The 144179-nt window shown below is 42.3% G+C and overlaps 1 protein-coding gene and 1 non-coding gene across 2 annotated transcripts; both read left to right on the forward strand.

Annotated features, from left to right (window-relative positions):
- Positions 1-55182: 55182 nt before the first annotated feature.
- Positions 55183-119900, forward strand: LOC126195513 (orexin receptor type 2-like; the record flags this gene model as incomplete). The annotated part of the gene is made up of 7 exons (XM_049934140.1): positions 55183-55242; positions 63837-63984; positions 99256-99492; positions 101928-102093; positions 118174-118290; positions 118831-118867; positions 119889-119900. Coding segments are annotated over exons 1-7 (777 nt in total), but the record flags the coding sequence as incomplete, so codon positions are not given.
- On the forward strand, positions 66154-66226 carry Trnaa-cgc (transfer RNA alanine (anticodon CGC)). The gene has a single exon. It is a non-coding gene; the product is annotated as a tRNA-Ala (tRNA).
- Positions 119901-144179: the final 24279 nt, after the last annotated feature.

The following is a 144179-nucleotide window of genomic DNA, read 5'->3' on the forward strand; positions in this document are numbered from 1 at the left end:
AAGTTAATATATTTAGATAAAAGACTTTCAGCCTTTTGTTCTCTATTCTTTAGCATTTAAAATTATTCTCAATGAAAAATACTTGATATTTCTTATACCAGCTGCTAGTAAACTCCGCTGTAAGTTACTAGCGCTAACGGCTGCGAGATTGGATTAAAATTGAAATAAATACAAATCCACGTCTAGACAATAGCGACTCTACTTTGCAAACGATAATTAACAATATAATTACAGGCTTTCTCTTTACAGACCTCACACGTCTCACGTCCAAACAGTTCATTGGCTAGCACAGGAATAACAACTGAACCACAGTTATCACAGATAACAAAAAAAAAAAAGATTATAATTGTCGTTGTCTATGAATGTAGTTCTCTGATAATAGTTTTAATTCACACAGAAATTAAATTATTATAGAAAGAATGAAATATTTATCGTCAATTTTACACGATAAAATCTTTTTTATACGTAGTACCGATAATATTTGTTGAAGTTTGTTCACTTAGTTCATTTTAACATCTTGTGACTAGAACATAGTGTCGTGGATATTACAGGCAGAATTATTTACACTTCCAGCAGTCTCTGTACAGTCAGTCAGAAAGGTTAGCAATTTGGTATCCACTGAGCTGAAATGTTTATGGATCATTGAGAGCAAACATTTTTGGATAAGGGTGCCTCTAAGTTCTAAAATAAATATTGGAGTAGGTATATGGATGATGTACTGGGCATGTGGAGAGGTACCACCAGACAATTAAATTTTTTCAACATTTGACTTCACATCACGGTAAAATCGAGTTTACAATGGAGTTGGGAGGAGACACTATCAATTTTGTAGACCTCACCATTGACATAGTAACCAACAGCATTTGTTTAAGATCCACAGGAAATTAATCTCACCAGGCACAGTAATATCTATCAGTTGGTAGCATCCCGTAACACATTAACATGCAACCTTCCACTCCATGGTATACCACCTACTATGTGTACCCCAAACCAAACCAGATTTTGAAAATGATATGAAAATAATTAAAGAAATAGCATACAGTAATGGTTATGGTGCTACACATACTGAGAAGATACTCATCAAAAAGAAGAGACGGAGGATAAAAGCCTTCCCTTATAAACTTCAGACAGTAGAAAACCACACTAGTAGCAAATGGGCCCGTATACTATATCGGGGTAGGACTTCACAGGTTCTTGCAAGGAAACTCAAGTCCATGACATACATACCAGCTTTCTACACTAGGAATACTGTTGTCCACCTTGTGTTCAACAGTAAAGATAAGATTCCACCTTTGGAACAGAGTGGAATATATAGAATTTCCTGCAATCTGTGTGGCAAATTATACATAGGATAGTCAGGTGGGATATTGCCACTAGACTGACTAAACATGAAACAAGTTGGAGACTGATAAAGAAAGATTTCACCTTTGATGAACATGCTCTGAATGAATATCATAACTATGGTGTGAAACGTGATCTTCCTCATGAAGGGACTAAAGGGAGAAAACTAATATTATTGGAAATTCTGGCCATTAACGAACACCTATTAACGGATCCTGACCTTGTCCTTATTGACCAAACACAGTTTCATTACTCACCGGTGTTAAAGTGGCAGCCAGTTATTATGCCTCTCACCATTGGGTAATAACTGTTCCACACCCACATTCCATAGATATCTTCCCCTCCCTTTATTAGGTCTATTCATCACATCCATATGACATTGTAGCGTGTGCCTTTACTCACTTATAGAACGATTCTATTTTATACACTGACATAGTTTTAATATTTGAATACACTATAGTGTAAGATTTATTTGTTCAGTGCCTCTTTAGGTATAATATCACGCTAGTGTTTTGTATCGACATAGTCATAAATGTCACATATCCTTGTATAACACTCTTTGTACAGCTATGAATTTTCGCTGAAGATCTGTGGACTATCTGTTCAACATTAAGTTACCTGACGACGGCCTAAGAAGCCGAATGCCGGTTCATAACGAACTAAGAAATATTATTGTGGAACATTAATACACTGTAATTAAGTTATTAGTTACATACGTTTAACGGGGTGTATTTAATGCATTTTGTTTGTAAATGGCGTAGGTATTCGAACAGAAGAAAAAAGAAAATAATGACTGAAACGGAACTCGATCCAAATAGTACCATTCTCGAATGCTACCGATTCTTTTTCTGCTTTTATGTATTTTACGCTTCAACAAAGTGCTCGTGGAACATACACCTTAGTTTAAAATTTTAGATCCACCAGGAATCGAACACAATCTCTCGACGCAGTAGGCTCGCACTCCGCAAAGTGCCACGCTGCTTGCCAAAAAACTGATTTTACTATGGTGTATTAACGTGATCGGACATCTTCAAAGTCGGTTTTCTCGAGAATGTTTGAGATCTGCGTCGAACTGCTTCAGGGAACTTTTATTTGACTTCTGAATTTCACGTACCATAAATATAAAACATTTCCCAAATCCGATCGACATGGGGTCTCCTTGTTGTCCCAGCGTGGCCTCTAACACTGAGCCACATCATGCGAGCAGAACGATCTCAGTTTCTGGTGGGAGCTGTGTGTAGCCTGTGTTTTATTTCAATGTTGTTGTTGTTGTCGTCTTCAGTCCTGAGACTGGTTTGATGCAGCTCTCCATGCTACTCTATCCTGTGCAAGCTTCTTCATCTCCCAGTACCTACTGCAACCTACATCCTTCTGAATCTGCTTAGTGTATTGATCTCTTGGTCTCCCTCTACGATTTTTACCCTCCCGCTGCCCTCCAATGCTAAATTTGTGATCCCTTGATGCCTCAAAACATGTCCTACCAACCGATCCCTTCTTCTAGTCAAGTTGTGCCACAAACTTCTCTTCTCCCAAATCCTATTCAATACCTCCTCATAAGTTACGTGATCTACCCACCTTATCTTCAGCATTCTTCTGTAGCACCACATTTCGAAAGCTTCTATTCTCTTCTTGTCCAAACTATTTATCGTTCGTGTTTCACTTCCATACATGGCTATACTCCATAAAAATACTTTCAGAAACTTCTTGACACTTAAATCTATACTCGATGTTAACAAATTTCTCTTCTTCAGAAACGATTTCCTTGCCATTGCCAGTCTACATTTTATATCCTCTCTACTTCGACCATCATCAGTTATTTTACTCCCTAAATAGCAAAACTCCTTTACTACTTTAAGTGTCTCATTTCCTAATCTAATCCCCTCAGCATCACCCGATTTAATTTGACTACATTCCATTATCCTCGTTTTGCTTTTGTTGATGTTCATCTTATATCCTCCTTTCAAGACACTGTCCATTCCGTTCAACTGCTCTTCCAAGTCCTTTGCTGCCTCTGACAGAATTACAATGTCATCGGCGAACCTCAAAGTTTTTACTTCATCTCCATGAATTTTAATACCTACTCCGAATTTTTCTTTTGTTTCCTTTACTGCTTGCTCAATATAGAGATTGAATAACATCGGGGAGAGGCTACAACCCTGTCTCACTCCTTTCCCAACCACTGCTTCCCTTTCATGCCCCTCGACTCTTATAACTGCCATCTGGTTTCTGTACAAATTGTAAATAGCCTTTCGCTCCTTGTATTTTACCCCTGCCACCTTCAGAATTTGAAAGAGAGTATTCCAGTTAACGTTGTCAAAAGCTTTCTCTAAGTCTACAAATGCTAGAAACGTAGGTTTGCCTTTTCTTAATCTTTCTTCTAAGATAAGTCGTAAGGTTAGTATTGCCTCACGTGTTCCAACATTTCTACGGAATCCAAACTGATCTTCCCCGAGGTCCTCTTCTACCAGTTTTTCCATTCGTCTGTAAAGAATTCGCGTTAGTATTTTGCAGCTGTGACTTATTAAACTGATAGTTCGGTAATTTTCACATCTGTCAACACCTGCTTTCTTTGGGATTGGAATTATTATATTCTTCTTGAAGTCTGAGGGTATTTCGCCTGTATCATACATCTTGCTCACCAGATGGTAGAGTTTTGTCATGACTGGCTCTCCCAAGGCCATCAGTAGTTCTAATGAAATGTTGTCTACTCCCGGGTCCTTGTTTCGACTCAGGTCTTTCAGTGCTCTGTCAAACTCTTCACGCAGTATCTTATCTCCCATTCCATCTTCATCTACATCCTCTTCCATTTCCATAATATTGTCCTCAAGTACATCGCCCTTGTATAAACCCTCTATATACTCCTTCCACCTTTCTACCTTCCCTTCTTTGCTTAGAACTGGGTTGCCATTTGAGCTCTTGATATTCATACAAGTGGTTCTCTTCTCTCCAAAGGTCTCTTTAATTTTCCTGTAGGCAGTATCTATCTTACCCCTAGTGAGACAAGCCTCTACATCCTTACATTTGTCCTCTAGCCATCCCTGCTTAGCCATTTTGCACTTCCTGTCGATCTCGTTTTTGAGACGTTTGTATTCCTTTTTGCCTGCTTCATTTACTGCATTTTTATATTTTCTCCTTTCATCAATTAAATTCAATATTTCTTCTGTTACCCAAGGATTTCTATTAGCCCTCGTCTTTTTACCTACTTGATCCTCTGCTGCCTTCACTACTTCATCCCTCAGAGCTACCCATTCTTGTTCTATTGTATTTCTTTCCATCATTCCTGTCAATTGTTCCCTTATGCTCTCCCTGAAACTCTCTACAACCTCTGGTTCTTTCAGTTTATCCAGGTCCCATCTCCTTAAATTCCCACCTTTTTGCAGTTTCTTCAGTTTCAATCTGCAGTTCATAACCAATAGACTGTGGTCAGAATCCACATCTGCCCCTGGAAATGTCTTACAATTTAAAACCTGGTTCCTAAATCTCTGTCTTACCATTATATAATCTATCTGATACCTTTTAGTATCTCCAGGATTCTTCCAGGTATACAACCTTCTTTTATGATTCTTGATTTATTTCAATAGATTAGTTTATTCACAAATTTCAACAAGATGTGTCTTATACTAATGTTAAGTGCATTATCTACTTTGCTTCTTGACCTCAATTTATTTGTATTGCCTCTCTTAGACAGTTCTGTGTTATATGTTAAACGCTTGTATCAGTATTTTTTTTTCTCCCTCCCATCTTTCTCCCTCCCTTACTCATTATTCCTGACTTACGGATCTGCTTCCTGCATAGTAGTGTCAGTATAATAGTTGGTGGCAGTGCTGTTACGTTTATTGAACAACTACGTTTTTGTTTTTGAAGAATAGTGACTCTCACTATTGGCGAGTAATCAGTGTTGTTTTATGAGTATTTTTAAACTTGTATTGAATGTTTTAGTAGTCCCTGATTGTTGAGTAACAACAAATACATTCCGAACAACATTCATGTATTATATGTTTGACAGTGCGTCAGTTTGGGAGCGAATTGAAAGTTATATTGTTCTTGAAGAATCAAGTTTGCCAAGATCGCTAGCAATTCTTTTTGTTACTACGAACGGTTTTGACAGATCTAGACTGTCGCCATTGGATTTTGTAACATTATTAGTTTAAATGCCTGTTACAATACTGAAAGTCATGTAGTGATGTTGCACCAAATAAAACGTGGCTCTTAACATCAGCAAGTTGCAAATAAAATCACACATAATTAAAAACTACAACATGTGGCCTTAAAGAATGTTAATCTACGAAATATAAATATGCAGGTACAATTTTAATGTTTTTAATTTCAAATATTTTTCTGTCTACAGGCATATCACCTAAAGAAACAGCTACTCATTAATATTTCTCTTCATTTAATTTTTGGATCTGAAAATGACCATAGCTTATGATCGAAAGTAGTAATACGGTGGGAATATGTAATGCTGACACTGTAATTCTAAATATTTCAAAAATATTTGTGAAGTTGCGGAATCTCTCGGAAAGGATGTCAGCTATTATGTTTTCTTTTAATTAACAGTCTGATGACGATCACAGGCTGGCCGAAATCTACTACTGCATTGCGATTGTACCGTAATAAAATAAAAAGATAAGCCATCACACAAACCCCTACAACAATATGCCACTTTCCCAACATTTCTCAGGAATTTACAACAGATGAAGTAGTTCTTGAATGTTAAACAGTGTTACTTATGATAACTTCCAACTTCCTGTAGGTCGGCAAAGTATTTTTTTTTTTTTTAGTATAATATGTTATAACGCCAACTTTCTACGAAGGCGAAATAATTTTGTAGCTGAACACGCGTGTATTAATGTGTCGAAGCTCCATTAAATACTTCATTACGGGCTTAGCGTACTGCACGTCAATTGTGCGCCGTTCACCCGCACTCGCGTGTCGTGATTTAGTTGAGTTTAATTCCATTGTCACATTAATCTGACGGGCCGCGGGAGGGAACACCCCGTTGTTTATATACGGAGTTAATTGTGTGTACCCGCGTCCCAGCAGGCGATTATGATACTGCAGCTCACGAGCGTGGATGAATTATCGTAGTATTAAATCCTACTTTGACTTGTCGAGATTTCAGCGTAAAAGTGTCGCCAACTTCTGATCTACGGGACTAAAGTGACACATGGATTAAGCGTGGTGCATGAGTACACATTAAAAAGATGTAGTGAGGCTATCAAGCCGAAAGTTTGTTTGAACACTGCTCTCTATCCCTTTGGGGATAGCGGTATAAGCTTTTGCATACGCCTGTAGGATCTACGTTGTAATACACAATGTGAGGCACTCTAACTTGGCATTTATCCCCTACTCGAAGTAAGAGGAGAAAGCCAATTGATGTGTACAAACAAAAGTCAATCAACGGTTAATTCGATTCCAGAATATTTCAATTGAACCAACTTCAGCGAGATGCCTATTATATATTTGCAGCTTTTCAGCAATATCTTAGCAAATTGTAGGTTCTTCGGATGTTATTTCTTCCCCACTCTTAAGATTAAATAATTTGCTTGATTAGAGACGAGTCATAGAAAAAACAATTTACGATCTACGTATCAAAAGGAAAGGTTTTTGACAGCAAAGCCGTCTCTCCTTCTCTCTCTCTCTCTCTCTCTCTCTCTCTCTCTCTCTCTCTCTCTCTCTCTATATATATATATATATATATATATATATATATATATATATATATATATATATATTCAACATTTCATGCAATTCAGCATTTCTTCGCAGAACTGTCTTCGACTCGGGTAATCTGTTTTTTAATAGCCTGAATAATTCGGATCTTTTAAGGATGACAGTGTAGATAATTGTGTAAAATCTATCGAGTCGTTCTGCTGGAAATCACAAGTGTGCTACCATGCCTGGCCGGAGAGGTGAACGACGCGAGCATCTTACGGCTGGAGCTCTGCCCTACCCTGTATTATGCAATGTGTATTGCTCCATTCTCAAGAATTCTGGTGCGCTGTAGACTCATTTAGGAAATTAATTACTTCCTTTATTAACGAAAAGAAAGGTGTGACTGACTCACTGTTCAGGGTGCTGAAGGAAACTAGATGTCTTCTTTGGTCATTTTTCAAAGCGACGGTTAAACCAAGTATCCAGTTCTGCTGCCCACCATTTACGTATTCTTAATGGGTTTTTGTTTTCGGTTTATGGTATCTCCAAACCTTCACAGTAGTCAGCTCGTTGACATATGGGTAAATTGATTACCCCGAAGCTTTCTTTGCTAGTTTTATCCTTACTGATCCTGGGAGTCAGTGCAATGGCGTGACACTGGACGTACATTTGGGAGACTTGAAGCTCAACTCCATCTCCAGCCATCCAGTTTTTGTTTCGTTATTATTTACCTAAATCGTTTAACGCGAATACCAGAACTGTTCCTTTGAAGAGGAACACTGTCCATTCTCCTCAGCTTGTCATACGTTTCCAATCACTTCGTTATCGATTGGACGTTGAATCCTGATGCTTCTTCTTGATACATACAGTATATGTTTAAAATTCTAGATATGTCTGTTGTCCTTGTTTCTCCGGCTCGCTGTATGTAAGTGTAAGTGTGCTATTTCTGAATACGTGCTATGTCGTAAAAAGAGATAGTTGTTCGTTAACGCCGTATTTCCAACTGTTTCTTTCCATCGTAGGCAGGCGTTTAGTTGGGTCCTATACAGGGTGTATCATAATTAATGGCGTAAACGCATACAGTTAAAAATACACGATACTAGAAGCAATAAAGTCTCAGTAAACACAGGGTCTAAAATGCATACCTTAGGAGCTACGAGCAATTTTTCATCTTCGACACTGTGAAGCAAATCTCTCGTACTGCAAGATCTTTGCTTTCCACATTTTTTGAAGTAGTAGTAAGGACCAAAAGAAGAAAAAAATGTGCAGTAAACATGTGCTCTAAAATGCATACTTTAAAAGTTATGAGCACTTGCTCATCTTCTCTACTTGAAACACAACTCTTATAATGAACAATTGCTCATAACTTCTAAAGTATGCACTTTAGAGCACATGTTTACTGCACATTTTTTCTTGTTTGGTCCATACTACTACTATCCAAAATGTGGAAAGCAAAGAGCTTGCAGTATAAGAGATTTGCTTCACAGTATCGAAGATGAAAAATTGCTCTTAGCTCTTAAGGTATGCATTTTCGACCATATGTTTACTGAGACTTTTTGCTTCTAGTGTCGTGTACTTTCAACTGTAGGTGTTTACGCCATTAATTATGATATACCCATTTTCGACCATATGTTTACTGAGACTTTTTGCTTCTAGTGTCGTGTACTTTCAACTGTAGGCGTTTACGCCATTAATTATGATATACCCTACATATATAGGACAGTTGATTTCATTTTGCTTGGTCGAAGCATTGTGCTTGTAATGTCTTCTTTAGCGACGAACGTTAGGACTTAATTTTTTTTTAATGTGGCCAAAGCAGAAACTTGTGAGTGCGCGAAATCGCAGAGAATACTGTGAACCTATACAGAAGATGTTGCACAGAACGCATGCAGAACTCTTACACTTGTGACAGCTAATATGGAGTCCCAGACAAACAACAATCAATCAGCCCTCGCACGAGATGTGAGTGCATGAGTTAATGTAGATGTGGACGAGGTCGTGGTTTCCAGCGTGACTGGTGAGGGCTCAGAAAAAAATCACTGAGGTGACTCTCGACATCCTGATTTGAGCTATTTGTACATCAACAGCGGAGATGCTCACAGATTAGGTGAAACATCTGGATAGCTTGATATCCGTCTATTACTTTGCATTTAGAGAAATGGTACCGTTTTTGACCACTTTTTTACTTATACTTTTAATCACCCGGTACCTCGAAAGATTATATTTTCATGGCCCACAGGGTCTAACGAGAGAATCAACAAATACGCACCTTAGCTTAAGAAAACTCGCTTGCAATATGGAGTCTTCTTTTTTGAAACCGAGACATTCAGAGGTATATGTGGACGATGTCAACAAAGTGTGCTGCGAACAGAGTTAGTAAAAAAGAGGTATTAAATTAAAACGTCATTCCTGATGCCGAAGTTTTCGTGTAGTACCGCCGAAAATGTAGTAGGTGATAAACTTGTTGGAGGTGTCCGTGGAAAAAAAAAATAGAAATATCTGAAACTGTCTGTAACGTTTGTTTGAAGTCGTTTAGCGCTGTCAATCTCAAATACTCTTGAACACGGTCTGCGTAAATTGCCCTCCATGAGTTACAACGCCTCATCATATATACACCCTTTTATAACGTTAATACTTTGTTTGCTGTGTTTAACGTTTAACGTAAGATTATACGTCTTAATTAATAGATTGTGACAGCATTTTAATTTTGAAAACTGGTCAATAATTACATGAAATACTGAAAATAATATATTTGTTGCCTCTGGTATCCGTTAGATAGGCAGCTAGCAACTGCGACTGGGCGGCTGTGTGACAGTTTTAAGCGTTTAGCAATGTGCACTGAAGTGCCAGAAGCTGGTATAGGCATCTGCATTCAGATACAGAGATATATAATCAGGCAGAATTCGGCGCTGCTATCGGCAACGCCTCTATCAGACATGTGTCTGGCGCAGTTGTTAGATCCGTTACTGCTGCTACAATGGCTAGTTATAAAAATTTAAGTGAGTTTGAACGTGGTGTTATAGTCGGTGCACGAGTGATGGGACACAGCATCTCCTAGGTGCCGATGAAGTGAGGATTTTCCAGTATGACCATTTCACGAGTGTACCGCGAATATCAGGATTCCGGCAAAACATCAAATCTCTGACATCGCTGCGGCCGGAAAAAGATCCTGCGAGAACGGGACCAACGACGACTGAAGAGAAGCGTTCAACGTTACAGAAGTGCAACCCTTCCGTAAATTGCTGCAGTTTTCAGTGCTGGCCCATCAAAAAGTGTCAGCGTGTGAACCTTTCAACGAAACACCATTGATATTGGCTTTCGCAGCCGATAGCCCACTCGTGTACCCTTTATGACTGCACGACACAAATCTTTACGCCAGGCCTGGGCCCGTCAACACCGGCATTGGGCTGTTGGTGACTGGAAACATATTGCCTGGTCAGTCGAGTCTGGTTTCAAATTGTATCGAGCGGATGGACCTCAGCAGTCGATGGACCCTGCATATCAGCAGGGGACTGTTCGAGCTGGTGGAGGCTCTGTAATGGTATGGGGCGTGTACAGTTTGAGTGATATGGGACCCCTGATATGTCTAGATACTACTCTGACAGGTGACATATACGTAAGCACCCTGTCATATCACCTCCATACATTCATGTCCCTTGTGCATTCCGACGAACTTGGGAGATTCCAGCAGGACACTGCGACACCCCACAAGTCCAGAAATTCTACAGAGTGGCTACAGGAACACTCTTCTGAGTTTAAACACTTCCGATGGCAACCAAAGTCCCCAGACATGTACATTGTTGAGGATATCTGGGATGTCGTGCAACATGCTGTTCAGAAGAGATCTCCTCCCCATCGTACTCTTACGGATTGATGGACAGCCCTGCAGGATTCATGGCGTCAGTTCCCTCTAGCACTACTCCAGGCATTAGTCGAGTCCATGCCACGTCGTGTTGCGGTACTCCTGCGCTCTCGCGGGGGCCCTACACGATATTAGGCAGGTGTACCAGTTTATTTCGCTCTTCAGTGTAAGTCCTGTATGACACAGTTATACCGCTCATCTGGGGAAGGCTTCTCCCCTCATCACAAGCGCTGCTCGCTCTTCAGTTTACAAACTATAGTGCCGTATGGTTTCGTATTGGATATGACTATAAAAGAACCATTTGGATTACTTTTCATTATTTGCGTTATGGTACTACTGACTTCAAGTAGACTGACATTTTCTATTAACATGATGATCATGTATATGCTACACTGAGTGTTAACAAAAATGCTTTTCAAAATTTGTTATTAATATCAAGCAGAATCTACTTTTCTGATATTCTTTACAGTATTTAATAGCTGTGCAGTACCCCCCACCCATCCCGATAGAGTTTACAAAGCAAACACATCCCGGTATTTCTCATCACGATTGCGAAATCGGTTGTAGTGTTTGAGGTGGTGGCGAGCTGTTTGGCTGTCGCGTCGTGGTTGGCAAGCCCACAGCCCACAGGAAGCACGGCACGCCGGGCCTGATTGCGCCTGCATTATTCACGTCCCGGAGGACTTCCATCAGCAGGTCGGTCCCGGCGGGACTCTCAAGCTCAGGACTACGGCGCCTGTTAACGCTGGGGCTCCCGCCTCGGGGCCCGTCGCCCCTATGGCGCGCTGCTAACGGAAGACACCTGTCTGCGAATCGACCTGACACAGTGGTCAGCCGAAGCTTTGACAGCGTTTTGTTTCTCTACAACCATCGTTCGGATTTGAAACTCGCCTAGCAGCTATGTTTACAGTCTTCATTTAGGTAGCCGGCCGCGGTGGTCTCGCGGTTCTAGGTGCGCAGTCCGGAACCGTGCGACTGCTACGGTCGCAGGTTCGAATCCTGCCTCGGGCATGGATGTGTGTGTTGTCCTTACGTTAGTTAGGTTTAAGTAGTTCTAAGTTCTAGGTGACTGATGACCACAGCAGTTGAGTCCCATAGTGCTCAGAGCCATTTGAACCAATCATTTAGGTAATTCAGGTCCATCTATTATGCAAACAAGTGTTCGTTTTAATGCCTACTTTTATTTAGTTCTGTAAAATCTAATCATATTCTAAGTAAGCTGCGACGAATTTAAGTACAAGCACTTTATGTCTGTTTTGATTACTGTCTTATTTTCTAGAACTTTGTGGGCTGTAGCATGAGTGGTTTATTCACGAGAAACGAAATCACTTTGATTATAGTTCTGTTGCACAGAAATACATCGCTCCTGTATTTTACAATTACTTGCAGCTATTTCTTGGTATGTATTCTAATGCAGATATAAATATTTGCAAAATATACTAGCGAAATATTTTCATGGGACAAAAATACGTATGTAAGATGCTTGTAGGTAGTAAACACTTCGCTTCATAATTTTATAGCGCGTTTCATGACGGATAGCTTGAATGTACTGATTCATTATAAGAAAAGCGTTTTAATTTTTACACTAGATTTTTATCTGTGACTTCATGTATTTCACACATATTGTACACATCTCCTTCTCCTCTGTTTGTCTGTCTCCTCCTTCCCCCTCCATCCTTGTCCACCTCCTTCTGCCCCCTCCCCCTACACCCCCTCCTCCCAACTTCACACTGACCTTCTCTTTGTCCCTCTCCCATCGATCTCGTCTCCCAATCCAGTTCCTCTCTTCGTCTCTCTGTCCCCATTGTGCCCCCTCTCTCTGTCGCTCCCCTCATTTTCTCCTCTGTTCATCACCTCCTACCCTTCTCTCTGTAAATCTCCTCATCTATCCATATCAAAATTTTCCCAGCTATGCCCATCAGCACATGTAGCCTCTGTAAAACATGTTTATAAATCAGGCTGATAATATCACCACAACATACTTGTTGTGCCACGCAGCTTATGTGTCAGGGGATTGACAACTGTTTATTGCCCAATATGTGTAGGCTGCTTCACACAGCAGGTCCATAAGATAGGTTGATAATATTCTCAGAATTTTGGCCTGTTGTCCAGGGCAGCATGTATGACAGGGGCTTAAAACCACGTGTTTGTGTGTATCTCTGCTCGTATTGGAGCTAGGATGTTGTAAACCCCATAGTGCTTGTATTTGTCAAGTGCACTATTTGTGTGTCAAATTTGGTTGAAATAAATAAAGGGTTTTGGGAAGACATCCCAGTCATACATACATACACAGCCTGCTTTACACATGTACTAAACTCTTCCCTACTCAATGCATGTACGGCATGCATCTCTTCCTCCTTTCTCATTGTGTGCACGTCTTCCTTCATGGTCTCTTTGGCCACATATCTCACCCTTATCTGTCCACCTTCACCTTCACCTTCTCCTCCTCCTCCTCCTCCTCCTCCTCCTCGCCCTCTCCTCCTCATCTCCTCCAGCTCTCTCTGTCCATCTGCTCTGCCTGCTCCCTTTGACCTTATCTTCTTCTGCTCTCCATCCCCATTCTCTCTGTCCATCTATTCCTCCCCACACTTCTTTTTCTACCTGTCCACTACCTTTCTACACCTTCCACTTGCATCCTGAATTTCCTTCCTAACCCTCTTTCTCCTCCCTATCTTGAAATGTTGCCATATTATTGAAAATTAGGTACAGTAAATAACATTTGTCTTCCATGCTGATGTCGACATGCATCTCTTTATAATGAATACTAAGAGCAAGCACTAATTGTAGTTGCCAGCCGTTGTGGCTGAGCGGTTCTAGGCGCTTCAGTCTGGAACCGCGTGACCGCTACGGTTGCAGGTTCGAATCCTGCCTCGGGCATGGATGTGTGTGTGATGCCCTTAGGTTAGTTAGGTTTAAGTAGTTCTAAGTTCTAGGGGACTGATGACCTCAGACGTTAAGTCCCATAGTGCTCAGAGCCATTTGAACCATTTTTGAACTAATTGTAGCCATGAATTGTAGACCAAACGTCGTGTTAAAATTCGCCACATAGTCGTACGGGAACTGCGAGTTCTCTACTTGCGTGGAGCGTAGATCTTCCTGGTCTCCGCTCAAAGGCCCGCAGAATTTTTCCCACTCCTTCATCGCAAGTGCGAGGTCGGCCTGAACTTTACCTTTGAACAGATATCCTGACCCTTCAAACAGATGGTAAGAACGACGAATGTGTATCGTCACAGAAAAGACTGTGCCAAAAGCCGACTAAAATAACACTCGAACGCAATCACACATTAACACTTTCTCAGCTGTACCGCTCAAAAGCCTTGTGGAGTGGCCGCTCGCTAAGAGGGGTCATGTCACTGACTGCGAGGCCTCTTCCACCGAAGGTTCGAGTCCTCCCTCGGGCATGGGAGTGTGTGCTGTTGTTAGCATAAGTTAGTTTAAGTGGTGATTAAGTCTAGGGACCGATGACCTATACAGTTTGGTCCCTTAGAAATTCACACACAGCACTCAAAAAGCGTTGTGTTGAGCGGAGGCAATTGTGCTTTAGACCGTTATAAAAAAGATAAATGCGTGGAGTGACATCTTCGTTTCTATACAACTATTCTACACACACATTCTATTAACACACATTTCCTTCATGGAATTTGTCTGAAACGTTCCTTCTCGTCCCTGTCTCGGAGGTACCGTAGTGTCAGCGATGAGCCACTTGCACCCACATTTATAATCAATAGACACACAGAAAATGAGCGGTGCACGAGACAAAAATTACGCGATATACTGTTCCGCAGACACACTCCGAATGGTTTAATGGTCGGCACGGATTAATTCTCAATGTTGCTATACATCAGTGTAAATATGGATGGTCATCTTAGCCTTAACCCGCGAGATAGTGTTAAACTAGTATCTACTCCTGTATCACTAATCTAACAGCTATCAAAAGAAAGATACAATTAGACTGGAAACTGAGCACCGTCTCCAATAGGTTGTTGGCACTGACTAAGTGAACAATACAGGCTAAGAAAAGCCAAACACGGGAAGGCCAAACATAAAAATACCGAACTTAAAGCTTCCACTCTCACGAATGGAGTTTATTGTCTTCAATAAGATCTCGCCAAAACCACGTAGTTGTTACCAAGCAGTACCTCGAGCTAGCTGTTGTCTCCACGTTAATATCATGAGGTGCCCACCGAGCAATGGTCGCTCACTAAGTTACACCTGGCCTACAGAAGTCTGTCAGCTCTTCAACATGTGCACAGGAAACCCACTGGCAAACTCTTTCAGTTTTCTCTAGCAGAAGGACAACTTACTGATCACTAAGGAACACTTCCTCCGCACTTCACACACGCAACCCTCCAGAGGGCCCACTTCACCTATCCTAAACTCGCGAAGGCTGCAGCATGACTGAGCTCCAGACTTTTCCACAAACCTATTTTACCTTCATCCTTTTTGCCAGTCATGTTCAGTATCTGAATCAATGAACTTCACGCTGACCTTTTCAGCACCCACTGCTAGAGCTCTCCCGCCGCGAGAGCTAGGACCTCTTTTGTTTGTAACCCCAACTGCGAAACAGCAGCCATTCAGGGAGAAAACACTCCGCCTTTGAAACCAGCATAACCGGCCTAGACCATCACGCATGTAGTACTCTTAAGAGAGCACCGACCCGTTCTCCCCTGACACTGGACATCGCAAATAGAGTAGGCAACAGGACGAGCACGTAGGCGAGCCGAAAATGTATTACACTAGCGATCTAACCAGGATTCCCACTAGACAACTTGTCTGGAGTTTCTGTAATGACTTAGCCGGCTGGAGTGGCTGTGCGGTTCTAGGCGCTACAGTCTGGAACCGAGCGACCGCTACGGTCGCAGGTTCGAATCCTGCCTCGGGCATGGATGTGTGTGATGTCCTTAGGTTAGTTAGGTTTAATTAGTTCTAAGTTCTGGGCGACTGATGACCTCAGAAGTTAAGTCGCATAGCGCTCAGAGCCATTTGAACCATTTTTTTGTAATGACTTATGTACACAAACATTTCTCGTCAATCTTTCTATCTATTGGTGAAACTACTAAACTCTGTTCGAACAGGCCTCGGAAGATCCTAACGGTAATGAAGGACCGTCGCGACAGCCTCAGGCGATAGGCGTCACTGGATGCGGATGTGGAGGGGCGTGTGGTCAGCACACCGCTCTCCCGGCCGTTGTCAGATTTCTCGACCGAATCTATTAGTGAAAACCGCATCAAAATCCCTAGAGTAGTTTCAGAGAATATCCTTCATTTACAGACGGAAAAACACGGCGGGGGACTTCGTGGAGCATATGGTCAGCATATCGCTCTCTCTGCCTTTTTGGCAACTTTCCAGATCGTGGAGCCCCTACTTTTTTCATTTTTCTTTTTTTCTACATCTTATGGGACTTAACTGCTAAGGTCATCAGTCCCTAAGCTTACACACTACTTAACCTAAATTATCCTAAGGACAAACACACACACCCATGCCCGAGGGAGGACTCGAACCTCCGCCGGGACCAGCCGCACAGTCCGTGACTGCAGCGCCTTAGACCGCTCGGAGCCGCTACTGCTCATTCAGGTGGCTACACAATTGGCATCACGAGGCCGAGTTCTCCCAGCACCTGTCCTACCATCTAGGAATACTCCTCTATAGTACAGGGAATCGAACACGGGGCCTCCAGATGGTGTCCGCCTACGCTGACCGCTCAGCTATTGAGACGGACACTAGTAAGGAAAATACTGCAGTAGTTGCTGAGAATAGCTTTCTGAAAATCAGTTTCGGATTGTGAACGACCTTTATTTTACGAGTGCGGGCTGAAGAGTAGTGCCTCGTAGTTTTTAATGTGGAAACTCTTAAAGCTTTTTAAATGAAACCAGCGTTATTAACATCTGCATCTTTATTCATTAGTATTTCTCAACATAGTCACCCTGGCGACGAACACATTTCCCCTAACGAGACAGTTTGCTGATACCGTCTCTGTAGAATGTTTGACTTTGTTGACAGAGCCGCAGCTTCACCTTCCCTTGCACGGCTTCATCACTACCAAAGTGAAGTCCCCGAAGTTATTCTTTAATTTTTGGAAAACATGAAAATAGGAAGAGTCCAAGTCGGGACTATATGAACTATGAATCTAAGACGATGTAGTGCTGAAGATGTTGCAGCGCTCGTATGTGGTCTCGCTATTTCATGCTGAAGGGGAGGGAACTCCATATGCGAACGAACTCTTCGAATTCGAAACACTATTAAAGCACGCTCTTATTCTCACCGCCATGTTACACCCTCTAGTGGCAGAGTGCTTGAATATCGAGACAAGAAGAAAAAAGACGTAGAATATTCAAAACCTGCGTTTTATTTTGAAAGCTGTAAGAGTTTTCACATAAAACATCCTGAGGCATTATCTTTCAGCAAGCCCTCGTGTACTTCCGATTTAAGATTTACCACCCTAATATTATAAGATAGTTAAGTGTAGCCATCAGTTCCAGCAATCAGAGCTCACATATTACATTTTCAGCTCCTCTCTGGGATTATTCATTTGGTGAGTTACTATACAAAGCACTCAAGAATGCATGGTTGTCTATAGATGATAATTTGATTTGTAATTTTTTTCCTATTATTTTACCATCATTCTTTTTTTCGTTTTAAAGAAATCTGATGGTGACTTGGTGATAGGTCGAAATTTGTAATAATACTACCTGTGTGTTTTTACGAGACTGTCACTGTGTTCCGTAAGGTGGTATGCCTAGTATGTGTCAAGAAACATCGCACAGTCAGCTTAACTGCTCATGTTTCCATGTTTTTTTTTTTTTTTTTTTTTTTTTTTTTTTGCAAGAATAATATGTACAAAAGTGGAACATAAAACTGAGGATCTCTTAGCTGAAGCTCGGTTTTATTTTAGGAAAGGCAAAAGCCCCAGACAGCACAACCATTCATGCGCTTCTTGCGCTTGATGATGCAGATGAGACTTTCATACGATTTATCTAGGTAGATAAAGTATCCGACATTGTCAAATGGTCATGACGTTTGACATATTCAGGAACAAGCGAGAGAGAACAATAAGATTGGAAAATCAAGAAGCAAGTTTTCTAAATGATGCTTGAAACAAGGACGTAATTTTCCTCCTCTGGCGTTCAATCTGTACTTCGAATATGATATGATGAACGAAGAAAAATTTCGTGATGGCTGGATACATTGAAGGTAACTTCGGTGACGAGAGCGCTATCCCCAATGAAAGTGAGGACTAATATTATAGGACCTATTGAATGTGATGAACAGTCTACTCGGCACAAGGTGTGGATGGAGAGTGAAGCAAGAAAAATGAAATTAATGAGGGGTGCCACAGATTAGATTACCAATAATTTAACATCAGAATACGATTCGCGTAGTAGGTTAAGGAATTCTGCCATCGTGGAAGAAAACAGAATGGGAAACAGACTAACACAGCAAAGAAAATATTCATATTCGGACATGTCACAAAGAACAGAAAACAAGAATTCATATAATTGATTCGCCTAGATGGGTAATGGGTCCACCTTCTTCACTGCGGATGCACAAGTACGTCCTGCCTCCCGTGGGAATCACAGAGTAGCGAGCATGGAGGAAATTGACAGGGACTACGGATAGTGGTGCTCGGTGGGAATGTATGTCAGCTGTGAGGAGGGCCTAGATAATCCGCACAGCTTTGCTGACACTGCAGGAGATCCCGGGTTCGAATCCCCGTCTAGTACACATTTTCGCTCGTCGCCGCTGATTCCTCGCAAAGTCCCGATGTGGCTGACATCAGCATTACCCTTCCTTTCCTTTGTCTTCTACCCCTCTGCACCTTCAATTTACATATTAACTATCCATCACTGAAAGAAGTCTTTAATATGAGGAAGAAATTTTTGAGAGTGTATGTCTGGACTTTGAGGAAACTGACAGTGACGAGTATTGAAGCGGTGGTGGTGGTGGTTAGTGTTTAACGTCCCGTCGACAACGAGGTCATTAGAGACGGAGCGTAAGCTCGGGTTAGGGAAGGATTGAGAAGGAAATCGGCCGTGCCCTTTCAAAGGAACCATCCCGGCATTTGCCTGAAACGATTTAGGGAAATCACGGAAAACCTAAATCAGGATGGCCGGAGACGGGATTGAACCGTCGTCCTTCCGAATGCGAGTCCAGTGTGCTAACCACTGCGCCACCTCGCTCGGTCTAGTATTGAAGCGCTTGAGATACGGTGCTACGGAAATCTTCTGAAAATTAATTGAACTCATAAGGAATAAGGAGCTGCTTCTCAGAACCGACCACTTAAAAATAAATACACATAGAAAACACTTAGGAAAGGACCGAATGGTGCCCGCCCTAGGTGTCCGAGCGGTTCTAGGCGCTACAGTCTGGAACCGCGCGACCGCTACGGTCGCAGGTTCGAATCCTGCCTCGGGCATGGATATGTGTGTGATGTACTTAGGTTAGTTAGGTGTAAGTTGTTCTAAGTTCTAGGGGACTGATTACCTCAGAAGTTAAGTCCCATAGTGCTCAGTGCCATTTGAACCATTTTGACCGAATGGTAGCAAATGCGAACACACCAGGCAACACGTTCCATGGTGCTAGAGGGTAACTTAGAGAGCAAAACTACAAGGGAAAACAGAAACCAATATACAGGGTGGTCCATTGATAGTGACCAGGCCAAATATCTCACGAAATTAGCATCAGACGAAAAAACTACAAAGAACGAAACTTGTCTAGCTTGAAGGGGGAAACCAGATGGCGCTATGGTTGGCCTGCTAGATGGTGCTGCCATAGGTCAAACGGATATCAACTGCGTTTTTTCAAAATAGAAACCTCCATTTTTTATTACATATTCGCGTAATACGTAAAGAAATACGAATATTTTAGTTGGACCACTTTTTTCGCTTTGTGATAGATGGCGCTGTAATAGTCGCAAACGTATAAGTATGTGGTATCACGTAACATTCCGCCAGTTCGGACGGTATTTGCTTTGTGATACATTACCCGTGTTAAAATGGACCGTTTACCAATTGCGGAAAAGGTCGATATCGTGTTGATGTATGGCTGTTGTGATCAAAATGCCCAACGGGCGTGTGCTATGTATGCTGCTCGGTATCCTGGACCACATCATCCAAGTGTCCGGACCGTTCACCGGATAGTTACGTTATTTAAGGAAACAGGAAGTGTTCAGCAACGTGTCAAACGTCAACCACGACCTGCAACAAATGATGATGTCCAGGTAGGTGTTTTAGCTGCTGTCGCGGCTAATCCGCACATCAGTAGCAGACAAATTGCGCGAGAATCGGGAATCTCAAAAACGTCGGTGTTGAGAATGCTACATCAACATCGATTGCACCGGTACCATATTCCTTATGCACCAGGAATTGGATGGCGACGACTTTGAACCTCGTGTACAGTTCTGCCACTGGGCACATGAGAAATTACGGGACGATGACAGATTTTTTGCACGCGTTCTATTTAGCGACGAAGCGTCATTCACTGAACTTATGGTTCAAATGGCTCTGAGCGCTATGGGACTTAACTTCTAAGGTCATCAGTCCCCTAGAACTTAGAACTACTTAAACCTAAGGACATCACACACATCCATGCCCGAGGCAGGATTCGAACCTGCGACCGTAGCGGTGGCGCGGTTCCAGACTGTAGCGCCTAGAACCGCTCGGCCACCCCGGCCGGCAGCGGTAACTTAAACCGGTATAATATGCACTATTGGGAACGGAAAATCCACGATGGCTGTGGCAAGTGGAACATCAGCGACCTTGGCTGGTTAATGTATGGTGAGGCATTATGGGAGGAAGGATAATTGGCCATCATTTTATCGACGGCAATCTGAATGGTGCAATGTGTGCTGATTTCCTACGTAATGTTCTACCGATGTTGCTGCAAGATGTTTCACTGCATGACCGAATGGCGATGTACTTCCAACATGATGGATGTCCGGCACATAGCTATCATGCGGTTGGAAACGGTATTGAATAGCATATTTCAAGACGGGTGGATTGGTCGTCGAAGCACCATACCATTGCCCGCTCGTTCACCAGATCTGACGTCCCCGGATTTCTTTCTGTGGGGAAAGTTGAAGGATATTTGTTATCGTGATCCACCGACAACGACTGATAACATGCGTCAGTGCATTTTCAATGCATGTGCGAACATTACGGAAGGCGAACTACTCGTTGTTGAGAGGAATATCGTTACACGTATTGACAAATGCATTGAGATTGACGGACATAATTTTGAGCATATATTGCATTAATGTGGTATTTACAGGTATGCACGCTGTAACAGCATGAGTTCTGAAATGGTTCAAATGGCTCTGAGCACTATGCGACTTAACTGCTGAGGTCATCAGTCGCTTAGAACTTAGAACTAATTAAACCTAACTAACCTAAGGACATCACACACATCCAAGCCCGAGGCAGGATTCGAACCTGCGACCGTAGCGGTCGCTCGGCTCCAGACTGTAGCGCCTAGAACCGCACGGCCACTCCAGCCGGCCATGAGTTCTCAGAAATGATATGTTCACAAAGGTACATGTATCACATTGGAACAACCGAAATAAAATGTTCAAACGTACCTACGTTCTGTATTTTAATTTAAAAAACATACCTGTTACCAACTGTTCGCCCAAAATTGTGAGCCATATGTTTGTGACTATTACAGCGCCATGTATCACAAAGCGAATATGTAATAAAAAATGGGGGTTCCTCTTAAAAACAAAAAGCATTTCTTATACGTTTGACCTATGGCAGCGCCATGTAGTGGGTCAACCGTAACGCCATCTGGTTTCCCCCTTCAAGCTAGACCAGTTTTCCGTCTTTGTAGTTTTTTTCGTTCGACGCTTATTTCGTGAGACATTTGGCCCGGTCACGATCAATGGACCAACCCTGTATATACAGTAAACGCCTGCTAAAAATATGATTACAACTGGATGGTAACTGGCTTCCGTCGGCTAACAATCCCCCGCAGATAATGATTACTAAAGCATCGGCATCGAAGTTACTGAGTAAAACTCGTCCACGTGGAACGGTCGGTCAAAGAACGACGGTTAACATATAAGACCAGCAAAAGACTTCTGGCTTCTGCTGGTCTTATACCTTCAATGTGAGAACTGCCCTAAGGTGAAAAGTTTGGCACTGGACGAAAGTCGTGGCGAGCCGTAACAAACCAGTCATAAGACTGATGAACTGTTAAACGGAAGTATGCCCTTCAGCTGATTCGGGAAAAAATCAGGAAACAAGTTTGTTGCAACTGAATTTCCTTCAAGAGAACCATCAGTTTATTGTGGGCAACTTGGCACACTTGAAACAATAGAGCAACAAACGGATAGGTATCACAACCAACTGAGTACCACTTCCTGCTACGCGACTGTCACTGAAAAGAGAAATTATAACTTCGTCGTTTGGAGCTCTCAGGTTTCCACTTAACAACTTCTGATTTGTATTACATTATTTTCTAAATTGATCCAGCATGTGGATGTAAAACTATTTAAATATTGGTTTTGTAAAAGACATAGCATCTGATGGGAAAATGTAGGTATTGACGGATTACATATTGTATATGACACTGATAATGATATAACGGAAGCTATTTCGATCTGGTTAGACATTAACTTCATTATAAAAGTACAATACCTTATTACTGTTATTTACGGAAATCATTTTGTCAAAATCTGTCTTCGAAATTACTTACTGCTAATGAAAACATTGTACTCATTGCTCAGGAGACGTTTACATGATTCGCAGTCAGCCTTTAGCCGCACATTAAAATCGAAAGATTTACGACACTTTTTACTGTCTGACGTATAAGATGTATAAGCCACGTACCATTTGCTGTAGTATGACTCCACGGTCCACTGTCCGGCACCGAATCGATTTCAGCTAAGTGTTTGAACGCTGTAATATAATTTTTATGGTTGCCCATACAGAACCGAGCAAACAAATCGTAATTGATCGAGTGCGAGTGAGTGGATGGCCCATAAATAACAATGAGCTACCGTGTGAGGGACACTTGGTTGGGCGGTGTGTTCCACTTTAAGAGACAGTAAAATTATTAGAGCAAATAAGCCGAGAAGGGGGCGCTCTTATAATGAGAGGAAGACCAAATTTTAACAGTCCGTCGACGACGAGATCATTAGGGCGTTAGCAGAATCTCAGATGGGAGAGGAAATCAGCCGATCTTTTTCTAAAGAACCATTCCGCTGTCTGCTTTGCGCAATTTAAAGAAGCCACGGAAAACGTAAACGTGACTGGGCGCGCTGGGGTTTGAACCACCGTTCTTCCGAAACAAGCCGCTCGGATAATTATCTATTGAAGAAGAATTGCATGAGTTTAACCCTGGGTTATCACTGGGTTAATATAAATGCAACACCAACGTCTTCGAAAGCTTTCAATTCAGAGAAAAGTTATAATCATATCAAACAGTTGGCTGGAAGGCCCACAGAGAGAATCTCAGTTGCCAAATGCCAAGGATATCTATCACTTGATGCATATTAATGTCTTTCCTTCGCTAAAAATCTCTTGCGCACTAAGTTTAAAGTATTCTCACGCGTGAACGTGGATGACGTTTCCAGTGTGGTTGATTAGGCCTCAAAAACGTGGTCTAGACTGAAACGGCCGTTGTTCGCTAAATCTGACAAATGGCTTTTGCTTCCCATAACGGACAAGACTGAAGTAAATTCCATACAAATTATAAATGTGAAAATTTGGGGACTAGGAAAAAAAATATTAGTACACTCCTGGAAGTGGAAAAAAGAACACATTGACACCGGTGTGTCAGACCCACCATACTTGCTCCGGACACTGCGAGAGGGCTGTACAAGCAATGATCATACGCACGGCACAGCGGACACACCAGGAACCGCGGTGTTGGCCGTCGAATAGCGCTAGCTGCGCAGCATTTGTGCACCGCCGCCGTCAGTGTCAGCCAGTTTGCCGTGGCATACGGAGCTCCATCGCAGTCTTTAACACTGGTAGCATGCCGCGACAGCGTGGACGTGAACCGTATGTGCAGTTGACGGACTTTGAGCGAGGGCGTATAGTGGGCATGCGGGAGGCCGGGTGGACGTACCGCCGAATTGCTCAACACGTGGGGCGTGAGGCCTCCACAGTACATCGATGTTGTCGCCAGTGGTCGGCGGAAGGTGCACGTGCCCGTCGACCTGGGACCGGACCGCAGCGACGCACGGATGCACGCCAAGACCGTAGGATCCTACGCAGTGCCGTAGGGGACCGCACCGCCACTTCCCAGCAAATTAGGGACACTGTTGCTCCTGGGGTATCGGCGAGGACCATTCGCAACTGTCTCCATGAAGCTGGGCTACGGTCCCGCACACCGTTAGGCCGTCTTCCGCTCACGCCCCAACATCGTGCAGCCCGCCTCCAGTGGTGTCGCGACAGGCGTGAATGGAGGGACGAATGGAGACGTGTCGTCTTCAGCGATGAGAGTCGCTTCTGCCTTGGTGCCAATGATGGTGGTATGCATGTTTGGCGCCGTGCAGGTGAGTGCCACAATCAGGACTGCATACGACCGAAGCACACAGGGCCAACACCCGGCATCATGGTGTGGGGAGCGATCTCCTACACTGGCAGTACACCACTGGTGATCGTCGAGGGGACACTGAATAGTGCACGGTACATCCAAACCGTCATCGAACCCATCGTTCTACCATTCCTAGACCGACAAGGGAACTTGCTGTTCCAACAGGACAATGCACGTCCGCATGTATCCCGTGCCACCCAACGTGCTCTAGAAGGTGTAAGTCAACTACCCTGGCCAGCAAGATCTCCGGATCTGTCCCCCATTGAGCATGTTTGGGACTGGATGAAGCGTCGTCTCACGCGGTCTGCACGTCCAGCACGAACGCTGGTCCAACTGAGGCGCCAGGTGGAAATGGCATGGCAAGCCGTTCTACAGGACTACATCCAGCATCTCTACGATCGTCTCCATGGGAGAATAGCAGCCTGCATTGCTGCGAAAGGTGGATATACACTGTACTAGTGCCGACATTGTGCATGCTCTGTTGCCTGTGTCTATGTGCCTGTGATTCTGTCAGTGTGATCATGTGATGTATCTGACCCCAGGAATATGTCAATAAAGTTTCCCCTTCCTGGGACAATGAATTCACGGTGTTCTTATTTCAATTTCCAGGAGTGTATTTATAAGTAATTTACCTCGTTTGTCCCACAGTTACACATCCATAGTTCCGCGAAATTGGAATGCAGATGTAGTACTGTTTTCATATTTTGTTTTTTACTTTTTTATGGAGCTTCCTTTCTTCTCTACAACCACGTTTGGTATTCACAGTAACCGATTCTTTGGCGTTCGTCGAAACTAGAGAAACAAACATTTGTAGTAGTTTTTCCGTAGGTCTGTGTATCTGATGAAACACCCCTGCGCAAATATTCGAAAAACTAAATACTTCTCGTAGAAGAGGAGTGCCTTGGGGAAAATAATCTTTCTGGACGTTAAGAGCAAGTCATATTGACATCTACCGTGGTGACGAAAGAAATATGTATTTGATCTACTTTAAAAATAACGGAAATAGTACAATAATTAAATAATTTCTATGCTTTCTATAGTTGACAGAACCTTGGGAGCGCTGTCATGATAGGTTGAGAGTAAGTATGAATTTATCTCAGACTGCAGTTAATCGACGTCCAATCTTTTTTGCTATTACATGATTGATTTATAAGCCTCATATTCACATATGCGTGATACAGATACATCAAATCCATGTCTAACTTCGTGAGTGCTTTTGTAGACCCTGGTTTGACAGTGCTTGTTACAGCAGCAGTTGACGACAGTAACAAGTGGTCGAAACAAACAGATACCACACGTCTATGTCATGTATATGTATCAGGTGCATCTGAAGATGAGAGTAGTAGCGTCGAAATCGATAATATTACAATAAAATGTTTGGAGCACCACTTATTATTGTTAGAGCATGTTTTTGAGCATGTTAACTTTCTTTCTTGAGGATGAATCACCACAGAACAATATTCAGTTCTATATTATTAACTGAAATTTGCACAATTAGTGATATATCCTTTCCAAGACTTTCATAGATAAGAAATGCAAATTTGATTGAACTAAGTTGTTCTAGGAGTTCCAAAATGTATGTTTACCAGTCTATATGTGTGGACATCTGACCATTTTGAAATTTCCAAACTAGTCTTTATTTCTTCGTCATGAGTTACAATTATCATTGGTTGAGTACCTCTACATGTGCAGAATTCAATATCTCGTGACTTCTCGATGTTTAGCGTGAGAGCGTTTGTACAAAACTACTCAATAATTCTCCAAAGAACAATATTTAACATTTCTTCTGTTTTTGTATTTATATTTGGATCGATTTCAGTATTAGTATCAACTGCGAACAGAACTACTGACTACATTGCTTGTATTATGGAATATAAGTTACTTGATTTTTTTGGTTAGACATGGCATTATCCACTTTACCACTAGGTTCAAATGGCTCCAAGCACTATGGGAATTAACGTCTTAGGTCATCAGTCCCCTGGAACTTAGAACTACTTAAAGTTAACTAACGTTAGAATATCACACACATCCATGCCAGAGGCAGGATTGAAACCTGCGACTGTAGCGGTCGCGCGCTTCCAGACTGAAACGCCTACAACCGCTCGGCCACTGTGACCGGCCGATAACGGTGGTTCTGACACTTTTATTAAGATGTGGGCACAGGTTTTAACATGTGTTCAACATGGTCTCCAGACTCGGAAACTTGCCGCATCCGTAACAGAGCAACATCTATCCGGTGTAATCAGAGCGATAGGTCGTTGTATGCTGTCCTTTAACTAAGGAAGGTTCAAGATTCATCCGACATATACCATCGATCAAACATCTATGACCAGAGTTCAAATGGCTCTGAGCACTATGGGACTCAACTGCTGTGGTTATCAGTCCCCTAGAACTTAGAACTACTTAAACCTAACTAACCTAAAGACATCACACACATCCATGCCCGAGGCAGGATTCGAACCTGCGACCGTAGCAGTCACACGGTTCCGGACTGCGCGCCTAGAACCGCGAGACCACCGCGGCCGGCTTCTATGACCAGAGGTCAAGTGGATTTAGGTCGAGGAATTTTGAAGCCCACACAACTTTAAATTGTCTGGAGATGATGAGGTGATTAATTAAAGTTTCTCGATGTAAAATTTTCACCTGCCAAGCGACATGTATTATCGCGAAATCTTGCATGAAAATAGTGGTGTGGACACAGCTGCGTTCTTGCAAAGCTGGTTTCTCGTGTTACACAAGGAAGTCCTTATAACATGCAAATATCACTGTACACCCAGGAGGCCCTCAAGGTGTCATCTCCGCAAAGATAAACGGACCGAGAATGAAGAAGCTTGTGAAACCACACCACACAGTCACATAAGCTGAATGCAATTGATGTTTCTGCACAATATGTGGTGGACTAGAGAACGAACCTTTTCAATAACCTTATATGTAACAGTTATGTGCATTCACATCACCAAGCAGAGTAAAATGTGCCTCATCCATCCAGAGAATATTACTTGGCCACTTGTCATCCATTTCCATTGGTTCCAAAAAACGAAGGGCAAAGTTACGGCGTTGTAACTTACACTACTGGCCATTAAAACTGCTACACCAAGAAGGAATGTGATTACATTTTCACGCAGTTTGTGTGCATGGATCCTGAGAAAACAGTACCCAGATCAACCACCTCTGGCCGTAATAACGGCCTTGATGCGTCTGGGTATTGAGTCAAACAAAGCTTGGATGGCATGTTCAGGTACAGTTGCCCATGCAGCTTCAACACGTTACCACAGTCCATCAAGAGTAGTGACTGGCGTATTGTGACGAGCCAGTTGCTCGGCCAACATTGACCAGATGTTTTCAGTTGGTGAGAGATCTGGAGAATGTGATGGCCAGGGCAGCAGTCGAACATTTTCTGTAACCAGAAAGGCCCGTACAGGATCTGCAACATGCGGTCGTGCATTATCCTGCTGAAATGTAGGATTTCACAGGGATCGAATGAAGGGCAGAGCCACGGGTCGTAACACATCTGAAATGTAACGTCCACTGTTCAAAGTGCCGTCAATGCGAACAAGAGGTGACCGAGACGTGTAACCAATGGCACGCCATACCATCGCGCTGGGTGATACGCCAGTATGGCGATGACGAATATACGCTTCCAGTGTGCGTTCATCGCGATGTCGCCAAACACGGATGCAGCGTCAAGGGTAACCGCAGCCATGGTCTCCGAGCTGATAGTCCATGCTGCTGCAAACGTCGTCGAACTGTTCGTGAAGATGGTTGTTGTCTTGCAAACGTCCCCGTCTGTTGACTCAGGGATCGAGACGTGGCTGCACGATCCGTTACCGCCATGCGGATAAGACGCCTGTCATACCGACAGCTAGTGATACAAGGCCGTTGGGATTCAGCACGGCGTTCCATATTAGCCTTATGAACCCACCGATTCCATATTCTGCTAACAGTCATTGGATCTCGATCAACGCGAGCAGCAATATCGCGATACGATAAACCGCAATCGCGATAGGCTACAATCAGACCTTTATCAAAGTCGGAAACGCGATGGTACGAATTTCTCCTCCTTACATGAGGCATCACAACGTTTCACCAGGCAACGCCGGTCAACTGCTGTTTGTATATGAGAAATCGGTTGGAAACTTTCCTCATGTCAGCAAGTTGTAGGTGTCGCCACCGGCGCCAACGTTGTGTGAATGCTCTGAAAAGCTAATCATTTGCATATCACAGCATCTTCTTCCTGTCAGTTAAATTTCGCGTCTGTAGCTCGTCATCTTCGTGGTGTAGCAATTCTAATGGCCAGTAGTTTATACTGGGGCTCCATTTGGTCCGTATTCATCTTGTAGGGATAACAATGGAAAAGGCGCCACAAAGTTTAGAACTGTTGATCAGGGGAGAGAGAGTTCTGGTGACAAAGCTCGAGCACTGCCTGCAGAATTTGAGGCATGTGCTGCATTGTCGGCTATAGTTACAAAAACTCCATGAACAACTACAATGGTAATGCGCCGCCCTCCGCTCCATGCTGCACTAACTACTTCACATGTTCCTTCAAATTTATTTATCGTTTTCTTCAACCCATTTATTGATACGAGGCATCTTTGCAGTAGTTCCTGTCAGCGATATTCCCGCAATACAGCGCTGCTATTGCTGTCATTCTGATAAAACAACTATACCTGCAGCGAACGTTTTTTTCAATAGCCATTACGCTTCGTGCAGTAAACTTAAACCAACACTCATTTAACAAAAGAAATCACCATGCATCGCCAAGGAGCTATGCTACGGTCGCAGGTTCGAATCCTGCCTCGGGCATGGATGTGTGTGATGTCCTTAGGTTAGTTAGGTTTAAGTGGTTCTAAGTTCTAGGGGACTGATGACCACAGATGTTAAGTCCCATAGTGCTCAGAGCCATTTTTGCCAAGGAGCTAGCAAGATACTGACGTAAACATGAAACATTACAAATTCTGACTACTTGCAGCGTGTGTCGAAAAAAAAAGTTTGTCGGTCTAGCAGTTAGACAATGCTGATTGATGTTTCTTACAACACTGATGTAACTAAAAACCTTTCAGTCATAAAATAGTGTTTGCGATTTATTGAAGTGGATTTAATTCTAAAAACTGTTCGTTAAAGTTACGAACGTAGGAAGCCTCGAGCGGAAGTAGTGGGAATGAATGGTCAGTTTTCGCCTAACATGGAAAGATTTTTCCTCTGTGCAAAATTCTTCGCCTCTGCATTACTGAACCCTTCATTTATTTGGAACTGCTTGAACACTTGGTCTCCATCTACATTTCCTTACCTCTCCCCCTACCCTACCTCTATCTATTACCACACCAGAATTTGTGTGTCCCAGTAAGATAGGTCTCCTTTTAGTTAAGTTGTGCCGCAAATTGCCTTTCTCCCCAATTCTTTGCAGCACTACTTATGCGACCTATGAATCTAACCATCAGCATCATTCCGTAGTATGTCATTTCAAAAGATTCTGTTGTCTTCATATCGAAACTATTTATTGTCCTAGTTTATCTTCTCTTCAAATACTTTCACGAAAGACTACCTAATACATGTATATATATTAAACGTAAGTAAGTTTCTCTTTTTCACTAAATCTTATATTGTCACTGCCAGTCTGTGTTTTGTACCCCTTCTACCTCGATCATCGTCAGTTATTTGGCTGTTAAGATAGCGAACGTAATAACTAATATTAGTATCTAATTTCATTCAGCTGCATTCCATTACCCTTCTTTACTTTTGTTGATATTTCTCTTAAAACTTCTTTTCAAAACATTATTATCGTTCACTATATATCCCAAAGGAAAATGGGTCGGTAGATGCGATGTACATGTACAGACACGCTACGGTCGCAGGTTCGAATCCTGCCCCGGGCATGGATGTTTGTGATGTCCTTAGGTTAGTTAGGTTTAACTAGTTCTAAGTTCTAGGGGACTAATGACCTCAGCAGTTGAGTCCCATAGTGCTCAGAGCCATTTGAACCAACATGTACAGACAAACAAATGATTAAAATTTCATAAAAACTGAATGATTTATTCAAGTAAAAGAGGTTCACGAACTGAGCAAGTTAGTAACGCGTAGGTCGACCTCTGGCCCTTATGCAAGCAGTTATTCGGCATGGCATTGCCTGATAGTGTTGTTGGATGTTCTCGTGAGGGATATCGTGACAAAATCTGTCCGAAATTCCAAGCTGGTTGGAGGACCCAGCCCATAATGCTCCAAACGTTCTCAATGGGGCGATATCTGACGACTTTGCCGGCCAAGGTTGGGTTTGGCAGGCACGAAGACAAGGAGTAGAAAAACTAGCCGTGTGCGGGTGGGCATTATCTTGCTGAAATGTAAGTCCACGATGGCTTGCCATGAAGGGCAACCAAACGGAGCTATCATCGACGTACCGCTGTGTTATTAGGTGGTCGCAGACGGTAACCAAACGGGCCCTTCTATGAAATGGAATGGCAGCCCGAACCATGATTCCCAGTACGGCGGGCGATGGTCGGGTTGGTCTTCCACCGCTGTCTGGGGCGCTTGCACACACGTCTTAGATGATTGTCGCGGCTCAGTTCGAAGCGGGGCTCGTCAATGAAGACATTTCTACTCCAGTCAGTGACATTCAAGGGTGAAGACATGTCTGGAGACGCTCAGATCTGTAGTGGGGTACCAACCTGACTGTTGCCCGCCATCCGGGCAACCAGGAGGGATGGTCTGCGATGAAATTTCACTTCATAGCAGGACATCTGTGATTGTTATCCGCCGCACCTATACAGCTCAGTGGTACGTCGATGATATTCTAATCCTCGTTTCCTTGCTCTTCGTCGCATGCTAGACTGGTAATACATTTCAGCAAGATAATGCCCTCCCACACACGACCAGAGTTTCTACCGCTTGTCTTCGTTCTTGCCAGAGTCTAGCTTAGCCAGCGAGATCGTCGGATCTCTCCCCAATTGAGGGGTTTGAAGCGTTATGGGCAACGACGGTCTAACGCGCCAATTGGAGAGAATTAGCGGCGATATTCTTCAGGAGAACATCCAGCAACTCTGGCAATCAATTCCAGGCCGCATAAGATTGCATTAGATCCAGAGGTGAACCAGCGCGTTATTGAGTTGCTCAATCTGTGAAGCTGTTTCGCTCGAATAAATTATCCAGTTTTTCTGAAATTGTAATTATTTGTTTAACTGTACATGTACGTCACATCTACCGAGTTTAGTCCCATTCGGATAACTCTTTAACGGTGCGTCATTTTTTTCTTTGAGTTTATGTATGATGAACTATGTGAGGCTGTTTTTGAATGTTACTGTTTTATATAAGAAAGTCGCAACACCAGAAAACAGTAGCGAAATGTAGGATGACCTTTAGAGGGTCGCCGCTTGATGCAGGGCCTAGCAATTGGCTCTCATCATAAGTAAATGTAAGGTATTGCATGTAGGTAGGCAAAAAGATACACTGTTCTTTGATTAACCTACCACTGATAAATCACTGAAAACAGTAGCAAACGTAAAACGTATGGAATTATCCAGGTGCAGCCACCTGCCTTGAAACGATCGTATAAAAGTAGTTGTAGAAATAAAAGTTATCAAGTCCAGATTCGTTGGAAGAAGAATAAGCTGTAATTCACCCGAAGAATCTATGACTCTTGCCTTGGATTTGTCGCCTTGGATCGAAACCGGGATCGCCTGTTTAGCAACTAACCAGTAAACACCTGTTTCCTTAAAGGATCTATCTCCCACGTATAACAAAGAACTTGGAGCCTCTGATTTCTTTACTAATGGGCTAATGTGTTAAACATTTGAAGTTAAGCACGTAAGCGACGAAAAGTTTAGAAAAGGTTTTTAAATTATATGCAAAGTTTGTTGATAGTTGCTAAATGCTCTCATTATAAAACGCTTGACGAGTGTGGTCTGGGAAGTTTGCTTTCTGTTTTAAGCAAACGTTAGTTTTTCACCCATCTCAACGTTTATGAGGTCATATCTTCTGAAGTATTTGTCATACAACGATATAATTTTGCAGGTACATTCAGTGCTGTACGTTGATACTGTCTGCAAGATGTGTTACGAATAGAGAAGTAATACATTAAACAGTCATACGTGATGCGACAGCCTTACTGCATTAACAGCGAAAATTTAGTAAGCCCAAAAATTCATCATTTTGTGTTCCGTGGCGGGCGATCGGCGGGAAGTTTCGTAAGGGTTTGAAATTATGCGTAGAATTTATTGCGATTCTAAGTGCTCTCATTATCATATACTGAAAGAATATAATGTGGGTATTTGCGCACGGTGAGTTATGCTGCCTCAGGATATAGACGAGGGCTGTTCGGAAAGTAAGGTCCGATCGGTCGCGAAATGAAAACGGCAGTGAAAATCAAAAATTTTTTATTCGCAACAGTTAGCCACAACTTCTAGCTACCATTATAAATAGTACCTGCTCCGACTTAGAAATTTGTCATGGCGCCGTACAGACTTCCCAGTGCCCTCGTCACAGAGCAGCCGCCTGTGCTTTCCACCAGTTCTCTACGCTGGTCTGCCTTCCGTAGCCAGCGGTTCACGTGAATAGAGATGAACAACGGAGGGAGCCAATTAAGGGCTGTATTGTGGGTGATCAGACACTTCCCACCGAAAACGCTGTAGGAGCGTCGTTTGGCCTTGAAAGCAGCTGAAAATTGTCTTGAAGAAAGAAACGCATGGGCTGCATAGCCTCAGGTGAAATCTCTCACCAGATCCACATAAATGGCTGGAGACGCTGTTCTTTTAGGCATTTCTATGTGATCATCTTGTGCTCTGAACTGAAAAGAGCGACGTGAAGCGATCGACAGGTGCACTAAAGACACTGCCCAACACATTTGTGCAAAGTGCCATAGGATTTTCACAGTGGTTTTCGTTTCGCGCCTAACCGGAGCTTACTTTCCGAATACGCTTCATACATAGTTTATAGCTGTAATACTTTTCTTACCTTTGACATAAGATTGATCCTCTTAGTGAGTAGGTTATGACAGCACTTCATGAATTTTTAAATTCGGTCAATTATCATGCGAAATATTGAAATATAATTTTTTTTGCCCCTGGATCCTGTCAGATAGACATGGACCACAACGAACCACGAACTGGGATAGCCGTTTAGTAAAGTTGATACGCAACATATGCTGCCTTGACTGTCTAAGAAAGACCGTTTTAGCTTTACACCGTTTCAACTTTACACGCAACTTGCACCTTTAGCTCGAACGAACCGTCTTGACTGCACACCATATTTTCCAAAAGTCAATCTTATGTTCTTATTTGAGTGCTGCCTACTGTTAATTATGATTGTCGACCAAACTGTGTTTTAACCTGTTTTAAGGCAGGTTAAAATCGTCTACGACAAGAATATGACACCTTTTTTTAATTTAATGTATTCCAAAACAGGAATTCTGAAATTACATTTTAATGTAAGTCACACTGACTGACGTACACTCCGCCCCCCGTAGCTGAGTGGTCAGCGCGACAGTATGTCAATCCAAAAGACCCGCGTTCGATTCCCGGCTGGGCCTGAGATTTTCTCCGCTCAGGGACTGGGTGTTGTGTTGTCCTAATCATCATCAATTCATCCCCATCGACGAGCAAGTCGCCGAAGTGGCGTCAAATCGAAAGACTTGCACCCGGCGAACGGTCTACCCGACGGGAGGCCCTAGTCACACGACGTTTACTGAAGTACACACACAGTTAAGTATTACCACAAATAGTTTGTTCATTTCTTAAGAGTCTGCAATAGTTACTGAAGCACACACACACACACACAAATGTATTACAACAGGCCCGGGCCCACACACACACACTCACAAACAAACAATAACAAATAGTTTGTTCATTTTTTAAGAGTCTACATTTTATTATTGTTCGCTTTGGAAGTAAAAAACTGGAACATCACATGTTACGCGCTGTTTTCAGTTGTACGTCGCAGAAATGTAAGAAATTTTCATAGCCATTCGGACGCCATGTGGGTGAAAATCTAAATGCCAACAGACAGTAAAGAAATTCCTTTGATAGAGATAAACACTAGATATAGTGGGACTGCTGGTGGCATTTTACACCATTTGTTGCTAACATCTTCATAATATTAGCCAATGGCCTTTGACACGTCACTGCAAATTGTAGTAGATTGTTTTTTGTTTTTGCGGAGGGTATCAGAGGTGACTGTCTACTGTAGTAAATGAAGGTGCTCTCCAAACAAATGGTTAACGTAGGTGAAATATTGTCGCGAGAACGTTCCTGTGATAGGCACGCTGGAGTTTTGTCACGAAACGTCTCGTGCCATACGTTGCTATGAGAGCCGCAGCTTGCTAACGCATTTAACTGTAAATTGAAACCTTACACGTGGAGGACGAACAACGACGGAATCTGTTTCTCCGTTCTAATTCAAACCGCCGCCCTTGAAAGAGCGTCGGCAAGTTAATTCTGCGGAAATAATCACAGAGAGAGACGGTTGCGTGGGACCCAAAATCGAGGTCTCCTGTTTATAGCCTGACGAACTGCAGCCTAGTGCGTCAGCTGAAGCTGCGGAGAAGTGGGTGGGGGGTCCCGCTATTCCTAAACGTCCTGTTTATGATTACTTTTCTGGATGGGATCCATTAAAATGCAAGTACCTCCACTACTTTTATGACACGGTGAGCCACGTTTATTTTACTTTGAAAGTGGGGTCACTATTAACGGATCAAAGTAATGCTGTTTCAACAGCAGATATCCCGTTTTACGTACTCTGTTTAATGTTGTGTCTAATAAGTCATTCATCACTGTAGTTTTCCAAATGTTGGATTTATTTTTAACGAAAAATCTGCTTGACATTTAGCACCTAATTAAATAGTTCCCTTTTTGAAAACGAAAGCACAAAAATGGGTACGTTCAACAGTTTATTTAGTGAACTGATTTTCAGCTTACAAGGCCATCAAACTATCGTGATCAAAAAGAATACAGTACTGGTGAACAGCTTTGAAGAAATGTTTTCAACTTTTCGCGGCCCTGTCAGCAACTGCAGAAATATTAATTTTAATTTTAAAAACCAACAGCCTCAGTTGCAAAGTTTAGCTAGATTTACCTAGCTTTCAGTCGGAATAACCCAACTCTCTTCAGAATAAAAGTAACTATCGTTTGTTCATAGTGGACATCGTCAAGCTAAAACTACAAATCCATAAATCATCGTCAGGGTGTAAAAAACTTATCCGAAGCTCCCTCGGTCCCACTTCGCAACTGCGAATAGTTCCAGTACTGTACAGCACTCGTGGCTGCCGCATCGCGGTCGCGAAGTGGGGCCGAGGCAGTTTCAGATAAGTTTTTACAGTCTGGCGATAATTTATGGATTTGTAGTTTTAGCTTGACGATGTCCACTATGGACAAACGGTAGTTACTTTTATTCTGAAGAAGTTTGGGTTATCCCGACTGAAACCTAGGTAAATCTAGGTAAGCTTTGCTACTGAGGCTGTTGGTTTTTAAAATTAAAATGAATCTTTGAAAAAGACGTTAACACAACTTAAGTGAGGCAGTAACACTCAATAAATGTAATATTTCACATTGAAATAGTAACATTAGTGAATATTTAAGTCAAACTGTAAATAAATGGGAAGGAATCATGCCAGAGTTCTTTCAGATTTGACATTGAAACAAAAAAAAAAAAAAAAAAAACATGTTCGAAAAGTTGACGTGAAAGAGGAAGAGAACAATGTGACGGAAAAGAAATCATGCTACTTCTGGATATTAATGTTGAACTGTTATACGTAATTACTACATAAATAGGGTGTTGGTCTACTCTAACACAATACAGCAGCGATTATTTAAATATCTTTTCCTAAAATTAGCACCGATACCAGAAAAGTCTATAAGTTCACTATGTGGACTCGTGTAAAAGATTTAGACGAGACTTGGATCGATGTAAGTCTTTAACTGAGTTGATTCCACTGAACATGAATCAGAGTGAACAGTCAAAACCAGGGAGCATCTACTTGATACAAGCAGGCGGTTGATAAAAGACCACGTGTCAGTTCCGTTTAGTACTGAAGTTTATGTTCAGCTCAGTTTAAGTAAACTGCACCAGTAGAGAAATTCCAACAAAGCTCTGTTACTCCCATTCCAGTCAACCAACTAACTTCATTGTTCATCAGAGCTATTTAAAACATGGCATTTACTTAGCGGTAAGCGAGACTAACTCCGAGAAGTTTATCGAATAACGTGGGAGTGTCAACGATACTGGCAGACACGGTTGAATCGACGACCAAATCAGTATCCGAGGCTGACCCACTGCTAGGGTTTCCGAAAATCAGATCGCGCTGGCTCCGGAAGTCCAACAGGACAGATCACTCGTAGCTTTCCGTTTGTATGCTGTCCCACCTACATGGTTTCTACCATCACAAACGTATGTCTGGTGGCGTATTACCGGTGCAATGTAAATTATTTAAAGGTCTTTCACAAGAGTAAAAGTATGTAAACGTTGGATGATAATTTGGCTGGGATATCCCACGGGGTGGGTTCAGCCACCTGTCAGAAACGGTGTTCATACCTCTCTCACATTGTTCCCTCTCCGTGGGGTATGTGTGTGGTATTCTGCTTGTGTATTTGTAGAGTGTGTGGATGCGTCTGTAGTGTAGTATTAAGTTTGTTGTAGGATGATGATGATGATGAGAGAAGGGAGAGGGTGTAGCCCTGTTCCGATCATAACGTACTCCTCTCGAATAGCACGAGTATAATAGCCAGTCTTAACGACCACATCCGACGGAAGGAGGGTTGGTGGCCTAAAATGTCAGATGCCTTCAGTTCATGAAATACTGTGTGAAGGTCTGTAATTTAATCCAGGACATAGGCACTACGTACAGTGATCAGAAATCTTAGACCACGACTTCTCGTCCTCTTGTCGACCAAATACTAGCACTTAAACTTCCATCCGCCACCTGGATTGAAACCGGTGTACCTCTGACTCAAGTGTCACAGTGCAGACGTGCGTTAACGACCTCGGCTACGGAGGCGGGTACAAGAGTTAAAAGCAGCGTTGCACGCGCTCTGTCAAGCACAGGAAAACAATACCAAGTGGTTGATATACATTGGTAGGTTGATGAGACTGACTACGACAGTAACAGTATGCTGATGGCCTAGTAATGTGATAACCGGTGAACTAAATGAACGAAAACTGTAGAACGCCCAGATCTTTATGCTTTTCCTTTATAAAAATGGTTCTGTAAGGTCTGTCAAAGAGAAAAGGAGACCTCACATGTTGCGGTGTTGTGTGCAACCCCAATGGACGAATGTGTGTCCCGAGGGATGGCCAGTTGCACAAGTGTAACTAATAACCTCACAGAAATTTCTTTATTTCTGCAGAGTTGTTTTCGCAGTTCTTTGAACGATGGATTTCTCTTTATACCTCCTGGTTATCGACTTTGTCAGCGAAGAAGGTGAGTACGCTCCACAAATTCATCGCAGGATGAAAGAAGTGTGCGGAGAGCAGTGTCTCGCGTCGTGCACATTAATTCGGTGTTGTCAATGACATGAGGTGGGATGTCTAAACGTCAAAGGCATGCCACGCCCTGGGCGGGCGCGCTTTCTCACCACCAGTGCCAAGATTTCGTCTGTGGAGTAGCTTATATGGACGAATTGTCGGATCACCACGTGTGTCACTGCTGTTGGACTGTCGATAAGGCCGGCCGAAGTGGCCGTGCGGTTAAAGGCGCTGCAGTCTGGAACCGCAAGACCGCTACGGTTGCAGGTTCGAATCCTGCCTCGGGCATGGATGTTTGTGATGATGTCCTTAGGTTAGTTAGGTTTAACTAGTTCTAAGTTCTAGGGGACTAATGACCTCAGCAGTTGAGTCCCATAGTGCTCAGAGCCATTTGAACCATTTGAACTGTCGATAAGCAGAGGAACTGTCCATCATGAGAAGCTTCACCACGGCAAAGTTCGTGCGCAGTGGGTGTCAAAAATATTTCAGTGAATCAGGAATTTGCTTTATCTTCCCCTAATCCGTTTGCCGAGATACGTGGAACGGATTTCATTGCTCAGCTTCTCACGCGGTCTGACCACTTCGACACCGCCTCCAAACGGATGACCACGGAGTCGCGGTATCCCTCGTCCAGAAAAGAAGCCCATTCTGTCCCGAAGACCGGAAAAGTGATGCCCAATTTCGTTTTCGACGAAGAAGGACCTCTACGGATCGACTAACTGCCATAGGGTGCAACAGTTAATGCTGAGCAGCATTGTGACATGTTGCTAAGGCTCAAACAGGCCTCCAATAAAAAGCGCAGCGGCAAGCTCTCGAAGGGATAGTGCTTCTCCAGGACAAGCCTTGGTCACATGTGGCAAAGAAAACCCTCGAACTCCTTCAAATTTGCAATGGGATGTCATGGGGCGTCCTCCTCACAGTCCCGGTATCTCCCCATGTGACTCACATATCTTCATCCTCTTAAAACAATCTCTGAAAGACCAGATTGCCACTTGTGACAAGGAAGGGCAGGACATCGTGGAAACTGGATTCATCAACAATTCAGAAGTTTTTACAGAGAAACCATCCGCTCCCTTCCTAGGTACTGGGATCAGTGTATCAATGTCAATGACATATGTAGTAGTACTGTTCCACAAGAATTCTAGTTATAAGGCTGCTATTACAATTTCCATATGTATTAGTTTGGTGCATAGGTTCGCAGCGTTTTTGTTTCGCATGTTGGTATTTCGGTTACTAAGGATTTATTTACCAATTGCTTTTTATTTGTAGTTCACTGTTGCTGCTTCAGATTATCATTTTATTGTTTGGAGATTCTGAGTGGAACAGTGGCCGGTAAAAAATGGAGTGCCAAGTGAATAAAACGGAACATTTCCTAAGTATTTTTCTGTATGAGTTCAGTGGAGGGGTCACAGCAGCGGAGGCAGCCAGAAACTTTACACCTTGTATGGGAATAATGTAACTGGACAGAGCACGGCAATAAGATGGTTTTCTCGTTTTAAGGAGGATGGTTTTGGCATTAGTGACTCTACGTTCAGAAAGAGCTTCGGAGTTTGATGAAGATTTTTAAATTCATTAATCCACAATGATCCACATCATTGTATTCGAGAACTGGAAGCTGTGGTGAACTGTGATCTTTTCACTATCGTGCGGCCGGCCGGAGTGGCCGAGCGGTTCGAGGCGCTTCAGTCTGGAACCGCGCGACTGCTACGGTCGCAGGTTCCAATCCTGTCTCGGGCATGGATGTGTGTGATGTCCTTAGGTTGGTTAGGTTTAAGTAGTTTTAAGTTCTAGGGGACTGATGATCTCAGCTGTTAAGTCCCATAGTGCTCAGAGCCATTTGAACCATTTTTTCACACCATCGTGCGACATTTGCATGCAAAATGCAAGGTGTATGAGTACAGCATGCTCTAAGCCAAAATCGCAATATTCAGCAGGTGATCATATGCGAATCTCTGGTTGCTCGCCATTAATTGGTTCTTGAACAACACCAACCTTTTCTATCCCGTATCGTTAATGGTGATGAGAAATGGTGTCTTTATGCTAACATAAGAAAAGAATGGTTGATCCGAAACGAAGCAGCAACTTCCCGTACAAAGATCTGTGCGCATTCACAAAAAATAACGTTATCACCCTTGCGGAACAGCGACAGTGTGGTGTACTATGAATTGCTTCCTCAAGATGTAACCATCACTGCTGACATTTATTGTCAACAACTGAGATGTGTTGTGACATAATCCAAGAACAACTACCAGAAAAAGTGATGCTATTTCAGGATAACGCCCATTCAAATTCTGCTGGACTGACAAAAAACACAATAAGGTGTTGGATTGTGGGGGTTATTCTGCATCTACCTAATTCACCTGAACTTTGGCCCCCAGATTTCACCTTTTCCGCTCTCTAATGAACAGCCATTCATGAAACTTCCTTACCGGATGAAAATGCTCTTGGGACATAGCTCAATCGTGTTCGAAGATATTTCGGGATTGCATCCGGTCACCGTAAACGTCACTCTGGTACCGAGCGCTGCGGGTTTCGAATCCGCACTAGATGGCATGGACATCGAGTACCACTAAAGGTCTCTACAGCCGTCGCGCCGTAAGCCGCGGCTGCGCGCCTTCCGGGCCCGCGTATAATGTGAGGGCGCCACGGTGGTCCCAGCGGCCATTAGCGACGTATTTAAGCACCTGCCTCTCGCTCAGCGAGGCTCCCATCATCTGTCCAGTTTCCCCCCACCTGCTCTCGGCTGCGGTATGTCATACTTTGGTGCATTGTTCCAGTGACTGTTCAGTGATGTTTCGTCTTTTCCCGTGTTGCGAACAAAAACCATGCTGTCGCTGGGTGTGAATTTTATGTCTTTTGCGAACAGAAACCAGACTGTCGCCGTGTTTTTTTAATTGACTGTCTATTATTTTACCTGTTTGCTTCATATGTATTTTATTAGCATCATCATCCCTTTGTTCTATGTTTTAAGTTCCACGGTTTTTTCGCCACCACGGGACTGCTACGGTCGCAGGTTCGAATCCTGCCTCGGGCATGGATGTGTGTGATGTCCTTAGGTTGTTTAGGTTTAAGTAGTTCTAAGTTCTAGGGGACTGATGACCACAGATGTTAAGTCCCATAGTGCTCAGAGCCATTTGAACCATTTTTTCGCCATGTTACTCTTTGTCTCCGATTTTGTCGCCTGTTTCTTGTTATACATTATCTTCTCCTTTTTTTAACACATAGTCTGTAGGCTGAAGAGCGACATAATAAGCTGCTGCCAGCCCGCCCCCTTCCGGGGGAATCGAAATTCAATAAAGGAAAAAAAAAAAAAAAAGCTCACCGACGCAGTCTGATATTCGCGTGAGTCTATCGACATCTGGCCTGCAGACCGCGCGTTTACTTTGCTTGTTTCAGTGTACAAGTGGACGTTGTTGATTCGTGAGGTTTTTCGCTTGTGACCCCGTTGCTTCTTGTGTGTTGTTGTTCGTAGGGTCTTGCTCGGTCGTCAGTCGTTGTTCGTGTCCGTCCTTTCCCATTGTCCGTTTTGTTTGTTCGCAGGCCGCTCCCGTTCGGTCCCTTTGCATTTTCACTCTCGGAAACCCCGCGGCCGTTTCGGTCGCGGTTACAACAGCCACTCCACGACATTTCAACTGGACACCTGCTACTCACCTTCAGATGAGCCATAGAAGAATGACGAAGACTGCCGCTCCGCCTTACATAGCGCGCTGACGGTATTGCCGAGCATACGTCAATACTCTCGGTGCGCTATATAAGGCGGAGGGTCAGTCACCGCGACAGAAGGAGTACACCCCCCAGCGGTAGCGTCCTCGCTGATGGAGCTGCAAGCATCAGCTGTCTTCGGCGTTGCCGCTCGCTGCAATCATCCGAGTATTCTGGTGTCTTTGTCTGCAGGATATCTCGGAGATGACGGGATTCCACGCATTATCGAATTGGTATCCGTTGTCACTCTTCAGCAGATTTTCCGCAATTCTTTCATAATTGAATCCCAAAAAGAGCTGTGGCGCCACTGAGTAAGTAGACTGTTCTGTCTGGCGCCACTGGCTCAGGTCTAGTATCGACCATCCCTCTTGCGGCCCCATTACCAATATCTATGAGGAAGAGTTGGTATCTGTGGGTTGTGTCATCAAAAGGTCTTTGCTTGCCGATATACATACGGGGTTCGCTGGCCCGAGGAGGAGGCACGAAGTTTGCGGATTGGCGGTAACGTCGCGACAAGAGGTGGCCACGAGGTCCGAGCGGCCGAAGACACGAGCTGAGCAAGGAGGGCGTGCTCAGAGCGAAGATACCGGAGTACTTCGCTAGGGTCAGCGTCGACTGCAAGCAGCAGGCCGACATCCCGTCGGTTGGTTGGCAACATTCGTGCCGGGCGACCGCTCGTGGCCTGGCTGCCCTCTTCTACCTGGCTTTCATCGGCACCACTCAGTAACTGCTGCGACGCACCGTGGATCCATGGAACTGCTTGCTGATTCTGTAATCCCCGTGGTGATTGGTGTCATTGTCTACCTGCCCTCCTTATTATTTTCTGGTTTGTACCCGACGCTGAGAGTTTTACTCGGTCGGCTCTTCGGTCGTAGATATAGGCAGTATTATTGTACTAAGACACTAGTTGTCGTTTGAAAATTTGTCCCACTATTATATTGCCTTTCCTTTCTGTTTGTATCCGATCATTAATATTCTAATTAATCACCTCTTCGTCGTAAATACAGCCAGAACAATTGTACTAAGGCGCAGATTGCAGTTAGACAAAAGAGGGACCTTGTGATTAGATTTAGCTGATAACCGGTTCAATTATTTGATTGTAATTGGATTTCTCAGTCATTAGTTGTAATCTGAACATCCTGTGTACTAAGCTATTCGTTTCTGTGTTTGAAGAACCCGGTCATTATTAGTGTATTTTAACTAGATCTTGTGGTTCCGTCGAGTGATTTCTTTTGTAATAAGTGTTCACACTAACAATCAGTTTAACTTTGAAATTATTAAAAGCCAGCTGTCACCAGGGCTTTAGTCAATTGTCAGAAGGGACGGGTTGGGATCCAGTCGCACCCTGGTTGCCGGTTGGTTGCTTTGAAGTAAGTCATATCATTGTCATATTGTTTGCTGATCTGTTTAATCATTAAGCACAGGTGTGTACGCCGGCCGCGGTGGTCTAGCGGTTCTAGGCGCGCAGTCCGGAACCGCGTGACTGCTACGGTCGCAGGTTCGAATCCTGCCTCGGGCATGGATGTGTGTGATGTCCTTAGGTTAGTTAGGTTTAAGTAGCTCTAAGTTCTAGGGGACTGATGACCACAGATGTTAAGTCCCATGGTGCTCAGAACCATTTGAACCATTTTGAACAGGCGCGTACCTTACCCAGAACCTTTTGGCATACAGCTTTCTAATTAAAAGTTAAGTCATTCGTTTTGAGTAACTGAATCACTCTTGTCATCAGTGGTACTTATATAGTTTTCATGTGTTGCAGAAGCGCATTTAATAAGACAGACTGTGTCCAGTGCGGTAGTAAACACCGCTGTTTCACCCGATATCGGGCGGCCTGCAGGTCCGGCCGTCTTGTAATCATTGTCATATTGTATGCTGTTTTGCAATACAGCACTTCAGAGTTCTTTTGCAAAGACTAAAAAGCTTATTCAACTTACGGTTTAAAGTCAAAAGAATTTTACAGATCTGTTCATTTTGTTGGCCGGCCGGAGTGTCCGAGCGGTTCTAGGCGCTACAGTCTGGAACTGCGCGACCGCTACGGTCGCAGGTTCGAATCCTGCCTCGGGCATGGATGTGTGTGGTGTCCTTAGGTTAGTTAGGTTTAAGTAGTTCTACGTTCTAGGGGACTGATGACGTCAGATTAAGTCCCATAGTGCTCAGAGCCATTTGAACCATTTCTTTGTTCATTTTATTAAAGAATATGTTATGGTTAAATGTTTCGATTATCTGTAAAACACAGTTTATATATTTTTAAATAAACAGACTGTGTAAAAAGAAAGTTATGTTGGTGGGTCCTCCATTCCACGTTTTCCTTAATTGCACTAAGTACCACATATCAGATGTTGTTGTGGCCCAAATTAATGCTGTGTCATACTTCATTGAATGTCCATTGGAGATACAATATTCCGCAATTGCAGTTTTCTGGGTTGCATATGACGAGTGCAACGTTTATATTATGTGCAAAGTTCTTCTATTGCGCGTGTTGTTTGTCCAATACAGGCCATACGACACTGGCAACGTATTTTGTAATTTCCCGCCTTCTGCAGTAACAAGTTGTCCTTCACTGACCCCAGCAGGTCATAAATCTTAGATGGTGGGCTGGAACTCACTTTCACTAGAAAATTACTAAGGATTCTTGCTATTATGAAGAAAATATTTCCAATGGCGGGAAGAGAAGCTAAGGACTTTGCTGGCGCGTTCTCCTCTTTACCCACTTCCCGGTTCAAAATGGCTCTGAACACTATGGGACGTAACATCTATGGTCATCAGTCCCCTAGAACTTAGAACTACTTAAACCTAACTAACCTAAGGACATAACACAACACCCAGTCATCCCGAGGCAGAGAAAATCCCTGACCCTGCCGGGAATCGAACCCGGGAACCCGGGCGCGGGAAGCGAGAACGCTACCTCACGACCACGAGCTGCGGACCCACTTCCTGGTCCTTGGTTTTATCCGAGAATGGCCCGTTAATTTGCCGGGTTGAGTATCCAGCGTCTCTGAAACTGTCCTCAAATGTGCAAGCTCTTTAGGCAAACTTCCTGTAGCCGAGGCTGTGTGGGACCTGTGTACAAGGATTTTAAGCTCACTCATGGTTTGAGATGTGTGATGGCAACTTGAGTGCTATTGGAAGTCAGTGTGAGGGAGCTTATGATAAACAGAATGTCCCAGAGAGCCGCCACTGTTCCTCTAACCAAAAATACAGAAATGGGAGACAACCATCTTTTTCCAATTCAAAAGTAAATTGAATGTTCACATGAATGGAGTTAAGATGTTGTAAAAACTCCGTGGGGCCAAAAGATGAAAGTATCATTCAGTTGGTTTAAGAACCGCTGATTCAAGTGCTATTCCCACAAAATCCTACACAAGAAAGGCAGCCAGCAGGTGAATACGGATTTATCGGTTTTTGTTTCGGCGCTCCTCAATTAGTGTCCAGTAGTCAGCGAGGGGTACCTTTAATTGTAAAAGGAGATACCACATCAAAACTCACAAAATGCGATCTGCTTAGAAGGAGAGGCCCCGGTCGATAAAAATCGACTGAGTTCCATATGTGGTGCGGGCATTTGCGAACCAACTGTCTCAGCAAGACAGCAAAATGTTTGGCTAAACCGTATCTGAGGGCATCAATATTACTCATTGTAGGCCGTAAAGCAAGACCTTCATTATGCATTTTAAGAAGACCATACAGTCTTGGCGGAACGCTGCCATGTGGTCTTAACCGCTTGATGATTTCTGCCGAGCGGAGATCGTCTTTGTCAGTTTTCGATGGCTCGCCTGAAGATGACTGCCAAGCGTCCAGTTGAAACATCGTGGAGTGAGGTTTGCGACGATCGGATGTAATCCCGAAATCCTTTCCAACATTTAGTTCGCTTGGATAATTTTAAATTTCACATAGCACGACAAGTTTTCCGCCTCAAAACCACGTGATTTTTACAGGCGGAATCGAAAAGTTACCTCACCGTTGTCATACTATTTTAAATAATGAAGGAGGATGTATCAGGTATGACTAAAGTCTCTGTTATGTGTATCTGTTGTGTTTATTAAACTTACAGAGAAAACGCTACCAACTTCTGCACCAACTTAGTACAGCTGTAGCCTCCCTTTCATTTGGCCATACCTTATAGTTTCTTAATAAGCAAATCTCAAGAGCTATTAATATTTTTGTAAGTTCCAACATTTTGCACATATAGGTTTAATTGATTTAAGAACCTTACTTAAGGACGTTCTTGTTTCCCAACACGCATTGTTTCGGAGTATGCAATTATTTGCAGTTAAAGTACTTAAAAATACTGAGATAAGCTCTGCCATACGCAGGTACGCAGCAGACCAGCGTGACGTGGCGAGAAGAGACGCCGAGGACCCATAAACCGCAGAACAGGCCCCAGGTCCGCGCCCGGCGCTTTGATGTCGCGCGACCGCGCGACCGGACATCGCAGTGCCGGCAACTGCCGCTGAGCAAGCAAACAACACCACAAAGGCGACAGGCGCCCTGTTTACTCGCCGCATCGCTTTCGGATCCGTCCTCTGCGGCTTCCGTATCTCCAGTGCCGCGCTTGCGACGCCATGAACAGTCCAGCGCTTTGTTGTGACGATTTAGTTACGGGTGTCGGCACTGCGGGTCCAGTGGGTAGAATTCCCCCATTCGAGTTTTTAACACCTTACTTAAGACACCAAACTACTTCTTTGAGATAGATTTTTTGAGAAGGAGGTCTTGCTTAGCACCGAATGTGGGAACGGAAGAAGTGATGGAGTCGTCGCACCTACGAAGCAAAGTTATCCAAGATGGCCAGAGTAAGGAAGATAAGTTCACTGATCAAAAGTATCCGGACACGTATTGCGGGCATTAACATGGGATGTGTCCACCGTTTGCCTTCATGGTGGCTTGAACTCTGTTTGGAGGACTTCCAGGCAGGTGTCTGGTATCTGTGGAGGAATGGCAGCCCGTTATTGCTCTAGAGCCGAAGTTTGATTTTCACGCTGGGGTCTAGAGCGAAGCTGACCTTCTAACTTATCCGCAAAGTGTTCTATTGGGTTCGTCTGGGGACTTTAGGCATGTAAGTGAGTTCCAAGAACATTATTGTCCACATCATTGCCTCACAGATGTTGCTTCATGACAAGTTGCTTTGCCATGGTGATACAAGCCAATATTGCCTCTCACCTTGCATAGGGGCTTAATTAAAAGAAAAGGGACTAACAATAATGAATAAATGCAATAATTTTAATAGCTGTGTGGCCGGTTACGAAGTCTCGTAATCGGTTGGCCCTGACTAGTATTAGCACACAAATTATGAAACCAACGTGAAGGTTTCTTATATCCTTAAACTCGTGTTCGTAAGTGTCAACTTGGTATCTGAGAAATCTCGCTACACGATGCGATATCCAGAATAGTCGTTACATCAAACAGTTCGACTGCGAGAAAGCAATCCGTTTTCAATAATATGTATGTATGCCATTTGACTGCGAAACAAAATAACTCAGAATAAAACGTTGGCCGTGAATATATATAATCTTTAACTTAGTCTTGCAAACGATATTTGTATCAGAACTGTTACTGTAATTACACAGCAGATGAAGGGTAAAAAGACAATACATCTGACTTTCTGACAAAACTGCTTGAAAATTCACAAGGTAGCACTTTACTGAAATCTTCTACTGGTATAAGCCTCTGAACCGATATGATATTATTTTCACAGATATTTTCTGACAATCGCTGTGCGTTACAGCAGACATAAACTTTGATGCTAATTACATTTATTGACCTAGCTGTGTACATGGAACGCTCGTCTGCTCTATAACTTGTTACTATTAGGAATAATAATGTGACTATCAAAAATCAAATTTCATTTGATGTAACTGCTATGAATAATGCAAGACGGTATCTTAATAATTTTCATAAATGCTTCTCAGTACACAACTCGCGATGTGCAATGCTAGTGTGCAAACAGAGTCATGAAAGTAAAGTGAAAATGGGGGAACTAATGTGATTGGTAATTGAGAACAAAGACTCCAAGTTTAACAATGTTTCATCAAGCCATGACAACAATACACATTTTCATGAAGATCTCACACATAGACAAGTTACTAGAATGTTTCTTAATAACGCTCTTGTGTGCAACTACCTTTCTTGACAATTGTTTCAGCTATAAGACAAGGCCATGTGCTTCATTACAAAATTTATGCTTCACTGTTCTAACAATGAGAAACTGCACACTTTCAAATATAAAAAGAGTAGATTAGTTTAAAAGTTGACATTTATCATTCTTCCATTAATATAATATCATTTGCTCAATATCTTTTCTCAAAACATTGCTACAAACCCTTTTTTTAATAATGCACCCTCCACTACACAGCAGCCCAGCTTCCATCCTTTTTAAACCAAGTTCATTCTCATACTATCTGACACACATGCTAATACTATTCTCTGACTTATTGTGACCATCATCTCCGATATCCTACACAGTCTTACAAATAATTTGATTATATTGATATTGCAGAGGTTGGGTACATGTATCAGATTCACACTTAACGGTCAAAACTTCCTGAAAATCGTCATGACAAACAGGACAACCCTATTTAAGTTTTTCTTTAATGGACAGTTGAAAGAGCATTCTAAGAGCAGCGTCATATTGAAAGGTGGCAATGAATCCACAATGCACGTGGTTTTGTATTTTTATCACGTTCTGCAGAGCGTCTTTTCGCTGCCTGTTTTTCTCATACTTCTTCATCCCAGAGAGGGCATGGGAAGGAGATCACACTGGGAACTTTATTGGTTGATTTCTTTCTTAATTTTTATGACAGTTGATATTCGGCATCCAATGTGCCTTTAACCACGTTTCCTAAGTGTGGATGGTTGCTAAATGTGACTGTGATCGCGAAATCTAGCACATTGATAAATTTAGGTAGACTTTTCAGATTTGTAGCAGGGCCTGACAACGTCTGTGAGTTTAAGTTCTTGAAGCTGGGTGGGACACCAATCTGAGAGGAGTGGGGGGAAGGGGGAAGGGGAGGGTTCACTTGGCAAGCACTTGTTGAAATTGTAGACGTCACGCCGATGGATAACTTTTAGCAACGGAACCAGGCGTTATGTCTCGTATTTTATGACATTTGTGCCTAATTGCTAGGTGATTTACGATGGGAGTTAGATCAGATTTTCGAATCAGGAATTTTCTATAATTTTTAAAGTCTTTTTCAGAAGCATTATTGGCATTTTGCATGTGATAACTTTGCTGTCGTAGACTTTTTACTGTATCTGGTTACGATGCACCTCATGCATCGTGAACCCAGATAAGTTTCGTGCTTCTCTTCGCTGTGAGCAATAAGCCAGTTTTGACGACTCAAGCTTTACGAGAAAATGAAGAATTCTGCTTTCGGTTATTCTTGAATGTTTGAATCTTCGGGTGTGAGCACATGAGCGCCCATGTTGCATTCCTTAATGAACCTAATCCTCGCTAAATAAGGATGATTAATATAGTGGGAAATAGTTTCACCTTACACAACCAAAGTGTTCGAATTTTGTAATTGTTAAATGTTAATGAAGTTGACAAGAACGTTCTATCCAGTGAATAATTGTTAATTTGGAATCAACTTAGTTCGTTAAACTTTTCGCCAATGTGCCTATCAGGAAGCCATTCCACCTCCTGTGGTCACTAACCTCACTTACCCTGGAAGAAAAGACGCTCGGAGGCATTTAGTGAAGTTAATACCTTGATCGGTCGATCTAAAGTCCAGTAGTTAAATTTCCATTCGCGGTTTCTTTGTGATCGGTAAGTGTGCGACAACAAGCGCTACCAAAATGTTCCAAGAAGCCGCGCATAAAAACAGGAATTTTCCAGAGCTTATACCTCGGGTTTTATTGGTTACTGAAAGGTAATGTCAATTGTTTTGGATACCCGTTGGGCTTGGCACCATCAGTGTACCCAAAATAAGGATCGTCTTAATGTGACTACCTCACAGTACAGATGAAAGTCTGAATATTACACTCTTCCTCCATCTTCGGATGGAGCAAATCGGTTGGTCCTTTTTGAATCTGATGTGGTGTACGGTGAGCATAAAGGGGCTTATAGCGGCACCGTTTAGTTCATAGGTCGTTCCTGCGAAAATCCGAAAAAAGCGATTTTCGCCATGTTCTCGCCGTCAGCATCGCATATATAAATAACTAACAGCAGAAAATGGCTCATATTCTAACGGTACATTCTCTAGGAAGTTATCTAGAAGTGCCATCTTCCCATTTCCATACTTCTTTATCTGTTATCGAGAAATAGCTCAAAAACTTGGTTTCTGGGCTACCGAAATCCAGGTGCAGATTCCAAGAGAGCTATGCGCAGCATTTTGACGAAATCTTGAAAATTTTCTTGAAATTTTTATCCGTTTACGAGGTGTAGAGGTTCAAGTTTAACTTATTTGCACACGTATAATGCACACGTAAAATACAGTGTGAGGCGGAAACGTAATTTATAAAGTGACGTAGCAAGAAGAAATATGCTGCAAAGTGTCACTGTTATCATCAGAAGGGTTTGAGAACCCATATGTTATTGTACTGGAGCACATGCAAAATGTCTGTGCACTAAAATCTGCATTGAGTTGTAAAATTGTTTTTTTTATGTTTCAGTGTCACAAAAATAAACTATTAAAATTTTACTGTGCCGTAAATCTGTTTTCATATGAGTGTCATGTCCTGCTGTAGCTGGGGGAGAAGGGAACTAGCTGAAAAACGTTATCAGAGCACAAGAAAGGCGATATATTCTTGACAGAGTCTGACTGAAAAGTAGGGTACCAGCTGCCTCATTCTACCTTCCTCATCACCTTTAAAAATTTTCCAAAATTTTTGACTTGCGAACATTTTCGCACTTTTTTGTGCTGAGTTAGGAGACAGTGGCAGCAGGAAAGATAAAAAAGTAATAAAAACTGGAAGATAGTGTACTGTGTTTGTGGTATAGGAAGACCGAAGGAGACAATTGCAGTGTGAGAGAAAGAGAGGGACACAGTGGCAGTGGAACATAGTTGATAGTGACAGAACAGTGCTAGGAAAAGAGTGAAGGAGATAGTGCCAATGGGAGAGGAATAGAGAGGAGGAGAAAGTGGAAATGGGGTAAAGCCCGTGATAATGAGAGACAGAATCTATTATAGTGACAACGAGAAAGAGGGAGAGAGAGAGAGAGAGAGAGAGAGAGAGAGAGAGAGAGAGAGAAAATAACAGTGAGAAGAGACACCAGCAGTGGGGAGGAGTGAACGAGGTAGTAGCAATAAGAAAGAGCAAGAGAGATACAGTGACAGTGGGATGAGGGAGTAGTAGGGACAGAACGAAGGACACTGCTGCTGTGATACAGGAGACAATGACAGAGAGGAACAATGAGATAGTGACGATGAGTTGGACTGAGTGAGTGAGGGAGTATAGGGAAGTGTGAGTGGATGGACTTGAAAGAAAAATGTTCAAATGTGTGTGAAATCTTAGGGGACTTAACCGCTAAGGTCATCAGTCCCTACGCTTACACACTACTTAACCTAAATTATCCTAAGGACAAACACACACACCCATGCCCGAGGGAGGACTTGAACCTCCGCCGGGACCAGCCGCACAGTCCATAATTGCAGCGCCTGAGAATGCTCGGCTAACCCCGCGCGCCAGCTTGAGCGAATTGCAGCGATGGACTAGTGTGGCAGGTGAGATACTGTGAGGGGAGTTTGTGCAGAGGAAGGTAAAATGAGCCAGTTAGTATCCCACTGTTCAGTCGAACTATTTTAAATAAGAGCATATTCGCTCTTTCATGCTCCATCAAGAGTACTTTTCCTCTGTAGAACATAGGGCCAAATTCAGATAAAAAGCACGTGTCTTCAAACGGCTTGGCATTCAATGAAAATTACACAATGGTAAGCACGGTTTTGTTCAAATATGAAGCTGCAGTTACGGAAAAGTGCATGCGATATGGAGAAAGTACGCCCCACCGACGATCCGTTTGCCAATATTTAGACATTTTCAGTAATTTATAAACGCTGGAACGATTGTAATATCATGTGTGGAATGTGATTAAACAATAACGAGATACTAGTGCCTCTATCCACTGTCCCTCAATTAGAAGCAGTATCACAAGCATTCGCACTACTGCACCAAATGTAAATAAACACATAACTCAGGTACGATTCTTGTGTTTACTGTTATGACTATATTATCAGCCACTGAAAATGGTGATCGTGAGCACTGGTACATTCAATAACACGATTAGAGACACAATAATTCATGTTGAATTTCAGAACATCCCAGCAGAGGAATTTGTTACTTCTCATCGGTGTTTCGCTAAAGATGTTTAAGTGTGGTCAGTACGAAGGCGATTCTGTGTTTCCTGAAATAATCACCGAACGATCTCCAAATGATCTACACTCCTGGAAATTGAAATAAGAACACCGTGAATTCATTGTCCCAGGAAGGGGAAACTTTATTGACACATTCCTGGGGTCAGATACATCACATGATCACACTTAGAGAACCACAGGCACATAGACACAGGCAACAGAGCATGCACAATGTCGGCACTAGTACAGTGTATATCCACCTTTCGCAGCAATGCAGGCTGCTATTCTCCCATGGAGACGATCGTAGAGATGCTGGATGTAGTCCTGTGGAACGGCTTGCCATGCCATTTCCACCTGGCGCCTCAGTTGGACCAGCGTTCGTGCTGGACGTGCAGACCGCGTGAGACGACGCTTCATCCAGTCCCAAACATGCTCAATGGGGGACAGATCCGGAGATCTTGCTGGCCAGGGTAGTTGACTTACACCTTCTAGAGCACGTTGGGTGGCACGGGATACATGCGGACGTGCATTGTCCTGTTGGAACAGCATGTTCCCTTGCCGGTCTAGGAATGGTAGAACGATGGGTTCGATGACGGTTTGGATGTACCGTGCACTATTCAGTGTCCCCTCGACGATCACCAGTGGTGTACGGCCAGTGTAGGAGATCGCTCCCCACACCATGATGCCGGGTGTTGGCCCTGTGTGCGTCGGTCGTATGCAGTCCTGATTGTGGCGCTCACCTGCACGGCGCCAAACACGCATACGACCATCATTGGCACCAAGGCAGAAGCGACTCTCATCGCTGAAGACGACACGTCTCCATTCGTCCCTCCATTCACGCCTGTCGCGACACCACTGGAGGCGGGCTGCACGATGTTGGGGCGTGAGCGGAAGACGGCCTAACGGTGTGCGGGACCGTAGCCCAGCTTCATGGAGACGGTTGCGAATGGTCCTCGCCGATACCCCAGGAGCAACAGTGTCCCTAATTTGCTGGGAAGTGGCGGTGCGGTCCCCTACGGCACTGCGTAGGATCCTACGGTCTTGGCGTGCATCCGTGCGTCGCTGCGGTCCGGTCCCAGGTCGACGGGCACGTGCACCTTCCGCCGACCACTGGCGACAACATCGATGTACTGTGGAGACCTCACGCCCCACGTGTTGAGCAATTCGGCGGTACGTCCACCCGGCCTCCCGCATGCCCACTATACGCCCTCGCTCAAAGTCCGTCAACTGCACATACGGTTCACGTCCACGCTGTCGCGGCATGCTACCAGTGTTAAAGACTGCGATGGAGCTCCGTATGCCACGGCAAACTGGCTGACACTGACGGCGGCGGTGCACAAATGCTGCGCAGCTAGCGCCATTCGACGGCCAACACCGCGTTTCCTGGTGTGTCCGCTGTGCCGTGCGTGTGATCATTGCTTGTACAGCCCTCTCGCAGTGTCCGGAGCAAGTATGGTGGGTCTGACACACCGGTGTCAATGTGTTCTTTTTTCCATTTCCAGGAGTGTATTAAGAAGGTCCGTAATTATCTGTCCCGAATGAACAGGATGTTTCTACCACATGCTTTGCCGTATGTGCACTGTGATGTCTTCCAATAATGGCGACTTCGCATCTGTGAGGAATTATAGATGATTGATGTTAATAAGACTTTTATCGGCAAAAGGGGATAAGTGAAAAGTTCCTTAAAATACACAAAACACACTTTGATAGAACGATGTCGTTGCTTACCCACCTCTCTCAGGTAGCGTGGATTTTCAACTGAACAGTAGAGCATATTGTAGGGATTGTTTTTACCATGGTTTATAAACATAATCTTGAGTTAAACAAAATTCAGTTATCAATTTCGTAGCCGTAAATGATTCTGAAACTGTTAACGGGACGAAATGTGGAAAGTATGAAATGCGTTGGAACATTCCTTTGGCTGGTACCGCTCACCCATTCAAGCTGCCTCCTAGGGACATGTGAGCTGTGTTTTACCTCTGCTAGTATGTTACTTGCATTCATCTCATCGCGAGGGCGTGACGGGATGAAAATACATTTTAGCATAGAATCGCGTCGCTGCTCTAAGAGTTTAGCGACATTCTCCATAAACAAAAATGTATCCAGTTTTCGGCGGTCGTATATATTGTAAAAATCTGAAGTGCTTCACGAGCAAATATTCTCATCAATACCACAGTCTCACAGAGACTGAAAAGGCTCAAGCACACAGGTAAACACACAAACTGTTGCTACGTGTTTCCTTACATTTGGTAAGTTGGCGGAGACGTTTGCGGAATCGCTTCTGCTGAAGGGGTAGAAGTGGTTTGTGATACTGTTATATTGTTACTACTTTATCAAGTTCTATAAATTAACGGCTCTGAAGTCCTATTCGAAGGCTCTTTTCAATTACCTGGAAAAAGATGTATAGAAGAAGTTGTTATCAACGTGTTTCAAATAATTATAAAATAGTTACCCTAAAATGAATGAAACACCGTATGTTCATTTATGTACACCAAACCGAATAACACAAACAATTAATGTAACCCAAACATGAGTTAGTAAAAAGCGTGGGTAGGTCTTCGTATAAGTGCTAGTCTTGGGGAGGAATGAATAAATTTCTTGATAAAATGTTCTCGGTTTTTCAGCCACGTTAATTGTAAACTTATTGGAATTTTATCTCAACGGACGTGCTTTGAAAATCGAGACCATTTTACTTAGTTATTATTCGTACTGTAGTGAATAGTGGTATTGTAGTGGCTGCAAAAAATTGAAGAGTCAGAATAATGTGTAGTGTTAGCCCACATTCATATCCAAGGTGCTTCTAGGAGCTAAGCATTTTAGCTTCACCCTGCTAATACATGTTTACTAAAAATAGTACATCATAATATGAGAAGACTAAATATAGAGATATTCTACATTATAACACTAGAAGAAAAAATGAATGGCTTGCAAAGATTTCCAATATGTAGCCAATAGAATCTTTTATCATTTTTGTTCAGTAACAAAACATTTATGACTGGTAGCAAAGCAAATATTAAAATTAACATAAAGTCATTTATTTTATTCAATTTGTGTTCCATATATGAATTTTGGATTGACAACTGTTAGTATGCACATCTAAAATATTAATAATAATTAAAGTTATTGTTAGTGTTATGATTCGTATTTAGGACTAGCACGTTCATTTTTCTTAAATTTAAGCTAATACGCTATTTAGCGCTATTTAGCCATGCAAGCAGGTAGTGTATATGTAGGCCATAAACGGCTCCTTTCCTCATCGTTTCGATACAATCATGCTAATAATCTATCGAACATGTAACTACCTACCCAGCTAACTCGTATCATATTTTCGTACTACTGTTCTCACAATAAAGAATGTCCAAGATGGGTGTAAACCGTGTTTACGATACTCATAAATGTACTATTGGCAAGGCTCAAGTTATCGTGAGTTCGAATCTTCAAGGTACAAAAATATTATGATAGATCGAAGTGTGTGCAGTGGGCCCGTGCTTGCACTGAATTGTCTATTTCATTCTGTATTATTACGTCTGTATTGATGATTTAGAGTACCTGTCGAAATAAATTCCATTATTGTTTCTTTGATGTTGTCGCGTCCCATCAGCCTTGAAGGGCAGTGTTGCCTAAGTGATGCAGTTGGGATGTTGAAAACACCCTGGGCTAAGATCTGCTAATTCCCCTCTAATGGATGAGAGTGAGATTGTCTCCTAGGATATTTAGCAGAGGTGATTTTGAATCAGATAAGAGAAGTTTGTAGGAAGTGAAAGAGGGTGCAAATACTTCCCAATATAATTTAAGACCATTTTATAATAAATGTAAATGTTGTGTGACTAGGGCCTCCCGTCGGGTAGACCGGTCGCCGGGTGCAAGCCTTTCGATTTGACGCCACTCTGGCGACTTGCGCGTCGATGGGGATGAAATGATGATGATTACGACAACACAACATCCAGTCCCTGAGCGGAGAAAATCTCCGACCCATTTGGAGATCGAACCCGGGCCTTTAGGATTGAAATTCTATCGCGTTGACTACTCAGATAAAGGGGGCGGACACCATTTTATAATAGTTTAATCTCAGTTGGAGAGGTGTCTTACAATTGTTTTTTTCCATCAAAGATTACACTCTACTAATCTAGCAACGCCCAGTTCCTGAGTAACTATCTTTCACTGTCAGAAACGAGTGCTGATAATAGCACCAGATACTCGAATCGGGGTGGAAGGTAGGGGGAGGCACTGCTCAGTCCTTACCGCCGACATGCAACTAGACACTAGGAGAGAAGCGTGAGGCGGCACGTGTTCTTCTGTATAATCTGACACACAGAAATACTATTACTCTTTGCTACTTCTACAGACAAACTCTGCAGAACTGTTCTTTACTAAATAGTACGAAACTGGGTTTAAGAACTGCATCTGGATATATATATCGGAAAATTAGCGCCTCGTTTGAATGTATGTAGTCTTCTCGCTGTTTACTGCAGCATCATCGAACTGTCGTGCCCAACGACTCAGCTCCTCCCTCGTGATGACTGCGGCTCTGACAGTGTGACTCACCCGCTAACTCTCTCACTGCTTAACTCATCTGCTACTGCTGAGACTGCCTCCGACTGCCGTTTACATATTGCTTTTTTAAGGTATTGGACTTTTCCCTGACATTGTTGCTTTGCCTTGCTTCTATTGAAGATCGTTTTAATGACCAAAATGTTTCCAGAAACATCTTAGACCACCTTGAACAGTCTAGAAACGCTTTATGTGAGCCAGCATTCCTTCTTTCGGCCTCGGGCAGCTGGCTGTGGCTATTCCCATTTTTAACAGAAAGTTATGCCCCGGCAACGATCGCGACTGCATCAGCGTACCACTTTCGCCTGGAGTCTGCTAATCGTTGCGCTCACTTTGCTGTTTAATGTTGGCTACATGCAGTGTGTCTCTCCAGCATCATGCCTTACTAGTTAATAAAGTTTTCATTCCTTTCGTATCGTCCATGCCACATCTTATATCAATAACATTTGACATCTTGCAGAAATAAAATCCAGTACAGCTGTATCTTTAATGGGAGAGGACCAGTTTCGTGGCTTATAGACAAATCCTCAGGTGTACATAATACTTTAGGTCATTAAAGACATCGGCGTAAGAAACACGAGAGACCCAACCTTAACTGGTAAAACAGCACTGCCTGCCAATTTCAATGCCGGTTTACTAGTAAAGATTCAACTGGTTCAAATGGCTCTGAGCGCTATGGGACTTAACATCTGAGGTCATTAGTCCCCTAGAACTTAGAACTACTTAAACCTAACTAACCTAAGGGCAGCACACACATCCATTCTCGAAGCAGCATTCGAACCTGCGACCGCAGCGGTCGCGCGGTTCCAGACTGAAGCGCCTAGAACCGCTCGCCACACCGACCAGCTACCAGTAAGGGCTGGGCCCTCTTTCTTTGATAAATCAATGCATTTAATGACAAAGTATTACAATGACGTGACAAAAATCACGGGATACCTCCCAATATCGTGTCGCAACTCGTTTTTCCCGGTGTAGTGCAGCATATCGACTTCACATGAACTAAACAATTCGTTGGAAGTTCCCTACCGTACGTAATTGCGATAGTGTTGCCAGTGCAGAACGTTCTTGACGAATTGAGCTCTCGGTTATGTCCCGTAAATGTTCGATGGGATTCATGTCGGGCGGTCTGGGCGGCTAAATCATTCACTCCAACTGTCCAAAATGTTCTTCAAACTATTCGTAAATGGGTGTGGCCCAGTGGAATGGATCATTTTCATCCATAAAAGTTTCAGCGATGTTCGCGAACGTAAGTTCATGAAAGGGTGCAAATAGTCTGCAAGTAGCCGAAAGCAACCACTTCCACTCAGTGATCGGTTAAATTGGATCAGATGACACAGTTCACTCCATGCAAACTCAGCCCACATCATTATGGTGGCACTAGCAGCTTGCATAGTGCCTTCTTACGGTTTCGTGGGGTCTGCGGCACACTCTAACCCTAAAAGCAGCTATTATGAACTAACATGGAACTCATCTGACCAGGCCACGGTTTGCCCGTCGTCAGGGGCCCAGCCGATATGGTCGCGAGCAGAGGCGAGGCGCTGCAGGTGAAGTCGTGCTGTTAGAAAAGCACTCCCGTCAGTCTTCTGCTGCCACAGCCCATTAACGCCGAATTTCGCCGCACTGTCCTAACGGATACGGTCATCGTACGTTCCACATTAATCTCTGTGGTTATTTCATACTGTGTTGCTTGTCTGTAAGCACTGACACCTCTACGCAAACGCCTCTACTCTCGGTAGTCAACTGAAGGCCGTCTGCCATTGCGTCCGTTGTGGGAGGTAATGCCTCAACTCAGGTATTCTCGGCACACTACTGACACTGTGGATATCGAAATATTGTATTCTCTAACTACTTCAGAATGAAATGTCCAGTACATCTAGCTCCAACTACCATTCCGCGTCCAAAGTCTGTTAGTTCCTATTGTGCGCCCATAATCACGTCGAAAACCTTCTCACACGAGTCACCTGACTACAAATGATAGTTCTGCCTTTTTCTGCCTCGTTTACGCGATACTACCACCATCTGTATATGTGCATATCTGCCGGCTTCTCGTGGCCGAGCGGTTCTAGGCGCTTCAGTCTGGAACCGTGCGACCGATACGGTCGCAGGTTCGAATCCTGCTTCGGGTATGGATGTGTGTGATGTCCTTAGGTTAGTTAGGTTTAAGTAGTTCTAAGTTCTAGGGGACTGATGACCACAGCTGTTAAGTCCCATAGTGCTCAGAGCCATTTGAACCATTTTTTGTTCATATCTCTATCCCATGACTTTTGTCATCTCAGTGTATGTATTGGTGAGGATGTAGCTGCGGGCCACAAAAGCAGTCGCGTCCAATTGAAGATTATGACAAAGCCATATGTGGTATTCTTTCTGCAAAATGTGTTACCACAGGTGCAAATGTCTGCAACACAGCTTGTAATAACTTTTGACTTCCTATATTAATAAATCGTAACAGCCACGACAATGTACGAGGGTTAGAACTTTAATAGTGGGAACTATTTATTTACAGTTGGTACAAAATAGATATGTATTTCAAAGTTTTACTGACCTTCAAAGTAGTCACCAGCATTGTGCATAACCCGTTGCCAGCGATGTGGAAGTCGTAGGATACTCTTAGCAGCGCCAGTTGTGTTGACAGTTCGAGCGGCGCTGTCTATCACCCGACGTATTTGTAGCAGTTCTGAAGCGAATGCTGTGAAGTGTTTCTTTCAGTTCAGAAATCGAGTTGAACTTACGAGGACTTAAGTCAGGGGGGTGCAGTAGTTGGTATAGCACTTAGCAGCCCCATCAGTCAAACAAATCAGTAACTGCTTGCAGTGTACATGCTTGTGCATTGTCCTGCAAAATGATGGTTAGGTCCTGCGGAAAGTGGCATCACTTCTGTCTCTATGTTGGTCGTAGGTTGTGTTCCAAAAATGAACAGCATAGAGACAGAAGTGATGCCACTTTCTGCAGGACCTGACCATCATTTTGCAGGACAATTCTCAAGCACATACAGTGCAAGCTGTTACTGATTTGTTTGACCGATGGGACTGCTAAGTGGTATACCACCTACTGCACTCCCCTGACTTAAGACCTCCTGAGTTCAACTCGATTTCTAAACTGAAGGAAACACTTCACGGCATTTTCGCTTCAGTACTGCTACAAATTCGTCGGGCAGTAGACGGCGCCGCTCGAACTGTCAACACAACTGGCGCTGCTAAGAGTATCCTTCGACTTCCACATCGCTGGCAACGGGTTGTACACAATGCTGGTGACTACTTTGAAGGTCAGTAAAACTTTGAAACACGTATATATTTTGTAAAAGTTGTAAATAAATAATTGCTACTATTAATGTTCCATCTCTCGTGTTTGTGGCATTGCAAGTGTGTTGAAGTACTGGTATATAAAATTTTCAGCGAATGAGTAATGGATGCTTCCACAGAAAACTAATTAAACAGTACAATGTAAATCTTAGCTTCCACCTGAGATCACAATTAAGGAACGAAGGTTCTGTTGGTTAGTCCTGTTCCAAGTTCCTTAGCAAACAAACAAGACAGCAGAATGGAATTTCTGTAGTTACTGGCCTCGTTACACCTTGAAGAAGTTTACGTACCCAGTGATTGGTTAGCTTATGACTCTAAATTTTGCTTTATTTGCGTCAAATGGTAATTTAGGGTGTTCTTAAGATTCCGTACAAGTTGTGGATTGAAAAAAAAATCCGTGGAGGGCATGATTAGGTGAGTAGACAAAGCACAAATTCGTAATAACTAAAAGAGATATGAGTTTATAATATTATCACTTTGTAAAACCTACTGCGTTTTAACTAAAACAGTACGGCTTTTAAAAGAATTTTACGGTTATTTTGCGGTCGGGCGGGTGCCGTTTATATACGTGTGAGTATTTCCAATGTAATATACACTCCTGGAAATGGAAAAAAGAACACATTGACATCGGTGTGTCAGACCCACCATACTTGCTCCGGACACTGCGAGAGGGCTGTACAAGCAATGATCACACGCACGGCACAGCGGACACACCAGGAACCGCGGTGTTGGCCGTCGAATGGCGCTAGCTGCGCAGCATTTGTGCACCGCCGCCGTCAGTGTCAGCCAGTTTGCCGTGGCATACGGAGCTCCATCGCAGTCTTTAACACTGGTAGCATGCCGCGACAGCGTGGACGTGAACCGTATGTGCAGTTGACGGACTTTGAGCGAGGGCGTATAGTGGGCATGCGGGAGGCCGGGTGGACGTACCGCCGAATTGCTCAACACGTGGGGCGTGAGGTCTCCACAGTACATCGATGTTGTCGCCAGTGGTCGGCGGAAGGTGCACGTGCCCGTCGACCTGGGACCGGACCGCAGCGACGCACGGATGCACGCCAAGACCGTAGGATCCTACGCAGTGCACTGTTGCTCCTGGGGTATCGGCGAGGACCATTCGCAACCGTCTCCATGAAGCTGGGCTACGGTCCCGCACACCGTTAGGCCGTCGTCCGCTCACGCCCCGACATCGTGCAGCCCGCCTCCAGTGGTGTCGCGACAGGCGTGAATGGAGGGACGAATGGAGACGTGTCGTCTTCAGCGATGAGAGTCGCTTCTGCCTTGGTGCCAATGATGGTCGTATGCGTGTTTGGCGCCGTGCAGGTGAGCGCCACAATCAGGACTGCATACGACCGAGGCACACAGGGCCAACACCCGGCATCATGGTGTGGGGAGCGATCTCCTACACTGGCCGTACACCACTGGTGATCGTCGAGGGGACACTGAATAGTGCACGGTACTTCCAAACCGTCATCGAACCCATCGTTCTACCATTCCTAGACCGGCAAGGGAACATGCTGTTCCAACAGGACAATGCACGTCCGCATGTATCCCGTGCCACTCAACGTGCTCTAGAAGGTGTAAGTCAACTACCCTGGCCAGCAAGATCTCCGGATCTGTCCCCCACTGAGCATGTCTGGGACTGGATGAAGCGTCGTCTCACGCGGTCTGCACGTCCAGCACGAACGCTGGTCCAACTGAGGCGCCAGGTGGAAATGGCATGGCAAGCCGTTCCACAGGACTACATCCAGCATCTCTACGATCGTCTCCATGGGAGAATAGCAGCCTGCATTGCTGCGAAAGGTGGATATACACTGTACTAGTGCCGACATTGTGCATGCTCTGTTGCCTGTGTCTATGTGCCTGTGGTTCTGTCAGTGTGATCATGTGATGTATCTGACCCCAGGAATGTGTCAATAAAGTTTCCCCTTCCTGGGACAATGAATTCACGGTGTTCTTATTTCAATTTCCAGGAGTGTATTTAGTGGTGTCTGAAGCTAAGTGGTCAAACGAATGCAAACGTCACGAATTAAGGGTAGGACGCTACTGACGGCCTTAAGAGCTTAGAGACATCTGGGATATTCAGTAGCAAGGGGAGTAGTGGCGATAGGCGAAATAGTTTTCAGATTTCACTATAAATGGGTCTGGGTACACGTGCTAGTGTCCATTACGCATTAGGCAACATGTTCTGACTTTCTTCAGGTTGGTACTGAACTGATTAACTGTATAGTGGGGCAAAATGTGAGTTTTGTTTACGAGGCTTATTTTAAGTTCGGGGGGGGGGGGGGAGATAAGGTGGGGCAGCTGTCCCCTTTCACTGCCTCTCTCTGAGAAAGCCGTCGGTGGACAGCACACAGTTTGCGAGACGCCACTCAGAGGGGATGGCTGATCTACATGTCTACATCTACGTGACTACTCTACAATTAATAGCCAAGTGCCCGGCAGAGGGTTCATCGAAGCACGTTCAAGCTATTCAGCCCTCTCGAACAGAGTGCAGGAATAACGAACATTTAAATCATTCTGTGTGAACTCCGATTTCTAATAATTTACTACAATGATCATTTCTCCCTGTGTAGGTTGGCACAACAAAATATTTTCGTATTCGGAGGAGAAAGTTGATGAGTGAGATTTCGTGAAAATGTCCTGTTTTAATCATTGTCATACTACGTCTCGTAGCATATACGTGACGCTCTCACCGTTATTTTACTATAAAAAAAGGGTTCTCTGCCAATCCTGTCTGATGTGGATCCCACACTGCACAGCTGCACTCCAGAAGAGGGCAGACAAGAGTAGCGTAAGCGATCACTTTAGTAGGCCTGTTTCATCTTCTAAGTGTTCCGTTAATAAGTCACGTCTTTGGTTTTACTTTCCCCACGAAATTATTTGTGTGATCTTTCTAGTTTAAGTTATTCGTAAGTATATCCCCTAAGTATTTATTGAGCTGACAACCTTTAGGCGGCTGGGGTGGCCGAACGGTGCTAGGCGCTACAGTCTGGAACCACGCGACCGCTACGGTCGCAGGTTCGAATCCTGCCTCGGGCATGGTAGTGTGTGATGTCCTTAGGTTAGTTAGGTTTAAGTAATTCTAAGTTCTAGGGGACTGATGACATCAGCAGTTAAGTCCCATAGTGCTCAGAGCCATTTGAACCATCTTTTCTGATAAAAGGAACCCTTCATATGAGATACCTTTAGATTTACGCGATGTATCCTGTAACCGAAATTTAGTATAGTACTTTTAGTACTGACGTGGATGACTTCACACTTTTCATTACTTAGCGTCAATTTCCACTTTTGACACCATACAGATAACATGCCTACATCGTTATCCAATTGGTTTTGATCGTCTGATGACTTTATGAGACGGTAATTGAAAGCGTCATCTACAAAAAGTCTAAGAGAACTCTTCAGATTGTCGCCTAAATCATTTATATAGATTAGGCCTATAACTCTTCCTTAGGATATATAATTTCTTCTTGAAACGATGAATTTCCGTCAGTTACTACGAACTGAGAGGAAACAGCGAATCCAGTCGCAAAACTGAGACGATCTGCGCAGGCACGCAATTTGATTAGAAATCTCTTCTGAGGAACGGTGTCAAAGGCATTCTGGAAATCTAGAAATATGGAATCAATTTGAGATGCCGTGTGGATAATACTCATTACTTCATATGAACAAAGGGCTGGTTATGTTTCACATGAACGACAATTATTTCTTAATAGATCGTATTATTCGAGGTGGTTTATAATATTTGAACACAATATATATCCCAAAATCGCACTAAAAATTGACGTTACAAAATACGGGCCTTTAATTCAGTAGATTACGCTGTTTCCTTTCTTGGGTTTCGGGGTGACCTCTGCAACTTTCCAGCCTTTAGGTGTGGATCTCACGTCGAGAGAGGAGTTTTATATGACTACTAAAATGGAGTTATTATAACAGTGTACCGTGAAAGGAACCTAAATGGTACACGATCTGCACCGGAGGACTTTCCTTTATTGAATGATTTAAGCTACTTTGCTGTACCGAGGTTATGTACTCTAACATGACGCATGCATTAGGGTAAGTTAAACGACCAGTAATGTAATTTAGCCATACGTTATCTGTTTCCACGAAGGTATCTTTTCTGTGTTAGCGCTGACTGACTGGGGGGCCCGCAACTGTGTGTTGCAGACGGTGTCGGTGGCGGTGTCGGTGCTGACGTTGACGTTCATCAGCATCGACCGCTGGTACGCCATCTGCTTCCCGCTGCGCTTCAACTCCACCACCAACCGCGCCAAGACGGCCATCGGCATCATCTGGTTTGTGTCGCTCGCCTTCGGTAAGCACCTCTCTACCACAGTGTCAAGTTGAACTATTTACGTCATACCTCCTACAGAAAGTACACTGGTCGAATTACTGGAATAAAGAAACCGTTTGGTTATGTAAAATACAAACTTTCACGTTCGGAAAAGTCACGATTAATAAAATGTTCCAGGCTACTATGCTGTGGTGTTATGGATTTCCCATTTAAGCCCAACGTTTCGTCCCCATCAAATCAGCTGTTGTGGAATTTACTTTGCAGCCTGGAGACCATCACATTCATTTTGACAGGACTCAAGTACCGGCAGCCACAAGCGGATACCATGAAAGACTATACAGAGAGGCCATAGAGACTGTAAAACACAACAGGAATTTCAGTAGGAGTGAGGAGGCCGTGAAACTGAATGACATTTGGATCCAGGTGCTGAATAGATGTGTACCAATCTTCTACCATGGCGTCATTCAAAACATGTGACGTCACACCGCTGCGCAGAAGCACGAGTAAACGGAATTTTGCTGCAGCCAGTAGTGAGCTAGGGTGCGAATCGGACAGCCAAAGAAGCTACGACGCACTTTGGAAACGTCCTCCGCAGATGGGGACGAAACGTTGGGTTTAAATGTGAGATCCATTCGAGCACTGCATAATAGCCCCGAACATTTTATTACTTGTAAGTTTGGTTGCACACAAATGATAATGTAGGTAAAATCTGTAACATTTATTCTATAATAACATAATAACACACATAATCAGCCACAATTTATATCGAAAAGTGGTCTTTGCAAACGTATAGTGAAATTTTTGCAATCCACGAATCATATTACACAGTATTTAGATGACAAATTATCGTAAATCCATATTTCCTGCGTCATATCAAGGGCTTTTGATTGAGCCGACCACAATATCTAACCCGGTACACGACGCACGGTGCCACTTGCAGGTTATCTGTCTATTGGTTTTCCAATATTTCATATAACTTTTGGCTGACTACAAAAATTTAAAGTGCTGTCGTAATCCACTCATTAAGACATGCGATCTTACGTTAAGCATTTAGCACAGAGTGAGAAGTATCTCACTCCAGCTTCTGGTTTGACATTTTAAGTTATTACTTCTTTACTACTAACTCTATTCGCAACATAGTTTGCAGACAATATCCACATAACATATACCACTGAGTGTACTTGCAAAATTATATCATTGTATGACACATATTCCTGGATATATGACGTATAAGTGGTGAGATATGAAAATAATTTTTGTTTAAAATGAAGTGCAAATTTAGCAGAGTATACTCACCCAGTATTTGATAATGAGAGCATTTAGCGACTTCCGATAAACTTTAAACATAGTTTCAGACTTTTAATTAATTTTTCTCGCCTATGTGCTTAACGCCAAATACTTATCATCTTAGCTCATTTATAAAGAAATCAGACGTTCGAAGTTGTTGTATTCGTGTAAGATTTTTTAAGGTATCGGAGCTGAAAGGTTTACTGACTGAAGCTAAAATATTATGGTATGAAAGATCTTGCTACTAACATGTTTACATCCTATCTAAATAAAAGAACGCAGAGTGTCACTTTAAGAAACAAGAGAAAGTACACATCTTCGGGGTAAGGAGTAAACGATACGACTATATTCGAGGAACAGATAACAGATACGAAGTCTGATATTGTAATTTTTATGCACTGTGTAAATGATGTGCCATTGTGCTTGCCTGGAGCAACATGAAATAGGAAGCCGTACAGGACTGATCCAAATCCCGGTAGGTCACTGTACGGGGGAGGGGGGGTGTTCCCACTGTTCCTTACCAGAAAAAAGAGCACAGAAACCAGCAGGCCGAAGTGGATAGAGGAAGAGGATGCTTTCTCACTAAAGGTTTCTGGGATAAGAGGAAACAGAATTCACTTGCAAAGAGTTATTAAATCGCACCGCGTGGTCGAACTTGTTAGCTATAGCAGTCTTCGGAACTGTGTGGATAATATTTTCCCGGAAGCCAGATGGTATGTCGCCGGAGTCATACATCCTACACACCAATGTAAATAGTCGTTTTGTTGCCACTTCCCCCAATGATTTCAGAAATTCTTCTGGAATGTTATCTATCCCTTCCGACTTATTTGATCTTAAGTCCTCCAAGGCTGTCTTGAATTCTGATAGTAATATTGGATCCCATATCTCTTCTAAATCGTACCGAGCGAGGTGGCGCAGTGGTTAGCACACTGGACTCGCATTCCGGAGGACGACGGTTCAATCCCGTCTCCGGCCATCCTGATTAAGATTTTCCGTGATTTCCCTAAATCGCTTCAGGCAAATGCCGGGATGGTTTCTTTGAAAGGGCACGGCCGATTTCCTTCCCCATCCTTTCCTCACCCGAGCTTGCGCTCCGTCTCTAATGACCTCGTTGTCGACGGGACGTTGAACACTAATCTCCTCCTCTTCTAAATCGTCTCCTGTTTCTTCAACTATCGCATCAGATAAATCTTTCCCCTCGTGGAGGCCTTGAATGTACTCTTTCCAACTATCCGCTCTCTCTTTTAGATTTAGCAGTGGAATTCCTACTGCAATCTTAATGTTGCCACACTTGCTTTAAATTTCACCGAAGGTTGTTTTGAATTTCCTATATGCTGAGTCAATCCTTCCGATTTCTTCACATTATTCCTGTAGCCATTTCGTCTTAGCTTCCCTGCTCTTCCTATTTATTTCAGTTCTCAGCGACTTGTATTTCTGTATTCCTCAATTTCCCTGATCATTCTCTACTTCCTTCTTTCATCGATCAACTGATGTATTTCTTCTGTTAACAATGGTTTCTTCGCAGTTATCTTCTTTGTACCTATATTTTTCTTTCCAACTTCTGTGATGGCCTTTTTTAGAGATGGAAATTCCTCTTCAACTGTGCTGACTACTGAGCTATTTCTTATTGATGCATTTAAAGCCTTAGAGAACTTCAAACGTATCTCCTTATTCCTTAGTACTTCCGTATCCCACTTCTTTGCGCATCGATTCTTTCTGAGGTCATCAGTCCACTAGACTTAGAACTACTTAAACCCAACTAACCTAAGGACATCACACGCATCCATGCCCGACGCAGGATTTGAAACTGCGACCGTAGCAGCAGTGCGGTTCCGGTCTGAAGCGCCTAGAACTGCTAGGCCACATTCCTTGTCCCAGGCCCATATTCTCCTGTAACCTTTTGTTCTACTCCTTTCCTCTACTCCTTCCCATACATTCCAGTCCCCCATGACTATTAGATTTTTCATCTCCCTTCACATACAGTATTACCCTTGAAATATACTCATATATTTTATCTGTCTCTTGATCTTCATCTTGCGATGCCAGCATGAATACCTGAACTACCGTTGTCGGTTTTCGTTAGCTGTCGATTCTGATAGAAGCAACCCTATAGCCGAACTGTTCACAAGCCCCCTAACCACGATAACACTCCTATCGCCCCCGCCATACTTCGCTGTTGGCACTACACATAATGGTAGATAATGTTCTCCAGGCAGTCGTCAAACTCAAACCTTTCCATCTGATAACCTAAGGGTGTACCGTGATGCACCGCTCCAGATCACTCGTCTCCAGTCATCCACTGTCCAGTGGCGATGCTCTTTAAACTGTTCCAATCGTAGCTTAACACAGACAGGGACAGTATGTCAATGAAGAGTGCTGGACCATTGTACTACGTTCATTTTAAATCGCTGTGCACAGTCATGTGCCGTTTGAACTGCTAGTAGGACTTTGGAGTTATCTTGTGAGTGCTAGCGATGATTTCATGTGATTTCTTACAAATACTCTCTGCAATACTCAATGGTCCTTGTTCAGTCGGTATATGAATCTGCCTAGTCTTGGCTCAGCTGCGGTTGTTCCTTTGCGTTGCAAATTCATAAACATACCATCAACAATCGACTTGGGCGTTTTAGAAGGGTTGAATGGCCCTGATGTATTTTGTGCAGAATAACCAGAGTGGAGGGTAGTGGGTGGGAATAAACCATTAGGTCGGTTTTAGTTACTAGCCCCCACCGTTTATCCTTAGAGTCTTCTAATGGTATTACCTTTCCAGAAAGTTACATTTTCTTTGTGAGACTATTACTTTTTTAAGTTATTCGACGAGGTCATAATTCATGTGGTATATCCACAGTCCTTTCGTTGCCATGCAGATGTTGGTTACCACTTAAGTCTATCGCGTTAAGAAACGCCGATGTAAGTTTGCCTTCCAAGAAGTGCTCTACTTCAGTGCCCTCTGTTTTAGACAAGTTCGTGAAAAATATAAATCACACAGAATCGGTATCCATCTTCCTCAACTTAGAGTGGTTGATGTACTAAAATTTAAACTGATCATTTGATGAATGCTATTCACTGTTTTATTTATGTGTGTAACGTCCGATACATCTGGCGACGTGAAAAAGTTAGTGAAAGAAACACTCCAAAAGTGCTCTATGCTACACTTGGATTGAAGCCATTATAGAGCGAAGAAGCTCGGAAGCAGATACCGAAAGAACGTAGGAGCTTGTGAGATACCCACTCCTAAAGGACCGCAGCAGACTGTCGCCTCTCACTCTTATTGGAATCCCGCTGAAGTGGAGCTGATGCCCGGCTATTAGATAGCAGGGCCCCTTCTTCAGGAACTGCATACGTAGCTTCAGAGGAAATTGAGAGACTTTTGATGCCTTTCGCTGTAACTGAGAACGGAACAGACAACACTGATGAAGAGGCGATCCACCTGCTTACACGACGCGATCCACTTTTATTGAGTCCGCAGCTCGTGGTCGTGCGGTTGCGTTCTCGCTTCCCGCGCCCGGGTTTCCGGGTTCGATTCCCGGCGGGGTCAGGGATTTTCTCTGCCTCGTGATGACTGGGTGTTTTGTGATGTCCTTAGGTTAGTTAGGTTTAAGTACTAAGTTCTAGGGGACTGATGACGATGGCTGTTAAGTCCCATAGTGCTCAGAGCCATTTGAGCCACTTTTATTGAAGTTGTAGGATACGCTTTCGTGTACCTACGTCATTCGGTTCAAGGTCCCACATCACTTAGGCATTCAAAATGACTTGTTAATTGAAAAACACTACCCAGTAGTGGATGTAACAAAAGGGTATGGCGAAACTCTAACGAAACATTCCTCACACATGGAGTAAGAATATATGTTATACGGACATCTGTCAGGAAACACTTTGTTTTCATGTTAGAGCTCAGTTTCTATAACTCTTCAACACATTAAACATACAGGAAAAGAGCATATAAGCACAACATGAAATACTTTTATCAAATGAAATGTTCAAAATTTCCTTCTTTATCTAAGATATATGCATCAGCTCGCTATCGTGTTGAATCCCTGATCCGCTTATGTGTCTCTGGAGAATTGCTTATGGTTTTGAAGCCTTCGTTAATACGGGCACGAAAACGCGGTACACTTTGTGCCGCAGTTCCGTACACAATAGAAATGCCCCCACAAATAAAAATCTGCTTGATTTAGGTCATCAGAGGGTGGAGGCCAAGGAATTGGCCACATCTATCTATGCTTCTGTAACGGAATATGTTATTTAGAAGCCTACGAGCATTAACAACAAAACGAGGAGTGCCGGCCGGTGTGCCCGTGCGGTTCTAGGCGCTTCAGTTTGGAACCGCGTGGCCGCCACGGTCGCAGGTTCGAATCATGCCTCGGGCATGGATGTGTGTGATGTCCTTAGGTTAGTTAGGTTTAAGTAGTTCTAAGTTCTAGGGGACTGATGACCACAGATGTTAAGTCCCATAGTGCTCAGAGCCATTTGAACCAAAACGAGGAGGAAATCCATTGTACCTGAAGTACATGTTTCGTCGCACTCGTAAAGACATTTATTCTAGCAAAACATAGTATTAGCTAAGAAAACATGGTGAGTTTCTCCGTTGAGCCCGGTTGGAAGAACGTGACAGCCCTCAACGAAGCCGCTACAAACGTTGACACAAAAACGTTGTTGATGACGACATCGCACAATTTCGCGAGAATTATCAACAGTCCATACTTTATGATTGTGAAAATGTAGAATCTAATTATGTTGAAACAAAGGGTCATAGATGAACAGCACATTTGCAAAGTGAAGCTCGACACGCTGTCGACTGAAGCATTCGTAGACGTGTATCTGTGCAGGAATGCCGGCTGCTGATATAATCGAACGCTGGTACGTTCTGTTCCTTTGCGTTTCCCACGATTAATGTGTTTATGAAGAGAAGTAGAAATTGAGCATATAACACTCCCCTGTCCGCTACTGCTATACCATAACCTTTAAGTAGGAGGCAGTTTGCAAAACAGAATTATTTTGTTATAGCAATTATGGTATATAGCAACAGAGCAGTGTTACCCTCTGAGAGGAATTTTGTTATGTTGACCGTGTTGTTCCTAACGGAGGTGGCTTATCGGAAATGAAAGTCAGAATTACGTAAATATCGGAATAGTAACAAACAAGATTTTGCCTAGCTATATTGTTTAATGAATAACGAAACCGGTCGCCAGCCTAATTAGGCATGAGAATGATTAACATTCTCGTTCAAGAAAATATTTATTAGTAATTTTAACAGACAAACACAACCTAGACTTGGCCACACGCGAGTGCACTGAACTCTGACACACATATGTTTTAAGATAGAAGCTAACAACTGGGGCAGCACAAAAACTATTTGCAAAATTATAACACGTACAGAAAAACACTATCACTTTCAGGGCTTACACAAACTTGAGTGGTCTTTATACTGTTAATATGCACACAAGAGAGACAAACACTTAGTAATTATAGACATATAATTTCCTACTATGCAGTTTTCCACTTTTTCTACTTCGAAACACAATATTAACAAAATTGCAAGAACTGACTCACCTTTTAGAATTTACTCAGGTATCAAGGTGATCATTAGCTAAGCAAAACTTTAGAAGCCTCAGTCTCAAGAACTTTAATTTTGCAGTTGGCAACAGCACTTTAATAAGCAGTTTTAATAGGAAAATTATATTCAGCAAGCAACATTTACTTTAACTCACTCTCTTGCCACATTAACTTTAACTTTCTTTTTACTGAGTTCAAGAGGCATAAATTAGCATAACATTGGTCATAAAAGTTCTTTCAGTAGGGATACTCGGTGATTAGTTCAAACGGAGAGGACCCTGAGAGGAATTATGATGAGGAGAAAAGTCAAGGTAGGTACATAAGTTCAGATATAAATTACCTTATATTTCAGCACAATAACACATCCATTAAGCTGATCCGTCACTGTACATCGTGATAGTATTATGTTACAGTGATTGCGCAATGTGGTGGCAACTGCAGGTTGGTAGATGGAATTGCAGACAGAATTGCTGGACTCTGTCATTTCTTGGTGGCGATGATAGATACAAATTCCAGAATAGCCCAGCGATTTATCCATCCATCCGAGGCATTGGAAAATAACAAGAAAGCCTCTCTCGAAACCAGCACTATGCACTCTTAGCTCATCTCTGACTGACTGCTCGTCCCCGACTGACTATTCGTTCCACCTTTTCCACCTAGGCCAACCACAATTCGCGCGCTACACAGTTCCGTTCCCGAGGGGAACCACACTACCTCTTACACACAAAATTACTAAGATTCCTAAGTGAGGATCAGCAGTTTACATAACAGCAAACAAACGCATTGAATAACACAGAACATTTGCATATATTAACATGTCTACCATAAATTATTCACACAAAATTACAATTATATACAGTAAGTTTTGTTCCCTCCAAATGGGTCAAAGCATTTAAATTGCAGATACACTACATCACATAGAATCAGACCATGACTCAAAGCTTGTACAAAGAAAGGAGTATACAATGTTATGTTATCGATTCAAACAAACACATTTACAGAAGCTCAATGATGTAACATTAAATGAGACAAAGACAAAATGGGTCAGTATAGCATTAAAGCCATGGTGTTACACATGCCCCATGTTTCGTTGAAGTTTCCTGTAAGGGATACTTCAAGGAAACATCTATAACACCTAAATGGTGCTAGCTGTAAAAAAAATTTTTTTACATCCAACTTCAGTTGGGAAAAAAAATACATATTACAGACATACAGCATATACACTAAGAATTTTTATATATTTTTTTCAAAAACATTTTCAAAAGTGAGACATTTACACTAATTTTCATTTTCACACTGGTTTAAGGAAACTAATTTTGCATCGTTACACAAGATACCTTTAAGCATGTTCATTTCATACAAATACAGTTCAACAAAACAGAACAAACAATACACAAAATAAGCTTCATATTAGTAGAAAAAGTATAGCCTTCAAATAAAAAATAAAAAATAATAATAATGAACACATATACAATAGCACAGAACATTTCAACTCAACAAAACACAAATTTGTCTTTCAATGTTGTTAAAGAATGTAACTTTCAGAGACACACAAATATACTCATGATCATAGTACATTTTGCAAGGTTCAGCAATTAATGGAATGTTGAAAATTTCAGTTTGCTTTCACATATGCACAAGTATTTACACAAACAGCTATGAGAACCCTTTTCCAACTGACTCTTTAAATACAAAAGTAACTTTTCAAGGTTTTCTCAAAACAGTTAACTTTAAATCTGCTCTTCATTAATAGTAGTCCAAAATGTTTGTTGTACATAAACACATTAACCTATTCAGAACCTATCTTTAATCATCACTGCTGTGTTCTAAAACAGACAGTCCAAAACTTTAAGTTATTCCAAAAACCCTAGCATCAAAACATCTACATCCATTTGAATAAGAATCCATTTATATTTTATAATAAATTTTCACTGACTTCAGAAAGAATAGTCAGTTCATAACACATTGACCAATAAACCTAACTACGTTCACTGCTTGCCTCAGCACTAGCAGTCTATGTTATACATTCTGCCCATTATTGTTTTGGCAGTCTTTATCTATAAACCTTTAGGCACAAAAACACAATTTAGATGAAGAACACTAAAACAGACATTTTTCAATTCATACACTGCCTCATCCTCTAGGTTTGGCAGTTCGTAACCACTTATCAACTTTTTGCCCCACAATGGCAAGTCCTTTGGCTACTGCTCACACTGCATATTTGGGTAGCCCTCAGCTTTAGGACCACTGCAATTTTTATTGTTTTGTCTTGTTTAGCTGCCCAACAACATACTTTTGAGCAGTTTATTGTCATCATCTTTGTGTTTTTCATCATTACGTCACATCTTTGGTAACATTTGCATTAATGGTACAAAATATAAAACCTGCAACTTTGAAACAGTAATTAGACACTGGCAACAAAACCATTTCTTTTCAAATGTCAACACCAGGTAACATATACATTAATCAAGAAACAATCAAATGTCATACTTGGGATCAAGACAGGATTAAGAATTTCTTACTACTCCTTTACCATTGTTTTTCCGCACACAGTTAGGTCATTACATATATCAAGTCCAGGACAATAATTTTATATCCTATTGGAAGTGCTTTTTTGCCTTTGGTGGCACTAGACATATACGTCTCATATCCATCTTACACACATTAGCCAGGTTCATCTCCACAGTTTTTTAACACACAAAGTTTTTCAACATCATATTTATCCCTACTTTCAAAAACATTTACATTTAGTCATATTATATTATTCACTTACCTTGTTTTCAGTATTCTTACCTTTCTCATCCATATTTCTCTTTCCAATTACTTTTCCAATACATTTTTCCTGTACAATACCCACTACACTTTCATTATTCTTGGCCATTTTCTAGTGTACCCAATGTAATCATTCATTTCTATTTGTTCACAAACAATACACAGTATGTTACATTATTTCTACACTATTCAGTTTACTTTGATAGAGAAGAAGGAAAGAAGATAGTAAAAGTTCTGAATGATGAAGAGGAAGGTTGACAGCACGAAAAGAAACGGAAGTAGTGCTGGCAACGACTCGGGTCCCTGGTGCTCGTCAGGCACCTGACAATGCAAAGAGTGCATGTCCCCTGAGGCTTCTACATTTCATTCATCATTGGTTTCTGTGGACATACAGCTTCAGGTCGACTATATTTCTAACTCCTAAAGGCTTCCTTGACCTAGGGTACACAAGAAAATAAGCATTTGCATGTGGAGTTCCTTGCACTTCAAAAAGCCCATTGTAAATGTATTTGAATTTAGAAATTTCATTATTAATTTCACTTGATTTTTCATGGGTTTTCACTAAAACATAATCTCCAAGCTTAAATTTAGTTGTTTTGAGATTATTATCATGCCTTTTAGATCTAGCGGCCGCTTTCTCTTTCATTCTTTTCTTAACTAACTCTTTTTTCTCATGCAGGTTAATTCCTACAACAGGTGGGAATTGCAAGATCTCTTCAATAATACTTTTACTTTTACGGTCCAACAAAATTTCTTCAGGTGTAAAACCGGTGGTTTCATGGTATAAGGTGTTCATGGTCTTTTCAAAGTCACTTACAAATCTGCCCCAAGCCTTATGGTTATGGTGACAGTAGGTTCTACCTAACCTTCCTAATTCACGCATATATCTTTCGACAGGGTTACTAGCCGGGTGGTAAGCTGAAATATATTTAACTTGAACAGCATGTTGCTTCATGCCTTCCTTCCAGATTTTTGAGATAAACTGTGGTCCATTATCAGACAAAACTGCTTTAGGTTTACCAATGGTGTTAAAATACTCAGTCATCTTGCTAAAGACTGCTTTAGCAGTGGCTTTCCTAATTGGATATAATTTAATAAATTTGGAGAACACTTCCAACACTACAACAATGTAAGACCAATTACCTGAGGTTTTTGGTAAAGGGCCATACAAATCCACTGACAGTAATTCTAATGTGTCCTCTGGCATTGTATTCTGCATGAAACCTTGATATACTCTATTTGTTACTTTTGCCCTCTGACATACATCACAAGATCTTATTCTCTCAGTAATTTTCTTAGTAGTACCTACATTAATCGCAACCACATCAGTTAACTTTTCAATACACTTCTTGGGACCACAATGCCCTAAGGCAAGATGAAAATAATCAATTACTTCAGTCTCAAATTGTCTAGGCCAACACACCTTCCATTCTTCAGTGCTGGTATTCTTTCTCCTGTACAAAACTCCATGAAATATCTTGTAAAATCTACTGATTTGTGGGAAATTAGGGTTACTAAAATTAATTTTCACTGACTTCCAAATTTCATCCTCATTCTGGTGGAACCTCATACTTTTATAGATTTGCTCAATTCTTTTCCTACCTGGAACCTCCTTAATATATCTCATACGAAATTTGCCATCTTCATTACATTCCTTTGGTAAGTTGTTCATACCCTCAGGCAATCGTGATAAGGCATCAGCTACATAATTGTCACTACCCTTAATGTACAATATCTCATAATCAAACTGTTGTAAGTACAGGGCCCATCGACTCAACCTGCCAGTAAACAGTCGACAGTTTTTCAAAAAGGTTAACGCTTTGTGGTCTGTATGAATTATAGTTTTATGTCCCCATGAATAAATCCTAAATTTCTTTAATCCCCAAATGATTGCTAAGGCCTCTTTCTCTGAAATAGTATAGTTCTTCTCATATTTAGTTAAAGTCCTACTAGCAAAAGCAATGGTATTATGATCTGTTTCCCCAGATTCTGTGTTTTCCTGAAATATTTCAACACCAATACCATAAGCACTACTGTCTGTAATCATGTGGAATGGCTTACTTAAAACTGGGTGATGTAAAATGTTTTCCCTTACTAATTCAGTTTTCAAATTTTCAAAATCTTTCTGACATTCAGATGTCCAAATATATACACTATTTTTCTTTAACAAGCTATTCAAATGTGGGCTGTTAAAAGCTTGCCCTTTCACAAATTTGCGGTAAAACCCACAAAGACCTAAAAATGCTTTCAACTGTTTCCTGTTCTTTGGAGGAGGGCACTTTTCAATAGCATTAAGCTTTTCTGGGTCCTTGCCAATCCCAGATGTGGTTATTATGTGTCCTAAAAACTTAATTTCTTGTCTCACAAATTCACACTTTTTTAACTTTAAAGTCATGCCCCCTGCTTGAAGAGCAATAAGGGTTTTGTTTAAAAGATCACAATGCTCTTCCCAGTTATCAGTAGCAATCAATAGATCATCTACATATACAGTCAATCTGGCACAAAGTTCTTTTCCTATTACATAATCCAAAGCCCTAATGAAAACAGAAACAGAAGTATTCAAACCAAATGGTACAAATTTGTATTGGTGACATTTTCCTGCAAACAAAAAGGCTGTATATTTCCTAGAATCTTTGTGTAATGGGATCTGCCAATATCCAGCAGTAAGGTCTAAACTAGTCAGATATTTTACATTATGGAACTTCTGTAATAAATCATCTAAATTTTCAGGCCTGTCTACTTCTCTCCTGACAATTTTATTCAATGTACGTGCATCAATGACTACTCTTACACCTCCATCCTTTTTATTGACTATAATAAGTGGACTATTGTATTCACTATTGCTTCTTTCTATTACCCCCCATTCCAGCATTTTATCAATCTCAGCTTGTACTGCTTCTTTCTTAGTTATAGGTATTGGATATGGTCTGACAAAGAATGGTTCATGTTCCAGGATATCCATACGGTATTCAAAGTTGTTTACGACACCTGGTTTATCAGAGAACACTTTCTTATTACTATTCAAGATATTAAATAAATCATCTTTCTGTTCACATGATATTTCTTGTATAACATCAACAATTCCCCTAAAACTGTCAGTTTTTTGATCATCCTGCAATAAACCTTTCACATGGTAGATTTCATATAGTTGGGATAAACCATCATTTTCAGATTCTATTTTCAACAAAATGGGTGCTACATTCACAGCTTGGACCTGGTTGTCACCTTCAAATTTAATTTCTATTGTTTCGGTTTCCCTATTAATCTTAACAGTTCCACTACCACAATCTAAAATTACCTTTTCTTTGTCTAGCCAATCAATACCTAGAATCATTTCAGCACTTAGTTCAGGGACTACTAAAAAATCATGTTCAAATTTTTGGCTTCCTATTTCAAAGTCCATCAATACTTGTTTTTGAATGGGCTTGCTGGACCTACCAGTAGCTCCTATAATTTTCACTCCACTAACAGACATTATTACTAACACTGGTTTACATGAAATATGACCAAAGAATGATTCTGATATGGCACTGATTTGGGATCCTGTGTCTAAAAGTACTTGCAGTTCAGTGTTACAAACATTTACAGTTATTATAGTTTGTTTAATAATTCTCTGTTCCTTTTCCTCCTGTTCTTCCCATAACAAGTCCTGCTCAACCATAATGTCTTCCCAGGTAATATTACCCACTGATTTCAGTTGTATACCAGGTGGCTTTTTGGGTTTGTGGACCTGTACTTCTTTACAGATCTTTAACAGTTCACGTTCTACTGTATTTACCTCTGGACATTCTTTAGGTTTCTGTAAATCTATTTCTGTCATTACATTAATCAAAGCCTGCCCTAATATAGTGTCATCCGGCGGCTCTTTCGGTTTTGTTTCAGTTATGCATTACGGATTTTGTTTCGAAAAAACGTCATTAATTTTTTCGTAACCTCTTTCAGTAAAAGTATATTCACTTTCTTTTACACCTGAGAGTTCATCTTCACTCGAGTCATCACTACTCCCTTCCTCACCTGAACTATCACTGATTTCATTTTCGTCATCAGATTCGAGCAGGAAAGCAACTTTTAAACAGTGAGGCAGATTATCCCTAGATATTTCAGCCACTTCGCTTTTTGACTCATTTTCTACAAAATACACATCGTTTGGACAATCAGACACTTCTGTTATATCACTTTGAACGATTTCGGCCTTAAATTCATATTTAGTATAATCGTCATGTACTTCGATAACTTTCATTTCATTTTCTTCCATGCTGTCATTTTCAGGTAATCGTGCAAAATCCCTACCAGACCCTTCTGCATTAAAATCATTAAGCACCTTTCCATCAACAATAATTTCATCTGCACTGCTTATAATGTCATGAATACTAACGTCCTCCTCTGCATCATTTTTACCTATTTTTAATTGTGCACACGTCTTTTGCGTGGCATATTCTACCTCCCTTTCCTTTTTATTCATCATAACCTCCCCCACATCTACGTCCTTTACCTCATACACATCATTAACAGTGCCAATATTTCCCTTTTCACTCGCCTTTTCTGTCTCCCTTTTATTCTTTAATAAAGTCTTTTCGCACGAAACCGATACTAAGTTATCTTTATCATATGACATATTAACTTTATTTTCATTTCTACATCCATTTACTACTGAAACTGGCCATCGGAAGTGTCCGATCCAGCCTCTTCTGTCTCTCTCTACGGCAGCCATCTTGTTCTGACGTCTGCCATTCGTGTCTGCTGTCAAGTGCAATGTACGCTGCTCCGGCAACCGCTGGTCCGAGCACGAACGGTCACGTGACTTCGCACTGGGAACGCCACTATGTATCATTCCGCGCCCGTCTGCTATAGGCGCGTCCTTAACCTTTCCGCCCCATAGTTTACATCTTTCCTTTTCGAATCTAATATTTGACATCTTTTCTTTGGGCCCAAAACCGGTTTCCGCGTGAATCCGGCCCGCAACACACGCGGTTTTCAGTTTTCCATTTCTTCTCTATTTTGGAAATTCCGCGTCATGTATCCTCTGCCGCGCGTAGTATAATTTCCCCTGCCTCTCGCACGACCTCTTTGAATCGCGTTTACCCGATATCTTTCGTTTTCAGGCCGTTCATTTTGGTCATTACTTTCTCGCAAATAATTGTTGTTATTATGGGGACGAGATTCGCGATTTCTTCGCCAGTGATCTTCATCCTCTACTCTTTCCAGAAACGCAGAAAAACTTCTGTGTGTACTTCCTACATATCGTTTAGAATCCTCAGGCAGTTTCTGCCAAAGAACCCAAACGATCTCAGCTTCAGTCCTTCTAGCCTTCAAATGTATCAGTTTTCTGTACCATGATTCGCAGAATTCTTTCATGGTTTGCCTACCTCTGACATCATACAGACTGGCCATTAGAAATTCACGCCACAACTGGTCTTGTTTTTGTTCTGACCAGTATTCGTCAATAAATTTCTGTTTAAAGGTTTCAAAAGACATCTGGTTAGTATCCAGATTCAACCCCCATCTTTTTGCTTCCCCCGTTAGTGCACTAATTACAACATTAATTTTTTCCTGGTCAGACAAATATTCAGGAAAATTTCTTTCGCAATTCTTTACAAAGTCTAGGGGGTGCCATCCGTTATGCCTCTTTGCAGGGTCGAATTTCTCTTCACCCTCTAATATTTTACCTAGAGGCATTCTTTCAGTAAAATGTGTAGGTCCGGTTTGTATTTTTCTTTCCAAGTCATACATTTTGCCTTGGATTTGTGAAGTGTTATGCTCACACTTCTTTTCGCAAGTAAGAATCTGTTTGGTTAGAGCTCTGCTTGTTTCTGTTACAGACTGTTTAATCTGTGCAAATTCCGCGTTACATTCGGTTTGTATTTCGGATTTAATACCGAATACCTTTTCATCCACTTTGGTACAGACTAAGGGTTCTATTTGATCTTGGATTTTAATTACTTCAGTGTCAAATCTTTCGTTAATGTCATCAATTTGTCCCTGTATGTTGGCAATATTGCCATTGATGACAGTAATTTCGCTTTTGAGGTTTTTAATATCATTACTCACACTGTCTACTTTTACATCAACCTTCTCAATCTGTTTACTAAGATTCTTGCCCTGCTCTTGCATTTGTTTACTAATATCACTACCAAGTGCAGCGTTTTGTTGTCCCTGTGCTGCAATTAGCTCTCTTTGTTCTAAATTTTGTTGCCCCAGTGCTGCGATTTGTGCATTAATATTGTCATTTTGCGCAGCATTTTGTTGTCCCTGTGCTGCAATTTGTGCACACAACATTTTTAACAATTCTAACATATCTGGATTCTTTTCACTTTTAGGTTCTGCTACATTTTTCTGTTCGAGTCCTACTTCCCTTTTAGTTTCTGGTGATTCAAACATATCTCGCGATTCATTTGCATAGCCACTATCTTCCACAACGTCGTTCATATTGTCTTGCTTAGTACGCGCGACATGCATAGCTTCTATCTGTTTATTTACATCGGCATGGAACCCTACGTAATTTAACTCGCGAGTAATGCCATCTGTTGGTGTGCTCCCTGAACTGCTCTCGATTGCTTTCTGTTCTCGCGTATCTAGATTTATTTCTAATTTCCTGTCCATTTTAGTTGCTATTAAGTATTGATACGTTTTATTTTCAATTTAAGCTGAACTTTCACTACCAGTTCTGCCAAATAAGTTACAGGTTCGTGCCGCTGGACGTTTTATGTTCGCTCTATGTTTGTAAAATGCTGAATAACGTCCTGTCACGCGGCGCCACGTATAACACTCCCCTGTCCGCTACTGCTATACCATAACCTTTAAGTAGGAGGCAGTTTGCAAAACAGAATTATTTTGTTATAGCAATTATGGTATATAGCAACAGAGCAGTGTTACCCTCTGAGAGGAATTTTGTTATGTTGACCGTGTTGTTCCTAACGGAGGTGGCTTATCGGAAATGAAAGTCAGAATTACGTAAATATCGGAATAGTAACAAACAAGATTTTGCCTAGCTATATTGTTTAATGAATAACGAAACCGGTCGCCAGCCTAATTAGGCATGAGAATGATTAACATTCTCGTTCAAGAAAATATTTATTAGTAATTTTAACAGACAAACACAACCTAGACTTGGCCACACGCGAGTGCACTGAACTCTGACACACATATGTTTTAAGATAGAAGCTAACAACTGGGGCAGCACAAAAACTATTTGCAAAATTATAACACGTACAGAAAAACACTATCACTTTCAGGGCTTACACAAACTTGAGTGGTCTTTATACTGTTAATATGCACACAAGAGAGACAAACACTTAGTAATTATAGACATATAATTTCCTACTATGCAGTTTTCCACTTTTTCTACTTCGAAACACAATATTAACAAAATTGCAAGAACTGACTCACCTTTTAGAATTTACTCAGGTATCAAGGTGATCATTAGCTAAGCAAAACTTTAGAAGCCTCAGTCTCAAGAACTTTAATTTTGCAGTTGGCAACAGCACTTTAATAAGCAGTTTTAATAGGAAAATTATATTCAGCAAGCAACATTTACTTTAACTCACTCTCTTGCCACATTAACTTTAACTTTCTTTTTACTGAGTTCAAGAGGCATAAATTAGCATAACATTGGTCATAAAAGTTCTTTCAGTAGGGATACTCGGTGATTAGTTCAAACGGAGAGGACCCTGAGAGGAATTATGATGAGGAGAAAAGTCAAGGTAGGTACATAAGTTCAGATATAAATTACCTTATATTTCAGCACAATAACACATCCATTAAGCTGATCCGTCACTGTACATCGTGATAGTATTATGTTACAGTGATTGCGCAATGTGGTGGCAACTGCAGGTTGGTAGATGGAATTGCAGACAGAATTGCTGGACTCTGTCATTTCTTGGTGGCGATGATAGATACAAATTCCAGAATAGCCCAGCGATTTATCCATCCATCCGAGGCATTGGAAAATAACAAGAAAGCCTCTCTCGAAACCAGCACTATGCAACTTTTACACGGCAGTGCACGGACTCTTAGCTCATCTCTGACTGACTGCTCGTCCCCGACTGACTATTCGTTCCACCTTTTCCACCTAGGCCAACCACAATTCGCGCGCTACACAGTTCCGTTCCCGAGGGGAACCACACTACCTCTTACACACAAAATTACTAAGATTCCTAAGTGAGGATCAGCAGTTTACATAACAGCAAACAAACGCATTGAATAACACAGAACATTTGCATATATTAACATGTCTACCATAAATTATTCACACAAAATTACAATTATATACAGTAAGTTTTGTTCCCTCCAAATGGGTCAAAGCATTTAAATTGCAGATACACTACATCGCATAGAATCAGACCATGACTCAAAGCTTGTACAAAGAAAGGAGTATACAATTTTATGTTATCGATTCAAAAAAACACATTTACAGAAGCTCAATGATGTAACATTAAATGAGACAAAGACAAAATGGGTCAGTATAGCATTAGAGCCATGGTGTTACAAGCACTGTCACGGAAAGATTACTCAGACATATCAGAAATCCATAATGTCTATGGGTCACGCATGATAGAACGCTCAGTTGCAAATGACGTCTATTAAAAACCGCTGTCAAAACAAAATTCGAAATAACATGCTTCAGAAACTTCGTGGCACATAATATGGGTCAACTGCATATACAGTCCGTACTCCAGCTCTGGAATTGGTGTACCCCGTTGCGGAATACTGCTCAACAGCCTGGATGAATAGTGCTCACACAAAACTTGTTGACACAAAGGTCAACCACACCATGCGTCCTACAGTTGGTACTATCAGACTCACAGCTACGTTCTATCTACCCTTACTTAGCCACATACCACTCCATCTCTGCGGCGGGAAAGTGCACTTCTACGGGAATGCAAGAAACTAAAAAAATATCCTAACCTCCCGTTTCTCTTAGATATCTCAGGCGTCAGCAAAGGTAGGCCTTGATCTCGTCATCCACTCCTGGAAACCGCCAGAATGTTAGTTGGAAACGCTTTCGGTACTGTCGACTGCTGGAAACACACATGCCAAAGTGATGCTACGACGGAACAACTTAAGAAGTCTTGCATATCGACCAAGCCACGTGGCTTGGAGCTGCCACGCAAGATCTGGTCGATACTTAATGAATAAGAACCAACGCCGGAAGGTATACCAACTCTTTGCACAATGGAAGAAAACAACTTCTGCAAGTTGTGACTGCGGCGCTGAAAAGCAGACTCTCTGCTATGTGATTCCATAATTTCCCTGGCGCTCCAGCAGATTTACTGGTGATAACGGAGAGATGGATAATCTATATTGGTGGCGTGGATATTAGTTTGTCGTCTGAGGTAATTGTAATATTTTTTGTGATGTAGTCATACGCTAAGTAAATAAATAAGCATTTCGAGACCCATTGCCATATAACACATTATACTACACTGTGTATGAGGAATGTTACCTTTAAATTTGGCCATATATTATTGTTATACCCTGCATAGACCTATAAAATTTCGAATCGAAACACCTTTCAGTTGTCTAAATTTCCGATTGTTATTTTCTATGAGCAACCAGTTTCGGCCCTATATTACGCCATCTTCAATCCACCTGACCGATATTTAATGGCGTAATGTAGCGCCGAAACTGGTTGCTCATGGAAAATAACAATCGGAAATTTAGACAACTGAAAGGTGTTTCGATTCGACATTTTATACTAAATAGCCGAGGTCCCGCAACCATCCGTATAAATATGGACTTACAGAAACTGTATAACAGTGGTTCTCTCGGAGACTGTCAATAAACTTCTCTCCACTTCTCCACTTCACAGAAATGAGAGAGCGATGCGTAAATACACCAGAAGAATTGAACGCCTTGATGGGTCTCATTACACTGATTGTAGTTAGACATCTGTCGGACAAAATACGTATGCATTTTTTTCTTTGATTGAAACTGACAAATGAAGTATACTCACGCTTGTACTGCTCATGTTATAACCCTCTGTCATTCGTTGTTATTACCACGATTAACAGAGCCAGGCTGATGTTTCTGCTCCTTGAAATGTTATTCTACGCTCTTTACAGCCTGCTTTATGACAGCTATACATCTACAGCACCTACAAATAGTTCTTTTCATTTATGTCAGGCATGAAAATCCTACAATTACGCTCATATATGTAATCTGCAGAATATGCTTCTTGAACTTGTCGATTTTCGCCTTTTTCTGGTGCGTGTCGTGTTCCTGTCCCATTCTCCATTTTCTGATACATTTTTACTAACAAGGAGGGTTGTGATAGGATTTTCCTTGATTGATTGTTTACTTTTGTGGATAGACATGGTCATGTAGGGTAATATATCGTCCATGATGTAGCTACCAACGTAGCGTGCAATATAGCGTCTCCTGTAGGCCTCGTGTAATGAATTTATCCACCAGCGACTATGCATAAACCTAATTTTTATCTTAATTCGAGGCCAATAATAATTAAAACCTGTAATACATAACTTTAAGGGCAAATGTTTGATTACGTTCTTGATAAAACCTACTCTGTGCATACTATCTATATTACAAAGCGGCTAAAATGGTCACCCGATTCCTGTTACAGTTTACATATCTAAGGGATTCCAGAGGCAACAACATTTTCAGTTTTACCGAATTTAAAAATTTTAAAATGCTGTCATAAGTCACTCTCTATGAGGTATAGTCCTACGTAAAAGGTCTGACACAATGAACCACGTATTAAAGTTAGAAACTCTGTGTATGTCTTGAGAAGCGTAACTCACGGCACGCAAATTATGCACACAGAATTCCTCCGTTATTTGAGAATGAGACCGTCTCGCAGTTTCGAACCAATTTCGCACATTATTTCAAACCAATTCTCTACTTTTTCTTCCTCATTCATAGCCACAAAAAAGGAGAAAACAGATTATCACTCACACTTTCACCCTTCATCCGTAAAACTTCATCGTCAGGCGTGACGCTTTAATTCATTTCTTCTGTACTCCTAACTCTAGTCCCAACACATTTTGCAAATAGTCTCCAGTACACCACTGAATGTATCTGCAAAAGTATGTCGTTGTACGACACGTAGTTCAGGAGCTATGACGTCACAAAAGTTGCGACGCGTCAAAAAACTAACCGCTTTTAAAACCGGAGCGCAAATTGTCCACAATATACACATTTGTAAAGCAATGATATGTTCGAAAATGTTTTATAGATGAGAGTTAGATTCTTTAAAGGATCTAGGGTGAAAGGGGGTTGGGCGGCATAATGGTATTAAACCTAACATCTTGTTGGACTCTTACCAGCAGTCATGGAGGGTGACAAACCAGAGATCGAATATTTCCAATTGCGTCTTTATAGCACTTGTTCTAATGTGTGACATCACCAACAACTTTAGTCTTAGCACAATTAAGTGCACCTTTAACCAATACCGACACAGACTCTGATTCATTTACTTTACGACGATTCCTCGTCCTAAGAACCAACGGCATTGTAGACATATAATAAGATGAACCTCTATCTCTCTCATATACCTCACGTATCTGAAATGTGCCTTAAGAAATAACTTCTCGACTGTTAAAAAGTCTACAGCCCTGATGGAACCTGGTAGTCAACGGAAGGCACGATTCGGTTGCGACAGTGGACAGGGCCGTAATCAATTACTGTTGGTTGCATTTTACAGTTACTTACAATTTATTTTTAACCAGTAATTCCAGACTCAACAATAAATAAAAATACCACACGTTATTAATGAAGGACTAATCAACTGTGTAAATAATAGTGTTTTCAGTGAGTTACAAATAGCAAATCACCATTAAATACATATACAGCAGATAATGTTTTAAAAACAAGCCACTGTGATCTGGGCAGAAAGCCTTACATTCCAGGAATGGCAATAAATTAAGAATTGTTTAACACTCGCTGCAACTTACAAATTACAGGTATTGAAATATTAAAGGCAAGAAGCCACAAACACAGCAGAAGGCATTAGACGCCAGGAATGGCAGTAAATAATGTTTTGAAGGCTTACATCGTAAATACAAATACCAAATTAGAATTTTAAGGCAAATGACCACAATCAAGGCTGAAGGCCTTACACGTCAGGAACGGCAATAATATCAAAAATTTAGAAACCTGCTGTAAAACAGCAGATACAATAGCAAAGGTTAATTAAAAAAACAACCAACTGATCACCAAACGAGTGAAATAAGATGATGGTAAACTTTTTAACACAACCCTTAACATGCACTGAACACTACACTGCTAGATTTATTCCAGAAGGCGACCAGAGCTATTAACTACGACATATATAACCCTTAATGTAGGCATTACACGGTATTGTAATAAATAATACAACAATAAAACACAAGGACCAGTACATAAGGTTCGAATCCTGCCTCGGGCATGGATGTGTGTGATGTCCTTAGGTTAGTTAGGTTTAAGTAGTTCTAAGTTCTAGGGGACTGATGACCACAGATGTTAAGTCCCATAGTGCTCAGAGCCATTTGAACCAGTACATAAGTTTCTTAAAGGGTACTGCGGCAGAAAATACCCGCAGAAAGCGTGGACTGAAGGACCGTTACACTGAACTACCGGCCATCAGACCTCCTTTTAGAGCACACATGTCTTATAAGAACCAAGGGGCCACATATGGTTCTCCAGGAATCGACCTCTTAGGAGGTCTGGCAACAAAAACTTTTGCAAGCGTTGGGATAGGCAGCCAAGAGTTGAATTCGCTTCACAAGATGGTAACTCAGACTAGTGGCAGTCTAACGAATAATTAATGATAATCTTGCTGAAGCTATCTGACATCCGATAAACCAAATGTAACGATGGAGCAATACGCCAAAGCCGGGACCGGCGGTCTGCATTATGTCCCCAGAATACTGTGTTTAGAGAACCCAGAACGAGAAAGGAATCATTGCCACTAGAGTAGAAGAATCAAGAAAGCTATCAAAACGACACGCCTTTTCGGACAGCAGCGGGAAGACGAGGAAACGTACACTGCCGTTACATACACTAACCCCCAACTGGGGCGTTAGCGGCCACCAGACAAGAAAAATTACCACTGGGTGAACTTAACAAATTGTAACAAGTTGAACGCAGTAAATAGTAATAAGATGTAGAGGAAAGCTAACCGGATCCGCCTTCCCCAAGCACTCTCTACTTGGATTGAAATGCACTCATCTTAAAGCCTGCTGGAACCGGTTTACGACGAGATCGTACACCCTCGTGACCACAGCCCTTCCATCGGACAGTCCATGAGCGCCGCCAGCAGTCCCAGCGTGTTCTGGCACTGTGCGGACCTGGCTCCTCCTGAGTCCCCAACCGGACTGGCCCACTCACACGATCCAGAAAAAAAAACGATGTCGCCCCAAAGATAGGGCAACAGTTGCTACATATCGATAACCGCCGCTTCTGCCACTAACGGACAGGCAACGCATGAGAAACCGAGTGGCGCCAGTCAACACGAGAAGAAGATAAACAACCGCAAGCATGCCAACTAAACGATACTGTCTGGCCTCCAACACAGGGCGGAAACCTACAAACAGCACCAACGCGAGCCACAGTATGGCTCACCTACTACACTCTCCACTTTACCACAGGTCTGATTTACTAGTCGTATGTAATTTGTCAGTAAAGAAGGCTTTTGAAGTGACATTTTCTTCACTGCCTTGCGTCTGTGTATTCGTAAAACCAATCTTCCATTTTGAAATACCAATTCGATCACCTATCACAATTTTTTTGTTTTCATGGATCAATGGTTTTTATAGAGTTAGGTAAAGTTAACAGTGAACTGTCGTCCAGAACGTTTTCTTTAATTTTTTTGTAATAGAGATGTGGCCCATCCACGCCCGCACCAACGTGGTGACCAAACCAAAAGTTCTACTGTTACCTCCGTCAACATGTTAGTTATCTAATTGGTGGATCACAGGATGCTGGGCTGTGATATTATCCGTGCGTCTCGGTAAGACTAAGAATTAACACCGTCCATCAGGTGATAGATAGTGGACGAAATTCGAACGAGGGTAGCAATGTGAAGAGCAGAGGGAAAAAAGTGCCAAGGCTCGTGCCGTGGGAAAAAAACCTCTGCGACAGTCGGATGGGTAGTAAGAGCAGTAGTGGCTTACTACCTGCGATCGTTCATGCAAGGTTGGGTTTGTTAGTGTGGGCTGGACGTCGATGTCACACATTTTAATAGTCTAATGCACACTTCTGTTGTAATTTGCAATTATTTGCGGTGGTGCGGTTGTACATCTATGAGGACGTGTAGATTAAATCGGTTGTTGATTGTCCTGTTAACCCGTCCAAAAAAGCACGCCTTATCTTTCTGTTCGAAGACTAGACGTGTATTTCGTATCTGACCATTACTATTTCGAAGTTTTTGTTGTAAAACTTGATAACATGATCGGTCTGAAGGTTCACCGGTTTTCAGACTGCGTGTGTGCAGAAGATCTTCTATGGTGATACAACGTCTTTCCCATCCTTCTGTATAACAGGCACAGATCACGTGAATGTAGAAGAATTAAATATTTAGCCTGAATCTTCAAAACTCTGTATCCAAGGAGAAACAAGTGGGAATTTTAGTTCATACTGTGGGGCGTTAGTCCTCTCAAGAAGTTATTGAGCCGTAAGTCCCACATTTCACAGTCGACAAATAAGTTCAAGAAGGCAAGAGAACGACAATGACGTAGAAAATGATGGCGTGTGGTTATCTGCACTGAAACTTATTCGTGTTGGAGAGAGCAGTTACTGCACATGGACAGGGTTCAAATGGTTCAAATGGCTCTGAGCACTATGGGACTCAACTGCTGTGGTCATAAGTCCCCTAGAACTTAGAACTACTTAAACCTAACTAACCTAAAGACATCACACACATCCATGCCCGAGGCAGGATTCGAACCTGCGACCGTAGCGGTCGTGCGGTTCCGGACTGTAGCGCCTTTAACCGCTCGGCCACTGCGGCCGGCCATGGACAGGGAATATATGTGAGATGTTAACTTGGATTTCTACTTATTTAGCGTACGGTTATATCACAGAAAATATTTACAACTGTGTTAAATTACGAAGTAATATCCAAGCCACGAATGTTGTCTATTGATACCTCCATTATCAGCTAAGGTCTTGGCAGCTCTACTACTGACAAGCTTTCACTCTTCTGCTGAAAACTTTTAAACATTGACCTAGTATTATAGGTGAATAGTTCTGAGAATCACTGGTCGACTTAATCATATTCCGATGTGTGATGTAAAGTTTACCAGTAGATCTCGAGGACTGTCTAGTTGACAGTATTTCTTTGCTCGTTTAGCATTGGCAAGGGAACGCGTTCAGAGGAACTAATAGCTTAAAACTGGGGATGTGAGAAACAATCATCCCCCAGGGAATTTGGAAACGCGCAATCTCTGGGATTTTGATCTACGATTTTGCGTGTGGGTACTGGTAAATAAGAAGCAAATTATACCTTTGGAGATCGAACCCATGCAAGTAGAGAGGTGAGTGATATCCAAAAATGTTTGTCTACTTTTTCTTGGTGTACTGTGGCTTGACCCACTTGCAATCAAACAGTCTAGGTCAAAATACAGTTCTTTGAGCAAGATTCATTCTTAGATGTATAATTACCCCAGTTTGCTGAACTGACATTCTTGCCATCGCCTATTATAAAAGCCTGTCGCTACTTTATTTTGTAACATATGAGTTCATATCCAACTATGACACCTGTTTCGTTGTCATGAAAACTTCCTCTTTATGTGAAGTCTGATCCATCCGTGAACAAAAACGCATTCCGACCAAGTTTATTGTATATTTCGCTACGATATGGACTTTCTCAAAGTGCACAGGAATTGTTCAAGGAGGTTAAACATAAACTAAACTAAGACAAAGCTTGAAGTATTATCTTTACAGCTACTCTCCTGTAGCTACTCGCCATCTGTCTATTCGAATTACATCTTATAGGTGCATATGCTCATATACATGCTGTGTATATCCTGCAACACTTAATTTGAGCTATTCTGATAGCAAAATATCCAAGTCTCGCTCTGCAACCACAAGTCTTCAAGTCATACTGCAATGCAAACTTATCTGACTAACTGAAAGTCTCATCCAAGAATAAGAGCAGGGCACTCTTACTGATGAAGGAAGTTCATTTTCTACGTCGCTTTTAAATGCAACGTAACTCGTACGAGAACGTATAAGGGGCAGTCAAATGAAAACGAAACACATGAAAAATGCAAGTAAAGTCTGCATTAAATCTATCGTTATCACCATAACTGTGAATACATTTATCCCATTCCGAAACAAGACAATCAATGCCTTCACGTTTGTGGTTGCCTACGAAAACACAGTTGTGCACAGGCGTGCACCCATACGCCCGAAGGAAGTTGACGGCCACGAATGTGCCTCTGCAGGACTCCAGAAACTTCGAAATCGCGTGGGGAGATATCGTATCTGTATAGAGAACGTGTGAGGCCTCCTCAGCTAACGTTTTCCAGGGTGATCAAACAACCTTGGCAATACTTGGGCCCGCCCACATCGTTCGTACATTCCCGATGTCTCTCCATCAGATCTATAGATCTTGGAGACGTGAAGGAAGACATACTTGGCCATCGATTTATTTCAGACAAAAAGGTGCAACCTGGACACAATAATGGTTGCGAGGGCAATCGAAAGCATTTTTCTACGAAGGCCTGACTGTCTTGTCTCAAAGTAAAGTAAATGCATTAACAGTCTCACAGTGAAGCAAATGAATAAACAGTTAAGGAGCTTCCGTTTGAAATTATAAACAGTTTCCTTACTTTTTTCCATCTATTTCTTTTGAATTTGACTTCCTCTCATAAACATTGCAACAGAATTAAATGAACTTTTTCGATGGTCTTTAATTGACTCCCACTCCAACGCAGAAATTTCATATTTGGCGCAAAGGTACCTACGACATTCTTCTGCAACTTTACAAAAACGTGATACCCTGCGACGTCACCCTTGAGATCGAAAACACTTCAAGCAGCGAGGTATCGAACCATGCGAAAAAAAAGAAGCCAGATCTCAGAAGCCCACATGTCGGGCACGTGGGTCACGATGTCGAGTTGGTATCAAATTTCGCCAGAATTCTCCCCGACGGCTCCATAGACGATTAATACGATAAGTTCGTCACAGCCTCTGTCATTCACATTAAACCCCTTCTTTTGACGTCTCTGCGATGCAAGTCAGAACTGCGAGGCCCAGTGTAGAAACCTTATTTCTGGCCGAGGAATACATTTCAGTCACTCAACCGTTCAGAATCGACAAGTAAGGGTCTCATGGGGTGGCAAAAAGGACGTAAATGAAACCACCCCTTTCCTTGTAATGCTGATTCCCACACAGTTCGCAGTGCGATACACAAAATTATGACATTCTTGATATTATTTGACACGGCTGAAAGCCCCTGGCGTTTCAACCCTTCTCAAGGGCATTCTGGGCTGCATTACCAACGAAAGTGATCCGCCCCTTTTTCCACCTGTCTTATTTGCATTTGACTGATCCTTACAAACAACACAGCAGAATCATTTTTTGTTACCCTGCAATTGTCTCCCATTCCTACGCAGAAGTTTGAAATTTGGCTCACAAGTGCTTATAAGTGTCCTCTGTAACGGTGCAAAAGCATGGAACCCTGCGAAGTGTAGCAAGACTACAAGTTTTGATCACTAGGGATTGTTCACAACCATTCGACGAAATCTGAACATGATCCGAAGCAGCAAACGCTGCTTACGCATTTTCAGCCCTCCTGTTCCTCACCCTGCTCTGGCGTGATCATGGGGTAGGTGGCAGGTTACGACACCGACGCATACTTGATTAAACCGACAAAGAGTTTCTCTAAGATCTCAGAACATCCTCGGTAGCACCCATCCACCTTAACTGAGAGTTTAAAAAATGTATCTGTACTGATACAACCTGTGTAGTGGTCCAAGCTGCCTGCAGACAGGCAACCCCTCCGATCCCAGATACCTACTAGCAGACGTCTAGGACCACTACACAGGTTATCTCAGCGCAGATAAATTTTTAAAATTCTCAGTAGAAGTATGTGTATGCCACCGAGTGTCTTATCGAACTGGGTGGTCTTAGAGGGACACTTTGTCGTTTTCTTCACGCAATTGTCAACGTCGCAGCCCTCCTCCCTACCTATGATCACGCCACAGTAGGGTGGGAAACAGGAGGGCTGAAAATGCCTAAGCACCCTTTTCTTCTTTGGCAAATGGTTGTGAATCGTCTCTAGTTGTTACAATCTGTACAACGGTGAGCGCGCTGCAATGGGAATGGAGGCAGCCTCCAGTGTCCTTTGAGAAGGGTTTAAACATTCTGAGGGGGGGGGGGGGGGGCGCAGCAGTGTCTAGTTATCGAGAAAGTCGTCCTGCTACTCATCGTTTTCGACCACGAAATATGCCGGAACCAGCGCCCCACTGCCCTTTAAACCACGTCATGAGGCCATTTCGTGTCGCTTCTGAATGGCTGTATGTCTGAAATATATTCCTCGGCCACCCATAAGAAAATCGCGATTTCAACTCTACTCGTCGCGGTTCTGACTTCCATGACAAAGGCGCCATAAATGCGGTGTAATGTGGATGAGAGGGGCTGTGGTGACCCTCATCTAGTGTAATACATGAACGGCGGCGTTGGGCACATTTGGTACCAATGTGACATCACGAACCCACGTTACAAGATACATGAACGTTTGAGGTCTGTCACGTCTCAACACCTTGACGTCTGAAGCGTCGTCGAGGCGTTGAATTCCACGCTTTTGCACTGTTACGGAGGAAGGTTGCAGGCATTCGCAGTGTAGTTCTTAAGCAGGAGTGAAAAATAACGTCTTAAGGATCCCAAATTATATGAACACGGGGTATATACACTGGTAATGTGCCGAAAATGAATGCAGAATCTCATGTGTTACATATAAGTTCCCTTCAACGAACCACGTGTCTTTACATGACCATAAATTTACAAAGACAACAAAAAATCATCCTATATTCACATTAATGTCCGTAGTATTATTTAATGACTGCAAAACCATTTAGATTAACAGTTTGTAAACAGAGATGAAATTGGATGTTGATTCCCTCAAGTTCTAAGGAAAATGAGAACTGGAACAAAAATCTAGTACTTCATGTGGAATTGGGATGTTTGCCTGGAATGAAACTGAGCGTTAGGGACTCTGATGTTTATCATAAACTTTCATGAGAGAATGATGCAGGAGCCTAAAATAAGGAAAAGATCCCATTAAAGGACTGAAATTTCCTTCCAACATCCACAGATACCAAACACTGCATAATAATGATTCCAACAGCCCCAAAGCTCTGATCAGCCGAAAATTCATGACCTGGACACCCAATACACCAAAGTGCCAATTTAGTACGTAGTCCTAGGTACAAAATCACTAAAAAGATTCATTAAAATTTAAGTAAATTTACAAACAACTACTCCATAAAGAAAATTGATTCATAGGATCAGAGACATCAGGTACCATAAACAACAGTGATTCAGTGTTTCACAGGACCAGAAACATCACAATAACCAGATTAGGAAGATTTACATTCTGCGATGTAGTTTACCTATGCACCAATATATGTACGACACACACGCTCACACTAATAAAAGATAACTTACTGCATCATAAAAAGTTAAATAATGTAGAAATCTATGAAGTAATGACTTTGAATTTGCTCAAGTTAGTACTATTTCAGTATGACCTTCAATTTATTTATCTTTCATAACAAAATATATATCTGAATGCTGGTTTAACAAAGCGCAGTGCTTAGTTGGCCAACTTTCTGACGTCTATATTAATGATGAAGCAACAGATTCCTTAAAGCAAACTAAACAGAAAAGGACACAATCATTTATTAAAAATGTTACATTGATGACGTCTTTCTGCTCTATAATACAACCACTGAAATAGAGAACTTAGCAGAAAAAAATAATATACGCATCCGAAGAAGCAGTTTACAGTTGAACAACGAAGATAATATGGAATACATTTTTTTGATTTCAACATTATATGTATCCGCTACAAAATCCAAACAACTAAACAATAGATTGCAACTATTCTTATGACCCATTCATAGTTGACAAATTAGATGCTAAAACCACTCAAACATCATCAACAAACCAGTCCTCAGCAGCAGAGCAAATTAAATATGTCACTATCCATTTTTTCAGTAATATCTTGTGCTAACTAGCTCCATACAAAGTCAAAATAAGTTCTCACAAAAAGAAATACTCAAAACAAAATAGTTCTTAACACTAAAACAGCCAACCCAGTTATTCACAAATCTGGTATAAATAAACTAACTCGTGACAGCTACTGCAGCTACTGCATAAGATACTTTGAAATCCAAAAGAAACAACATATTGATGCACTCCATTTTAAAACTGTAAATAAATCCAGTTTTGTTCCCACCTGCCACATAATTCCATTACAAAAATAAAAACAAACCTCCACAAACAAATTGACTTCGCAAACAAGTAATTTTCAAGAATTTTACACAATCTTTACCCCTCTGAAGCTAAATACCAAGGACAAGCACACACACACACAAACACACACACACACACACACACACACAGATCTTCAGCCTCCACCACCTCAGAACACCCCTCCCTCCCTTGCATTCTCAAGCACTTTCTGCACCTTTCCCCACATAACATTGCTATCAACTTAAGGCACCATCGTGTTACGTTTATATGTCTAATTCAAAATAAATCTTTATCAAGCAAAAATAAACGTATTATACATAATTACTAGAAAATTTAGAAGAAAAAATATGTAGAAATCTAGTTTTATAGACTACATAAATAGCACATTTTGCAATAACGAACATACGTTACGTTTGTTATAATAACGTAATTTAAATCTGTATATATATTTATTGCCTTCAGTGTGCAACATTCGAAAATGCAACTGTTGAAAAAAGCTCTGCTGCAACGCTAATCTTTAAACATTAACTTTAGTTATGCTCTTTGGTATGTTTACATCCTGTATAGCACTTGGGAGCTGTTTGCCATAGGTAAAGCTTCTATAGTGTTGTGCATTTGACATATCAGGAAAAAATAAATTATGCTTCTCAGAATGACATGTGTACCAGGATTAAACCAATAGACGCCAATAATTGTAAATAATGCCTTAAAGTCGATCTTATGAAGTAAATAATTCCTGATACTTCACCACATTCAGTGATTAACACAGCCACAATACTATGAACAATCATTTAAAGTGTGTAGATTTGATTATGGCTTGATATACCTGGCCCGCTAAACATATCACTTGACAGCTTGCTTGTAGTTGGCTACACTGCGATTGCAAGGTTTAAATAGCTGCCAACGCACACGCCCACAGCTGATGGCTCCGAAGTATCTTTTGTAAATGTAGGCTACAATCAACATTTGTAAAAGCCGTCGCAGCATGATGTATACTTAAGTACAACAAAGAATGTTTTTCTAACAATGCAGAGAACTACTACGGAGAAAAAAGCGTTTGATAGTGTATGAAATCGGGAAATAAATAATACCAGAAGTGAATGAAACTGTCTATGAGAAGTCGTTCCGAATTTTTACCGTGAAAGCAGCATATAAAGCGTCGTATTATAATGTACACCTAAGTATACCAAGGAACGCGTTATCTACAATCATACAACGAAACGAAGAGAAAGAGAATTAGATCTTTCGCTTGCAGAGAGAAAGAATTAATTCTGTATACTTTTAAACTCACCAATTTACGGCATCAGTGGTAAAATTGCATCCAATTCTCCTTCACTATCATCAGAATCGGCGCAAAAACCTTCGTCATCCCCATCGTCATCATAAAGGAAAATCATTAACTGTTTCTTCTCATTTATAATTCCGTCTATAGTTCGTGCTTCTCTAATAAGTATACCAACATAGTCTAATTTATTCCTCTATGAGGTGGCGTCTACAGTAGCAAGACCTTCACGTGGCAGTTTTTCCACTTCCGTTGTTATTATTTCGAATTTTAGCCTTGTCATTGCTCCAGACCAATTAATTTGGAATAAAATGGCAATGATAAGGCGGTAGCGAAATTACCATTTGACCCTGTTCCTTTGCAGTTTCATCTACAACATATGTAGGCGTCACAGGCTTATTTTGTTTTACAAGGGAATATAACAGCAGCTTTATCATGCTCACGTCCGCAGCAATGTCTCTCGCCTGTAACCACTGTACCGTACTTTCTTTCCGGTCACTACTTGTTGGAGTACTGTCTAACACCACAGAATGGTAAGGTGCTTTATCCACTAAAAACACTATCGGTACACTAAACTGAAGCAACAAATTTTTTGCTCAGAAATTGTGGGTGGCCCATATCCTCATGGAAGTTACATGTTTTTCTCGATCGAAAAACTAAAAGTCCTTCATCCACATTACCGTTTGAAGAACATGCATGGGCCGCAGTTAATCGGGCCACGCGGTCTAAGGCGCTGCAGTCATAGGCTGTGCGGCTGGTCCCGGCGGAGGTTCGAGTCCTCCCTCGGGCATGGGTGTGTGTGTCTGTCCTTAGGATAATTTAGGTTAAGGAGTGCGTAAGCTTAGGGACTGATGACCTTAGTCCCATAAGATTTCACACACATTTGAATAGTTAATTGGGGTCCTCTTCCCGTTGACTGATGCCCTCTGTTATGCGGATTGTTATCAGTCCAGCATTTATCAACAGCTTCTCCAGCGTTGTCCCTGGTTTCATCGAAGCATGTAACAGAATGTATGTCTTTGCCTACAATTTTATGTCAGAAAACATTACTAGCCGCAATGACATAGGCTTTTTCGAGCAACAGTTTCCATAGTCTAACTTTTTAAAGCGGAAGCCCAACTTTTTAATAGCACTTTTAGTGACGTCTTCCCGTTGGAGAAGCTAACATTCTTTCCTGCCACAATATCCGTAAATTTGTCGACTAACTGTATCGTTTTGGAGCGAATCAAGGTCTGTAACTGGACGAGGCTGTTTTCCTTATTTCTAGGAGTACTTAAATATCACCGTTTCCTCCACACAGGCTTTGTTCCACAAGGTTTACTTTAGTATCTTGCAAATCTCTAAGTAGTACCCCTTTCCTTATAACAGTTCTTTGACTAAGTCCTACGGTTTTCGAGGTGCATTCTTAACCTAAAACCGAGCGAGGTGGCGCAGTGGCTAGCATACTGGACTCGCATTCGGAAGGACGACGGTTCAATCCCGCGTCCGGCCATCCTGATTTAGGTTTTCCGTGATTTCCCTAAATCGCTCCAGGCAAATGCCGGGATGGTTCGTTTGAAAGGGCACGGCCGACTTCCTGCTCTGTCCTTCCCTAATACGATGAGACCCATGACCTCGCTGTCTGGTCTCCTTCCCCAAACAACCCAACCCAACCCCCTCTTAACCTAAAACCGGGTGGGAATCGACGCGGTCCCAGGAACAGAAACAACTTCTTTTCCTTACATATAAAACTCAGGCGCCTTTTGTAGTAATTTCAAAGCTTCTGCTTATTTAACGGCGCTATATGACGCACTTCGTAAACGACGTCGTTTTGGTAACATTCTTTAGTAAACAGAAACTGTAGGTGAGGCGGTAACACAGCAGAACTGCAAAGAAGTAGACGGTCGCACACTAACAAGCAATGTTTACATAAAACAGGCAACGTGGTAACATCAACGGGTTTTCTATGATACTGACAACGTAAATGCGCTTGTGGAGTGACCTTGAAGTGAAATTTTCATAGATGTCTTGAAACCGCTCATGGTGTAACCAAACTTGATTCCTCACAAAAGACGAGTCTCTGCAGTTATTTTCTTAAGCCTATAGAAGCCTACTGTATCTCATGAACATCTCATTGATCACAGGCACACTGTAAATTCACAAAGACAGTACACATCCCTTACCTCTCCCAAATCGAGTCAGAATAGCCTGAGGAACACTCTAAATACATGACAGTCGCCTACCTGTTCACCAGGCCACCTGCTCTTTACCCTACCGGATACCCTCTAGTGAGATGGGTGTGACTTAGGAGGTTGGGATGAGGCGTACAGTTAGCATGGAAGGTCAAGGCCCCTACTATGTCACTCCTTAACACAACAACTAGCTAATCAATAATTGAGAATTTATTCAAAGGCGATATCAAATATACAATCACATGACTTAAAAGATGAGACACGGAGATTTAAATACTTAAGAAACAAATTAAAATTGAAGAGATTTTAAAAGGTAGCTCAGATAGTTTTCTTCGTTTTGTTTTTTAAGGCAATAATATGCAATATGAAAGTGATTTACAAGCACGCCAGTTCGTTACGAACCCAAATAACACAAGGAGCACAACAAGTTAATTAATAGAATTGATTCACAAGCAAATTAAAAACCCCTTTTTTAAACTATACATGACAGGTTAAATGTCTACCACACGGGCAGTGACGCCAGGCTACCCTGGGCAAAACGTGGCTTAACTTAAAACGCCGGGAGCAGCAGACCAGCCGTCGCAAACAACACCTAAACGCCGGGGTCCAACCGGTAGTCTCTTCCCATAAGAAGACACGTCACAGCTTCTGTGCACCAAAGCAGAACGTGGCACCCCAACACGCAGAAAACTGGAACACAAACAGACCGCAGAAGACACGGCAAACACCAAGCAAACATCAATTAATAAAAGTTAAGAGACCAATAAACAACAATATAAATGAAGAACCCAATTCTTTCAATAGAAGTGACAAGTTTTACAGCAATATCAACGCTGTAAAACTAAGATCTGTACACGAATCCAATGCTGAAAATATAGTATCAGACTTTTACACTCTCATAGTTTGCCAAACAATATTTGCACATACGAATAAGGCCGATAATGTGTTCAAAGATGAAATGGAAAAACATTTCAAGATAATATCACTTTATTCAAATGCGCAACTTCACAACGATACTAGGTTTTGTTCACTCTAATTTGGTTGCATAAGTCTGCAATGTAGCCGACAATTGTGTAAGCTTGGTATGCAGAAAATTACAAGACTATGACCTAATAGCTTCAATACCTTGCAGTTACTGCCTCATTTGGGAACACTGATTTTTTAAAGGCTGTAGTGACTGCTGTTGTCCATGCGGTCACATACCTTGCTGGCTCCTCTTACTTCAGCAACACGTACGTTATGGCAGCCAACCAACAAGTACACTCGCTGCAACGCAAATCGTTCAACGAAACGAAGGCAACAAAATGAATTACACCTTCGATGGAGAGCGTTGTTCGAGATAGTCTCGAGGGATGGGTCTCTCCGAGAAAACAGGCACCAAGGCAATGCGACGAACAGCGCCCGGAGTTGACATAAGGCAGGTACACCACAAACTCGCGACCGTCTTGCAAGGTAGACCGGCCGCGCCGCTGCTGGCCGAGCCCGCGTGTTTTCTTCCTCCGTCCTTCCGCCTCGTGGCAAGTCCGACCCCAACTGATTGATAGTGACGTGCCAAAGAGCTGGTGTGCCGGAAAAGGCGCACCACGGCTCAATGGGCTTACTTTGGACGCATCTTCCACCAGTCCTCATTAGTTTAGGTGGCGTCTGAGAGGTCAGGGATCAGATTGGCTGTCAAACGCTTTAAATATGGAATCCATGCTGCGATGCTTGGGTATCATCAGCATCTCAGATGGGGCTCCCATATGATACTAGGTGTGCCTGAATGAGCTGATTATATGGCTGTAGCCGATATCTCTTTGCTGGCAGACATCCCGGAGCTGGTGGTGCTGAGGGCCCGCGGCCGCGACTGGGACTCTGTGCTGCTGACGCAGTGCGAGAGCACCTGGAGCTACGACTCCGAGATGGTGTTCCACGGCGCCAAGAGCCTGCTGCTCTACACGCTGCCGCTGCTCTTCATGTCGGTCGCCTACTACCAGATCGTGCGAGTCCTCTGGCGCTCCAACACAATACCCGGACAGGCTCAGGAGACGTCAAGTCGGCGAAGTGTCAGTGCCAACGGCCGGAGCACCAATCCCTACGGTACGTGGTAGCTGTCTGACAAGTGGACACACTTACTGTTTGTTTAACAAGACACTGCACCACCGCTGAGGGAAGGGAGAGAGTACAGCTGCATTTCAGAAACTCTGTTGACACAGGGGAAATGTAATCGAACACGTCGCATGCTTGTAAGCTCTAACAAGGGAACCTCCCCATCGCACCTCCCTCAGATATAGTTTTAAGTTGGAAAAGTGGATAGGCCTTGAAAAACTGAACACAGATCAATCGAGAAAACAGGAAGAAGTTTTGTGGAACCATGAAAAAAAAAAGCAAAATATACAAACTGAGTAATCCATGCGCAAGATAGGCAACATCAAGGAGTGTGTGAGTTCAGTAGCGCCGTGGTCCCGTGGTTAGCGTGAGCAGCTGCGGAACGAGAGGTCTTTGGTTCAAGTCTTCCCTTGAGTGAAAAGTTTACTTCCTTTATTTTCGCAAAGTTATGATCTGTCCGTTCGTTCATTGACGTCTCGCCGGCCGTTGTGGCCGAGCGGTTCTAGGCGCTTCAGTCTGGAACCGCGCGACCGCTACGGTCGCAGGTTCGAATCCTGCCTCAGGCATGGATGTGTGTGATGTCCTTAGGTTAGTTAGGTTTAAGTAGTTCTAAGTTCTAGGGGACTGATGACCTCAGATGTTGAGTCCCATAGTGCTCAGAGCCATTTGAACCATTTTGACACTGGTGACGGCATGTGCGTCACATGACAGGAATATGTTGTCGACCCACCTAACTTGTAGACTTGGCGAATGGGTAAAAAGATTCTTCTACCTTGCCCGATTTAGGTTTTCTTGTGGATGTGATAATCACTCCCAAAAAAGCGATGAAAACATAAGAGTTTGTCACACAAACTGCAACAAATGAACGCAACAGTTTCACAGTCGCACAGTTTTCCCTGTGCTCTGTCAAAACATATGTTTTTAACGATTTCAAATTTTTCCGTGTGTAGACCGTCGAATCCTGCATATCTCCAAGCAAATCTGAACATGTCCTGGAATTTTGGAGAGCGAAGTTGATTATCTGTCCCCATACTACGGCGCAGTTACCTCGCATCGGACGGACGGACGGACAGACAATAACTGTCTGAAAATAAAAAAATTAAAATTTTCACTCGAGGGAGGACTTGAACCAAGTACCTCTCGTTCCGCAGCTGCTCATCTACATCTACATCTACATCTACATGATTACTCTGCAATTCACATTTAAGTTCATCGAACCACAATCATACTATCTCTCTACCATTCCACTCCCGAACAGCGCACGGGAAAAACGAACACCTAAACCTTTCTGTTCGAGCTCTGATTCCTCTTATTTTATTTTGATGATCATTTCTACCTATGTAGGTTGGGCTCAACAAAATATTTTCGCATTCGGAAGAGAAAGTTGGTGACTTAAATTTCGTAAATAGATCTCGCCGCGATGAAAAACTTCTTTGCTTTAATGATTTCCATCCCAACTCGCGTATCATATCTGCCACACTCTCTCCCCTATTAAGTGATAATACAAAACGATCTGCCCTTTTTTGCACCCTTTCGATGCCATCCGTCAATCCCACTTGGTAAGGATCCCACACCGCGCAGCAATATTCTAACAGAGGACAAACGAGTGTAGTGTAAGCTGCCTCTTTAGTGGACTTGTTGCATCTTCTAAGTGTCCTGCCAATGAAACGCAACCTTTGGCTCGCCTTCCCCACAATATTATCTATGTTGTCTTTCCAACTGAAGTTGTTCGTAATTTTAACACCCAGGTACTTATTTGAATTGACAGCCTTGAGAATTGTACTATGTAACGAGTAATCGAATTCCAACGGATTTCTTTTGGAACTCATGTCACACTTTTCGTTATTTAGCGTCAACTGCCACGTGCCACACCATGCAGCAATCTTTTCTAAAACGCTTTGCAACTGATACTGGTCTTCGGATGACCTTACTAGACGGTAAATTACAGCATCGTCTGCGAACAACCTAAGAGAACTGCTCAGATTGTCACCCAGGTCATTTATATAGATCAGGAACAGCAGAGGTCCCAGGACGCTTCCCTGGGGAACACCTGATATCAGTTTTACTCGATGTTTTGCCGTCTGTTACTACGAACTGCGACCTTCCTGACAGGAAATCACCCTAACCACGGGACAACGGCGCTCCTGAGCTCACAAAATCCTTGATGTTGCCTATCTTGCGCATGGACTTTTCAGTTTGTATATTTTGCTTTTTTTTTCATAGTTCCACACAACTTCTTCCTGTTTTTCAAGGCCTATCCACTGTGCCCACTTATAACTAAATCTGAGGGGGGTACGATGGGGAGGTTCCCTTGTAAGAGCAAATGTTGAGTACTGTATACAATCATACATTCAGAGTGGATTCATGTGTGGGCGGTCGCTTCTTTGCAGCGCTCCCGTCGTCCGCGAGCTGCAGCAGCCGCCGCAGCACGGTCAGCAGCAACGCGGCCACCGAGGTGCAGCTGCGGTCGCGCCGCAAGGCTGCCAAGATGCTGGTCGCCGTCGTCCTCATGTTCGCGCTCTGCTACCTGCCCGTCCACCTGCTCAACATCCTCAGGTACGTCTGCCGAGCAGGGCGGTGCGCGGTGCTGCTTCAGTGTCGCCCAATCCTCTCGTGGCGCGCAGAGTGCAACCCACAGCCCCACAAGGGCCTGGCTAGTCATAGCAATTCTGGCTTTGAAACTACGCACTGCAAGCGTATTCCACCGTCTCGTTCTCGTATTTTGTCAACTGAAGAGCAATCTGCAATTGATGAACAATGAGATCGACTGTTGGTGGTTCAAATGGCTCTAAGCACTATGGGACTTAACATCTGAGGTCTTCAGTCCCCTAGACTTAGAACTACGTATACCTAGCTAACCCAAGGACATCACACACATCCATGCCCGAGGCAGGATTCGAACCTGCGACCGTAGCAGCAGCGCGATTTCGGACTGTAGCGCCTAGAACGACTCGGCTCGATTGTTGAAATCAGAAATCTACGAGTACCTGTTATTTGATGATAGCCCAAAATTTCGACTGCACATCAAGTTGAATTCCTCCTGCACGATGATAAGTTTGCCTGAAAATGGCGTAGTGGAACGTCGAAACCGACCATAAAATAAATTACATTCAAAACAGAGATAGCTGAAGGTGTTCTTAATTTTACATTGTCCCTCAACCACTGGAACCAGGTTGGTAGGTACTCAGAGAGCGCACAGGATAAGGCTATGACTGTGGATGGGGCCGTAAACACTGTGAGTTGCATAATAAAACACACAACTTTATTTTTCTAATAACCACTCATTTACACATTTTTTAAAAAGATCACAACTAAACAACACGGCTGAAGACCTAGTTAAAGAACTTGAGATGCTTTCTGGGATGAAGGGCCAAAACCACACCAAAAACAAGAATGGCTGAAGGCTTGGCTCAGAAATCGAAAGCAATTAAAAACAGAAAGTAAAATAAAAAAAAACATGCAATTGAAAACAATTAGGACTGAAGTCCTACACTACACGTCTGAAGGACAACTATAATCGAAACACATTAGTAAACAATTTTCTAACCAAGAAATTTCTTTTTAAACTTACAACAGAATCGCCAAAAGCCTAATTAAAGAAATATTAACTTATTGCACGGCTGAAGGCCACAAGCAAATTTGAAACAACTGCTGAAGGCTTGAACAACAAGTCAGACAATTTAAAATAAACCCCTTCCTTCTTAGAAAAAATTTTCTTTTAAAGAATACACACGGCTGAAGACCTTATTAAAAGGGGTTCACGTAAATCCTCGGCGGAAGGCCACACATAGCACATCGAATAACTAACGGCTTAGGGCCTGGATTACAAACAATTTCAGATAGAACAAATTGTAAGGAAAAAAATTTAATAATTCAACACGGCTGAAGGCCTTTATGTAAAATTTAAAAGAACTGAATTAATACAAGGCTGAAGGCCTCGCACAATATTTCAAACTAAAATGAAAATCACAATCTAAAACAAACAGAACAAGTGGTACTTAGAAGTGTTCCAAGGATCGGCCTGAGAAGGTAGCTCAAACGTAATGTGAGGTGAGACAGGCAGCCAAGAACTGAAGTTAAATAATCGGATGGCCCAAGGACCGACCAACAATTTAACCAATCCCTTTCCGTCCGACCAAGGCACAACGATCGAAAATATCGGCCGAGGACGAGGATACGAACAGCACTACGTCTTCAGAAATTGCCGTTTAAAAACAGCCAAGGGAACAATAAACACTCTAAGCAAATATGAACCAAACAACTTAAAAGGCTGTGGAACTACAAGCCGTGCCGGACAGCATCAACATGACAAGGAAAGGCACACTGCAGGAAAAGTACGCTAACGACCATGGCAGGTAACTGGGGCGTTAATGGCCACAGGGCAGAAAATACCTCTGGTGCTCTTCACTGGTAAGTAACACTCAATTTAATAATTAATCACAATATAGGAAGACAGCTGCAAGATTTCGCTGACCCCAGCTTGTCATACGTTGCTGCTAGCCCAAACGGTCCAGGGACCAACAACCCGCAAATGAACGAAGAGATGTCACAATAGTTGAGGCTACGTAACAGGTTAACTGATCATTCAACTTCAGTGCCCAGCTTCGGAGGGCAACGAACTTCGTCAGTCTCGCAGCTAGTGCCTCACGATCCGACAGCGCATGCACGCCGCCAGCGGTTCTGGACTGGCCTTGCGCCGCAGAGAGCTCCTCGCTGCTCCGTCCCTACCGACTGACTGCCACACACACGACCACCACCCGGAAATAATAGCGGTCCCATCAAAAATAGTACGACAGGACTATTACCGATAAGCGCCGCTGCTGCCACTAAATGAGGCAAGTCAGCAACTTCGTTACGCCAGTAAGTAAGGAAGAAACAAGACGCCACTCGATGTGACAAAATGCCAAAAATCAAACGGCATGAACGTGGGCTTGCACAAGGCTCAACCACTTAGTTCCAAGGTGGACTTGCAGAGACGAGTGCTAACCTGATCTGGGTTGTACTTTTCACAATAGCAGTGATCCGATCGATGGATAAACGGAATAGTGTACCTTCGTAAAACGTTGTTTTGAGCCATTTATTTGTTGTAGAAATGTGTTCACAAAACACTGAATGGAAATGGATATGAACACAATTCACAGCATTGTGTACTGCGGACAGTTAAGAAATAGTTCGAAGACGATTGCTGTTCGTATTAACATGACAATGCACCTAGTGATAAGGAAGCGTCTATTAGGCAATAGTGTGTGGATACTAACAGACCTGAAATGGACTGGTCTGTACAGAGTCCTTGTATGAACCCAGTGGAAAACCTCTGAGGTGAGTTAGGATGTCGATTTAACTCCGGACACCTGTGCCCAAAATCACTACCGTATCTAGTTTCAGCTCTTGAGGAAGGATGGGCTGCCATTACTCCAGAGGTGTTTAGATACCTCATTGAAAGTGTCCCCAGAAAAATCCAAGTCATCGTAAAGCCGAAGGATGAGCGTATCCCCATAACAATGTAACTAATAGATGTCCGTCTCCTTTTAATCTAATAGTGTAGTCGTATATCAAAACGTCCCGAGTGAACTTTTAGTGCGGCTCGTGGTTATCAGCCGTATTTTATAATAAATATTGGAATCCGAAAACGTCAAGAGCTTCTCAGGAGCGTAGTTTTCCTGCTCAGTGATGAACAAGAATGCAGAGACAGTAGTATTTTAAGATGTGCTTAATTTTATTTGATGTTGGTGATTTTGGCAGTGAGCTAAGTAGGGTTGGTCGCTTAGGTTAGGCGACGTCAGAAGGTGAACTTACTTTTCTTTGTTCTTCAATAGCAAACAACTCATGGACATTTGCGACTTTCACCCATCAACAGCTATGGTACAAATTTCAAATGGAAGTAATGGGGATTCTTGAATGCGTCTTATATAGATGGTCCTCTTCAAATACTGTACATACACTGACGAGAAAAAAACGCAACAACAAAAATCTAATTATGTAGAGTAATGAAATTATGGGGATACATTTGTCTAGGTACCACATTTAGACGATTAACATTGCGAGATCACAGGTTAATGTTAAATCCAAAATAAGCCAATGCAGATGTGAAATGCTGGTCAAATAATAATTGGTGTAACCACCAGAAAGTTGAATGCAAGGAAACGATGCTGAGTACGACTTCTTACACAACGGTAAGGAGTAATGGGGTACAGAGCTACGCAGCAACTGTCATCGCAGTAAAGCTGGACAGGAGCAGAAATGATTAGCGAACAAGTGACGCAGCAAACAGAAGATTCACTTGTATTTCTTAGATTGAAGGAAAACTCAGTGTCAATAGAGCAGCAAGAAACAGAGTCCAACTATCACAATGTACACAAGGAAAAGTCTCCCAGCTCTAAAGTACAGACGGTGATGCAGGAGCCGTTAGCAGGCGGGGTCTGGGTAGCATCACTTTTCGGAGCGTCTCCGAGTGCGAGTGGGTGTGATCCGCTGCCGTCGATCATCCTACACTCCTGGAAATGGAAAAAAGAACACATTGACACCGGTGTGTCAGACCCACCATACTTGCTCCGGACACTGCGAGAGGGCTGTACAAGCAATGATCACACGCACGGCACAGCGGACACACCAGGAACCGCGGTGTTGGCCGTCGAATGGCGCTAGCTGCGCAGCATTTGTGCACCGCCGCCGTCAGTGTCAGCCAGTTTGCCGTGGCATACGGAGCTCCATCGCAGTCTTTAACACTGGTAGAATGCCGCGACAGCGTGGACGTGAACCGTATGTGCAGTTGACGGACTTTGAGCGAGGGCGTATAGTGGGCATGCGGGAGGCCGGGTGGACGTACCGCCGAATTGCTCAACACGTGGGGCGTGAGGTCGCCACAGTACATCGATGTTGTCGCCAGTGGTCGGCGGAAGGTGCACGTGCCCGTCGACCTGGGACCGGACCGCAGCGACGCACGGATGCACGCCAAGACCGTAGGATCCTACGCAGTGCCATAGGGGACCGCACCGCCACTTCCCAGCGAATTAGGGACACTGTTGCTCCTGGGGTATCGGCGAGGACCATTCGCAACCGTCTCCATGAAGCTGGGCTACGGTCCCGCACACCGTTAGGCCGTCTTCCGCTCACGCCCCAACATCGTGCAGCCCGCCTCCAGTGGTGTCGCGACAGGCGTGAATGGAGGGACGAATGGAGACGTGTCGTCTTCAGCAATGAGAGTCGCTTCTGCCTTGGTGCCAATGATGGTCGTATGCGTGTTTGGCGCCGTGCAGGTGAGCGCCACAATCAGGACTGCATACGACCGAGGCACACAGGGCCAACACCCGGCATCATGGTGTGGGGAGCGATCTCCTACACTGGCCGTACACCGCTGGTGATCGTCGAGGGGACACTGAATAGTGCACGGTACATCCAAACCGTCATCGAACCCATCGTTCTACCATTCCTAGACCGGCAAGGGAACTTGCTGTTCCAACAGGACAATGCACGTCCGCATGTATCCCGTGCCACCCAACGTGCTCTAGAAGGTGTAAGTCAACTTCCCTGGCCAGCAAGATCTCAGGATCTGTCCCCCATTGAGCATGTTTGGGACTGAATGAAGCGTCGTCTCACGCGGTCTGCACGTCCACCACGAACGCTGGTCCAACTGAGGCGCCAGGTGGAAATGGCATGGCAAGCCGTTCCACAGGACTACATCCAGCATCTCTACGATCGTCTCCATGGGAGAGTAGCAGCCTGCATTGCTGCGAAAGGTGGATATACACTGTACTAGTGCCGACATTGTGCATGCTCTGTTGCCTGTGTCTATGTGGCTGTGGTTCTGTCAGTGTGATCATGTGATGTATCTGACCCCAGGAATGTGTCAATAAAGTTTCCCCTTCCTGGGACAATGAATTCACGGTGTTCTTATTTCAATTTCCAGGAGTGTATATTGCGGCAGCAGAGGGCGCTCGTTGTACGGAGCCTCTAGAGGCGTGGGCCAGCGGGTATGCTCCGTTGGATCTGCCGGATCCCGCAAGACCGTTACTGGAGCTTCAAGTGAACTTGCACTTCCGTTGCTATGGGGTGTTATCAGTACTTATAACACATGCAAACGTGCATGCACTGTGTTGTACAGATGCCGAGTGTCATGTTGTGGGATGGAGGCCCATGCCTGTTGTACTGTAGGTCAGTACAAGGACGGTTGCTGCTGTTTGCGGATAACCCTGGAGTTACCGTCTGATAATGTCTCACATGTGATGGACTGGAGACATATCCACTGATCGAGCAGACAAAGGCCACATATCGACACTCTGCGGAGCATGTTGGTTTCAACAGCGGTGTGTGGGAGAGCTTTATCCTGTTGGAAAACACACTCCTGGAATTCTGTTAATGAACGTCAGTAGAAAGCACAATAGGCCGAATCACCAGACTGACCAACAATTTTGACGTCGATGTGCGTGGGATAACCGCAATAGGGCTCCAGCTGTCATAAAAAATGTGTCTGAATTCCTGAGGGACCAAACTGCTGAGGTCATTGGTTTCTAGACTCACACGCTACGTAAACTAACTTATGATAAGGACACACCCATGCCCGAGGAAGGACTCGAACCTCCGGCGGGAGGCGTCATGCAATCCGTGACACGATGCCTTTAACCGCGCGGCCATTCTGCGCGGCTTGGGGTATGTGATTCACCTCACATGCAGAAGTAATCATGAGACACATTTGTGCAAAACTGTTACCGTCTTCGCTGAATGTCGACTGGGGGAGCACTGGACAACACTTTTGGTATAGTAGTAACATACTGAAAAAATATGTCAGTTTGAAACGTCCCCTTTGTAAAATTATACATAAGACTGTGCTTAAACTGACACAATATTTTTAGCGCAACGCAATCTGACTCTCAATAATCCCTACAAAAGAATGGCCCTGACTAACATTAACCTATACCTTTCACAAATCACTTACCTCACAAAAATCTTCGTTACTCGAACTACTGCAATACAGCGAGCGCCACTACTGCCAGCTAAATAAAAGATTCAAACTACGGAAGGCACTAACTACTGACAGGCATAGTTAGCAAATGAAACATTTTAATAGAGAACAAACAATGTATTTACCTTAATAGTGTTTAAAACTCATAATATACATAGGAGGTCATGACATCCAGTCTTACAAATTTCAAAACTCCGCCATCTCTCTCCCCACATCCACCACTGCTGGCGGCTCACCTCCAACTGCGCAACGCTACGCGCTGTTAACATCCAGCTGCCGCTGCCCAACACTACAATGGCAGACAACAATGCAAACTAGCCACAGACTGCACACAGCACAGCCAGTGATTTTCATACAGAGCGCTACGTAACGTTGCCAATAAGAAAACATAAACAGCCTACTTACATAGCCCCCATGCTCCCCACAAAAAAATTTTACAAATTGTTTTGGGCACTGGCCAATACAGATTTGAAAAAATTTTTCATAATTACAGTAAGAAAGATATCAAATGCACACACTTCTTGATACAATGTTGGTCAAAAGCTAAAATTTTCTCACAGTCCATAAAGACAGTCCTGATCATTCATCACAGTAAAATTGCAGTGTTTTTCTCAAAGTCTGAGCAGTAAAAGACAATGCACACGGAAGTAGTGGATTTCCATGCAGTCTTGAAGAAGTAGTGTTGTCCTTCCAACGGAAAAACAGTGCTGACTCTTGACATGCTGACAGGTAATGCAAACCCACAGCAGAGTCATTCGACGTTTTGAGGAATATTGGTAGGTAGGACATCACAGAGCAGACTCACTGTAGTCCTGATAGAGATTGTGGTATTGGTGGGCCACCAGAGGTGCAGACCCACTGCAGTCCTTGTAGAAATAATGGTACTGGTGGGCCATCAAAGATGCAGACTCACTGTAGTCCTTGTAGAGATGGCCAGCAGCCATCTATTGTGACTGTGCAGGTGCACATTCACCATTGAAGAGTCTTGCGGATAATATAGCAAGTCTATAAACCACCACTTGTGCACTCACAAAGGTTTTTAATTGTCCTTAGAACCAGCAATGCTGTTATCCAGTCCCTTGCTGAATTATTAACACATGTGCAAACACTAACAGTCCCTACTTCTCACATATTGTCCATATACTATGACCAACAGAAACGTGTGCAGTGAAATGGAACTTACAAGTTACTTAATTTGATTAACTAGTGTCAATTACAATTTTATAACATAAGAATACAATAACAAAGGTACAAAATACATCATTAAAAAACATAACAATACAGATAACATTTGTAGTAATATGGGCTTTACAAAACAATAGAAATAACATATACATCAGTGTCACAGGAATTATGACATAAGTACATACATGAAAGATCAGAATAACTTTTGAAACATCAACTTCACCCATGAGCATTAAAACAAAACAGAATAAATAATGTCTAAACATCTTTACAAAGAAAATAACAAATTATAAATGCAAATTATATTTGAGGATAACAGTATTCCTCATCATAGTGAATGTAGCTTAGTACTAGAAAAATTCTACAACATAAGTCTTATCAGATAAACACATAAAGACAGGAAGTACACAAATACACAAGTGCACACAAAAACATAGTGGGATAACACAAGGAAAGAACAGGGTTTATTTTACTGCAGTATTTTGCAAACAAAACTTTCTTTACTAATTGGAGATCTCCCTTTGTTCTTAATTATTTCCAAAAAGTCCTATGTATACCTGCTTTCTATACTTTTTTCGTATAACTTCTCAATGCATTTCTTCCAATACATCGCAACTCATTCTCTTATATAGCCTACCCCATCTTAAGCTAACTTAAATCTACTGAGCTCAGATATATATACTAAGGGACGAGGCAATGCAGCAGCACAAAACAATTAACACAAACATATTACAAAAAATTCAAATTGGCAAAGCAATTGCAATATTACAACTAATATAAGGCACTGTGCAGCAAACAAGAAAAATAAATGCGTAGTAAAACTGGCTTAATAGCGTAATATAAAGTCAAATTCAGTAACACTATGCCTGGCAAACAGCAGCAGCAAATGTAATAACTTATATTTAAACATGACAAAGCTCAAGCAGAAAAAATATTACACTAAAGATGGCCATGTCTAATACCTATGTCGCATCTTAACACTGGAGTGATGCATCACAATTTATTCTACAAAAGAAATACCAAGTACTTGAAAAGAAAATTATGAATGCAGTTCCTGTGAAGGTAAATGTCTTTTTGTGCTCCCTCATTTTTTTTAAAAAAAATTATTATTTACTCGATCTGTAGACAGAAAATATTTGTATTAGTACATCTATAAAATTTTATTTTAACCAATCCTGCAGTGCAGCTAGAAACTAGATATTAAACAAAATGAGTAAATAAATACATAAAGCAAGCCATATGGCATTTCTCTCAATTATCAAGACAATAGCCGTGAAATGTTTCTCATCGTTTCAGTAGGCATTTTAGTAAATATCATAAATTAAGAGCTCCACAGTATAATCATATGTTTTGAAGTTCGACTGTGTCGTTTTTTGCGATGCTTTCTACAAAGGAATGTCAACAGTGAGGATAATGGCCTCTTTTTTTTTCACCTGTGCCTCTGAAAGGCACTCACTAATGACTTCTTTCCAGGTGACTGTCGCCCATCTGTGTGCCCACGACACATTACGTGCAGGTGGTCACTTAACTTTCTTACGGAAATATTTACGACAGCAGTTTCCGCTACAGTGACAGTCTCATATAAAAATATGTCACAGGTCCAGAATTTGCATTACAAGTGTGTAGAAACAAAATCCTATTGATATAACAGAGTCCAAAAAATTTTCGTCGGCATTGTAATACATTCATGCATTTACACACATTTCATAACTCTTAAAGTACGATTCTTGGTTTCCAACAACCTGTTTCACAAACCAGAGTCCCTAACCACTATTCATTATTCCTTACCTTATTCGTCGACACTTCTTCAATATTTCATCATAACAGATACGTAGCATACTCAAATAACTCATATAGCATCAGCTTATTGATCATAAACATACCACAACAGCATAATACACATAGTCATCGTAATAATATCATAACACCTCAGTCAACTCTCAAAATCGCCGTAGCTTCCTCCAATAATTTCAAAACCTAAAAAAAATTCTCTGCTCATGTCAAAAGTGTCATCTGCCTCAAACGTACTTTAAAAATCGTGATCCCATACCAAATATATCATTCAAAGCTCTCATAATATCACAATGGGTCCGAAAAAATATGAACAGTTCACAAAGTACAGACAAAATACAATTTAGTAAGTGTGAAGTTACCCAACTGTGTAATTGCGTAAACATGTGTCACTGATATAGTAAAAAAAAAGTTTATCCCTCAGTTAAATGATCAGATAGCTGTGTAATTTGTGTGTTAGAGAAATATGGTACCGATGTGTAAAGTTGTATAAGCAAATACCATATTAGCTAGGGCTCCTTGTGCTTGCCAAACACATGGTACACAGAGTAAGCGTGTACCCCCCTGAGGATTAATGTAATTATACCCTCAGGTGTTACAGATTACAGCAATGGAATGAAATGTATCATGGAAAACCCTTGTATCATTGTACTTCAAATATCTTAAAAAATAAATGTTTTAAGTGCGAAATTAATCACTCAAATACGTGTACTGTAGCGCTAAACTGTGCGTCATGTTGTAAGGTAATCTCTGTGGAAGTCTCGTAGTTATCGTCCTCCGAAAGCTAAGTTCTGTAGAAGTTAATGTACTTACCTCATGATAAACAAAAGTGAAATGCTTTGCATATAGATATCGTAGTTATTATGCTTATTGGGGTGATGACGAAAGTACTGTACAGTAACGTATTGTTGTGCCACGAAAAAGGCTGTCTCATTGTTGCTATACCACAAAAGATACTATTAAAACATGTTTTACTTTCCAAAATAATGCAGAAAAACTGTGCAGATATAAAACAGAAACACCACAAAAGCAACATTGCAAATTGTCACTCATTAGTAGCGTCGTGATAAAACCGTGTAGTTGTCACATAAAGTAACCACTGTGTCGACTGGTATCTCACAGAAAGTACTTTAAATCCAGAATGTATTTTCAAGTAAACCAAAATGTTACATGTTAACAGTTTCTAAGTCTGACAAAGCATACTAGAAATGTGAAGTGAAAAGTTTTATGGCAAAGTCTAAGTTAAACAGCAGATTATCATTCAATAAACGGTTTTACATGTAAAATGTGGTGTATACCTTTACTCTTCCTAGTACACAGACTTTCAACAGAAAAGCAATTGTCATGTTTTATACGTCGGTAAGGAATGCTAAATCTTTTCTCAAGGTTAGCGTCTGTGTTATTTTTCTCTGAGCCAGCCGGCGCAGGTGGCTGCCTGCAGTGCGAGTCATTGTCTGTTCCTTTGTTGGCGCGCGCTGTTATTGCGATTAGGAGACCGAACTTCTACAAATTCACCTTGCCGAGAAGGCCCTGCCCTGTTTGAAGCTCGCCAGTTCTGATGCAATTCAGTTCTGTCGTTACGATCACATCGTCTGTCGTCATGTCGGTAGATTCAATAGTTTCTTTCTTGCCGGTCACGTGGTGGGGAATTTCTTCCTGAATCGTAACTGCGCGCTGATCTGTTGTGTCTGAAGTTATGCTGTCTCCCTTGATAATAATTGTTTGTGTTCCCATATTGTCTGTTTCTCTGATTGTCTCTGTGATAGTCATTACCGCAGAGAGGTGATCTTTCCCTGTAATTATTACTACTCTGCCAACGGTTGTCATACGGGTGGTGTCTGTTTCGGTCATGATTTACGTTGAAAGAATAGCCTTGTCGTATATTATTTCTGTGATCGCGGAATTGTGACGGATGTGAACTGTAATTGTTGTGCTCCTGTTTTCGCGTTCCCCGATTGTCAGTGTAAATTTCCAGTTCTTGTAAGAGTCCCTGAAAAGCTTCAATGTCGTCTTTGCAACGTCCTGCCAAAATAATATGTCGTAAATATTCAGGTAATTTGATTAAGCAAATGCGGATGAGTTCTGAGGGGCTGTATGGGTTTGACAGGTACTGATTCTTGTGCAACATGTCTTCAAAATATTTCACAAGACTGGATAATTCAGATTGTTCGAATTGTTTCATCATAATGATGCTATGTTTTACTCGGTCTTGTGTAGTTTAAGACCAATATGCTGAGAGGAAGGCACGGTAAAATTCTCCTTCACTGTGACAATCGTGAATGACCGATCGCATTCTTACAGCTGGTTCATTCTCTAAATAGCCACATATAAATTCTAATCTGTGCTCTAATGACCAGTTGGGAGGAAAACAATGAGAGAATTGATGGAGCCACGCTTGTGGATGAATGTCGTTGCCGGAATTCTTAAATGTTTTGAATTTACGTGCAGTAATGAACAGCTTATAGTCAAAATCATGATGTCAGTGAGTCGCATATCGGTCATTGTTACGTCGTTTCGGCTGTTCCATTTCAAAATTCGGTGCACCTTGCAAATTTCTTTCATAATTTCCGAAATGCGCTGTGTTATTATTTTGTGGCTGTTCCGTATTTCAATGTCCCTCTTCCCGTATTGGGGCGCGAGTGTCGTCTGAAATACGTAATTCTTGTATTACCTGTGTCAGCTGATCTTGTACTTCCCGGATTTCTCTTTGGTGTTGCATATTAATTTGATTCTGATTTTGTTTGAATTTCCTAATTTGTTCGCACTCTTTTGTGTCATTAACGACTACCGGTTTTGTGTCATTCAGATTATCATCTACCTTCGTAGATAAATTGTTTAGCTGATCCGAAAGTTCAACTACTTTATCTGATAATGAACTAATTTCCTCCATGTGTCTTTCTGAACCAATTTTCAGAGTATCTACTGTGTTCTTTAAGTTTTCCTGAGTTTTTGCAAGTTGCATAACCAAATCGGTAGATGCAACTGAGTCAATTTTAGCTTGCAAGGTCTCATGATTTTCATGAACAATAGTTTGCAGTTCTTTTATGGCTGCTTCGTGATTCTGTAATGCATTTTCATGCCGCGAAAAAATAGGTTGGAAATGCTCACAAATCTGTGTTTTTACGTCGTTACAGAATTTTTGACATTTCGATTCAATGTTATGTAACTCAGTAGTTAAATCTTCACGTGTTTGTTCAAGCTTATGTTCCACTGAGTCTAACTTTTGAAGCTTTTGTTCCATTGCGTCTAACTGTTGCTGTGTTTGCCTCTGGTGTTGTTCCATTGTGTCTAACTTTTGAAGATTTTGTTCCATCGTGTCTAAGTTTTGAAGATTTTCTTCCATTGTGTCTAACTGTTGCTGTGTTTGTCTCTGATTTTGTTTCATTTGCTGCATTAATTGCAGTAATAATGTATTAGTGTCTGGAATCTGTTCCTCTATGCATTTCGGCAGTGCATTTGCACCGGCAGCATTCACATTTTGACAAGCAGAAAATGTGTTTTGACTTATTTGAGAAAACGGTGAGGCCCCAAAACCTGAATCTACAGTATTTGCAAGACTGTGTCCTGTCATTTCGGATTCCTGAGGCGAGCTGTTGCCGACGGGTCGATCGATAATGCTTCCCTGTTCACTACCTGTTTCACTGTCTAGGCCATTATTTGCCGCCCGCTCCATTTCCCTATGCACAATTACCAAATTACTACTTTGAATGTCTGTTAATTCATTACGCAGTGGTGCTGGTAAGCTACGCTCGTCGTCACTATTATTTCTCAGTTTACTTTGGAGCCTAGTATTAGGTTTTTCACACGCCATTATTGTCACAATATTTCACACGATAACACATAAAAGCACAATTTGAAGAGCAAAAATAAGAAAACACATTAACATAGCACTGAAAATAATATCTAGTTAATTGCAAGCGCAGCTGCGAAATACTTGGTGCAAATCTACATGCATGGCACAACTGCTTTACTGTACATCAATGAAAGACTGCAACTACAAAGGAGATTCTCTCTACAATTACGCGCTAGCAATAAACAAAAGCTACACTAATTACACAAACTACAAGAAAAAATTGGAAGATTCCAGTGAGGTATCCTCGGCTAAGGGTCGACATATGAAACGTCCCCTTTGTAAAATTATACATAAGACTGTGCTTAAACTGACACAATATTTTTAGCACAACGCAATCTGACTCTCAGTAATCCCTACAAAAGAATGTCCCTGACTAACATTAACCTATACCTTTCACAAATCACTTACCTCACAAAAATCTTCGTTACTCGAACTACTGCAATACAGCGAGCGCCACTACTGCCAGCTAAATAAAAGATTCAAACTACGGAAGGCACTAACTACTGACAGGCATAGTTAGCAAATGAAACATTTTAATAGAGAAACAACAATGTATTTACCTTAATAGTGTTTAAAACTCATAATATACATAGGAGGTCATGACATCCAGTCTTACAAATTTCAAAACTCCGCCATCTCTCTCCCCACATCCACCACTGCCGGCAGCTCACCTCCAACTGCGCAACGCTACGCGCTGTTAACATCCAGCTGCCGCTGCCCAACACTACAATGGCAGACAACAATGCAAACTAGCCACAGACTGCACACAGCACAGCCAGTGATTTTCATACAGAGCGCTACGTAACGTTGCCAATAAGAAAACATAAACATCCTACTTACATGTTCACCATTGAAATACTGAATTTTTTGATTATTACTTAAGTTCTGTTCTTTATTATTACTCTATATAACAATGATCTTTCTAAAAAGTTAAAACGATGATTCTATAATCTGTGTAATTTTCACAATTCTGATTGCATTCATATCCACTGTCAGATATGCTATCTATAGTGCATTGGCTTCCATATTATTACACGGCTGTTCTTACTACTTTAGTAATTAACAAGTTCCGCCCATCCCTTAAAGTATGTATGCTAGTTTTGACATATACTGAAATACACTCCTGGAAATGGAAAAAAGAACACATTGACACCGGTGTGTCAGACCCACCATACTTGCTCCGGACACTGCGAGAGGGCTGTACAAGCAATGATCACACGCACGGCACAGCGGACACACCAGGAACCGCGGTGTTGGCCGTCGAATGGCGCTAGCTGCGCAGAATTTGTGCACCGCCGCCGTCAGTGTCAGCCAGTTTGCCGTGGCATACGGAGCTCCATCGCAGTCTTTAACACTGGTAGCATGCCGCGACAGCGTGGACGTGAACCGTATGTGCAGTTGACGGACTTTGAGCGAGGGCGTATAGTGGGCATGCGGGAGGCTGGGTGGACGTACCGCCGAATTGCTCAACACGTGGGGCGTGAGGTCTCCACAGTACATCGATGTTGTCGCCAGTGGTCGGCGGAAGGTGCACGTGCCAGTCGACCTGGGACCGGACCGCAGCGACGCACGGATGCACGCCAAGACCGTAGGATCCTACGCAGTGCCGTAGGGGACCGCACCGCCACTTCCCAGCACATTAGGGACACTGTTGCTCCTGGGGTATCGGCGAGGACCATTCGCAACCGTCTCCATGAAGCTGGGCTACGGTCCCGCACACCGTTAGGCCGTCTTCCGCTCACGCCCCAACATCGTGCAGCCCGCCTCCAGTGGTGTCGCGACAGGCGTGAATGGAGGGACGAATGGAGACGTGTCGTCTTCAGCGATGAGAGTCGCGTCTGCCTTGGTGCCAATGATGGTCGTATGCATGTTTGGCGCCGTGCAGGTGAGCGCCACACTCAGGACTGCATACGACCGAGGCACACAGGGCCAACACCCGGCATCATGGTGTGGGGAGCGATCTCCTACACTGGCTGTACACCACTGGTGATCGTCGAGGGGACACTGAATAGTGCACGGTACATCCAAACCGTCATCGAACCCATCGTTCTACCATTCCTAGACCGGCAAGGGAACTTGCTGTTCCAACAGGACAATGCACGTGCGCATGTATCCCGTGCCACCCAACGTGCTCTAGAAGGTGTAAGTCAACTACCCTGGCCAGCAAGATCTCCGGATCTGTCCCCCATCGAGCATGTTTGGGACTGGATGAAGCGTCGTCTCACGCGGTCTGCACGTCCAGCACGAACGCTGGTCCAACTGAGGCGCCAGGTGGAAATGGCATGGCAAGCCGTTCCACAGGACTACATCCAGCATCTCTACGATCGTCTCCATGGGAGAATAGGAGCCTGCATTGCTGCGAAAGGTGGATATACACTGTACTAGTGCCGACATTGTGCATGCTCTGTTGCCTGTGTCTATGTGGCTGTGGTTCTGTCAGTGTGATCATGTGATGTATCTGACCCCAGGAATGTGTCAATAAAGTTTCCCCTTCCTGGGACAATGAATTCACGGTGTTCTTATTTCAATTTCCAGGAGTGTATATAAACTATACTGAAATATATAAACGACTAAAAACTAGTTTATATATTCCTGGAATTATGAGATACGTTTGATTATTGCTTAAAACATAGGTCAGAAATTGTTCTCACTTTCCTGGTGTTCTTAGAAAAGTGAAGCAATTAAAGAAAACAGCATAAGAATACAGAACTTCATCTTCCTATTTTTTAACTTTGCTCACAACATTTACTCCTTCAGTATGTACCTGTGAAATTATTTTAAGCGACGTCAGGACTTAACTGTCCTACAATATGAAGAGCTGACTCAATCTGGTTCTCTGCATGCACAGGTACACCATGGACATTCCGCAGAATGATGCGACGAGCATCATTTCGATGCTGTCCCACTGGCTGTGCTACGCCAATTCAGCAGTCAACCCCATCATCTACAACTTCATGAGCGGTGAGTACGAACTTTTTTTCGACTTCATCGCAGAAACTGAAATGGGCTACCGTATTTGTGATTTCTGACATTTTTCTATAGTTCACCAACAACGGTTTATAATAAAACGAAAGGCCAGACTGAGATTCACTCGAAGAATCTTAGGGACATGTGTCTCATCGACGAAAGAAATGACTTAAAAAACGTTTGCAAGACTGATTCGTGGTTGCTGCCTTTGCAGGTGCGATTAATGGAGTAGGTAGAGAAAATTCAACGGAAGGTTGCGTTTTTCCTTCGGAGATTCGTGGAGCAAACGCGGGAGTGCTTGAGATTTTCCTAACAATGGCAGACGCTTCGAGAGTAGTGATGTGCATTGGGGAGAAGATAACTGTTAGTGTTTCGAGACCGGAAGTAGCCTCAGTTATATATTGTAAGCTGGCTTTTGGAGCGTAGATATAGCTCTGGATATACTGGTTATCTGTTGAGAAGGTGGTGTTCAGATGGGAACTGTCAGTTATAGTTGCGCTGAAGATTCGGGAATTATTTGTTTTGTGAGATGGCTGAGATTTAGAAGACAACACAGGGTGACATTTTCATCTTCAATTCAAAAACAGATTTTTTTTTTGCAACCTTACCTTGAATACTCAATGATGATAACTGTGATGGTTCCTGGTAACTGTAGATAGAAATTAATACGTGGAAAGTACTGGAGAGACCGTTACATGAAGAATGGAAGATAGATATAGCTTTATGATTCATCTAATTGTCGATATATGGAAATTAGTAAGATTTCAAATAAGCAGGACAGGAGGAAGTAGGTTGTAACTGGTAGGATAGGTATGGTTCCGGGCCTTTAATCTGGTAGATGGGGTAAGTCCTGGGATAGGATTTTGAGTATTTGGAGATGTACGAAATTTGCTTATACTGATTTATGTGTAGATAATTTTTCATTGAGTGTCAGTTCGAATTGTTATACAGTGTACGGATGTGAATTGGGAGGTAAAGGTCTAGAGGACCGAGTGTACGAATTGTTTTTTCCTAATATTCTTGTTTGGATTTTTGTACGTTTGGTTGGCTGGTATAGTTGGTTACTGATGGATGCAAAATTGTAGAAGTTGAATGGGATCACTGAATGACAGGGCCCAATGAATGACAGGCATCCATTCAGAGTGGATGCGTCGATTTCTTTTTTTACGTATCTGGTTTTTACACAATAAGTCGGTGAGAGGACAGCGAGCAGCGATTTTCAACCTTCAAGTAAGATAACTGAATAAATAAAAACGATGAAATGGTGGCGTGTCTTGTATCCAGAATGATAAGGATGACGGTACATTATGCTTCTGATAATATTTCGTAGGTGATTTGCATGGATGCATCGCGATTGCAGCGGAAGGGATTAAGAGAGGACGTGGGGTGCATTTTGGGACAGGTCGAGAGACGGGATGGAGATGGTAAGAGGTGAAACAGGAAAATTTCAGTGTTTTTTTTTCTCAAAGTCTGAGCAGTAAAAGAGAATGCACACGGAAGTAGTGGATTTCCATGCAGTCTTGAAGAAGTAGTGTTGTCCTTCCAACGGAAAGACAGTGCTGACTCTTGACATGCAGACAGGTAATGGGCCACAACAGAGCAAACCCACAGCACAGTCAGTCGAAGTTGAAGAATATTGGTAGGTAGGTCATCACAGAGCAGACCCACTGTAGTCCTGGTAGAGATTATGGTATTGGTGGGCCACCAGAGGTGCAGACCCACTGCAGTCCTTATAGAAATAATGGTATTAGTGGGTCATCAAAGACGCAGACCCACTGTAGTCTTTGTAGAGATGGCCAGCAGCCATCTGTTGTGACTGTGGAGGTGCACAATCACCACTGAAGAGTCTTGCGGATAATGTAGCAAGTCCATAACCACCACTTGTGCACTCACAAAGTTTTTGGAATTGTCCTCAGAACCAGCAATGCTGTTATCCAGTCCCTTACTGAATTATTAACACACGTGCAAACACTAACAGTCCCTACTTCTCACATATTGTCCAAATACTATGACCAACAGAAACGTGTGCAGTGAAATGGAACTTACAAGTTACTTAATTTGATGAACTGGTGTCAATTACAATTTTATAACATAAGAATACATTTACAAAGGTACAAAATACATCATTAAAGAACATAACAATACAGATAACATTTGTAGTACAGGCTTTACAAAAGAATCGAAATAACATATACATCAGTGTTACAGGAATTATGACATAAGTTCATACATAAAAGATCAGAATAACTTTTGAAACATCAACTTCACACATGAGCATTAAAACAGAACAGAATTAATAATGTCTAACATCTTTACAAATTAAATAACATATTATTAATGCAAATTATATTTGGGGATAACAGTATTCCTCATCATAGTCATGTAGCTGAGTATTAGAAGAGAAAAAAAATTCTATGAAACAGTACACAGAGACAGGAAGAAAACAAATACACAAGGGTACACAAACACATAGTGGGATAACACAAAAGGAAAGGACAGGGTTCGTTTTCAGTGTAACATTTGGTACTGCAGTCCAACCCAAAACTTCATTCCATAGATCTTTTTTTTCTTATTTCAACATTTGTTCCCACCAAAAAAATCCTATCCAAGCATGCTTTCTGTATTCTGTTCATATCCTCTTTCAAAAATAGTTTTTCTCCATTGTACACTACTTTTTTGGCCAAACCATTTTCTTATAGCTTCTCAATGCATTTCTTCCAATCCATCATAGTTAGTTTCTTATATAGTCTACCCCCTCTTAAGCTAACTTAAATCTACTGAGCTCAGATGCTAAACTAAGGGACGAGGCAATGCAGCAGCATAAAACAATTAATACAAACAGCAATGAAAAAAAATGGAAGTTGTCAAAGCAAGCTGCAGTAAATCTAAATTACCAAGCAATGCAACATTATAACTAATATGAGCCAATGTGCAGCAACAAGAAAAATAAATCAGTAGTAAAACTAGATTAACAGAGCAATAAAAAGTAAAATTTAGCAGCACTAAGCCTGGCAAACAGCAGCAGCAAATGTAATAACTTATATCTAAACATGACAAAGCTCAAGCAGAAAAAATATTACACTAAAGATGGCCATGTCTAATACCTATGTCACATCTTAACACTAGAGTGATGCATCACAATTTATTCTACAAAAGAAATTACCAAGTATTTGAAAAGAAAATTCTGTATGCAATTCGTGTGAAGGGAAATGTTTTTTATTGTGCTCCTTCGTTTTTTTGAAGTACATCATAAAGTTATTCTCTACTGGTTTCCAACAACCTTTTTCACAACCAGAGTCCCTAAACACTACTCATTATTCCTTACCTTATTCATCGACACTTCTTCAATATTTCATCATAACAGATACGTAGCATAATCAAATAACTCATATAGCATCAGCTTATTGATCATAAACATACCGCAACAGCATAATACACATAGTCATCGTAATAATAACATCATAACACCTCAGTCAACTCTCAAAATCGTCATAGCTTCCTCATGTCAAAAGTGTCATCTGCCTCAAACGTACTTTAAAAATCGTTATCCCATACCAAATATATCATTCAAAGCTCTCATAATATCACAATGGGTCCGAAAAAATATGAACAGTTCACAAAGTACAGACAAAATACAATTTCGTAAGTGTGAAGTTATCCAACTGTGTAATTACGTAAACATTTCTCACTGATGTAATAAAAAAAATGTTTATCTCTCAGTTAAACGATCAGATAGCTGTGTAATTTGTGTGTTAGAGAAATATGGTACCGATGTGTAAAGTTGTATAAGCAAATACCATATTAGCTAGGGCTCCTCGTGCTTGCCAATCACATGGTACACAAAGTAAGCGTTTACCCCCCTGAGGATTAATGTAATTATACCCTCAGGTGTTACAGATCACAGCACTGGAATGAAATGTATCACGGAAAACTTTCTTTGTAATTCAAAAATCTTGAAAAATAAATGGTTTAAGTACAAAATTAATCACTCAAATGCGTGTCCTGTAGCGCTAAACTGTGCGTCTTGTTGCAACATAATCTCTGTGGAAGTGTCGTAGTTATCGTCCTCCGAAAGCTAAGTTCTGCAGAAGTCAATGTACTTACCTCATGATAAACAAAAGTGAAATGCTTTGCGTATAGATATCGTAGTTATTATGCTTATTGACGTGATGAAGAAAGTACTGCGCAGTAACGTTATGTTGTGCCACGAAAAAGGCTGTCTCATTGTTGCTATACCACAAAAGTTACTACTAAAACATGTTTTACTTTCCAGAATAATTCAGAAAAACTGTGCCGATATAAAACAGAAACGCCGCAAAAGCAACATTGTAAATTGTCACCATTAGTAGTGTCGTGATAAAATCGTGTAGCTGTCACATAAACTAACCACTGTGCCATCTGGTATCTCACAGAAAGTACTTTAAATCCGGAATGTATTTTCAAGTAAACCAAAATGTTGCATTAAAATCTCATTAGCAGTACCGGTAAATGTTCTAAGTATGTGAGCCTTATAGTCGTTATGTTATCGTGCAACTAACAAGCAAGAATGTGCACACACAATTACACTGTGTCGTCTGTTCGCAATAACAATGCATTCGTAATTTCTGTTTAAATAAGTTCTCTTGGTTCGTGACTGGATATTTAACTTCAAACGTTGTTGCATGTTAACAGATTCTAAGTCTGACAAAGCATACTAGCAATGTAAAGTGAAAAGTTATATGGCACAGACAAAGTTAAAAAGCAGATTATCTTTCAATGAAGGGTTTTACATGTGAAATGTGGTGTAAACCTTTACTCTTCCTAGTAAGGAAGAGGTAAGTACATTGACTTCTGCAGAACTTAGCTTTCAACTTCAACGCAATTATCATGTGGTATACGTCGGATTCTGTAATGTCCGTTGTAAACTAGAAAGAATTTGTGACTCAAGTGTTTCTTCTTATGTGACAATGAATGAGCTTTAATGAGAAATTTCTGACCAATACATAATTTCTTTGCATTAGCTTTACCGTGTAGTTTTCTCCTTTTGTCTGCTGCAGATTTTATATTTTTAAGAGCCAAATCAGTTATGTCTTTGTGTCGAAGTTTACGTGTATTCGGGAAAGTTACAAGCTCTCTGATTCTGTTCGGTGGTTCTTCATTCTTCAGTACAAGAGTAGGTGGTAAAGCAGTGGAGTCATAAGGCATTTAATTCAGCACGTTTTGAAATAAGTGTAAATATCTGTCCCAATGCTGATGCTTTCTGTGACAATAAAGTCTGCAAAGCTTATTGATTTCTTTCATAATCCGTTCGGAGGGGTTACAATGTGGTGAGTACAATGAAATAAATACAGGTTTGACTTTATGATTCCGAAGCATGCGTGACCAAACAGCAGATCTGAATTGCGGTCCGTTATCTGAAATGACTTTAGCAACGTGTCCAACTTCAGGTAAGAAATTTTTAACAAAGGCGTTGGATACAGACCGTCCAGTGGCTTTACGTAACGGAGTGAAAGAAACAAATTTTGAAGTAAGTTCAACAGCGACTAGAATGTACGAAAATCCATTCGATGTTCTGACAAGGGGTCCCAAGAGATCAACAGCAGCAAATTCTTTTAATTTAGAAGGAATGATAGGAAACAACGGAGCACGATGTGAGATAGTAGATGGTTTCGCCTTTTGACAAAGTTTACAAATAGACAAGACTCTTCGAATTCTCTTTTCCATATTGTTAAAATAACAAGTCGTTCGAAGAATATGATAACATTTTCGTGGACCAAAATGTGCGTAGCTGAAATGAATGTACCAAATGAGCTTATTAACAAAATCGTCAGGAATGCAAAGTACTCATAGCTTGTCATCAACAGTACAGCGTTTGAACAGTATGTTGTTTCTAACCAGATAATAATGCCGAATCTGTGTGTGTCTTTTCATGCCATTTGCTCTTGATGTCTTTCCAAATCGGATCTTTATCTTGTTCATGAGCAATGTCCTTTAAAGATGTGGTGATGAAGTTTTCAAAGGCGACTTTCTGAATGAAAAGAATACTGAAATTTTTCTCGAGGTTACCTTCTGTGTTACTTTTCTCAAGCCCAGCCGGTGCGCGTGACAGTGCGTCCGCAACAATGTTGTCCTTGCCGGGAATGTAGACTACTGTGAAGTGGAATTCTTGCAGAAACAATGCCCAACGTTTTAACCTCTCATGATTTAATTTTGAGGACATAAGAAATTCTAATGCACGATGATCACTGTATACTTTTACGTGCTTACCAGAAAGAAAGAAACGGAATTTGTTAAATGCCCAAACGATAGCTAAAGCTTCTAATTCAGTAATGGAATAATTTTTTTCAGATTTTGTTAGCACTCGGCTAGCAAAAGCAATGGTTTTCTGAACGGTAGTGTCATTTTCTATGGCTTCTTGAAATAAATGGGCACCAAGACTGACTTTAGAAGAATCCGGGCTAAGGCAGAAATCTTGTGACAGATCTGGATGAGCTAGTATTGGCGCGTTAAGTAGCGATTCTTTCAAAGAATTGAATTCCAACTGTGCTTGTTCGTCCCAGTTCCAAATAGTATTTTTTCCAGTGAGAGAACAAAGTTTTGGTGTAACAAGAATTTGCATATTCAGAAAACGACGGTAAAAATTTACGAGACCTAGAATACTGCAGACTTGTTTTTTTGTGGATGGAACTGGAATGGCTCTGAATGCTTCTAACTTTTCAGGATCCGGCTGAATGCCTTCAGAAGAAATAATACGTCCCAAAAACTTCACCTTTGTCCTACCGAATTCAGACTTTTCCAAGTTAACTGTAATTCCAGATTCTGCAAAAATATGTAACACGCTGTTGAGGATGCGATTGTGTTGTTCCCATGAGGCTTCTGCTATCAGAATATCGTCCACATATAAGGTGATGTGACGTTTTAAGAACTCAGGTAATATGGAATTTAGCCCGCGAATGAATGCTGCCGAAGAAATGTTCAAACCAAAAGGAAATTTCCGAAACTGATAACAAACGCCGAAACGAAGGAAAGCTGTGTATTTTCTACATTCTGGATGAAGTTCAATCTGATAAAAGCTGGATCTGAGATCAATAGAAGACAACACTTTTACACCATTAAAATTTTGAAGAAGTTCTTCTAACGTTTGCGGCCTGTCTGTTTCAGGAATAATGATAGTATTGATTTGTCTCGAATCTAAGACAAGCCTGATCGATCCATTTTTCTTCTCAACAACATGTAATGGATTGTTGTATGAGCTTACTGCAGGCTCGATAATGCCCTCGTCAAGCATAGATTGTATTTCTGTTCTAACACGGTCCCTATAATATGCTGGAATTACGTATGGTCTAACACAAAATTTAGTATGCTCACGAACACGAAATTGGTATTGAAATCCCTTGATAGTTCCTGTTTTGTGAGTAAAAACTGTGGAATGTGAAGTGTCGGCTGAAGTGCCAACACCGTGTTGTTTGAGGAAGCCGAAATGCACGCTATAAGCTCACGCAGGATGACGTGAGGTCTGAAACAGGATACTTAATGAATGCTATAAAGAAAAGTACGTAGCTTCTGGAATACTTAACTTTAATCCACAATTGGTGAACATTGGTCTTGTTACTGTACATGCTTCATTAGATACATAGCAAAGGATAAATGGCGCCTTGCTTGGTCGTAGCAATTGACTTAGCTGAAGGCTATGCTAACTATCATCTCGGCAAATGAGAGCGTCATTCTCAGTGAACCTTTCCTAGCAACGTCGGCTGTACAACTGGGGCGAGTGCTAGTAATTCTCTCGAGATCTGCCGTGTGGTGGCGCTCGGTCTGCGATCACTGACAGTGGCGACACGCGGGTCCGACATGTACTAATGGACCGCGACCGATTTAAAGCTACCACCTAGCAAGTGTGGTGTCTGGCGGTGACACCACAGAATGTGCTTGTAAAATCTCAAAAAGGTCCTGCCTATCAGTGTCATTACAATTCTCAATTGTTTGAATTTTATTCTGAATTAACTCATTAGTTTCAAATATGCCGTCGATATCATCCCTGTCAGTCCTTGCAGAGTGATTGTTAGTGTCTAGTTCCGTAGAAAATTCCGAACTGTTGTCTAACAGAAGGTAAAGCCGATTAATTTCTTCGTCATGGTTTGAGAGCCAATCTTCAAATTTCAAAGCTATTGACCTACCTTCTTTCTCTAAACTTATTTCAACATCGTGAAAGTTTAAGATTACTTTGTATTCATTCAAAAAGTCTACTCCCAATATAATTTCCGTCGACAGTAATGGAACAATAAAAAAGTTCATAGAGAAGCTGTGGCTTTGACAAAAGAATTCTAAGTTGGTTTCTTGGCGCACATCTACACTTTTTCCAAAGATTGCACCTTGTAATTTAATCTTACGTAACGGAAGTGTGGGACAATCATTCCATTTGTTGCATTTGCTAAAGGCTATTTCACTAATTACTGAAATGGGACTGACAGAGTCAAGTACTGGCGTGAATTTTACGTCATTTACTGTAATGTGAATCACAGGATATGCAATGTTGTTATGTTTTACTTCGTGTTCCTGGAGTAAGATGTCTCTAATGTCTTCCATTCTTACGTAATTACTAGTTGCGTCGTCAGTTTCATACGTACGTTTTGTGGCTGCCAGCGGTATGAGTCATTGCCTATTGTCTCTTTGTTGGCGCGCATCGTTATTGGGATTTGGAGACCTAACTTCTACAAATTCGTCTTGTCGAGAGGGCCCTGCTCTGTTTGAATCCCGCCAGTTCTGATGCAATTCAGCTCTGTCGTTACGATCATATCGTCTGTCGTCATGTCGGTAGATTCCATAGTTTCTTTCTTGTCGGTCACGTGGTGGAGAATTTCTCCCTGAATCGTAACTGCGCGCTGGAACGTTGCGTCTAAAGTTATTCTCTCTCCCTTGATAATAATTTTTTTGGTTCCCATATTGTCTGTTTCTCTGATTGTCTCTGTGATAGTCACTACCGCGGAGAGGTGATCTTTCCCTGTAATTATTACTGCTCTGCCAACGGTTGTCATACGGGTGGTGCCTGTTTTGGTCACGATTTGTGTTGTGAGAATAGTCTTGTCGTGTCCAGTTATTATTTCTTTCATCGCGGAATTGCGACGGATGTGACCTATAATTGTTGTGTTCCTGTTTTCGCGTTCCGCGATTGTCAGTGTCAATTTCTAATTCTTGTAAGAGTACCTGAAAAAGTTCAATGTCGTGCAACGTCCTGCCAAAATAATATGTCGTAAATGTTCAGGTAATTTGATTAAGCAAATGCGGATGAGTTCTGAGGGGCTGTATGGGTTTGACAGGTACTGATTCTTGTGCAACATGTCTTCAAAATATTTCACAAGACTGGAAAATTCAGATTTTTCGAAATGTTTCATCATTATGATGCTATGTTTTACTCGGTCTTGTGTAGTTTGAGACCAATATGCTGAGAGGAAGGCATGATAAAATTCTCCTTCACTGTGGCAATCGTTAATGACCGATCGCATTCTTACAGCTGGTTCATTCTCTAAATAGCCACACATAAATTCTAATCTGTGCTCTAATGACCAGTTGGGAGGAAAACAATGAGAGAATTGATGGAGCCACGCTTGTGGATGAATGTCGTTGCCAGAATTCTTAAATGTTTTAAATTTACGTGTAGTAATGAACAGCTTATAGTCAAAATCATCATGTCGGCGAGTCGCATATCGGTCATTGTTACGTCGTTTCGGCGATTCCATTTCAAAATTCGGTGCACCTTGCAAATTTCTTTCATAATTTCCGAAATGCCCTGTGTTATTATTTTGCGGCTTTTCCGTATTTCTATGTCCCTCTTCCCGTATTGGGGCCGAGTGTCCTCTGAAATACGTAATTCTTGTATTACCTGTGTCAGCTGATCTTGTACTTCCCGGATTTCTCTTTGGTGTTGCGTATTTATTTGATTCTGATTTTGTTTGAATTTCCTAATTTGTTTGCACTCTTCTGTGCCATTAAAGACTACCGGTTTTGTGTCATTCAGATTATCATCTATCTTCGTAGATAAATTATTTAGCTGATCCGAAAGTTCAACTACTTTCTCTGATAATGAACTAATTTCCTCCATGTGTCTTTCTGAACCAATTTTCAGAGTATCTACTGTGTCCTTTAAGTTTTTCTGAGTTTTTGCAAGTTGCGTAACCGAATCGGTAGATGCAACTGAGTCAATTTTAGCTTGCAAGGTCTCATGATTTTCATGAACAATAGTTTGCAGTTCTTTTATGGCTGCTTCGTGATTCTGCAATGCATTTTCATGCCGCGAAAAAATAGGTTGGAAATGCTCACAAATCTGTGTTTTTACGTCGTTACAGACTTTTTGACATTTCGATTCGATTTTATATAACTCAGTAGTTAAATCTTCACGTGTTTGTTCAAGAGTGGTGTGAAGATTTTGTTCCTTTGCGTCTAACTTTTGAAGATTTTGTCCCATTTGTTTCTGATTTTGTTCAAGCGTTGTGTCTAACTTTTGTAGCCTTTGTTCCATTTGTTGCATTAACTGTAATAACAGTGCACTGGTGTCTGAAACATGTTCCTCAGTGCTATTCGGCAGTGCATTTGAACCGGCAATATTCGCATTTTGAAAATTAGAAAATGTGTCTTGATTTATTTGAGAAAACGGTGAGGACGCAAAACCTGAATCTAGAGTATTTGCAAGATTGTGTCCTGTTATTTCGGATTCCTGAGGCGAGCTGTTGCCGACCGATCGATCGATAATGCTTCCCTGTTCACTACCTGTTTCACTGTCCACACCATTATTTGCCGCCCGCTCCATTTCCCTATGCACAATTACCAAATTACTACTTCGGATGTCTGTTAATTCATTACACAGTGGTGATGATAAGCTTCGCTCGTCGTCACTATTATTTCTCAGTGTACTTTGGAGCCTAGTGTTACGTTTTTCACACGTCATTATTGTCACAATATTTCACACGATAACACAGAAAAGCAGAATTTGAAGAGCAAAAATAAGATAACACATTAACATAGCACTGAAAATAATATCTAGTTAATTGCAAGCGCAGCTGCGAAATACTTGGTGCAAATCTACATGCATGCTACAACTGTTTTACTGTACAACAATAAAAGACTGCAACTACAAAGGAGATTCTCTCTACAATTACGCGCTAGCAATAAACAATAGCTACACTAATTACACAAACTACAAGAAAAAAATCAGAAGGTTCCAGTGAGGTATCCTCGGCTAAGGGTCGACTTATGAAACGTCCCCTTAGAAAAATTTATACACGACTGTGCTTAAACTGACATACAATATTTTTAGCTCAACGCAATCTGACTTTCAAAAATCCCTACAAAAGAGTGGCCCTGACTAACGTTAACCTATACGTTTCACAAATCACTTACCTCACCAAAAAGCATCGTTACTGGAACTACTGCAATACAGCGAGCGCCACTACTGCCAGCTAAATAAAAGATTCAAACTACGGAAGGCACTAACTACTGATAGGCATAGTTAGCAAATGAAAGATTTTAATAGAGAACAAACAAAGTATTTACCTCAATAGTGACGTCGGAGCAATTTCCTCGTAATACGGTCCTGGGGGAAGACAGCTATCGGTAGCTTTCGAGAGAATAAATACATTAATGATACATAACTCATAAGAGCAAAATTAAATATTGATAATGTAATGTGAGTTAAGTCCTACTTGCGGTTTAGATTAAGAGAGGATGGAGCCAGCAGACGGAGCTTAGTGCAGTGTAAACTTCAGAGCAATGATTGGACATTTGGCTCGCGGCCCAAGTAAAACGGGACATACACAGATCATCCTAAGTTTAGCTACGCAATTGTACGGTCTGTCACGATAGCGCGGTCGTATCCCATGTAGTGGTCCGCAAAACAGCGGATAATTATAGCGAACTGCGTCCACAGGCGACGGAACTGCGTGTCTCCAGATAGTCTGCTAATATTAGCTGGTTCACAGGGAAAATAAACACCCGTATCTCCCTTTCAAGATGAGGTAGCTGAGAATGTAGAATTTACAGGTACCATCACAGTACTTTAGTGTCTTTCTAGACTACACCCTGTACTGATACTGATTTTATATCCACGATATCAGCGTCAAAATAGCAGTTGTGAGACGTCAATCCACAATGGTACGTAGGAGATACGGGTTATGATTCTTCCTTTTTTTCCTATAACAGAATTCGGAAATTATAGACCGCTTGAAACTAAGACAAAGCTACAACTTTTTTTTCTTGCCAGAACTTCTTCGTTCGTTGGCTGACGACCTGCCTCTGTCCATTTGACATCACCCTTCTAGTTCGTAAATTTTTTGTTGGTCAGCAAATTTTGCAGTATTGATCAGTAGCGTGAAATGTTTGCTGTCCTGTATGGTGTCTCCTTTGACTTAAGTTTTCTCAAGTTCCTTCTTATATTCCAGGCATTCTGTAGTGTTTTTAATTTGAAAATGAAGTCAACAATTTTTTTGTTAGTCTGTTAATTCTGTAAATATAAACGTAAAACAAATTCCTTATTAACATAACATAAAACTTATTTTGTTCTATCAGTCAGGAATTCTGTTGCTCTAACATGCCTAGTCAATGGCAAATTTGGAGAAGTAAATACCAATCTCACGTACGTTCAAATTACAATTATCATCATCATCATCGTCATTTTTACTATTAGGCTCTTCGAGCTATTCTGAATTCAATGCATGTTTGCCTCAGTCTTCCTGGGTCTCTTCGGCCAATAGGTCTGGCACTGCTATTTTTTGAATCCTTAAATTGCCTATTCTTTGTAAATGCTATTCCGATTTGCTCCTACTTTCGTCCAGCATTACCAGTATTTCTAAATGATTCCGTACATCCTGGCAAGGAGTGTGTGTTACAATAGTGTACTAAGGAGTTTAACTTCTATGGCTATTACATGACTGTCATCTTTAATGTCCACGTTTCACTACCATACAGAATAACCGGCACTGTCATCATCTAGTACAGCTTCAGTTCCGTTTCGGTCGGCTATGTTCTCTGTGTTCTTCAAACCGTAGCGGTCACGCGGTTCCAGACTGAAGCGCCTTTAACCGCACGGCCACACTGTGACAGATACTGTGAGTCTGTTCTTACCATACAATTCCCTACCATCTTTCAATTTTTTCCCTTTGTACGTAATGTTCAGCCGTCACATCCTTCTACCCATTCGCTTTTGTACATTATCTATGCACCACAATTTATTAACAGTTACATTTTCTCCATATTGCTTCCTCAAGTGCTTTGAAAGATTTTGGATCTCCATCTCCTAGATTACTGACGTATCTTACCTTTTTCAGCTGTTGATATTCTTGGAAAAAGGTCATGCCCACACAGAGTTTTTTTTTAAATGAATGGTGGTGGTGGTTAGTGTTTAACGTCCCGTAGACAACGAGGTCATTAGAGACGGAGTGCAAGCTCGGGTTAGGGAAGGATTGGGAAGGAAATCGGCCGTGCCCTTTCAAAAGAACCATCCCGGCATTTGCCTGAAACGATTTAGGGAAATCACGGAAAACCTAAATCAGAATGGCTGGAGACGGGATTGAACCGTCGTCCTCCCGAATGCGAGTCCAGTGTGCAAACCACTGCGCCACCTCGCTCGGTTAAAATGAATGAATAAACCAGAAATAAGGGAATAACATATATGCATTATGTATCATTGAAAGAGGAATATTCAGTAGATTAAGATCAACGAAAACAACAAAAATCGAAAATTTCGAGATTTCAACTGGTGCGGAGTCCCTTAGCGGATTATCGAGTGCAATACTTCAGTGCTCCACATCCTTCAGTTTGTACTACTCACCGGTAGGGCTTCCTTCAATTCTGAATGTGTTTTCAACTCTCACAATGGTCAATTCTAATGCAAAACGGCAATGTAACTGGTGGTCGTTACTTTTAGTAATTATAAGAGCTACTGTTGTTGCTATAAAGCTTAATATATTTACCTCAGTTAAAACCAAATATTCGTTTGCGACCATTAGTTCAAAATGCCAAAATATTCAGTTTAGAATCCTCTGGAATCTGTATAATTTTGACCCAAAAGTATTTGAACATCCTGAATAACTATTACCTCTACACATTTTTGGAACGTCAATTGTTTAGGAAATTGTTTTGTCTGTGTTAGAGATTCTTAGTTAGTAATGAATTCTTAGTCTGACTGCCATGTCAGCTGGTTTTCAGTTACTACACTAAATGTAGTTAATCATTTTAATTTTAATAGATGCTGCGCAGTGACGTGCAGACCTAAGTATCCGAATAGGTATTCTAACTTGTGTATATATGTACTGAAGCACAAATATCGCCGGCCGAAGTGGCCGTGCGGTTAAAGGCGCTGCAGTCTGGAACCGCAAGACCGCTACGGTCGCAGGTTCGAATCCTGCCTCGGGCATGGATGTTTGTGATGTCCTTAGGTTAGTTAGGTTTAACTAGTTCTAAGTTCTAGGGGACTAACGACCTCAGCAGTTGAGTCCCATAGTGCTCAGAGCCATTGAAGCACAAATATCGTATTTGTGGACTTGAGATCAACTTGAAGTTTTTGTACCAGATAAAAGCGAACTACGTACAAAAAGACTTAGCATTACATAAGTTTGCAGAAATTGATAAATAACCATCCCAATGGTTCACATTTTGTTTATTCCAAAATAAAGAACTGTATAGCAACTGGAGCGGTTATTTATCAACTCAATACACATTTACGCAGCAACAACGCTCTTCAATGATGTAGGAACTAATAGCTTTCTATTACCTCAGAAAGAGTATGGTCGTGCTCTATCCCGTTAAAAACTGAGGTCTTGGTAGTTATGATACCCTTTTAGATAGTGGTAGCAGCTATAATATACACTATCTGATAAGCTATAATGTACACTATCTGATCAAAACTACCCGGACACCTATTAGTGGACATTAATATGTATCCACCCTTCGCCATTTATGACGGCTTTTCACCTTTGCTGGGAACACTTGCAATAATGTGCCTGGCTCTGGAGGAATGACAGCATAATCCAAAACCAGAGAAGGTAGTGGTGTTGGAGTACGACTGAAGGTGACGTTGTAAGTCACCCCAAAGGTATTCCATTGGGTTCAGGTAGGGACTCGGGACAGTGTTACTGTGCACAGTCATTGCTGACAGAGAAGCTGCTTTACGAGAGAATGAATTGTCATACTGAAGCCTGAATATTCCTCTACTGTTCGCAGTGCAAACTGCTGTAAAATGTGTTCATATCCTTCTGCATTTAACGTTTTCCGGGCGCAATAAGAGAACTACACACTAACGACAAAAAAATAGCCTTCTAAGGGAACTTCATCACCTATCGCACTACATGCGATTGCAAATAACGATATTCAGCCATTCGCCAATTTCAGACCCTTCCATAGGATTGCCTAACGATATAGCGTGACAGCGTGAATCATGACTCAAATCACTCGTTTCCAGTCATCGACTGTCCAGTGGCGCTGCTCTTTACTCCACTGCAAGTGGTGTTTAGCGTTGGCTACGGAAATGTGTGTCTCAGGTTCGGCTAATCGACCACTGTATTATGTTCTTTTTAACTCCATACGGAAAGTCATTGTGCTAGTTGAACTGCTGGCAGCACTTTGTAACTCACGAATGATTTTTTCGCTCATTTCATGAAAATGTTTTACAACTAGCCTCCGAAATTTTCAACGGCCACCGTCAGCACGTGAGGTCTGCATGGGCTTGGGTTAGTTACGATTGTTCCTTGCGTTTCCACTTCATAGTAGCCTCACAGACGTCGACATAGACAGCTTCAGAAAGGTTGAAATATCGCTGACGGAATTTTTACTACTCAGGTGCCTAGTTTATGTTCTAAGTCGCTGAGCTCTCCTGTCCGACATATTCTGTTGTTAGAAATTCTCTGCTGTCGACACAACACTTTCCGCTTCCTTTTATATTGGGTCTGCCTCTCGTACCGTCTAGTCGTCCTTCTGTATTATGTAGGGGCGTCCGAACACTGTTTGTCATTGTATAAGTTCACGCATAACATGTCCGACTGCTGTGTCAGACGACAACTGCACACTAACTGTCGGTATGCAACAACTATGTTACCTATTTCTGCAGAAACTCATTGCACTTTTTTGCGTGTCGACGCAATGAATGAGAGAAAATAAAGCATGGCTCGAGTACCTGGTCAGTCTATTAGATTTTTAATTCAAGGCCGCCTTTTTGCATTAAAACTCAATGAAAGAGAGAAAATGAAGCAGAATTGTATTTTCTTGCCAGATTAGCCAGTTATTAATTCCAGGCGTCACTCGAGCAGCGGGACAGTTACCATTACTTGCAGTACTTGCGTTGTTGACCACTGGTGACAGGATTTCAGAGATTTGTGCTCACGATAGCGGGAAAATGTCCGAATGGAGTCTACGCCAATTAGGAGGGCAACTTGCTTTCGTTATAATCTTTCTTTCCGTAAGGAAACAGTATACTGGTGCTGCTCTATTCTTACATTTCTTAATGGGTTCAAAAGTAACAAACGCATCACATAATTTAAGCAGTTTTAACCAGTCACTACAATTTAACTAACTGAATTAGCTACTGAGTCTGTCTTGTGCACAAGATGGCAGCTGTGTGCCGTGTTCTGAGACGTAAGATGTACATTTGTCAACTAGTGGAGTTTCAGGTAAGTGTACTTACCACTATGATGGTTTATTCAGAAGTGCTTGCAGTTGAACAGGAACAGTAGAGAAGGGAGCAGAAGAATTTCATGGTCCATACAATCTTAATGTTTATTCAAAATAGGAGTTTTCTCCTTCTTCTGTAATGACATGAGACTAAAATGCAGATCATCTGAGATACCAACATTAACCAGTTATCCAGCAAAGGAAACCAATGATGAACCGATCGTGAGAAATCCTTATTGTCAGTGAAGAATGTTCTCGAAGAGAAACAGGAGAGTGAAGGGGAAAGAAAAACCTAAGGGAAGAAGAGAAAAAGAAACCCTTTACTGTGACAACCGTTTCATCTGAAGATAGCAGATGCAGCAAATGCCCTCAGTTATTTGCGAATGTCTTCCAATTTCTCTCTTCCTCTATACCCTTTACCCTCTACTGCTTCCTCTAGCACCTTCGAAGCTAGTCCCTGATATCTTAACAGATCGCCTATCATCCTCTCCCTTCTTCTTATCAGTGTTATCCATATACTCCTTTCCACACCGATTCTGCGAATAGCCTTCGCAAGCCTTGCCTTAACAGTCTATAATTTTCAACAGTGTTCTGTAGAACCACATCTCAAATGCTTTGATTCTCATCTGTTCTGGTTTTCCCATTGTCCATGTTCCAATACTATGCAATGCTGTGCTCCAAACGTACAGTCTTAGACATAAAAACTGACCGCCGGCCGGCCGCCACAGAGACTAAGTCCGAGTCGTTCACTTACGGTGGCCAATAAAACTGACCGCCCCTGACAACTCTTAAGTCCGGCCATCTGCACAATACGGCAACACTGTAAGATGCGGAAGTGTTAGGAGGAAGTGTTGTCTACTTCCGAGCTGATATTTATGGAGGGAGCCCGTGGTCTTGCGGTAATCGTCGTGCGTTCTAAACTTAGAGTCGCAAGTTCGCGTCCAACTGCATTTTTTTATCACATTTCGGTCTAAAGTTATGAGTCTGATTGAACATCGAAGACAGTTCGCTTAACATTCTACCCACCCGCAATAACAAGTATTCCAGAAACAATTCCGCAGTACAGGTCGTGGCTGCGTCGCGATCATAACAGCTTACGCTCGAGCGTTTCCTCGCGCTGCAGCGGCTACCGGCCACCGGCCAGACGCCACCCGCTGCCTGAAATCCGGCGCCGCCCATGTGAAGGCGGCGCCACGCTGTTCGAATTTGAAGTTCTAGTTATCATCTTGCAGTTAAGCATTGGATTTTGCATACTTGAAAATCATGAACTACAGTTAAGCATTGTAAAATTGAGTCGCAAGTGGTGTTGTGGATTGGCAGGAGCCAATCCATGGGGTTTGAAGGAAGCCGAAAGGCACGCGTTAAGCTCACGCAGGCTGGCGTGAGGTCTGGAACAGGACACGGAAATGAGACTAGTAAAAAAGGTACGTAGCTTCTGGAATACTTAACTTTAATCCATAATTGGTGAACATCGGTCTGACGGTACATGCATCACAAGATAAATAGCAAATGATAAAGGCGCCTTGCTAGGTCGTAGCAATTGACGTAGCTGACGGCTATGCTAACTATCGTCTCGGCAATTGAGAGCGTAATTTGTCAGAGAACCATCGCTAGCAAAGTCGGCTGTACAACGGGGGCGAGTGCTAGGAAGTCTCTCTAGACCTGCCATGTGGAGGCGCTCGGTCTGCAATGACTGACAGTGGCGACACGCGGGTCCGACGTATACTAACGGACCGCGGCCGATTTAAAGGCTACCACCTAGCAAGTGTGGTGTCTGGCGGTGACACCACATTCCTCCCCCGCAAATCGGCGTACGGTTGTGTTATAAGGCTTCCGCCCGCCGTGGGGAGGACCCCATGTTGACGTATGCGACGAGGTGGGGAGCCTAACAACAGGCGAGGCTGTGCCACCCGCACCTTGACATTCGGCCCGAGGGGAGCTAGGAAATGCCTGAAAACCTAGTCCAGGGTGCACGCCAACATGCGGTGTATGCGCCCGTAGACAGACAGGAGGGGCCGAAGGGTCGACCTCCATCGGGTCGGGGCACCCGACGGGCGAAGACGCCATGTGGTCCGGAGCGGGCAAGAGTGCATTGTCGGAGGACAACGGGTCACGGGAAGCGATCAGCGGCGCGTGACCCAGGGAGGCGCCCGGCGGTTGCAGCGACGCATCCACTGCGGGCGTCGCCGGCGGGAGAACAGGCGGCGGCGGCGGCGGCGGCGGCGGCGGCGCGTCACCATGGGGCAAAATGGAAGGCAGCGTCGGTAACACCTGGGGCTGAGGCGAGCCAGTAGATGGGTCCCCAGGGAGCTGACCAGACGGCACCGTCGCTGAAAGCAGACGGGGAGCGGCAGAACCCGTGCGACGGCAGAGGCGCAGCTGATTGAGATGCCGACGCACCTCACCAGAGGCCCCCAAAACCAGATACATAGCGCGGCTGAGGCAGCGAAGAATGCGCCCTTTGAGCCAACGCCGTGAACCGCGAAAATGACGATAGTAGACAACGTCGCCCGGAGCAAAAGCTGCACAGGAACCTGATGCGGCGGATGTAGCAAAGACATCATGGTTCGATGAGGACGACCGTGGAGCAACTCAGCCGGCGAGCGACCATCTCGGGGCTGAGAGCGATGCGAGGACAAAAAGAGCAATAACGCGTCCTCCCGAGAATGCGACTCTTTCAACTTCAACATCTGTGACTTGAAAGTCCGGACCAATCGTTCAGCGGCACCGTTTGACTGAGGCGAAAACGGCGCGGATATCAGATGTTGAATACCATTGGCCTTGCAGAATGACTGAAATTCTGCGGACATGAATTGCGGGCCATTGTCGGAAACAATAGTCTGTGGAAGACCTTCAATGCAAAAGATCTCGGATAACGCTTGGATGGTGGCAGATGACGTCGTGGAAGACAGCCAGACAACAAAAGGAAAATTACTGAATGAATCTACCACAACCAACCATCGAGCATTCCAGAATGGACCAGCAAAATCGATGTGTAAGCGTTGCCAAGGGGTAGTGGCTTTCGGCCATGCAAAGAATTTCCGCGGTGGTGCGGATTGTTGTTCGGCACACGCCATGCAAGAAGAGCACATATTCGTAATCGCAGCATCGATTCCGAACCAAGTACAGTGCTGACGAGCAAGTTGTTTCGTTCTCACTATACCCCAATGTCCTTGGCGGAGAAGCCGTAGGACAGAGGACTGTAACGAATGTGGGACCACGACCCTGGACTGATCATTATCAGAACGTAACAGCAAACCACCATGTCGTACATAAAGTCTCTCCTTCTGAGCAAAAAATCGGCGAACCAACGGATCTTCCATCCGTGACGTTGACAAGGGCCATTGCGTAGCAACAATAAGCAAAACGGTAGCAAGGACAGGGTCAGCAGCTGTAGCTATACGACGAAAATCAATCGGAAACGAGTCGACCACGTCATCGGTTTCCGAGTCAATGAACATGCAAGCAAGTTCGAAGGAATCGAATGCTCTATCCTCAGCAACAGGCAAACGGGACAACGCATCAGCGTTTCCGTGCTTAGCAGTGGACCGATACAAGATATCGTAGCGGTACTGCGAGAGGAAAATAGACCAGCGAATGAATTTCTGCGCTGTACATGGAGGTACAGGCTTGTTCGGATGAAAAAGCGATGTCAAAGGTTTGTGGTCTGTGATGATGGTAAAGTGACGACCATACAAGAAATCATGAAACTTAGTAACACCAAATACGAGAGCCAAAGCTTCTTTCTCGATCTGTAAATAATTTCTTTGCGCAGACGAGAGCAACTTGGACGCAAAGGCAATAGGGCGATCATGCGATCCATCTTTGTGCGCAAGCACAACACCGATCCCGAAATCCGATGCATCCACCATCAACAAAAGGGGTTTCTGGGGATTGAATGGCGTAAGGCAAGTAGTGGAAAGCAACACCGATTTCAACTGGCGAAAGGCGCGTTCGCATTCCGTCGTCCAGACGAACGGAACACCTTTACGGCGTAACCGATCAAGCGGAGCTGAAATGGAAGAGGCGTGGCGCACATAGCGATGATAATAATTGATTTTTCCCAGCACACTCTGTACCTGCTTCAAATTCTGCGGCAAAGGCAAGTCACGGAGGTGCTCGGGACTAGGATGTATGCCTTGGGCATCGACTACATGTCCCAGATAGGGTAAGTCACGAGCAAAAAACACACATTTGTCCTTCCGCAAGCGAAGACCACTGTGTCGCAAGACCTGAAATAATGATCTGAGATTGGCTAAATGTTCTTCTTCCGTCTTTCCGGAGATCACAATATCGTCCAGATAGTTTGCTGCAGTAGGGACCGAGGCACAAACAGTTTGCAGATATTGCTGAAACAATGCAGGGGCGGATGCACACCCGAATGGCAGTCGTTTGAATCGATAATAACCAAGATGCGTGTTAACCACCAAAACGCGCTGGGATTCTTCGTCCACCGGTATTTGCAAGTACGCATCTGCTAGGTCCACGTTCGAAAAATATTTACCCGGGCACAGTTTGTCAAAAAGATCTTCCGGGCGGGGTGAAGGAAATGTTGCAATCACTAGTTGTGGATTCACCGTTGCCTTGAAGTCTACACAAAGTCTCAATTTTCCGGAAGGTTTTGGCAATATTACTAAGGGTGAGGCCCAGAGAGAAGCCTGCACACGTTCAATTACTCCTTGTGATTCCAAATCGTGTAATGTTCTTGCGACCTCATCACGCAATGCGTGGGGAACATTGCGCGCTCTGAAAAATTTCGGTTGCGCGTTGACTTTCAGTTCCAAATGTGCTTCATAGTTCTCAGCGCAACCAAGGCCCGGTGCAAAAATGTCTGCAAACTCTTCACATAGACGAGAAACACTGTTTGAAGGCACAGTCTGGTTCACTGATAGGATCTGATTGGCTATATACTAGTTAAACAACTGAAATAAAGCTAAACCAAACAAGTTCACTGCACTAGAAGAACGAAGTACGTAAAATGACACAAGTTTTGTCTGTCCTTTGTATGTTGCAAGAAGGCTGCACTATCCTAACACATGGATTGCTTGTCCTGAATAACTACTGAGCTTAACATTTGCATCACGCAACGGAGGTGTGCCCAGCTGTTTGTACGTGTCGTGATTGATCAATGAAACTGCAGCTCCGGTATCGAGCTGGAATGGTATCACTTTGCCGTTAATGTCCAAATATACAAAAAGTTTATTGTCCTGCTGACGACAAGAGCGCCTGTCTCGTGTAACATGAACTGACACTGGTACAGAATCACTGGCGACTTGATGGGATTTCCTGCGATGTCGACGCACACTTTTTGTGGGACGAACAGTCACCGTTAGAGAGAGTGGCACTGGGTGGAGTGGATTGAACTACATGAATATCCATGGGCGAAGGTTCACGAGCCTGAATAGCCTTGGTTCGATTCCGGCGCGAAGCAAAGGGCCTGGAATGGTTGTGAGTGTCCAATCTGAGCGTTTTCTGGCAAACACTTTGAACATGTCCTTCTTTATTACAGAAAAAGCAAATAGCCCTATCGTGATGGGCAATTCTCACGCGAATGTCTAGTATCACACTGCGGGCATGATTTTAGCACTGCATTTGCTTGCTTGCGCGGCAGCTGCACGTACGGGCGCGAGGGCTGTTTACTGTTCTGTGCAGCGCGCCCGGCGGGCCGGTGAATGTGACACACGGCTGAGCAAAGTCAAGTGTGTCCTGCCGATCCAATACGTCTATCACTTGTTGAAGGGAGGGATTGACTAGTTTCAAAATCTGTTCCCTGATACGAACATCAGAAACGTTCTGTGCAATTGCATCACGCACCATAGTATCTGAATAAGGGAGGCCACATTGACACTCAAAAGCACAATCCCTAGTAAGGTCTTGCAAGATTGCAACCCACTCCCGATTAGTTTGACTGGCTGTACGTTTTGTACGAAAGATGGTATACCTTTTTGCAACTACACTGACTGATTCTTTGAAATATGCATCTAATGCAGACAAAATTTCGTTGTAGGACAGAGCTGCTACGTCGCGTCGGGGAAATAATTTCACTATCACACGGTACGTCTGGACGCCTACAGCGGAAAGGAGAAAAGGCTGCCGCTCATTACCTTGAATTCTGTAGGCGGCGAGATGGAATACAAATTGGCGTGACCACTCCGTCCAGCTTTCCAGTGCAGCATCAAAAGGACGAAAAGTTGGTGCAACAGCATGTTGTGGCTGTGGTAGCGGTGGAGCGGCGGCTGCCGCATCGTTTTGCATTGCACGTTGACCCTGGACGAGCTCTCCAAGGGCATCCAATAAGGCCTGCGTCTGCTGGTTCTGTAAGCGATAAAATTCGGACAGTACGTCTGGAGATTGTGGCGAAGCCATGACACAAGTAAATCAGGAATATCAATACGAACGCAAAATTCTCGTCACCATATGTTGTGAATTGGCAGGAGCCAATCCACGGGGTTTGGAGGAAGCCGAAAGGCACGCGTTAAGCTCACACAGGCTGGCGTGAGGTCTGGAACAGGACACGGAAATGAGACTAGTAAAATAGGTACGTAGCTTCTGGAATACTTAACTTTAATCCATAATTGGTGAACATCGGTCTGATGGTACATGCATCACAAGATAAATAGCAAATGATAATGGCGCCTTGCTAGGTCGTAGCAAATGACGTAGCTGAAGGCTATGCTAACTATCGTCTCGGCAATTGAGAGCGTAATTTGTCAGTGAACCATCGCTAGCAAAGTCGGCTGTACAACTGGGGCGAGTGCTAGGAAGTCTCTCTAGACCTGCCGTGTGGCGGCGCTCGGTCTGCAATGACTGACAGTGGCGACACGCGGGTCCGACGTATTCTAACTTACCGCGGCCGATTTAAAGGCTACCACCTAGCAAGTGTGGTGTCTAGCGGTGACACCACAAGTGGAAAAAGGTGTAGCATCTGCAACACAACGTTACTTTTGGTATAACAGATGGGTGAATGTAGAGGAGGCAGCTAGAAAGATTTTAACTGTGTGTGGAGCGAGTGCTTTTGGGAAAAATACGCCAGAAAAAGATATTTTTGTTTCAACAAAGATCGTTCTGGCATGAATGATTTACCACATTAAGGAATTCTCGACTACTGATATATGTGACAGATTACCATTTTACCATCATGCGATATTTGCATTCAACAGGCAATGTTCAGAAGTCTGGTGTAGGAGTACTGCATGCTCTAATTCGAAACAACAAAAATCAACGGAGTGACTATTATTGAACGTCATCACGTCGCTCATTGAGCATTCCTATGCAGTACTGTTTAACAACGCGTTTCAAGAGACAATGCTCTCATCATCAGGTTGTAAAATCTATGTCATGAAATTAAACGGACTAAAAAGACAAAATACCATCACCAATAGTTGGGAAGTCCATAGAGTAAAACAGAATTAAAAGTATATTGGACTGTGGGTACTCGTCTTACATTGAAGTTGTTGACACAAGTCAATGGCCGTCCCATAGCTACCAAATATGCAGTCGACTGCGCCGGCTCGGGACCCGGCAACTGCTACCTCGACTCCATAATGGATTATATCAAATCCAGGAGATTGATAGGAAAGTCGTCTCTCAGACACTTGTATTGTTAGGGAATTCCTCTGTCAAGCACTTGTCCCTCTCGTCATATATTCGTAAAATTTTACCTTTCCCGCTCTTGGTCGATCAACCGTCAAGGCAATTCATTTCTAGACGAAAATACTCTTAAAACTACTATGGTTTAATTACATCGTTAAAACAAGAAGGTTTCTACAGGCGTAGAATTTGTAAACAACTGTAGCCTTGTCAGATTGTTTTAGATATCGAGAAAGAAGATTCAGCTGCTGATTAATTTCTCTTTGATGATTACTGTTGCGTTTAGTAAACTAATGGAAAATGCAAATAAAATGTTCACTTTACTAATACAAATTAAATTCAGCTTACTACAGAAACATCACGACGGCAGTCTATCTTAATAAAGCATTAAGTTCAAAAACGGTTCAAAGGGCTCTGAGCACTATGGGACTTAACTTCTGAGGTCATCAGTCCGGTAGAACTTAGAACTAGTTAAACCTAACTAACCTAAAGACATCACACACATCCATGCCCGAGGCAGGATTCGAAACTGCAACCGTAGTGGTCGCGCGGTTCCAGACTGTAGCGATGCATTAAGTGTCTGTAAGACGATTGATCCTATTTTAACAGGAATTAGTAGGATATTACCGACTTTTGACTTCGAAAGGATCTGTATTTACTTCATTTCCTGTACCATTCGCAAGTATTATGAATACGTGGCATATCAACGATATAATTATGTATTCACAACAACAAAAAATATCTCGGCAGAAAACAAAAGTGGCATTATGAAATTGGCAGTACCGTAAGGTTTTCGCTCTGACAGTAAGGGTTACTGAAAGTACCAAGACGAATTTTGCTCGAGCGCTGTCTTACAATTGCATTATTGAGTTTGTATCTGCCTGCTTGTAGCTCTACTACAAAAGAATTAAAAATCTGGCTTTCAGCGGATCTAGAAAGGCGAACGACAGCAGCTTGCACCTGGTAGCCAAGTATGTTACCTGAGAAATGATATTTTCCTAAAGTGAGAAGACATACTTTTGTGGTTGAATTCTTGGCAAATATCAGTCAAACGTGTGCCGTTGGTCTAAGGGTTTCGGTGTGTTGAATTTGTACCAATGATTTTTCTACAGACTTTTTCTGTTCCAAATAGAGAGCTGAAGTCTCCCATTAATATTTTCACGTCATCTTGTTGAATTTTGCTCATAGTATTTTCGAGTGTGTTCCAGAATTTTTCGACATTTTTGGTGTTTTTCTTATTTTCCATGTTGGTGGTGGCATGTGCATTGATGAATGTATATTTTTTACTGCAGCTCTGAATGAGCATAGTCATAAGTCGATTGTTGATGGTTATGATTTCTTTGACAGACTTGATGATAGATCTGTGTTCGAGAAATGCCATGCCCAAGATTGGTACCCCTTTCGCTACCTTTTATTGCATTTTGCTTTTGAAGATGCAATGGTTTCCGTAAGGTTTCATTGTCAGTTGATCGTGGTTCTTGAAGAGCAATGATGAGAATTTTTTGTTGGTCGATTTATGATGTGAGATTATTTAGTTTTCGTATTTGGATTAATGTATCGATGTTTAGTTATATAAAAAAAAGTTCTTATCTGTGTGAAATCTTATGGGACATAACTGCTAAGGTCATCATCAGTCCCTAAGCTTACACACTACTTAACCTAAAT

Source organism: Schistocerca nitens, chromosome 7 (assembly GCF_023898315.1).
Source record: "Schistocerca nitens isolate TAMUIC-IGC-003100 chromosome 7, iqSchNite1.1, whole genome shotgun sequence".
In the NCBI taxonomy this organism is placed as follows: domain Eukaryota; kingdom Metazoa; phylum Arthropoda; class Insecta; order Orthoptera; family Acrididae; genus Schistocerca; species Schistocerca nitens.